The sequence below is a fragment of the Populus alba genome, chromosome 14, assembly GCF_005239225.2.
Source record: "Populus alba chromosome 14, ASM523922v2, whole genome shotgun sequence".
NCBI classification, from domain to species: Eukaryota; Viridiplantae; Streptophyta; class Magnoliopsida; order Malpighiales; family Salicaceae; genus Populus; species Populus alba.
In genome coordinates, this window is record NC_133297.1 from 8,060,243 (window position 1) to 8,198,384 (window position 138,142).

Consider the following 138,142-nt stretch of genomic DNA (forward strand, 5'->3'; position numbering starts at 1 on the left):
ACAAAACATCAAGTTTATGAGGAAAAAAACCTCTGGTTTTAAATCACGGTGTACGACGCCTTGAAGGTGACAAAATGCAACCACACACAAGATTTGCACAATTATAGCTTTTGCATCTTCCTCTGTGTATCTTCCTCCTCTGCAGCAGAGAAAAATGTTATGCTTATATCAGTAGATAACACTTCAACCATGCAAGAACCATTCAACAGAACATACAATTTAGATTGGTTCTGCTCAGGGTAGGTGGATGATAATTTCACACAAAACATCCATCATGGTTATAATCCAAGCCAAGGCAAGTAGTCAAAAAATATATATATATAGTTAATCACCAGTGCAAAGACTATTGCATTACCTTGCCAAAATTCTGTCTAGAAGCTCCCCTCCCTCACACAATCTGATAAGCAAACAGTAATCCACCAAACATCAGAGTTAAAAGTTTAAAATTGCACAACACAAACAAAAGTCAAGACTTCTAGCCAAGCAAAACATTCCAAAAGGTGCCATTTACAAATACTGCAGGAGAGAAGCTAAAGAAAAAGACGCAATGTTGACAAAGCTCAATTATATTTCATGCATAACTTAGAACAGAAAGTAAGAAAAGACATACTCCATCACTATGTACACGTTATTGGCATCCTCACATGCATCATAAAATTTGACAAGATGCCTATGTCCCGATAGACCTTTCAGTATTTTTACCTCCCTACGAACATCTTCAATTGATATAGCGGTTGTCATCTGCCAAACAAGTCTTGTGAAAATTTAGATATTGCACAATCCATAAGGCAATTAATCCTAATTAAGAAAAGAATTCAGAATTTCATAAATCTGATCACTGCACATAAAAGAAAAGGAGTAATAACTGAAGCAATCAAGGAAAACAACCAAGGATTGGGATTAGAAAATACAGGTTTAAGAGGAAAACTTTGATCATCAGCATATACATACACATTTGATGAAGAAAAAGGCCACAGAATGTCTGTCATACACTGGCATGAGCAATTGGCATTGCCCAGGGGGGTAGATTGCCTTGAGTGTACACATGCACCCATGAGCACACATTCAAGAACATGTGTGTTACTATGCATTTGTACAGTGTCAAGTGAATGACAAGTTGGCAATTGAAACTCTTTTAAGATTCCAGTACGGAAAGGGCTCAGGGGGGTTATAAAACAGTGTTTAAAAGAAGAATGTAAATGTAAGAAAAGCAGGACCAATAAATTGAATTTCCAAAGTAAATGAAATGCAGCAAGAAATTCATTTCAAGGCACAGTGTGCAATTAAAGAGGGTTGAAAGATCACTTTGCACAAAAAGAAAGTAATTACAGGTTTAACTACCAACCACATAAACAAATTCAAGATGTAACAGAAGATTAGATAGGACCTTGAAATAGAACATTTATAATTCTGAGTGTGTTTGTGCATACTCGCATCTGTAAATGTCTTCAATACAAAATGATAGGTTAAGAAAACTATTACAAATACATATTTGATAGTCCAAAAGTAGGATGCCTAAGACCTATGATGCACGATACATTATACATTTCCATGAAGGTATTAAAGATATCTGAATTCTTTCCATGAATATCCGTATTGGATAGTTTTCACAAAAACAACACATTTCCAATGAGATTCAGTTTTAGCTAGTGAACCATTGATCTGGTTAATAGAACTTGTGTCATGAAACTAATTCCACTCACATATTGTCTGCATTTTCACAGAAGAATCAAAGAATTTGAGAGTTAGTTATTCTCTAATGCATGGCAATATAAACAAGATCACGCCATATCAAGTCCTATTTATCTTTCCAGGTCATCCTCACTGAAGTTTCATCTTTGATGACACAATTAAAGCTGAGAATGCTGTTTGTAAGTGAACTACCCTTTGTTTTATGCTTTCAGTATTTGAATGCTTATATGCTGCAATAATACAAGTGAACTCAATAAGTATCATCAAATTTGCAAACTCTGGCAGGGAAATATTCTCATTACTGTTTCTCTCTTTAGAGACAAAAGGCTAGGCAAGGACATGAATCACCATAAGGACTAAGAGCGTGTTTGGCAGTGTGGTAGCGGTTGTTTTTCAAATAACTTTTCGTGCCGAAATGCATGTCAATGATGTTTTTTTATTTTTTAAAAATCATTTTTGACATCAGCATATCAAAACGATCCAAAAAGTACAAACCGCACTCAATTTTAGCAAAAAAAAATAAAAAACTCAAATTTAGTGGGAACGCGGTTACGCTGACCAAGTAAGTTTGTGTTGCAATACTGTCACAGCTCATAAGCTCATACAATGCTTTCATATCAGCATCAGATGCTGATAACCATATCCATGTGTGTCATCCTCATCAATATACAATTAACATCGTTAAAAGTAAATAAATTTAGAGACAGATAACATCAAATTAAAACTCAGACTGATCTTTATCCCTTTTCTTAAGGTCTAAATGATACACAATTACCTTAGGTGCTTAGTTATTTTGCAGAATTTTTTTACCACTACGGATATTCCCTAAACAAGGAAAGCTTAAGCATCAAACATTTTTTCAATGCCAACTTCCAGGTCTGCAAATGGAAAAAAATCAGCATGACCACCATCAGATTTCATTTATTGAACTGCATATCCTTACTCAAATATCTTGTCCATTCACCAACACTCTTCATTAAAACCCGTGTAATATATCCTCTTTGATCTTCCAAATAATGCTTATGAAGTAGTTTCTTCACCTAGTGCCTTCAGTTAAAATTCAGTTTCTGACACAAACTTTTCCAACCAGATACCTCGAATCATTATCAGATAGTGACTAACACGACTATGTCCCTTCCATTCTTCCCAAAATATTCACATCCATATTTTCAGTCACGAAACAAGCTAAGTTTGACTTAAGTAATCCAGACCGCCTTTCAAAATTCTTGCAACACATGGCAGGAATACATTGCTGATAACTATACCTCAAAATTCTCATTGTATTTTCCACTTCCACGTTGACAAGTATTCAAACCCCTAAAAAAACGAACATGCTTCCATTCAAGTAAGCAGCACAGCCAAACCAAGCCCGAGAGTTGCGGCATATTGCCAGTATCTTGAATAACTGACAAAAATTAGCCCTAACGCATCAACAAGTTAAGCACGACATCTATTAATCTAATTACAAAAACAAACCCCTCATTAATCAAATTGAAAAAATAGAAATATATATTAGTCTAATTACAAAAACAAACCCCTCGTTAATCAAATTGAAAAAATAGAAATATATATTAGTCTAATTACAAAAACAAACCCCTCGTTAATCAAATTGAAAAAATAGAAATGAGAGCATTGAATTATTACCTTAGCTTTAGATATAATCTTGACAGCAACAGTCTGATCTTTAAGTGCACCTTTCTTAACCGTAGCAGAGCAAGTGTGACCAAAATGCCCTCTACCTATTTCCTTCCCTAACTCGTACTTAGCTCCAAAATTCTTGCTATATCCAAAATTCTTATCAAGCGACTGCTGTTGCTGTTGCTGCTGCTCCGCCTCCACTCCGCCGTGCTCCGGAATCGGTCCCTCCTTCGGTTTCCCTCCACCACCAAGCCTCTTAACCAACGACGCCGCTATATGTTTTGCCGGAGACGGCGGAGGAAACGGCCTCCTAAAAAATCTCCTCGGCGTCGACGCCCTCGCCGGGGACGGCGACACTCCACCGGGAAGCGGACTTGCGGCCACACCATGCGGATATGTACTCGGCCAGGGGCTCGGATGCGTAGAGGAGGACCTCGCTGGAGTGTTTTTCACCGAGAGCACGCCGTTACGCGAGGTGGAGGAAGTTAACGACGTTGGTTGGTTGTGATCGGTGGAGGAAGCAATGATTGTGACGGTTGTTGCGTCATTTTCGTTAGCTGGACTGGTTTTACCGTAACACTGCCCCATCAAAAGAAATCTTACAGTCTCAGTTAAAGTCCACGCATCGGACGGTTAGTGAAATATTTCTCCTCCGGATCTGATCTGATCATCACCGGAGAGAAAATAAAGAGAGGGAGAGAGGGAGGAGAGGGGCAGAGAGAGATCTGAGTTAAGAAAACGATAAAAGAAGAGAATGAAAAGAGAGTTTTATAAGTCAGAGAGAGAGAGAGAGAGAGAGGAAGAAAGACAAAGGGGTTAGTTAGTTTTTGCAAGAAACAAAAGAAAATGACACATATATATACATGTTATTTTATAAAGTGTTTTTTATTTAAAAATATATTAAAATTTTTATTTTAAATATTAATACATTAAAATAAAACGAGTAAATTAATTTAAAAATTTTATAAAAACATAAATGTTTAAGAAAATCCACCGTAGTTAGCACGCAAGTGAAGCAACAGTAGAAGTAGAAGAAGCAAAGAAAGGAAACTATCTGAAGGAATTAAATAAATTCTCGCTTAAAAATGCAAAAAGTTAAGGATTAATAATCTGCCGTTGGATTTGTAGAATCAACTCTATTATACTCATAGAGAGAAACGAGTAGAGTTTTTCTCTCTGTTTTTTTTCTTTTTTTTTTTTGAGCTTGGTTGATAATGTTATGAATATTATTTTTTAAAATGTTTAATTTGAAAAATATATTAAAATAATATTTTTTATTTTATAAAAAATTATTTTTTTATTAGCATATTAAAATATCTAAAAATAAAAAATATATATATAATTTAAAATAAAAAAATTCCAAAAATACAGTTTAATCACTCTTAGAATCACACCCTTGCTTTCAAATAGAGAGAATATTAGAAGTTGGATAAAGTAATGTACTTCGTACCAGTACTAATCACTTTTTTATATCTTTGTAAACTAGTTGTCTGTCTCTCCCTCTGACTGTCAATTTCTTCCTCTCTTTTTAAACGGATTATAGTCCAAATCTACTCGCCTTGATTTTGAGCTTATTCTTCAGATATGCAGAAAACGGATTTTCTGTCTAATTAGCCATTTAACCCGCTTTGCCGTGTGCCATGATTTTTTTTTCCAAAAAGTAACTGTTATTTAGGTTGTTTTAATGTATTTTATAATATAAAAAAATTCAAATTATAAATTAAAAAATTTATACAAGTATCTCATTAAATAAATTAATAATTATTTATAAAAAAACAAAAAAACAAAATGTTAACAATAACTAAAAAAGAAAATGATAGAATTAAAAAATGAATATAAATCAAGATATTCAACCAAATAAAATAAGATATTCACTTGATTGTCTTTACTGAATTTGTTTATTAAAATCAATAAAAGATAAATCCATAATAAAAAAAAAATTATGACTTAAAAGATATCCACAAATAAAACTGATTAAATAAACAATATAAACTTTGATTGACTAATAAAACTCTAACAAAAGATCTAAGAGTAAAAATGATAAATCAAAAGAATAAAAAACAATTAGAGAAAACAATACATGACAAATTATAATTTAATGACTGAATTAAAAATTAAAAAAAAAAATTCTAAAGGGGCTAGGTATGAAAATAAACAATATAAAACACAGGGACTGAAATTAGAAAAAAAAATGACAAATATATACTTTAACCGGAAAGAGAGAGAGAAATAGAAAGAAGAAACGATCATCGGTGATAAATTGTTGGTCCACTACCGGCACACACCACACCAAAAGAAATAGCATATGATGACACTTCTAGTAATATAACAGAAAGTCATTTTCTGACAAATAATAGCATTGCAAGCACCATTAAAAAAGCACGGAAGCCACCATGCATGACTGCATGGATAACATTAGACTGGTTTTTTCAAATTTGATATTAAAAATAAATATTAAATTATTAAACCCCGTAACCATGGAAATAACAAATAAATCAAAGTGAAAGTATTGAAATACCCCTGAATACATATAAGTTATTTTGTCTTATTTAAGAGCTAGGAAATATTTTACTTAATTTAAAGTTGGTATAAAATAAAATAAAAATTATTGGTCAGCAAGTTTAAATTTAATTGATATTGAAGGTAAAATAATATTTTTTCCATACAAAATAATTTGCAAAGACAATAATACATCTGTTGAATATTTTAATAACCAATTGATTAACAGAAAAAAAATAATCAAAATACCCGTATCTCTGCCTTCAAACTTTTCCACCAGAGGCATAAAGATAAATTTACTATATTAATTCATAATAAACTACAACTGTTACTGTAGTAAATTCAACAAGCGTTTTAGAGTTATGTTAAAATTACACACACGGAAAGATACTGAAGACTAACATGAGATTTTGTAAATTTGTTATTTCACAAGTTTTTCAACTCAACGAGCTCCGGTGGCTTCTTTTCCTCTCATACAATCTTATCCAAGATTGCTTCTCGTTTTTGTCTCCTGCAACTTCCTTTTTTTTTTTTGACGTTATTTCTATTTTTTCGATTAAAAAGGAATTTTATGGATAAATGAGATTTTTTTTATTATTCAGTGATTTCAGAACTACGTATGAAACCGTGCTATCATTAATTACAAACTTTTTCTTTTTTCAGGCTTAGAAAATATCTCCTCGTGACTTACAAATATGTCCATTCAATGAAACGTGGCTCTGTTTGGAAGGTTACCGAGGGCGCGTTTGAATTGTGGTTATGATTATTATTTAAAATATTTTTTATTTAAAAATATATTAAAATAATAGATTTTTTATTTTTTAAAATTATTTTTAATATTAATTTAATGATATAAAAATATTAATTAAAAAAATTTAAAATATTTTTAAGAGATGATGATGTGGATGGTACCAAATCAATGTCAGTGTTAGAGGATTTTAGAAAATCAGAGCCGAGGAATGTTGACAGCTAAACCTGGTCCGAAGGTTCCAAATAAACGAGAATTCGCCACTTCGGTGATGCTCACAGGCGGGGTTGATATGAGGTGGCATGATATTAGCAGTTGAAAACTGAAATAAAATTTCCTAAAGTCTCTGAGAAGTTAGGTAATTTTAATTCAAAGAGAAGGCGTGTTTTGATATGATGATGGTATCGTTTGAGTTTGTGTTTTTGTTGATTATTGGAATTCAAATTTCCAGAGTTATTATTTAAATAAATAAAAATAAAAAATATCAACTTAACATGAGACGCTGTGGCCTAAGATACAAAGCATGGTGACTGAAACATTATATTTATATTTCTTGTTCTCCTATACAATACACAATGGCCTAGCTGATGGGCAAGATTATCTTTTCAAAAAGATTTATAATATACACTTATATTTAGCACAATAAACTCTCACCTATTAAAATCAAATAACATATATAGCTTTTTTTCAAAGGTTTTTTTTTATGTTTTCAATTTTTTTGAACCGTAAAATAACATTACTAGCCTTGGAAGCCAAAAAAATATTATTCTTATAAATAGAGGCTTTTTTATCTTTTTATATTTTTAGCATATTACAAAGACATATTTGCCTTTATATATATATATATATATATATATATATATATATATATATATATATATTATAAAGTAATGTTGTGTGAAAGGACGTTGTCATGATGTCATCTTTTCATTATGTTTTTTTATATGATATAAAATTGCACATGGTGGGTAATTTAACAAATATTAAAACTAATAAAAAAAAATAGTAGTTGCAAGGAAGCCCTTGAGTCCTTTTTAGCGACGCATAAGGGCCACTCGGTAACCATATGCTGGCTTTTATGATGATGTTTTAATTGTCTCAACAGCTCCTCCGTATTGCAGCAACTCGTGTGGCCATCAAGTCTCGGGTTTTGCTCCAGTGTTTTTTTTTTTGTCATCTTGAATTTGACAACCAACCTTCAAAATTTCATGGCAGCTTTTTAATTATTTTCTCTTTTAAATTTAGTTTTTATTTTAAAAAAATATTTTTTATTAAAATATTTATAAAAATATATATTTTTTAATTTTATTATCATTTTATTTTTTTCATGTGTTAAATATACTCTTTATTATTTTAATTACTACTTATTTTGTTTGGGATAGTTTTTTAAATAAATTTGTTTTGTTATTTCATAATTCTATAGTTTTTTTTTCTATCATATTTATTCTACATTTTTTTTTTTTTTAAAAAAAAAACTTTGATAATTTTCCTCGGTTCTATCCTTAAGTATAAAATTAGTTGGGAATTAAACTTCTTTATTAAGTTTAGATTTAAAATTCAACGGATTGCAAGTTTGAAGAATCAACTTATGTTTAGGAGATTCACTTTAGTTTGCTTGGGTTTTTTTTTTAAGCTCGTATTTTTTTGATTTTATTCTTTAATATTTATTTGATTTTAGATTGGGTAGTATTTTTTTATTTTTTACTAATTTTAAAAATGATTCTAATCATCTTGCTTTTCAACATCGAGTTGTTTGGTGATTAAGTTTTATAGTTTAATTCAATTTGTTTTTGCTTAAATTACCCTAATTGTGCAAAAAAATCTATCATTATTAATTTTTTTATTTGTATTATATTTTTTATTTATGTAATTAAATTAACTTATTAAATCTAGTGAAAACAATGATCCTAGTCTTGATTTTTTTTTAAAAAAAATACTTGTATCATATTAGTATTTTTATATTTAAAAAGCTAATCATGTAAAAAATTATCTTTGTGTTTAAAAATTTAATTACATGTTTGAGAGCATGATTATCAACACTTATAGGCTGAAATGTACAACATCATCATGAATTCTTGGTCAAGTCATCATTAATTTCTGAACAAAAAGTTCCATGCCATCGGTGCTCGAATAATTATTTCATTCAATTTAATTCATCCACGTGATCCGTTATTTACTAACAGTTTCCGTTACTGGCGTAGGCGAGCACGTGAGTTCACGTGTTCCACTCTTCAACTCCTCTCTCAACAACAGTAAATATAAAATAAAAACAATACTCTAAATTGGAACCCCGCAAAATATGAGTTGCGAAGAAAAAAACAAGAACCCGACTCCAATCAATGAAATAGACTGCTGGTCTAGAAATTCTCAAAATTTGTTCTCAATATCCAGTTATTAAATCTCTGGTTGATATCCAATATTTCAATTGTTAATAGGCATGATTTTTTACTATTATTATTAATGTATATGTCTAAATTAGCTTGTACGTATCTCGACTAATCCTATAGGTTCTGAAGTTAATAACCATGTAAGCCTCCAGTAGTCCTGAAGATTGCAAGACTCGAACTTCTGACTTCTAGAGAGTAAACTTAAAATTTGACCAGTTAAGTTACACCCCTCAGAATTGTTAGTAGGCATAATTTAAAAGTGCAGTTGAGCTCTATTTTTTTAAAAAAAAATTTTAAAGTTGTATATTAATATTTTTAATAATATTTTATTTTTAAATAAAAAATAATTTTTTAAAAATATTTATTATATTCTCAAACATATTAATAATCTCTTACCAATGATTCATTAGATATTTTTTTTTTTATGAAATCGTGATTAATATTTTGAAATATAATTTTTATTGAAAACAGATGGAAACGAGTCTCATAGAAGTCACGTGACTTGACCATATGGCTGCTTCTGTTAACAATGAATGGAAAAATAAGAAAATAATTACTCATGGATTTTCAATATTTATGTTTCAAATTTCACCGTTAGTTCCGAGTTAATTCGTGGCTATTTTTATCATGCACTAAAACCGTAGCCATTAATTTTGAATTATTAATCTAGACTCAACAGATAATATGAATCATGAATAAAATACCAACTTTTGTTTTAAACCTTTTCTTAATATTAACAACCTTAACTAATCAAATTGTTCAACCAAATTGAGTCGGTAACAAGTGTAATTAATTAATTTTGTATGGGCAGGGTTTGGACTTGGTAATTTTTTGTTGTTGCATTAATATTTCTCAATTTATTTAATTATATATATGTATAAACTTTTTGAATTTTTTTAGGATTTTTGTATTTACAAAAAACACATTGTAAAAGTTTTTATATATATAGTTTTTAAGAGAAAAAAATATTCAACCCGCGTTGACATGCAAGTTAAATAACCAGTAACAACTAAAAAGGATAGCGGTCTTGGCAATCAAAGTAGTCAAATTTGATGTAAAAGAGTTTCATTCAACAAGAAGAGTTTGATGATTATGGTTTTTTCCATTCATTTTGCTTGAGAAAATAAAATCATGCTCGAGATATGCTTTTTTGTTTGATTGTGTTTTGGACCATTTTAAAAGTGTTCTGAGTTGAGAAATCTAAGATGCTTAGGAATAAGGCTGATGTGTTGAATATTTAGTTGATCTCTTAGTTCAAACAATTTAATTCATTTTCCATAGTCAATGTATCTAGTGATTTAATATGCAAAGCTTGGAGGGTTGGTAACTGGTAGCAGATGAAATCTGGTAAATCAGGTGATCAATAGCTGGTATCCGTAAAAGGTTTTTTTTATGGACATGGGAACTCTTTGATGGTAGAGTCGATAATTTTATAAAGAGAGTAAGTTTAATAATATCCTACAAAAAGATACTCTTAAAATATATATGTGGTAGAGAATGAAGAGATTGTGAATCTTTTTTTTTTTTTTTCATGAAGGTATATTTATAACTCATGTGTCTTGTTATTTTATGAAGAGAAAAGACTAAAGTATAATTTCATCTTTTATGATATTTTGAGTTGTATTATACTCAAAATAATATGTATTATATTAATATAAAATATTGAAAAACTTGCATAAGATTCGGGAAAAACTCCATGACGAGTGTTGGCCCGAGCCCATTAAAGATAAAAGTGGGTTCGAGTGCACAATGAATCTAAACATATTGGGCTTGGACATGATAATCCGAGCCCACGAGAGGTGAAAGTGGAACGTTGGGGTTGAACTCCCATGTCCCTTGAGTGTTTTTTAGGCCCTTTTTTTATGTTGAGAAATTTTTGAGTTTATTTTATTTAGATGCTTCGAGAGCTAAGTAAAAGACGAAATGGTAAACTAACATAAATAAATCATTATTTCAGAAATGATCAGAGCAAACTTGCCCCAACTGTAAATGTTTCCAATTGTCTTTTTGGTCATGTAGAGCGTGCCTCCTCGACTTCAATCGATCATAAAATACATTAGACGTGCATAGACTTTAAATCTCAGTAAAGATGAGTGGACCGCTATAAATATACAGAGATTGATACATAATTAGGTAGGAAGAGTTCCCAATCCAGTTTGGAGCCCATGAACTATCGTTCCTGTCTCTCTTTTCTTCTCTAGTAACTTAGCCACCTCCCCACCCTGAATACAAGAGCTCACCCGCAAGAATCATGCAACACGAAAGGTATCCAATTAATGCTCATTAGAGACCCCTTAATTTGGCATACCATATGAAATTAATGGAGCTAACTGTAACTCGAGAGTTGAAACTTCCATGCAATTAGTTGTATCAGTAATTTATACAACTACTTGAAAGCGAACAGACACGTCATCATTTAACCTGCAAAAGTGAAAGATGACGTGTGCTGATGCTTATAATGATGCAACATGCATGGATTATCCCAGCGGAGCGTTACAAGCTGGGTGATGAGTGCATGCAGTGAACTTGAGATTTCCAGAAGCCGAGCAGCTTCCGACTGTCCAAAGTCTTCGCAACTGGCTCGCGGACTAATGAATATCCTATTTTGCCGTGGTTCATGGTATAAATATATATATCATTATCTTAATTCCGGCACTCGATGTTAAGATTATTAAATAAGAAGGAAAACGTCATTAGAGAACCTAGTTAAGACCCTGTAACACCAAACAATTTTTTATTTTTTATTTTTTTATTTTTTCAGTTTTCAGTTTTTCTTCTCTAATAGAAAATTAAAAAGCATGTTCATTTCTTAAATTCTCAGAATATTTTTCTAACCTAGAAAACTGGGAAACGCACGTGCTTCGGTTATTGTTTTCTATTTGGAGAAATATAACAAAATAAAAATCATGTCAAATTAAACTTATTTTCTATAATATTCTTAAAATTTTAAGATACACTGATATTTTTTTTTATCATTAATACGAGAGAAATCTTCCATCTAATTAAATTAAATGAGATACAATAATAAACATTAAAAAAATATTTTCCGCTTTTAGAGTATATTAATAATAAAGTCTTATATCTATGAATAATATTAATTAAGATACAGTAAATTTTTAATGACTATTATAATCATTCCACAATTGACATGCCATGACTCCTATAATCAAATTCATTTTATTGTTGCCGAAACATATAAGAAAATCTTGAAGGATATCATTATCAAATGATTTATATGTAAAAAATTATATGTCCCTCATGTATAAGTTGGTCTAAATATCCATGTGAATAAAACAAAATGATAATTTTTATATTTTAAAATGAAAAAGTGAAACGATCCAAAGAACAAAATCTTTCTTATCTACATGCCATAATCATAATCCACCTGAAATGTTAGACACCGAGAAAAAAAATTTAAACATATAATCCGAGCAAGGTACTTAATTTGAAAGGTTATTATCACGAAAACAATCTCTCTCTCTCTCTCTGAGAAAGAAGGTGAACAATCATTAAGATTCCGCTCTACGAAAATTCCACCAGCTAGCACTATCTCTTTCTTCCATATTTTGTCTCGCTAGATTTAATCTGTTTTTTTTTTTTTTTTGTCACCTTCATGTTGGGTAAAAAAATCTTCTTGGTGATGTTTATTTCATTCGAAAACAAAATATTTCTGGTGATATTTATTTCATCTCAAAATTAAATAAGAGTAACGTTGGAAAGTACTATTAATTGTATTTCGAGCATGCCTAAGAGAAAGGGAATACATAATTCCAAAATCTAGAATGCCTCCTCGAAAAGTATCAATCAGCCCACAAAACAAAAGATGAACTGCTGTTGTTTTGGACCTTTGCTAGTCATGGGCTTGATGGGATTTTGGGTTAGACTGTTTCTACTAGCATGATGGACTGCAGCAGAGGTTACACTGGATCTGGGCTAGTTTGCCCAGCTTGGTCCAAGGATTTACTTTTTTTTTTTTTTTCTTTTCTTTTTTTGTGGAGGCATTAATGCATCATGAAGACTGTCAAATCCGGGAAGATCGGTAGGGCAGAATTCTTTGGAATTCTAAGCCAAAAATGATCTACCCAGAAAATCATGATTATGCAAAGAATTAAAATATCATTACTCGCAAGGCAAATCACCTTTGCGTTCTTATCCAAATCTTCCATTTGTCTATCATTTTTTTTTGGGTTTAAGTATATCATTCACCCGTGTTTTGCAAAATATACACCACGGAATCTATATTTGTTTTACATGGAAGAGATAAAGTATAAAACTGACATAATACTTTACTCTATTAAATATATTGGAATATCTCGATGAATTATAAATTAAAAATGATAAAAACAATTACCATATAGTTTTATATAATCTTAGGTAAGGGATTAAGTATATAATAAAAAATATGTGAATACTATATTCATTTTACCTAAGATATGCATTGTTTTTTTGTTTTGAAATGAAACGTATTAGTTATGTAGTTATGTTCGGAGATTGTCTAAATTTAATGTTTTTAATTTTAAATTTAAATTAAAAAGTAATTTTAGATTTAAATATGAAGATGATCTAATCCCTACTTTGACCAAAAAACAAGTGTTGAACTTGATATAAATGTGTAATTTATAATTCAAATTCATGATAATCAACGTAAAGGATAGAACTTAGAAGACAAGAACCTATCATCTTATTCTGGATTGGGTTCTCAAAATAAATAACAACAAATAACACCATAAATAAAAGAGCAAAAACAACATAATAAGGGACATGAATGTATATTTATCAATTCTATCACTTGTTAGTCAACATTCAAATATAGAAGCTATTCAACATGTTATCCAATCTTGAACTGAGTTCTCAAATTAAAAAAAAGTAAATATACTATACAACATGAAAACAAAGAAAAAATTTAACACAAAATGAATTAGGAATTTTTATCTCAACTCAAGCATCATAATGAAGAAACACACCTTCACATTTAAGATTTCCTAATGAGTAAATGAAATATATCAAGAAATTTAATAATTCTAGACAACCAAGAAATTATTTCAATTATGTAATTAAAGGAGATGATCGATTATATATTTTATAGTTTATTTTATTTTATTTGGTTGCATATCTTTTTATATGACTATATAAATTATACATGAGTAGAATGTAACACATATGTTATTATCAAATAATAACATTCTCTTGTATTCTAAATTCCTTCTTAGTTGAAGACCAAAATACCTTATAATAAATTAAAAAAATTAAGAAAAAACTTTGTAATTTTAGTTTCATAGGTGGGTTCATGGAGTAGTTTCTCCATGAGAAAAGCTTGCATTTCTCAGTCTACAAGGCTGATCTCTCTAACCTGATTCGTCAATTAACTGAGCGTCATGGGCCTGTATTTTGAACATGTATTTAAGCCCACTCGGAAATAAATGACAGTGGGAGCCAGATTAGTCATCAATTATCTTTTAATTTTCTAGTTTTTGCACCTTTTCAGCTGTAGTTTTAGTTACTTATAAAAGAAATCTAGCTATAGTTTTTCAATTGGAGTCCGGTTGCGATCCTGGAATAATTTTAAAAATGTTTTAGTCGCGCAATTATCTTAGCACGATTTCGGAAAAAAATAAATAATAATTTGACCTGTAGCATGCACGTAAGACACCCAAATGTGCCAACGCCACCGTCTACTTGTAGTAATTGAAAATCCAACAAATCCACTTCGCTAATCGTTGAAACTTGAAATCAATTACTTTTCAACAATTATAGCTTAAGGTTTAATCAGCGGGAGGAATCGACCCCTGATCATAGACATAGAAATACCACCATCTCCGGAGAGAGTCAAAGTCTTCTTTAAATTTCAGTGGAAACTTGGGAAATCAACTCCCATTAGCTGCCTTAATTCTTGATTTCTAATGTCTTGAGACTCAAACATGGATCCGTTAAGATGCTTATTCTGGGTTGGTGGTTTAGTTAAGCTGTTACATAAGAGATTAAGTTACATGAATGTGGGGTTTTGAGGGTTTTTAGAGTAGCTTAAAAGGAATTCAGAGATGGCAAAGATCATATTTATGCGCACCAGACCCCTTCGCCTTCGGCGTTTCCTTTTCGGTAAGAAGAGTTGGTGGGGTGTTGGGCCGGATCGATCAGCCATAACCACCCATCATCATAATTACTCAATCATATTTTGAAGATGCTGAAATACGCAGCTACCATGCTATATATGTCTCGAAAGGGCAAATACTAAAGGCCTCGTATATATAGATATATATCTCCCATGTTTTGTTTAGTTCACGCTGACACTGAATTTATTAATTGCTCTGGTAATGGAAGTTAGATCGATGATCTGTTTCATGTCTTATTCAATAGTAGCATTTGTTGGGAAATTATATTTATTTAAGAAATGGTTAGTGTGCATTTTAATAAAATTTCAAATTAAAAGTAGGATTTACTCATTCTTAGGGTTAGAAATAAGTCATTACAGAGAGGTTCCTTGGTTCATTAAATTAGTAACAATAAAACAACTTCAATGACAAATAATTAATAATTAACAACACCACAAAATTCTCGGCTTCTTTATATTTTAAGAACTTCAAAAAATAAATGCACTAAACTAGTTTTGTTTAAATATATTTTTTATGCATGATTAATAAGCATACTTGGCTTGTAATGTTTCAACTTTTTATACAAGTTTATAGATATTTGTTTAATATATATATATATACTATCTTTGTTCGATTACAAGAATATTATCATGTTCTTTTATATATATATATATATATATATATATATATATGGTCACTTGGTTAATTATAAATACGGACAACAACATTTGATTTCTTGCAGTTCACGTTAATTTGCACGTAAATTAATAAAATATAATTACCGGAAACTGACACTTTCAGCCAGAAATAGGAGAAATCCTTCGAGATTGACGTGATGGTATTCTTTTTCTTTGTTATGCAAAAATGCCCAAGCCCAGAAAAAAGAGAAGGTCAGTATACTAGGAAGAGATTTAAGTCTATAAACATCTCACCACTTTTATTAAATTAAATTAAATCCATCTCCGCTGTCAGATCAAATGAAAATCATTGACGTGTAAACATAAGCTAGCTAGAAAAATAAATCCCACTACCCATCCATTTGGAGACCCTCCTAGGGAAATTCGGACCCAGCAGGCAAGCAAAAAAAAAAAAAAAGGAAAAATATTCTTAAATATAAAATCAAATACATGCACATAGAGATAAGGACGTGGTTTATCTATATGCATTATAGGTGGGTTATTACAAACAGACAAAGTGCAAAAAAAGAACAATTTATATAAATACAATTCTCTCAGTGCTGTTGAGGCTTGCGTTATTGAATCCAAGCATGGTCTCCAACATTACTTCGTCAACAGCGCAATAAACAAGTGGTACAATTGTCTTATGCATGCCGGATGCCCGCATCTTCTTACATGGAACATTATGTTTTGGATTAGGAAGACATTTGGAAACATTTTTAAAGACCAAAATTAGAGCAGTGGCTTAAACTAATAGCAGCGACTCCACCAAAAAAAAACCCCAAGGAAGACAGGCCAAGCATGCAATAGGGGGATTGCCTGGTAGACGCCTTCGTCGTTGCCGAGTTCTCTCTACCTGACAGCTACTGGAACTATGTATTAGCATCGTAATATAATTTGGCCGGAATTGCAGTTATTCATGATTCGAATTACATGTGATGTTTTGTTTCTTTCTTTATATTTACAGGCAGAGTTGAGCTATGTATTATTGGACGTCAATCGATGTTTTGTCGTGACTTGTACTGCCATGACCGAACTGTAGCTGTAGCGGGCAACACCAATACGACGACACAGCAAGAAGGAGTCGTATTTTGGGACCATGTAGAACCGGCGGTAGATCAACATCGAGCACTTGTGATTTTAGTAATGCAAGACAGCTGCATTTGCATGACAATACATTCACAAGTCACACCTTCTCTTGGACCGTATGTTTCTTAACAAGTATTATCAAGTAGGAGTACCAATATACGTATATATCAAGGTATTAATAAGATTCCTCGAGTATAATTACACTTTTATAATTAACAGAAATAACACACCTTTTTTTCACTACCACAATCTTTAGATTTACCGACAGAATTTTCTATCGGTATTTGCACTATTATTTCGTCGGTAATTAATTTACCAACGAAATCACCAACGGAAATGCTCCGTCAGTGAATCTATCAACGGTAATTTTTTTTCATCAGTAAGTCCAATCAACTCAAAAAAATTTGCAACAAATAAATTCAACTAAAAAAATTATTATGAAAAAAATTTAAAAATCCTATAAATAAATCAACTAAAAATTGATCTCATATGAAAAAAAAAAAAAATCCTACAACAACATTCATACAATTATTAAAAACAAAACAATTAAAAATAAAATAAAAAACAAATATAGTGAAAAAAAAGAAAAAAAAAATCTTACCTTAATGTAGTTGCAAGTGAAGCTACATAAAAAGAGAAAAAAAAAAACAAATTTGTAAAGTATATTTATTAAAAAATAAAACTAAGAAGAGAGGAGAAGAAGACATGCCTAAGCATGGAGGAGAAGAGAAGGAGTTGAGGAGAGGAGAAGAAACAGAAATGGATATTGATGTTTTTTTTTCCTTTGGATAATTAAATATTTATATTTTTAATCATTCCATCAGTGATTTTGTCTGTAATATTTAATTTAAAATTTTAATTTAATCTAAATTTTCAGAAAACCACCAAATAACACCAATAATTTTTCAGTCCGTCGGTAATTTTATCTGTAAAGAGCAGTAATTAACAGTATAATTGGAAAAGTGAACAATTCCAGAGCTTTCTGAAAAATACCAATGGACTTTTCCGTCAGTGGTTCTCTTTGCAATTGACATAATGAATAGTTTTCACAGTTTATCAACCATTTTGCTGATGAATTTTGCCTATGGAATAAATTTTGTTGGTAACTCCGTTGGCAAAATTATCACGTCATCATTTTTTTTGCTTTGTTTTATTCATTTTGTTTCCCACTATAATTCTCTCGATATATACCGAGGAAATATTTTCGTTGGTAAATTTTTGATGAAAATATTCCCTTTGTATTTTCGTTTGTATTTATCAATTTTCTGATAGTGTTTTTTCATATTCAAAGTGAGGTCAAACTCAATTCTTAGTCACTAGGAGTAGGTTTTTGTTTTCCAGGTGGGATGAGCAAGATAACGAGGAATATATGTTATAAGAAAATAATTCATAGAAATTGAATAATTGGTGTATAGGATACATTTTTTCATGCCTACTATCATTTATTATCTTTAGAACTTATAACTTCTAATTAATGTTTAGCCAAATTAATTTTTAGAAATTTGATATGATTTGAGGTTGTAAAGTGATGAAAAACTTCACATGATAATTGGGTTTTTTCGATGGCTGTGTCATGAGGTGGTGACTAATAGGTTTTTGTCCTTTGTCCGAGTGGTTCAAAATAAATCCTTTGTAGGTAAAGGAGACACTCCAGTACTTAATTAAATACACACAGGAGGAGAAAATAATATGCAATAAGAGAAAGTATAATGAAAATTATATGAATTGTGTAATTGTATGTTATGTATTTTTGTCTATAAACTTGTATGAAATGATTTCCCTGGCTGATATGGTGACCAAAATATTTATATATATTGGCCACGTCTGCTTATCTTGTATGTTGTAGTTGCAGCCTTGCAGGTATTTCGGATGTTTGTGGAGGATGAAGTTATGTAATTGGTGAAGGCTGTAATGCTTATGCTTGGTAAAGAAGATGATTGCCAGAGATAGGAAACAATCTTTGACTGAGAAATGTGGTGCTCGCTCTGCTTAAAAACAATGAATTTGCATACTGCATAGTCTTGGAAACTAAAAAAAAGCTTAGAGATGTGTGCCGAGACATGGATAACCTTCACTGGAAATTAAGCAAGAAAATGAAGAAAAAGAGAGAGAGAGAGAGAAATTCCAGCGTTCCCCCCAAAAGGCTAGAGTTGAAGCTTAAATGACTGGAGTTTCCGGCCACCCCAGACGGCGTAGCAAAGTTTTGTTTTTTTTGTTTTTTTTGAATTTTTATGCACCACCATAAAGCAAAAATGATATCCCGATATTCCGTGTCGCCCATGCTTTGCATAAGGATTGATGGTGAGCTACAGCCCAGTTATAACCATAATTTAAATATTTACTTTTTGCTCCCAGGAATCATTTAGAAAGAGGAGAGGAAAAAACAGGGTGCTGATTATAACTCGAGGAATGCACTTCATGTATCTAGTAAGATGACAAAAGTGAAAGGGTTGTGGATAATGATATTGAATAGGCCTTGTAAGGACCAGTGTCCACACATAGCAGAAACTTAAATGTGACATTTGAGACTATCCCTGCACAGAAGAGAGCCCACAAGGAACACGAAAGGAACACCTCCATGTGACCATGTGACCGGAGTTTGGGGATTGGCAAGCAAAATACAAAACAGCGAAGCACAAGCAAGTTTCAGACATGAACTAGATCCAAATCCTCATTCCCAAAGCAAGCTGCCCTGCCCCTCCTAATGTGTTTCTAAAAGATGAAGGTTTGATTTTATGGCTAATCGTTTCCAATTATAACCTGACGGGTTTGATAAAAAGTTCTGCAATTTGCAAAGTTCTGCAGCCAGAAGAAATTTTCTCGTTCCCTGATTCACGCCCGAAACAACGTCAGATAATTGAACTAATCAAACACCATTTGCAATATTATATATGCAAGGAAAAGGCAAAGAAGATTAGAAATGTTTTAGGAATCCTTAAAATTATAACCCAATATTTTTAGATTCAGATCAAGGCTTCCCACCACATCATTAAAATAAACAATCAACTAAGATTAGTTAAACTACTGCATCAATATATATATATATATATATATATATATATATACACACACGGATACGAAAGAGATAATGATAGTCACATGTGTGTTGTACAGTAGTTGAGGTATATGCTATCATCAGAGCTTCACTATTAACCAGCCATTAATCCATATTCCATGCTCCCCTCTTAAGTGCTTCTTCCATGCTCACCTGCAAGATGGCGCACTCTTCCAGTTTTGCTTTGATTAGGCGTGTCAGCATCGGAAAAACTAAACCTAGCTGGCCCGTTATCCAGATCTTTACCATCTTAACTAATTGACCGCCTGCTTTTCTTGTAACTTCTTAGTTTGTGTTTTGCTCAGTAAATGAAAGAGTAATCATGATGAACAGATTTTATCAGTTAAAACGAAGAAAAACTGTCGCATTGTACGGTCAAATTCTATCAAACCTCTCGATAAAAGAAATGTTTTTCCTCCAAAAATTGATGTGTATTTCTTATCTTGATACTATCAGGTTCGCACAAGAGCGAAAATATCATCCCCCAACAAAAAAAAAAAAAGAAAGAAAAGAAAGCAGAGATTTGTAAGGCAAATAAATAAATAACTAGAGGGAGTACCATGGTACAGAATCTTGCCATTCATTTGCTGTCTTCCTCCTTCCTGTCTGTAGCTACTTGCTAGACAGTCTCCTTATTCTGTAATTAATTACATGTCGAAAACCTAGCCATACTTTATTAACGAATCACCAATAAAATCCAAAAAACCAAAAACACACTCACACGCATACATTGTCCTGTCTACTGTTACTGCTACTAGTCGTCTCTTTTTCAACTATCTTCCTTCATTTGCTTGCTTCCTCCCTTCCGTAACTCCGTGTCAAGATGCAGCCTTAACTGTCACCTCCACTTTTCGCTCGCTCGCTCGATCATTCACCAAAATCAAAAGGGTCTTTATCACCTCACCCCACCTCAAAAACCATATCATCATCTCCTCCTCCACCAAACTTCTCTACCACCCCCTCCCTTCTTCTCACCAAATCCCTTCTTTCGTATTACTCCATTAATATTAATAATTATTAAGTCTTGACCTTCCCCATTGTTTTCATGAATAAAAAAATATATTCCATCCCAAACTCCTCGCAATTATATCACACTCACTAGCTCGCCATTTTTCTAAATAAATAAATAAAACACATTCAACCAAAATGACCCGGCTTTTCCGATCCAAATCTTGCGGACTCGTCGGACTCACCGAGTCCAACTCTGCCTCCCCTCCAACTCCCTTCTTTCACCGAAACGGCACTGAAGACGGAGAAGAGGACGAGGACGAAGATGATGAAGAAGAATTATATAGTGATGCTTCTGGAAACCCGATATCAACGCCGTTTATTGGGTCGAGAGAAGGAACGGGAGGGAGTGAGAGAGGTCGAAACGGAAATAGCAATAAAGAGTTTGCAATTCTGGATGTTTTGGTAACGGCGTTAAGGAAGTCGTTGGTGACATGCAGCGTGGAAAGAGAGGATGTTTCTTCCATGGATATAAGCTGGCCTACTGAAGTTAGGCACTTGTCTCACGTGACTTTTGATAGGTTTAATGGTTTCCTTGGTTTGCCTACTGAGTTTGAGCCTGAGGTTCCTTGCAAGGTCCCTAGCGCCAGGTTTAAATTTATTTATTTTTTTTACTTCTTTTTCTTATCAAAAATTATTTGGAATAACTACGAGGTGAATTATGAAAGAAAATAATTAGTAGATGATGTGATTAATTAAGAAAGCATACAAATTATTTGGATATTTTCTGCAAAGAAAATATATCATTTGGTTTCTTTTTTTTTCAAGAAAACTTTTTTTCCCGTGCCTGGTGAGTATTTCAGGAGATGAAACAGTGTAATAGCCTATAGGATATAGGCTATAAAGGATCCAAATATAGGCTACACAATCTTATATAGCTTGTATAAGATTTTTTTTTTTGCCTGAGCATGGTTAATGAAATAAGCAACTGTACAAAGCTTCGGCAGTAGCAAGATCGCATGAAATCCTAAAAAATAAAGACCTGTTCTTGGACTGTTACTGTTATAAGGGAGAGAGCCTTTTTTCCCCTGTTGTAATTGAGTTATTTATATTGGATGTCTTGGTTGAGATGTAGACCTGTTTTATAAGAAGAGAATACCGCTGATTTAAGGCTAGCTTGTGAACATGTAAATTAATCTTGATCATCATGTTTTTCAAATAAGGATCTTTTTCAACAACTAGTTCAGCTCTGAAAGTAACTGAATTCATCAATATTTTCACTCAGGTAGAGGACAGTAAATGGCAAATAAAAGACTTCTTTTTCCTCCTCCCTTTGACCGAATACAGTGAATGTCAACATATACCCACTGATGGTCTAGTTTGTATGCACACGCAAAGACAATTTTTAGTTCGCATTGTTTTGTGGGGGTGGAGGATGAATATATGCACTGTTGGTTTCTTGATCCTTCTGGATTAGTTGTGATTTCGTTTTTGGTCATATGAAACAATGGTTTAACCGAGCTGATTTTGATGATGGAATGGAGGGATTAGTTAAGATTTTGATTAAACATGTGATATCTGCTAGTACTGGTTCTGATTCTTTGAATTTTAAATTCCCTTGCATCATTTTTTAGTCCTGCTTCTTGGATTAGTCAACAGTGGATATCTTCTTGGCTTACACGATACATCGATCCTCTGTTTTCCAGTGCAAATGTATTTGGTGTTTCTGCCAAGTCGATGCAATGTTCTCATGATGACAAAGGGAACAGTGTTCCGACTATTCTTCTGATGATGCAAAAGCGTTTATATGCAGAAGGAGGACTTAAGGTATGTTTATGTTCCTACTTTGCTTCCAAGGAAATTTATCTTCAGTCTGCTGCTTGCCATTTCTACAAAAAAAAAACTAGTATCGGTACTGCTAGTCGTCACTCCTGTTCAAAATTGAGGCTTTTCTTTGCTGTGTTTGCTTCCAAGGCAGAAGGGATTTTCCGAATAAATGCTGAGAATGGTCGGGAGGAGTATGTCAGAAACCAGCTAAACAAAGGTGTAGTGCCTCGTGGAATTGAAGTCCATTGCTTGGCAGGTTTAATAAAGGTATGCCATATGACACGTTGACATTGTTTGATAAAATGGTCAGTAAATCAGCTGTGGGGATATGATTCTGTGTCATCAAATTCTCCCTGTTTCTTTTATCACTTGACATATATTCTTCGCTGGTAGCCAATATATTAGACGTTTCACTTTATTTCATAATTAATCATATAATACTGTCACTTTGCCCCTTTTCCCCGCTTTCTGAACTGCACGCTGCCTCTCTTTTTTTTTGTTATATCCAGGCATGGTTTAGAGAACTACCCTCTGGGGTTCTCGATTCTATCACACCAGAACAGGTAATGCACTGCAACACCGAAGATGACTGCACTCAACTTGTGGAGCAACTTCCTCTGACAGAAGCTGCACTACTTGATTGGGCAATCAATTTGATGGCAGATGTCGTGGAGCACGAGCAGTATAACAAGATGAATGCACGCAACATTGCTATGGTTTTTGCACCCAACATGACGCAGGTTTGTTGAATTTGTATTAGTTGGTTCTAGTTGGTTGTTGTTGGAAAGTTACCCTCATGTTAAGCAGTATAGTATTGTTCCATTAAATAATTTCTATGATTTTGAATGAAAAAATGGATGGGCCAACTGCTTCTTTTGAATGATCACAAAAGATGACCATATGTTCCATTAGCTCCTAAAATATGGACAACGGACTATTGACGAGAGCTGACAATCATCATTTCTAATTGATTTTACACACATTTAAATAGAACTCACAGATGTATGGGGTTTCACAAGCTGACGCTGTGGTTGTAACGAAGGGAATTCCCTTTTGTTTGCAAATACATAACATTTTTTAGTTATTATCTAAGATGTAATCTTCTTATGATGCAGATGGCTGATCCTTTGACCGCATTGATTCATGCCGTGCAAGTAATGAACTTGCTCAAGACATTGATCTTAAAAACACTCCAGGAAAGAGAGGAATCCAATGCAAAGCTTAGGTTGCTCTCGACATGCTCAGATTCCCCAGGCGACAAGAGTGAACCCTGTCATTCAAACTTAAACAGCAAAGAATTCTGTAAAATATCACTCAACGCTGGTGCACCTGAGATACCTTCCACTGGTAAGTTCTTGAGGTCTGCCACTATGAATAGATTAGAATCCAACACTGAGGAAAAATATTGGAGATTTCAGAAGAAAGGTGATGGAGAAGAGGAATTTAAGCCTGTTTCAAGTAGCAGCCCCCCCTTATCTGAAAGGGGCACCCTAGACAGTGGATGCAAAGGCGAATATGATAGTGGAGACTGGCTAAGTTTTAGAAAAGGGGTGAGGAGGCTATGCATACACCCTGTATTTCAGTTGAGTAAACCAGTTAAGAAGACTCGTGGTATTGGAATTGTAAATACTAGGGGAAGAGGCGGAGAAGCTTGGGCGTGATTTATCAGTTGCGTCCCGGCTTGTACCATATATATGTTGAGTTCATGGTTGCTTGTCTAAAGATTGTTGTGGAATAGATGCCAGTGTTTGCTTAATTCTGTAGTCAGATAAAAAAAAATCTCTAATTTGTATGAAGGCCCTAACTGCAGCTTTAGCTATATAAACAATAACTCTTGAGGGATGACCCTCACCTTTTATGATTCCTTATTTGTTTTCCCTCTTTCATAACCGTGTTGCAGGTTTTGACAGAAGTCTAAGGAAAATTATGCAGGTTTGACATCAACAGCTGTCTGAATCTAATCTGATGGGATTTCAAGGCCTAGAAGAGATGACAATGCCGCCGAATATTAGAGAGAAATCACTAACTAGATGATTTGCCGAGGCAGAATGTCTAGTGTATTGGAAACGGACTGTTCTCCTCTATTAAGCTTCGTTTTAGGCCAGGGAAGGTGGAAGACTGCTCAAAAGAATTTGGAAGGATAAGCTAATTCAATTTCCTTGTGGTTTGGATTGAATAATAAGGACGTCGTCACCCCAAATGTGATCTAGTTGTCTGTATGTGTATACCTTAAGCTGTAATGACACAAGTTATTGCAATAGTCAAAGTTTTAGGAGCAACACAAGGAGAAACTTGTTTTGCATTCATAGTAGTTTAGTGGCAAGTAAGAAGGGGGATTTGAAGCGACCAGGAAGCCAGTATACATGTAACACAAGCAAGTCTGGTCCTGAAACAGTAGTGGTTGGCAGAAAAGCAGGTCGGAAAATTCACATCCTGAAAACCTCCCAGTTTCCTGGCATTGGATTTGCAGCGTCATTTTCCATGGAAGTTGATCGATATCGTGTAATCAAAACCAACTCATCTGGGGAGAAACCTGGCTGTCTGAAGATATGATTAGGAAAGAAGCTCGGTCTTCCATGCGCTTGAGCCCGGTCTTGTAGTCGCAGCAGGCATTCTCTACAACGCTATAGCTATATAAAAAAGGAGGACATTTTCGTTAAATGCGTTTCACATATCACACAGAAATTTCCAAATGGCACAGAATTCTGAAACGATCTTGACTGATTTCGAAATGGGAATTACATTCTCCTATGTTTAGTTAACCAGACCCGATCAACTAATTCTAGACCATGACAAGATCTTATGATCAGCTAGTTCTAGACGATTCCATAGAAATCCAGAAAGACATGATTTATTTTTTAAAATCACAGCTTTGGACAAGGCAATGCAGGTCATTATGGATGTTATGTAATGGTCACGGCTTCGTTGCGTGCAGAATATGTAGGACTCCAACACCTAGAGATCTTATAAATTAGATGCTATAATTGATATATTAAGATTGGTATTTGCATTAAGTAAATAATTTAAAACCATTGATTGCAAATACATAACATAAATTCGGGTAAAAATGACAAATTTTGACACAAAAATAGAAAAATCCAATTTTTAAAATGTGTAATGGAAAAATGGTAACAGTAACCTCGCATTAAAAGCCCGAGGAGGTTGGATTCATCCAATCCAAGACCACTACACGGGTTTTCTTTAAGCTCTAAATAATTGGGCCTTTATTCTCATAAATGGATTACGCTGTAAATTCCGTTTCAGCCCGATTGTTCATTGGTTTTTGGCCCAATCCTAAATACCCGGGTCTTCCACGGTGTTTTTTTAGCCACAATTTATTTTTTAAAGTCTTTTTTTATTAAGAGCAAATGTAATTATTCATACGATAAACTTTATCATAATCCGACAAACGAATCGGTCAGCTGTGGTTTGATTTTTATCACCTTGATGAGGTAAGATTGAAGCAGGACAAACTATTCCATGCATAGAAAGTTACGGTAATTATTGAACTTGTTACTTTCCTAGAAAAGAGAGCCAACATCGCCCACGCTTCTGTATGAGTACGGCTACAATATAATTTTTTTATTTCATTTCTTTTCTTCGTGGGCGTCATTTTATGCGTGCTTAACTTATACCAATGATTGCTACATTTCCTTTAAAAAAAACATTGACAAAGTATAGAAAGTTAGAGGGTTTTTGTTTGTGTTTAAAAAATATTTTTGAAATTTTTTTAATATTTTTTATTTTATAATTTTATATTATTTTGATATATTGATATTAACAAATAAAAAAAATTAATATATTATTAAACAAAAAATATTTTAAAAAATAATTATTAATTAATTTCAAATCGATCAGGCTGCAACTCAATGCCAAAACCCATACGCCACCCTTTATTTATATAAAAGAAAAGCGACATAAGCTTACAATATAAATAAAAGAAGAGCTAGATACATGCAATTGGATTTTTTTTTAATTTTTTTTTCATCTTCAAATAGTTTTCAATCCCGACAGACTCCAGATTCTGCTAAATGGTTTCTAACTAACACAAACGGCATTCCAGCTTGTCGTCTAACTAAAGAATAGCTTGTGTTTTTGTCGCTCAAGGTGAGATATTACCTCATTTGATCACTCAAGAATTCAAATCCCTAAAGTATTCTTGCACAAAAGAGGGAGAATTATCATCAAGATGCCCGATATCGTGAATATATATATCTGACATGAAGAAGAATATATTTCATTTAGCTAGATTCGGGAGGCATGGCCAAATTCATCAAGAGATTATGTGTGCCATCTCTCCTATTTTTCTATTCCTGGTAGTTAAATTGACGTAATCGAGAGAGAAAATAAGATAATCAAAATGGGTATCTTTCCTAGCAATTTTAGCCTTTCTTGTACTAATTAACAGGGATTAAGAAATCGAAAAATCATGTGATGTAGCTCGATCCGGATGATTTTAAAAAGGGATTGGAAAGATGACAATTATTAGTGTTTATAACCTCGAATTTAATGAAATTGGAAAGGGTTTGTAATGAAATTGGAAAATATAAAGTTTTTCCAGAGTGTTTATAACCTCGAATTTAAGTAATGTAATAAATAAATGAGTACAATGGTGGGTGGGTACTCTCTTGTAGGACCTCTTAGTAAGTCCTTTATATGATATCAAAACAATGACTCTTGGCACTTGATTCTTTTAAAGAATTTATTTTAAAAAAAACTGTAATTAGTTAATTTATTTTTATACAAAACAAATAAACATTTACAAAATCATTTTTACCACATTTGTAAGCCAAATTAGTTTTTTATTTTAGTTCTTTATCTCCCTCCCAAATTACTTCAACAACAACAATTGTGTGGACTGGCTTACCAATTGGGCTTATGGTTTAGAGTTAGGGCTTCTCTTCACTCCTTTAGCAACATTCAAAGGGTCTTTCATCATTGCTTTTAAACCATAGAACACTACTAGTTGATAATTAACATTCGTTGCGTTGTAGTTGTAATTTGGATCAAAGTTTTTTAAACATTTTGGATTTTGGAATGTAAACTAATTAATTGCAAGTTCCATGGATTGTTTTCTTATGAAAATGACAAAATTAATCTATTTCATTCATAAATCACAAGTGTTGTTAAGAGATCTTGTAAAAATACAAGAAAAATTAAAATTTTGTATGTTCATATATTTTTTACTCATTTTTGAACCAATCAAAAGTGATTTAACTCGCTAGAGGTTGAAGCCAAAAATAGAATTATGATTCAGTCTTTATAACATTGAAAGATATCAATTTAGTCCCATCCTATTGTTAGATAATAATTATTAGTTTGTTAAAAATAAATATCAAATGTAATTTAGAAAAACAAAAGAGTGAAATATCACATGCTATGCATTAATGCATGCTTGGAATAGTTGGATTTTATTTTAAATTTTGAAGTGACAAATGTCATCTTTTAATTATTAGTTTTTTTTTTTTTTGAATTGGTAATAAAAAAAGAAAAAACAACGTATGAGTATAAATTTCATAAGAAAAATATATATATAGGAACAAAAAAAATACAGGGACAAAAAAGGACACTATCCTCTCCTTGTGCTCTCCGAGTCAATTGCAAAGGAAGCCATCATCAAACAAGAAGAAAAAAAATGGAAACTTGGAGAATTTACCAAACCTAGGGCAATTCAATCACTTTATTGAAGTTTCAAGCTGCTAAATAATCGCACGGAAAGCCATGAAAGAAGGTGAGACCACGCAAATGTTAGCAGGTGACCATGTATTTTCCAAAAGTAATACCGGAAAAACAGTACCAGTACCAGTCTGAAAACCGCAGTCCCGGAGGGCACCAAACTTTTCTTCGCCCATATATATGGTTTGGACTTGCAGCCATTAATCCCTTCCGGTGAACTGTAATGCCAGAAGAAGTTCACTGCGACGAGCCCGCACCACTGAGTAGTCACTGGCCCTCTCGCTTTCCATTCACGTGCCAGTTTCATGTCCGACGCTGACATGTCTAATTAAGCTCATCTGAGACACTTTGCCCTACCATCACCAACCTTGCTTTCATATCGTAATTATACTTCCCTTCTTGCAATTGCATTCCCATGGATATGCCCTCTGCCCCTCTAATTCCCTTTATATTATCCCATTCTCTACTCTCTACGAGTAGTGGTAACTCATCACTTACCTCCCTCCCCCCACCGTAGACCAGGAAGAACACTGTCAAACCTCTGGGTCTCTCCTTTGTCTCGTTTTTTTTCCCTGTATCTTTACCGCATTGGATACTTTCTAATCTATTTCTGTACCAAAAAAGAAAGTCTCATTTTCTTTCTTTAAAGAACTTTGATTGATGGAACCTCAGCCGTGAGGACGAGTGGTTATAAACGATTAGGTATGCATCAGCAATAATTAGATGAAATTAAATTTATTCTAGATAAATTATATGGATAATTTAGTTGATTTAGTTATGAATTAATGAGATAGAATTAAGTCCAAAAAATTATAATTTTTTATCTAATTATTAGATCAGATTCAAATTTTTACATGAATTTTTAAAAGTTGTTTTTTTTTATATATATAATTGTTGTACAGACTATCAGATTTTTAAATATTAAAAATCTTGTTAAGGCTCCTAGTTTTCACAATTTTATTATTTCTGGATTTCATGACTTTTTTGAATTTCATGTTTTTTTATTTATTATTTTTAGATTTTATTTAAAGTTTTGTAAATTTTTTACAAAGACAAACTTTATTATCATTATTTTGATAGATGATAAACCTGTGAATTGAGGGCTCATATGCGTTCAGTTTTCTTTACTTATAAAATTTATAGGTTATTTATTTGTTGTTGTCATGCATTACTTTTATTTTATAAATATGGATTATTTAAGAAAAACTCGCTCAGTAATTTAAAATTTTTAGTAAAATAATATATTTTTATCTTATTGCATTTTAAAAACATGATTTTTACTAAAAATTAATATTTTGAAGAGCGATAATATAATTATTAAATTTTGCTTATACTCTTTACACCAATTTTATTAATATCAGAGATAAAATTAATAAATATGCGGCTTTATTTTAATTTAATTTTTGCATCTTCTTGATCAGCAATAAGTACCCAGTAACTACTGGGCCATTGGCAGGTCCTCTCCTTCCCTGCTGAACACAAAAGTCTCACCTTTTTCTCTCACTAGCTCTTTCTATCTCCGATTCCTTTTTCTTTGTTCTCTCAATCTTAATTTCTTACATAAACGCTCCCCTTAAGTTAATTTCCTCCCACCGTCTTTCTCAACACAACTAGATTCCATACATGGAGGGGCTCATTATCTCTCCATCTTCATCTTCTTCGCTAGTCTCTTTATCCCACGAAACCCCACCAACTCTCCAACAAAGGCTTCAATTTATAGTCCAAACCCAACCAGATTGGTGGTCTTATGCCATATTTTGGCAAGCATCAAAGGATGATAGTGGCCAAATCTTCCTAGCCTGGGGTGATGGCCATTTTCAAGGCTCCAAAGACACTTCCCCAAAACTAAGCACCACTAACAACAGCCGCATGTCGACATCAAACTCCGAGAGGAAAAGGGTCATGAAGGGAATCCATTCCCTGATCGATGAATGTCATGATCTGGATATGTCTTTGATGGATGGCACTGATTCCACCGACACTGAGTGGTTCTATGTCATGTCTCTTACTCGATCTTTCTCACCTGGAGACGGAATCCTCGGCAAGGCTTATACCACTGGCTCTTTGATTTGGTTAACTGGTGGCCATGAACTTCAGTTCTACAACTGTGAAAGAGTCAAAGAAGCTCAAATGCATGGCATTGAGACCCTGATTTGCATACCTACATCCTGTGGGGTTCTTGAATTGGGATCCTCTTGTGTGATCAGAGAAAACTGGGGTATTGTTCAACAAGCCAAGTCTCTTTTTGGGTCAGATCTTAACTCGTGTTTGGTGCCTAAAGGTCCTAATAACCCCTGTCAAGAACCAATCCAGTTTCTTGACCGGAACATTTCTATAGCGGATGGAGGCATAATAGCTGGTCTTCAAGAAGAAGATCATACGATTGAACATGGAGAGAAAAAAGCACAAGAAAGAGCAGAAACAAAGAAAGATAACGTTAATAAACCAGGCCAATCGTACGTGGACTCGGAACATTCAGACTCGGACTTTCATTTTTTTGCTGTGAATATAGAGAAAAGAATTCCAAAGAAAAGAGGGAGAAAGCCTGGGCTGGGCAGAGGCGCCCCATTGAACCATGTAGAGGCTGAGAGGCAGCGGAGAGAGAAGCTGAACCACCGGTTCTACGCGCTGCGAGCTGTGGTCCCAAACGTGTCAAGAATGGACAAAGCATCATTGTTATCTGATGCTGTATCTTACATAAATGAGATGAAGGCCAAGGTTGATAAATTGGAGTCACAACTACAAAGGGAGTCCAAGAAAGTGAAATTGGAAGTGGCTGACACTATGGACAATCAAAGCACCACCACTTCTGTGGACCAAGCTGCCTGCAGGCCTAATAGTAATTCTGGTGGTGCTGGGCTTGCACTTGAAGTTGAGGTCAAGTTTGTGGGTAATGATGCAATGATCAGGGTCCAATCCGATAATGTGAATTATCCAGGTTCTAGGTTAATGAGTGCACTGCGTGACCTGGAATTTCAGGTGCATCATGCAAGTATGTCCAGTGTTAACGAGCTTATGCTCCAAGATGTGGTCGTTAGGGTTCCTGATGGACTGAGAACGGAAGAGGCGCTCAAATCTGCTCTTCTTGGAAGACTAGAACAGTAAGATCATGATCGTTGTTGTTATGATTCCTGTTGCAAACATCTTGTTCATAAGCGGTTTGTTTTTTCTTCTTCTTCTTTCCAGTTTTCAGAGATTTCTACCTTCGAATTATGTAATCATGGAAATTAATGAAGCAACAGCTCCTTTTTTTCCCAAAAGTATTGAGATCTTGAGCCTGTAAGAGATTGAACCGAAACTTCACGTTTTATTGCTGTTCCCCGTGCTCATAGCACCTCATGCACATGACCGGAAAGGAAACCGTACTTCCTTCGGAGTATGGATGAAGCTTTGAATAAGGCCATGATTCAGATCCTTCCAACTTTCCCCCCCTTTCTCCTCTAGGGCTAAAGGCGAGTTTTAAATTACTTGGTCTGAAATATCTATTTCTGCTGCTCCTTTTGTGTACCGCGTTAAAAATAATAGAGATTATTGGGTGTGTTTGGTTCCTGGGAATCTAGACCCCACCACACCCATTTATGTAACACGTGCTGTTTTTCAATTAATCTAAGGCTATATATATATATATATATATCTATATATAGGATGGCAACGTACGAATGACGACGAAGTGAAAACCAATAGAAACAAAAGGGCTGGTTGTCTGTTGCGACCGAAGTAAAGCAATGGTCCCTGTTAAAGCGGTGGGGAAAAATAAAGTAAAGTTGTACGGAACAAAGTTTTTTTCAACCTTTTTTTTTTATACAGCTGATGCACGGTCAGTAAATTTATGAGAATATGTTAAATTTGTTTTGAAATATTTTTATTTGAAAATATACTAAAATAATATTTTTTATTTTTTAAAATTTATTTTTATTATAAGTATATGTAACGTTTTAATGACGTTAAAATAATTATCTTGAATGAAGAAATAAATTAATTTTTTCAAAAAACTATAGTCGTGCCGCAAAAATCAACAGTACAAAACAAAGTATTAACAAATTAAGACCTGTGAGCTCAGACTCGTGCAAGTGTAGTAACTTATGAGTGTCGTAAGAGAAACTTTAGAGGGATAAGTGTGAGAAATAAAGGCATAAATAATGCAATTTTATTTATAATAATATCATCACGAAGTTGCTCGTTACAAGAAAATAATATCAAATTTAAAGATGTTGTTTTTAATTTGTTTTTAAAATGAACCTATACTGTAGTTTGAAAATATAATTATGGTTATTTTTTAAAAATAAATCAAGATGATATATTTTTTAATTTTTAAAAAATTATTTTTTATATTATCATATAAAATTATTTTTTAAAGAAAATTAGCCCTTAGAGCACCTTAAAAATTGGTGTCCTGAAGGAGTGAGTGCAGGCTTGAACGTGTTTGTTATGTTGAAGAAAGAAGACAAAGGAAGCAAAGCAATCATGAACATGGGATTAATTAGTGGAGGCCCACTCTGGTGATGTTCACGTTTTGTGGTGGAAGTGATGCCTCCACTTGACAAAAAAATAAGAAGAAAAACCACTATCACAACCGTAAATAAATGCAAAATGTAAATGATTTTCCCACGTGCGTCGTCAGTACCATTTATGTCATAACCAACGTTGGTTGCCTTTCTCTTAGGATTTACCAAACGCTGAATAACTACTTGAACCTTGACACTGAAGGCCTCGCTGGTACGCTAAATGATCTCTTCTTGCTAATTCTCCTTTCTGAGTTGACAGAGATTCGTTTAGATGGCTTGGAATCACGTCAATTGCCTTCAAAAATATAAAATTAATATTTTTAAAAGTATTTTTAATATGATTTTAATATACTACTATAAAAATATATATTTTTATTATAAAAAAAAAACATACCACACATTGTATTTATAAAAACACACCTCCTCTCCATGACTTTCTATGCAATTAAACGTTATACCAGTTAAAATTAACCTAATTAGCAGTGAATCTCAAATAGATTCGGTTAAATAATATTTATGTAATTTTATTTATTAAAAATATGATAATATTTTTAGTTTAATCTATATATATTTTATTTATATTGAAATTAAGTCAATAAACTTATAATATATAAATTATTCAGATTTTTTTTTTTTTTTATGTTTGATCTTAATTATTTCAACAGCTTACAGATACAATTATATCAATTACCTACTAGTTAATTATACTTCATTACTTTCTATTTTCTTAGGCAGTTAAGGGGTTGCTTGTTTCAAATTAATTAAAATCTAAGCAAAATCCAAGAGGTATATGATACAGTTTATTTTTGTGTTTTAAAAATGTTTTTTAAAAAAATAAAATTTTTTTATTTTAAATTATTATGTTTTTTGTGTTTTTAGATTATTTTAATGCATTGATATTAAAAATAATTTTTAAAAAATAAAAAAATATATTATTTTAATATATTTATTATAACTATATTTTTATATTTTTAAACTAGATATTTTTTTATTATTATTTTGTAATTGATTGGCATGGGAGGATATCTTTTTCTTTGAAAGTTGCGTCGCCCTTTGAGAAAATGAAATGACAAATCCAAAGTGGGAAACAGTAACAGGGGCAGAAAAAACAAGGCAAATAAATATCTTGAAAAAAAATGAAGGTTATGGACCTGGACGTCTAATCTGCAAATAGCTTCTGTTAACCCAACGTTGTAGGGCCAACACGACACTAGCTAGCTGGCAGTAAAAAATGAAATGGAATCACAAAATTCCCAATGATCAAGTTTTGGATGTGGACCCGCCACATACTATAGAAGTTTCCAAGTGCATGTTTATTATGTGTGAAATTTTATTTTATTATTTTTTTAATTTGGGAGATGAGATTGCAATTGATGTACTGATATTTATTGGTATTTTTAAATATTTATTTTAAAAATATTTGTTTTTTTTATGCAAATCCACAATGAACTTTGAAAACGTTTTTAGACCCTCGTTATAGTTGTAGGCCTAGTTAATGGGCCCATATAGAGTGCTTTTTTTTTAGGCTTGAGTGTGATACCCATCACATTGTGGCCCTTGCGTTGAGTTTGATCCCAATAACATGATCAAACTTAATATATTTATCATGAGGAATTCTAAAAAGTATCTTTAAAATTCATATAATTCTTTTATAAGCCCTCCTAAAATAAATAAAAAATATATTTTTTGTAACTTGTTTTTATATAAAAAAATAATGTATTTGTTTTTAACTCTAAGAAGCGAGAGGTCCAAAGAGAGCTTTATTCTCTTTTACAATGCACAAGAACGCATGTTTTAATTAAGAAACAATAAAAGAACAAGTCTTTTTATCTAAAACATTTTAATTTAATAGTTTTTTTAATTTTTATATAATTTTATTATTTTTAAATTTTAATTATACTTGAAGTAAATAGAAATAAAAGAATAAAGCATAACTAGAAATTTTATGAAAGTTTTGTTTTATATATTATTAGCGATTATAGAAAGTAAAAATTATAATAAATTATAATCTAAATTATTATTTTTTATTTTAATTACTTGTGTTCGGTAATACAATTAAAAGATATAAAAAAGCTTTAAAATTGATAAAAATAAATATTAGTTTTTTTTAATATTAGTAGTGATTCTAAAATGAATTAACAAGAATTTTATTAATAATTTTTGTGTAAAATAATTAAAGATAATGTAATATAATAACCAAGGATTTCATATATAAAAAAAATAACAAGGATCTTTTATAATAGTTGATAATTTTTTTTAATGTAATTTCATTGTTTTTTAGTTTTTAATCATTGGCCTTAACTAACTTGATTCTAAGAATTTTTACAATCTTGATAGTTAAAATAAAGTTACAATTAAAATCACAAAAAAAAAAAACTAATAGGCTGTTTACTGTAGCCCTGAACTTATTGTATAAGTTCAAATATTAAAATGATCGATTTATCATTCTCAAACAAAATTATTTGACTATCTCTTATGGGTTATATAGTTTTTCACAAAATCTATTAATTATTATCTGATTGATCATAATTATGGATAACTAAGAACGTGTTTGACAGTATGGTAGTGGTTGCTTTTCAAATAATTTTTCGTGTTGAAATGCATGTCAATGATATTTTTTTTATTTTTTAAAAATTATTTTTGACATCAGCACATCAAAACGATCTAAAAGATATAAACCGTATTAAATTTTAATTAAAAAAAACTTTTAAATTTTTTAAAATCTCCTTCCCAAACACTATCTAAATCTTTTTATATTTTTAAAGTACAGTAAAATAAATATATTGCTCATAAGAGACGGTAAAACAAAAGTCTACAAAATTAAGAACGGTAACTTTTAACGGACACAAGCACAAGCAAACCCGAATTCAGGCGGAGTCAATCACCCAGTGCTGGCCATCAGTTTGGATCTTAAGCCCGTTCATTTGAGCAAACAAATTTACTGCTCTCCTCCCGCCTCTATTGTCCGCTGCAGTAAAATAATCGTGTCCAAAAACTACCCCACCGGGTCTTAAGATGCGGCAGGCCCGATTAATATCCTCCCAGGCAGAGTTAAAATCATGACCCGCATCAATTTCAATCAAATCACCAAACACGCCCCACTCACATAATATCTCCAATGTTGACCCGCTCGAAAAGGGTATGGGGAAAACCGACCCAGTGGCATTGTTTTGAACAACATTCTGCATGAACTGATATAGCAACAGAACGTCACCGTTTACTATATTAACAAAACCAACCAGGTCACGGAACCCAAGCCACCCGCGAAAATCGTCAATGCAAAGAATGAGTGAGTCGATCCCGAGTTTTCGAGTCAACTCGGCCATGTGGAGAGCTGAAGCGCCCAAGAAAGTACCCATTTCATTAATCACTTTAGACTTCACTCTTTGGATAAGGTGTTCAAAAACTTCACCGTATGAGCCCCATCCTTCGAGTCTTTTATCTCGGAGGAGGCCTCTAACGTGCGCAGGAGGGAAATTGTCATATGGCGACGTGGCGTTGTAAACTCGGTCTAGAATTGTTTCGTGTACAAGTTGGGGTGGAAGGGGTTTGGCACAGTGAGTCTTGACCCGGAAGTTGTCGAGTTGGTTTTTGAGGTTATAACGGTCGACCTTCAAGATTTCTGGAGATGCAAAAGGCCTCAGTGAATAGCTGTGAGCTGGGAGCTGATAAGTAACCTAGTGCGTAGGATAGCAGTACAAGGGTAACGTAGAACGTTGGGGATTTCAAGAATCTGAATACGAATCTTGTTTTCTTCTTATTGTTGGTGTGGTGATGGCGGGGAGATGGTAATCGGTCTTCATTCATGTTTTTCAAAGGGAATGAAGTCTCTGCCCGGAGATATTGGTGTTGTGGTTTGGGTCGGCTGCGTCTTGAGTGCACAGATGGAAATGGTGAGTATTGGAAAGGACCGGGAAAATGTGATGGGCTTCAACAGAAGTAGTAAAGTTTTGGGGTTTTGGAAGGGTCAAGGTCATCGTCCATCTTGATATCTGTTGAGACCATGGCCTTTTATATAGAAGGCAGTAGTTCAATTCCAGTCATAGAAGGAATAACTCTCTCGTTGAGATTTAGCTATCCAGAATTCAACGAGCTGCGGATGTCCTTTTCTTTTCAAGGAGTAATACTCAAATAAAAAAAAGAACAAGAAAACCATCTTTTATTAATCCCCTTGATAAGCATGTCCTTGAAGCTAGCCCTTCAAACTTTATTTTAAGTTCTGAGGTGATTCGCCAATCAAGTTTGAAAGGATCGATCGCAGCTGTTGGCACATCATGGAATGATGAAATATGTATTTCTTGGTAAAAAGATATTTGGTTTCTTGGTCAGCAGTTTATCAAGCTTATGCAAAGCCGATCCGATATAGATCCTCACATATTCTTGTTTATTCAACCCAAAAATGTAATGTTTTGAGTACAAATATGAAGAGGAAGATGGCTTCAAGGTCACGATGAAGGTCCTTTTTCACGAGGCTTTGCCTTCTCCTAGTGAAGCTTCCTTGTTTCCCGCTTTCAGGTTCGTTGAAGGCCATTATCTCTGTTTCCTTTTCTTTCCTCTCTTTCCCTAGATTCATTCTTCCATTCCCTTCCTTCTTATCCTGTTCCATTTGTCTTTTTTATATCATTTAGACAATCTTATAGCTATAACTTCAGATTGGCTTCAATCATGACGACCGATGCTCTAAAGCAAGGAAAGCTGAATCAAATAATTCGTTTGCCTATTTTACCAGCACGATCATCTTACTCGCAGGTCGAGGTTGGAACCCGTAGTTGCTTTACTCATAAAGACATCATAGCTTGGTAAAGGCTTGCGGACTGTGATGTGTGATCTAAAGATACCTCTATTAACTCAAAAGGGGAGGGTTAATGATTCTGGAGGAAAATTGTGCCGACCAAAACTAACACAAAAAGGACGACTTCTTGAGACCAAAATTCTACAATACCAAGCATCATCTTCAAGTTGTTACAAAAACAGACATAAAGGTAGAGAACACAAGCTAAAACGTCCTCTGTCTCACACCTGGTTTGATTTTGATTCGTTGGCATACTAAGACCTTATGACTTGCCTACCTAACTTTTCAACACTAAAGCGAAACATATAAAGTCAACTCTTTGCTCAACCTAACATAGATCAACAGAACAACACCAGTTCTGCAATAAGGGATGCCTACTATCAACAACGAATGGGATTAAACACAGAGTCCCTCAAGAAGCCACATCATTTTGCATCCTCGGAACCGTCAGCACCATTATGCCCAGCAGCAGAGCCCCCTAGGCCATCAGCACCGGTTGTGCCAGCCTCAGAGGCATCCTGTTTGCTTCCCCCGCGTACATCATTTGTGCCCGCACTTGCAGAAGGGCCACTGCTTCCAAGAGCAATCTCTGCGTGCATGGGATGCATGCCATTGTTAGCCCCTATAGGTCTAATTCCTATTTGCCCTTGCATGGCTTGTTGGTGTAACTGCTGAGGATCCTGCATTTGATGTCCAGCATTGAATTGTAATAGCATCTTTTGGGGGAAAACACCTGGCTGCTGAGCCATTGCTGCTGCCTGAGGATGTTGCATGTAATATGCCCCTTGTTGCATTGCAGGATGCGGGGCCATCTGAAAGCAATGGTATTAATGAGCATATGCAGAGTAAGAGAATTGAAAAAGACCAGTCACAGTTATGACTACTATCCACCTGGGGAGGCATTGCTGGTGCCTGTGGTTGGGCATCAGCAATTGCAGCCAAATACATCAAATTCTTCTGCAGCTGGGCTTGATACCTAGTTCATTGAAATTTTATATGTACACCTTAGGAAAGTTGGCAATGAAATTACATAAATAAATAGGATCCAACATGCATTTTTTCCATGCATTTTTTTTTTCTTTTGAAAAAATAAGCATTCTAAAAAAGGGAAATAAAATTGAAGTTCTCAGTGATTTTAATACGAGCACAGCCTATCTTTGGCTGATATATTCAGATCCACAGTTCAATCTAATGGCTCTCCTCCATTTCATCTGGTCTGCCAACTGACTTTAAGCGCATATTTTATAACAGCAGATCCTACCTTCTTCAAGTGACGTTATTATTCTTACCAAGAACAATGAACCAGTAGCAGTACACCAACAACCAAGATCTCCGATAATATGATACAAAAAATCTGTAGTAACAAGGTGATTGAGCTAAGAGCAAAGATAACTTCATGCACTCTGGGGCAATGGCAACAGTAGTATGTGTCATGCACTATAATCATCCCCACTGTTATTAACAAATAAAAGATTATTTAAGGCATGACCTTGTACTGGGCCAGAGTCCACAAGTTCAGTCTAATTTCCAACAGGACAAGATATAACTGACCCAAAGTTAAATTTGGCAATCAAGAATACATTCTGAGATATGCCGAACACCAACTACAAAATGAATGTATTGGATTTGATTGTTAGGCAAATTTCAAAATGCTAGTGGGTGATTTGGAACCCAGGAGACTGATCCAGTCCTGTTTTGAACTGGTCCCAGAATAAGAAATTCTATGTTTTTGCCCTAATTCTGATGGAGATTTTTAAATATTTGATGTGGTTTTTTTTTTTAGAGAAAAGTTACCAAACTCAAATTTAAAACAACCTCACCATCCATGAAAACCTAGATTTTTTTTCTTTTTTGCTTCCTAAACAGCCACAAACACTGCTAATGGATCAGACCTCACATCATGCTTAAAATGCATGCTAATAACTCAGTAACTAAGAAAGCATAGAAAAGCATGGGTGTAAACTTGCATGCATGAGAACAAGTTACTTACTGGGCACATTCAGCAAGTTTTCCAAGGTTTTGGTTGTCCAATATAGCCAAAATCAACTTTTTGTTTTCGTCAAGGTACTGCAGCAAGAATTAACAAGGACAAATTAACCATCAGGTGAGGAATATCAGCATATAATCCATTCTAGAGTTCTGACAGCATGAAGAAGCAGCTAAAAATGGAAACAACATCAGATATTGCTCAACATGGCAGTAAGAGGAAGGCAAAACTTGGATAGGTGCGAGAGCCTACAAATAAAAGCAGCTATTAGCACACCCTATAGCCATGAATTTGAATTCATGCATGGAATGGTAAATTCTCTACTATTCTCATGTATTGCTATATAATAGCACATTTGGTCATGTTTCATAACTAGGAGAACACATTTACTGGCAGCAAGAATGAATCTGCATATATGAATATTGAGGATTACTTGAAGATAAAAACGATAAATGCAGAAATTTGCAGCGATTGAAGGTTCTAAAAGATTGCTTTGACACGTACAAATTTCAGTAAATTAATTCCAAAACGAGCTTGAATAGCTGAAACTTCTAAGATCTAATCTACAGCTTAATAGTTTACAAACAATCCCCTTCTTTCCTCCTATTCTCAACTATCATGTGTGGTTGACATGGACAAACAAAAACTCACAAATAAACACCCTGAAACGAAATTAACTAGACTCCCTTCTTAATTGGCATTAAGCTGCCATCTATACAAAATCGGTCATGATAACCACAAATCTGCATAACCATTAACCAACTAGTTTAAGCGTCATGGATTTTTGGAAAGCCATTAGTGCCACAAGATAAAGATAAAGACAATGGGGCCTTGATTATAGTGATGACAAGTTATATGAATAGAATGAATAAAAAAAAGCCCATCTCCTGAATTGAAGAATATTTAAGAGGTAATCAATTGGCTATTTATTGACTCACCTAACGATTACTCATTACTGGTGCCACTTATCAGCTTCGAATATTGGTTTAATAAAGAAATAAAACCCCCAAAAGTCCAAATCGAATACAACACCGTGATCAAAGACCCCCAAATCTATCAGTCAAAAAAACAAAACCACCCAAATACCATAACACAGTATATGCATGGAATAAAGGAAGAAATACAAAAGGATACTACCTTTTGGATCTGCTCAGTGGTGATGTTTGTTGGTGGAAATGGAGAAATGACAGGAATCATTTGCGGTGGCTGCTGCATCTTGTTTAATTTACTTTGCTTGCTCAAGCCCTAACCCTAATTCCCAGAAAAATCCCCAAATTGATAAATCCTGATTAAGGAGAGGCAGAGGGGCAACAAAAAATAGAGCTTTTTTTATATATTTAAAAATATATGGGAGAGAGGTGGGGTAGGGGAGCACCTGTGAGATGGCGAGGAGTATATTTTGGAGAGAGGGGGTGGATCCACAAGGTTTCTGGAATTGAAGACAGAGCAGGCAGAAATAATAGTCTGCGTTTTTTTTTACCAAACACGATATGCTAGATTTGATACGTTTTTAAAATAGTGTTCGAAAAACAAAATCTTTCTATTTTTAGCCCTGATTTTTTTTCAAAAAAAAAAATAATATATATATATATATATATTAAAAATAAATTTTTAATTCCAACACATTAAAACTATTATAAAACACTAAAATAAATAATTTAATATTTTTTAAAAATAAAAATATTTAAAATCAGAAACATATACACTTCAAATACACCTGAATTCGTACCTCTTGATTAGTACAGGACTTAGACATGTTTTGTCTGGTATTGCATTTTAAACAGATTAAGTAAAATTTAATTTTTGTTTATTTAAAATTAATTTTTTTTATATTTTTTAATTTTTTAATGTACTGATATAAAAAATATTTTTAAAAAATAAAAATATTATTTTAATATATATTTAATTAAAAAACACTTTAAAAAACAAATATTTCTATACTTTAAAGGAATAGATCCCATCATTATAAAAAAAATTTCTAAAAACATAATGATTTTATTTTCTAAATGATATTGATAAGACAATGTAAAATACAATGAAAATATTTATTTTTTTTGTTACCAAACTTTTTTTTTTAACTTGTATCTTAAATCTTTTTAAAAAAAAATCTTAAAACTCTTTAATAAAACACAATATCCTTTTTCTAAGTCAAGAATGATGTCAAATAGTATATTTTTTTGGATATTAATCCAACTCAAGTAATTGAGTGATTTAAGAGGTTTTCAACTACTTGCCTAAATCCTTGTTAATGAACCAAGATAATATTTTTTACTAATAATTTCTAAGTTTATAAAAATTGAAGTTAGAAATCAAGAAATTAAATCTTAATCATTTTTGAAAGCTTGTTAACTAGTAGAAGCATCAATAAAAGAAAAATACTATCTATATTAATCACTCACGTAAAACTTTTTGTTTGTGATTCCATTTTTCTATGCATCAATACTCGACAACATAATTTAAACGGGCTTAAATGTGATCTTAAAATTATAAAACAAAAATTCTTCAACCATCGAACTAGTCCATTGAATTAATTTCTCAAATGTATCTTTTTAACTATGAAAGTGAGAATATGAAAAATCGATGAATTGGTGGTTCTGCTTCGAGGTGCAGGTCTGGTTGGAATTGTAGTAATGGTGATGGTTTAAAGTTATTTTCACTTAGAAAGGTATTAAAATGAAGTTTTTTTATTTTTAAAAAATTATTTTTGACATCAGCACATCAAAATGATTTGAAAATATATATAAAAAATTTATTTTAAGCAAAAAGAAATTAAAAAATTTTAGGAACCCTTAAATTTTGAATTTTTTTTTGTTTAAAATGAATTTTTTTTATGATTTTGAATCATTTTAATGTGCTGATCTCAAAAATAATTTTTTAAAAATAAAAAAACTTTATTTTGATTTATTTATAAGCAAAAAATACTTTAAACCATCACTGCTATCACAATCTCAAACACACCTAACAAAAGGTATAGCGGTTTTGTAATAATGAGCTATTAAAAATTATTAAAACATAGTAACTAGTGCGTGAAATATATAAATTTGTTAAATCCCATATTGTTCCTCCTTAGAAATTAAAAAAAAAATCATTTAAATAATCAAAGACATATCAAAGAAAGAACTTTTTCTATGATAGTAGTGAATCTTCCTGATTGGATTTCATTGCCTCCAGTATGGGAAATGAAAAGAATATGGTTAAAATATCAATAGGAGTGTCTACTGGTTGATCCATAAATAAAAATGTAGCATGTTTTTATGTAAACCCTTGATCTAAAATTTATAAACCAATATAAAAATAAAGTGTAAATTCTTGACAAAAAAATTTAAATAAAATAATAAACTTAGGAGGAAATTATAATAAGTAGGAGTGGAAGTCTCTTGTGAGTTAGTTAATTATCTTGACAAGATAAAGCAATATATCATTATGTAAAAAGCATTGAAGACCTATAACAAAAATCTCTTCCTATACAAATAGTGGCAGATGGCTATTGGAGAGAAAGAAAGCTTAATTCCTTTATTTTCCCCTTCAAAATTGGCCTTTGTTCTCTCTAAATGGTGGGTTTGGAGAGTGCGGGAAGTGATTATCAATAGAGAAAACTAATCAAATAGGAAATTTTGGAGAGAAAATAAGTTAGGGATTTGAAAGTTATGGAGAAAGAAAGTTTAAATTGGTGGAGGAGAAGGAAAACTTGAAAAGATTGGCAAAGAAACTCGTCAATTTGGGTTGTTTTAGCTAAGGTAAAGGACTCATTTCTCTTTAAAGTTTATTTTATCTTGTTTTGGGAGAAAATGAGAAAATCCCAAATTCTAGCATTTGAAAAATGGTTATCTAGAAGTAGTGTGAGTAGATAGGCATGAAAAAGGTTTTTTTTTTTTTTAATATATATATATATATATATATATATATATACAAGGAATTCAAAGAAGGATTTAAATAAAAACAATGATCAAAATGTTAATATATAGCCGGCAATGAGTAGTAGCTGGGAGAGATAAGAATTTTACTTAAATGTTGTGATGATGTTTGTTTATTAAATGTACCGGTATGAGAAATTATGTTTGGGATAACTTTTTTGGTTGAATATGTAAATTAATTGTTGTGTGTGCATTTTGAAAAAGTTATGAAATTTTGTGATATTGAAAGTTTATGAATGAATGTGAAAGCTTTTAAAATTTAATTGAAATATAATTGTTGGTTGAATGTATAATTGGCATGTATAGAAGTTAAAAATTGTTTAAAATGTACAAGTGAATATTATTGATATTTATGAAAGTTTAGAGTTTGTTTAAAAGGTATTAAATTGGATTGTGATCGGTGTCATGGAAGCATTAAATAATAAAATGAATGTGCTCTCGATAATAAAATTAAGAAAGATATGATAAATTATAGGTTGTCAAAACTATTCAAATTGTTAGTTAGAGAATTTTAGGGCGAAATCCGAGAAATCAACCTTGAAATTAAGCATGCAAGTTAGAAAAAATGTATGTCAAGTTTGATTGATTTTGTAGAATTTGAAATTGGTATGTGTGGAAGTATGAAGTGTTTGAGCATGAAAAGTGTTTTCAGCATGGTTAAGTTATTGGTATATAGGTAAGGATATCTCTTGCTTATGTTAGGAGAGGCATTTATAGCTGAAACTTTCATGGAAGGAGCTCGCGTGATAGGATTATTGGGTAGGTTAAGTTTTTTCTAGAGTTAAAAGGGATGTTTAGGCGACAATAGTGTTTTTAAAAGAAAAAAAAACACGAGATACGAGTCAAAGATTTAACTGAATTTAATAAGTTTGGTTAATTTAATAATATCAGTTTAAAAATTTCATCAAACAAACTCAGATGAATCTCCTAAACCTTGGTTAATTTTCCAAACTCATAACCCGTGAAATCTTTAGACCTTAACTTAATTAAGAAGCTCAATTTCCAACTAATTGTAATGTTTAAGGGTAAGAGTTTTTTAAAAATCAATTTAAAAAATTTGCCAAAGTAAAAAAAAAAAAACAATAAAAAGAATGAAAAAACTAAAGGAGTATGAATTTGTAATAGAAACTTAACTTTAAAAACTATCTCAAATAAAACAAATAGTAATTGAGATTGAATTTGACAAATAAAAAAAATTAAAAAGAATGAAATTGAAAAAAAAATCTAGTTTTATAAATTATTTCAAATAAAACAATTAGTAATCAAAAGAAAATGGACTAAGTTTGAAGAAAAAATAAATTGAAGAGCTTCTTTGCAAACTTGAAGAATTAAACAGGAAAATTGAGGTAGAGAGAGAAAAAAAAGGTCATTAACATCAAACCGAAGGTTTATTGGCCATATGTGCCATCTAGAGATAGAGAGACAACTAAGATGATTCAAACACCACCATGAAAGATATTTTTTAGTCATTGCAAAACCCTTTACGTGCTGAATAAAGGGCGTAGGGTATCCCACATGCCCTGTGCTAACTACTTTTAGTTTTAAAATAATATTTTATATTTAATAAAATAATAAAGTGTTTTTTTTTTAATTTAATTATAACTAAAAAAACAGAATGAAATTATAAAAAGCTTTTAAACGCCCGTTCAAAAAAAAATTGCTTTTAAAAATAATTGAGTCATTTTATTTTTCTTTAAAGAGTGGAAATTTTAAAAAAAAAATCCGTAGATGCTAGTTTAATTTTTATTAAAGGTAAACCGTGCTTAAAAAAATATATGAAAAGACTTTCTTATGCTCAACCAATCCTAAAATGATTAATGAGTCTTAAAAAAGACCTATATTAACCTGATAAAGACTTAATGGTTTTTTCTAAGGATAAAATGATGATTTTACTCTTTTGAATCTTTCAGTGAAGTGTGTTTTAGTATATAGTAAAAAATTAATCTTTTAGTTTTTTATTTTAATTTGCATTGGGGTGACGTTTTTGGAGCAAACTAATAAAATAAAAAGGTTTGGAACTCAATTAACAATATGGTGATCTATCAAGGACTAATTTGTGGTTTCCTTAAAAGTTTAATGACGAGTTAATAGAAAGTGGGCCACCGTTCACTTGAGTGATAATGAAGGCAAACACCGCCAGTACACCCGCCTCCGACACCAACCGTCCCAAACACGTTTTCGTCTCCCTGCCCGGAATTAAACCTTCTGATCCACTCCTTCCATAAACCCGAAAATCAATTAAGTTGAATCCCATCCTCAAAACTGGCTCGGAATATCTTGAAACGCCTATTCCCTCCTCGAACCCGAAGACCCGTCCCAGTCATCCCTCTCGAAATCAGACCGCTCACTGCAAGCAGCAGCAGCAGCAGCAGCAGCAGCAATTGCCTGTTTAATATGGAAATAAACGTATTCAAATTATGTTCTGGCCTCAAAGTCCTCGGCTACTTAATGATCCTTCTAGTTGCCGCCATCATCGCCGTCTCATACCACGCCGTTGTAATTGTTACCTGTGGCCCACAGTTACTTCGCGGTGGAGCCCATTCTGTTTTGGCTTTTGCTATTATCATAATCTTTCATTTTCTGGTAATCTCGAGTTTTTTTGTTTAACTGTTGGGTTTTTGGGCTTAAAGTGAAAAAATAGAGGGTGAATCTGCCTTATTTTTTATCTGCAGCTTATAATGCTACTCTGGAGCTATTTTAGGGTGGTTTTCAAGGACCCTGGTTCTGTGCCTGAAAATTGGAGAGCTGTACTTCCAGAGGAGGCTTTGGAGACTGGTTCTTCATTGAATGATAGTTCAGATTGTGTAGTTGCTGCTGATGGATTGGATCGCAGAGCGTTTTGCAATCACTGCCAGAATGGAAAGCCGCCGCGTTGTCATCATTGCTCTGTTTGTAGGCCATCATTTTTAACTTTTAAGTGCTTGGTATTTTCAATGTTCTCGGTTAGTTTCTGTTATGCTAATATTTTGCATGTGTTAGATGTGTCATTGAATGTTTTTCTTTGCATCACTGCAATTTTGTGGACCGCTGTTATGTCATAAAGAATCAATTTTTTAAAAACTTTTTGTTGTTGTATTCTCTATTCTGTAGGCCAAAGATGTGTTCTCAAGATGGATCACCATTGTGTTTGGGTGGTGAATTGTGTTGGAGCACGTAACTACAAGTTTTTTCTTCTTTTCTTGGTAATTTCAATTCCACCTTTCAAGTCAACTTATAAATTACTTGTGACTACAGAAACTATTTTTTTTTCAAAACGGGTTATTTATATGACTGATTGCATCTTCGAAGTTGATTTATAAACCTGTAGGGATAATTGGAATTTATTATGAGTGAGATGGTAAGATGTGTTTGGGAGCTGAACAAATGAATGCACCCCAGTTCTGCACTTGAAGTCTTGTTGATGCTATGCAATCAGACATCATTATTTTAACTCTGTTGAAAGCCCATCACAGGATTAGCAGAAGAAATTGATAGATTTATTTCTTTCTTTGATTTGCCTTCAATGATACTTTTGATATTTGGTAAGTTGATGGATTCAGTAGATACTGAATACTTACTGAAGATTGAGAATGTTGGTCGAACTACCTGACTTTAGGTGGTTCTTGAATGTCAGAGGCCATTTGATTGTGTTATATTTGGCATATGTGTTTGGAGTACATGGAATTATTTCTTTCTTTGATTTGCCTTCAATGATGCTTTTGATATTTGGTAAGCTGATGAATTCAGTAGATAATGAAGATTAGGAATGCTGGTCGAACTACCTGATTTTAGGTGGTTCTTGAAGTCCAGAGGCCATTTGATTGTGTTATATTTGGCATATGTGTTTGAAGTACATAGAAAGCTCACTTGATTTTCATTGAATATCTAGAAGTTTTGGATGTTGGTTAGGCCATTAGGGGTTCTCTCTTCTTTCTGTTCTTCTTTGACTTAACTTTTCGTAGCTTTCAACCTCTTTCTTTTCCCTGAAGCTATACACATTTATGGTGACAACAATGGATACTCTAGTATTGTTGCCTGGTTTCATCAACTTTTTCGGCAAAGCCAAGAATCATTCCAGCTCTCCCAGTGATCTAGCAGTCATCTTTTTGGCTTTTGGTAAACTATCCCTTCATGTTAATGATTTTCATTTTCATGTTTTAGCCTGGCATTCTCATTGTTCCCCTCATGCCTCACAGATTGTGTACCTTGATGCAGTTCTTAATTTGGCTTTTGCTCTCAGTCTTCTTTGTTTCGTGGTTATGCACGCATCTCTTCTATCAAGCAACACCACTTCAATAGAGGTAAGAAAGAAAAAAAACTGTTATTTTCTGTGGAATTGCATCCTTATTGATGTATGTCCCTCAAGCTGCAAGAGGTCATGATACATGAAATTTGTGTTATTTTGATGAGAGTCAGCTGAATCATGACAAAGCAAGAGCATGGTTTTTTTTTTTTTAAGAGGGAAGGCATTTCTATGAAATGCATAATTAATGGACTCTTATGCTGTGAAAATGCTGTGATGGCCTCTATCAACTATTTAATTCATTTTTTGACATGCCGCACATTTAGCATAAGAGTAAAGAAATAGGTCCAGCATGTGTTCCCCTTTGAGTACTGTGTGTAATCTTTTGAAGATCATGTTCAGGTTTATGAGAAGAAAGGAGCAGCCAGGTGGAAGTACGACTTGGGCAGGAAGAAGAATTTTGAACAGGTGATACCTGCTGTGCTTCTTTATCTTTATCTTTCTTGTTTCTGCATAGTACCTGGTGAAAGAATGTCTCTTGTTTGGCAGATAATAAACAACTTTAACTACCAGTTTATATGTGCTAATCTACAATTTTGCACTCGTTGATCACACCTCTAAACAATTGATCTGTGTTTGGAAGATTTGGAACTCAAAAAAAAGAAGGATTATTCTGCTTCTAGGGAACTTCATATCTTAGCTTTCTGGGTGAATATGTAGTTCTGAAGGCTGCCATTTCTAGAGATAGACTTTTGGCCCTTGTTTTCAGCTCCTCTGCTAAGAATAAATTTGTCATTGCTCCTATTTTTTTCTTAAAAGGTTTTTGGCACAAAGAAGGCACTGTGGTTCTTTCCATTATTCTCCAAGGAGGATGTGGATAAAATACCTGCACTTCATGGCCTAGATTTTCCAATACGAGCAGATCTTGAATCCTGAGGCTTGGTGAGGTCATGATCCTTCCTCTTTCCACTGCTGGAGTTTCTGGAAACGTACCTCTGTGAACACCAGATGAAAAAGGTTCAGTCCATTTTACTTCATTTATTCATAACCTTGGTTATGAGAAGATGCATATGAAATTTAGGGGCAGCCACGAATATATTTGCTTTGCCATGGGATGTTGATTTTTGGAGTGGGTATCATATCAGAAGGATAACTTATGTGCTATTTAGCAAAGTGAAGTTTGTAATATCTGATGATATAACTATTACATTGGAATGGCATTGCAAAATCTACAATTTTGGCCATTGCACAAGCGTGTGCAGTAATGTAGATTTGATGGCATTTTTTCTGCCATCCTCTTTATTATGTGGTCTCCTTCTGTGTTCATCAATCATGTTGCAAATCCAAAATTTATTTACTTTGACTTCTCGATTCTTCTCCTCCATTTAAATTCCGCAAAATATATTTGGTATATTGACTTGTTGATTTCTCTTTCATATTATGATTCATCAAACTGTATTAGATATGGAGGTATTATTTTGTTCGATGAACCAGTTTTCAAACCCCTGTAAGGTAACATGAAATTCTACCAGCGTCTTTTGCTCTCTATCAAAATTCTTTTGATTTCCTTGCTCCATCTTGATCAGACATTCATAATCTTGCTTTGCCGTTGGTCCTTCACCCCCAGTTGCACGTTTTTTTCTTGTTACGAACGAGAGTTTCAAACCCAGATTATACTTATTGGAAATTCGGAAGAGGGGTGTATGATGAGTGCCGTTGGAGCTACCAGCTATTGACATTAGAGTTCCATGTGTTTCTTCGAAATTGAGCGTGCACATGCATGTAAAATCTTCGTGAATCCTTTCAATCAGGACATGCTCGTATTTGAATAAACTATAACCAAAGAACAGATGGGAAGATTAGACTGGGGGAGGTAAGGTCCTTGCCTCAGCTAACCATTCCTGATATAATGACCTTTGACTTTCAACAGATTATAATATAATTGCTTCTATATCAGTTGCTGTTATTGTTGTATTAACGTTAATGCCCACCATCACATTCCACGCCTATGATCTGAAACAGCTGTCTTTTATTTGTTCTTAACTTCATTAGAACGCAAAAGACTTTATTTTTATTTTTATTATTATTAATTTTGATATTTGGATAAGTACCTTAATTAATTTCATGAACTGTAAAATTAATAACCAAGTAAGTTAACACATGCATCCACCATCTAATCAACATCTCAAGATACCACGGTTTGTTTGTTACGTGGCATTGCCCTACTGAACTTAATTTAATTTGCAGTGTAAGTTACTGGGGAGCATTTTAGCCCCCCCATGGCCATGGTGGTCTCCAATTCAAGTCTTACTCTATATATATAAAGTCCTAAGAACTGAAAAATGGCATGAAGCATAAAATCTTGCTTTAAACCAGTGTCATGTATGCAAGCAAATCCTGCACGAGTAAAAACCTACAAGTAAAGTGTCTAACAAGTAACCAAATGAAACACACATGTATCGAATCACTTGCGATTTCTTATAGTTTCTTTCAGCATCAACTGAGTCACCTAACCTAAACAACAAGTCCACTCGTTTTCTGAGAGTTATCATCATCTACCTTATAATTACAGGCCCCGGAGACGACAACGGCGAAACAAGCAATTACCGGAGTAACAAACAGAATGAGACCGAAGGGCACCATCCACAGCTGTCTGTTTGTAGGGTGATATTCAAAATCCCACCAAAGCAGTAGTAATCCTCCTGCCATGCTCACCAAAAATGACCACACACAAATTATGTATGCCTTCACTTTCTTCTGGGAACACTCTTGGATTGCCTCATACTTCTCTTTCTTGAATGCTCCCATCAACCAAAACCAACTGATCGGGCCTGGATCCCCTGGAATTCAAGAACGAAGAAAAAGATTGAACTACCATTCATCATCTATATATTAAGCACAGCAAACTGCAGAACTTACCTTGGTTTGAAGGAGAATTGGAGGTGTATTGATTTTGTTAAATTGATATGGTGTTAGAGAGACAGATTAAAGAGCCGCTTGCAAAATGAGACGAGCAGTGATATATGTATATATATACAGGACCTGCTAAGAAGGCAAGAACAAAGGTGTTGGTCTATGTGAATTGGGTATAACAGAAGACTGATATTTGAGCTATAACCAGACGTGCCTTTTTTTATCGAAGTTGTCATCTGTAAAATGAATACTTATTTAAAGAAGAAAAGGATTACGTCGGAGGCTACTACTGATTGATGAAGCTATGTGGGGTAGATTCGATTTGTCTTTTTAATATTTGATGACTTTGTGGATTTTTTGACCCGTGGCTTGTTTGTTTCCAGGAAACAGTTGGGTTCAGGTTAAAAAAAATTCAAAAGAAAAAGGTATAATCTCTATTTCCTTTAAAAAAAAAAAAAAAAAAACTACTTGTAACGAATATACTAATATTTTATTTATATATAATATTTATAAAAAAAAATATGTTCATATATTATGTAAATTTAATAAGAAGTCAAGAATCATTTAATGTATTTGTTTAAATTTTAACAAAAATAAATAAATTAAAACTCACCTCCAAATATCACGATTCGTGAAGGGCTTTAGCCGCACCTTTTGCACTGGACGTATTAGAATAACTTATACCGAGCTCTTCTCCGATCGAAATGTATTTTGCCTGCACTGCCGTAACAGGCTTCATCTTGGTCAGTTATATTTAGGGATGCTTTGCTTTATTTAGGGAGGGTGAATTGACAATTTGCCTTGGTTTCTATTCATCGCCAGATCTAGAGCATTGCTTTTTTTTTTTTTTTACTTAATGTATTTTAAGCCCTTTAAAGTCTTATTTTATTAAAAAAAAAAATCATCGCTTGTTATTTAAACATCTTTTTTTATTTGACCTAAAAAAACTTTTTATTATTTGACTTAAAAAACATGTTATTTTGTTTTTCAATCCTATACTCCTATTACGTTTATTCTTGTTTTTGTTTTTTAATTTGATAGAAAAAAAGTCATACATTCTTGTGTAATTAAATAAGAAATAATTAAAAAAATAAAAAATTATTAAATCTAAATAGGATGGACGACATGAGTTATTTGATTAACAAATTAATTTATATTCACTTGAGTTTTTTTTAATATTTTTTAATTGAGTATTTTTATTTTTAATTTTATATTTCAACACTGAGTTACATTGAGATTGGATATCATTATTTATTTTAATTCATTTTTTATAAAATTATTATGATTTTATAACCTGAATTGTAAATTTAAATAGTTAATTCGAGTTGACTTGGAACATTTCAATATGTAATTATATTAATATATATATTTTTAATATATTACTATTTTAATATTAAAAAATATATCATGTTAAATCTTGTATTAATGATTAAAGGTGTCATTCAATATGTGTAAAATCTTGCATTAATGATTATTATTTTTTTCTTTTAAAAAATCCAATATCAATGCTTAGATATAACTTTTTTATACTTGAAAAAAAAGAAGCCAGCGGTGTAGCTCAAGATAATGAATTAGTTTAATCTACGGCTAGAACTTATGCTAGAACATAACTTGGAAAAAAAAGAGAAGAAAACTAATTCCACCCGATCCTTAACAAGTACAACAAGCTCCATTATTTTTTGAAGTTGATTATAAACAGCTGATTGGCTCTAGTTTCGAATCTTTCGGATAATAGACGGAGAAGAGGAGGACAAATTACCAAAGGCTACGAACTCTTAAAACAAGGAACTTGGGCCTTGGCCTGCTGGTGTAATATCCCTTTGCAGAATGGAAGCCCATTTGTAATATGCCTTTCCGGTTCAAAGCAACCCCTAATGTACACGTAAGCCAAGCCTGGGCCAAGCAAGCTCAGCAAGATTGTCTTATATAATTGGCAACCAGTTAGAAAACTAGCAGATCTAGTCCGGTCCCTTTGGGTCTACGCTTAGTCATCCCTCAAGGAGCTATTCCAGGCCTAGTAACTGAAGAGGGTCTACACAAACAAGTCATATAAAACTTCATACTTGACAACAAATATGGTAAGTAATAAGAAATGAACTTAGGTATAGAACCAGGTTAGGTCTAGAATGATACAAAAAAAACTTACTTGTCACACCAGTTGGCGTAAAAAGAATTGTACAATTTATTGTTACATAGCATTTGCTCAACTAAATTAGGCCAAATTCACAACAATTCAACCTAGTACGTTACATCGTCATGCATCTTCTTGTCGAGTCCGATAATTACAGTCACATAAACACCTCAGATTCGTTTTGGTCGACCACCACCACGTAGGCCTACTCTCACTCTCTTTTCTTCTGGGTCACATTTTATCATCGCAGTGGTGGTCACGAGAAATCCGTCTCCACTCAAGAACGAGTGGCCAAAGTTCGTCGAGGAGAGTACCCTGATGAAACCGCACATGGAATGTAAATCAATATTAAAAAATCAAAGGTTTCTTTTCACGTTTTACATTATTATTTTTTTAAAATTGATTTTGTTTATTTTAAATTGATTTTCTTATATTTTCAATCATGTTAAGAATAAATTTGAAAAAAATAAGAAAAAATATTATTTTAATTAAGAAAAAAAACGCAATAAAAAGAAAGTAAAGGACAGGGGATGCTCGCGGTCAACAAATTCCCCATCGGAGAGTGACTAAAAACCTCTGGAATTTCTCCATTATTGAAACAAGACAAAATTGCATTGTGAGTTATCATTCCAAGTATCTGCCTTTCAGTTATCTTCGTCTTTGTGATGGTCCCCCCTATTACGCGTGATGTCCATTCAGCACATGTACCAGCCTACTTTGTCCCCCCCCATTATTGTTTAGTGAAAATGTGACAGGCACACGTGTGGATTTTCCTTGATACGGTAATCTTTTTTAACTGATAGAAAAAGGTGAGAGTAAATTGGTTTTGAGAATTATATTAATGATTCTTTATTTAATTACGATGAATAATGTTTATTAGATTGATTTTAAAAATAAAAAATAAAAAATTATATATTTAAATTGAAAGTTACGTGATTTAAATTAAATGGTATGAATTTTATAAACACTATCTATGAGGTCCTTGCCTTGAGTTGAGAGCATAAAAAAGAGTAAACGGCAGGTTAATTTTTGATAACTAGGATGACACGACACGTTTAACGTATGGGACATAAATTTGAAAAAATAAAAAATATATTTTTTTAAAAAAATATTTATCATATAACCATACAACTCATTAAAAAAAAAAGAAGCAAAAATTATATAAAAAATTTTCAGACACAGAAACATTGATATTTGGATTGAATGGTGGTAGATTACTTTACGTATAAGAATATTCTTTCCTCTCTGCTCAGGGACCCGCGTTATCTCTTCTGCAGTATCGCACCATCCTCGAAATTTCCCTCCTCTCTTCCTTCTTCTTCTGATCCAAACAAAAGCCACTCCGTTTATATACAACAACCACAACAAAAACGAAGTCAGTAGTTGATCGGACGATTTCAATCTCTATTAACAAAAAATAAATAATCATGAGTGCTAAGGTACAGGGGACGAGAACACGAGTAGGTAAGTACGAGCTAGGGAAGACGATAGGTGAAGGCAGCTTTGCCAAGGTCAAGGTCGCTAAAAATGTTGAAACCGGTGATGTTGTTGCCATTAAAATTCTCGACCGTGAGCAAGTCCTCCGTCACAAGATGGTTGAACAGGTTCTAATAATATTCATTTTGATTTATTTTTTATATCGAGTTCTGTTTTGTTAGTTTCTGTACTGTGTGAACCAGGAGTATATTATGTTCTAATTATGATTATTCATTAATGTTAGACCAATGATTAAGAAAAATGGTTGTGTTGTTTTAATTTTTGTTGGCAGTTAAAAAGAGAAATATCAACAATGAAGCTGATTAAACATCCCAATGTCATCAAGATTTTTGAGGTACGTAAATTTTGTTTTTTTGAAAAAAGGAAAAGTTTATTGAAATTTTTATGAATGCGACTGACTTACTTTGCTACTTGTGGATTTGCTTGCAGGTCATGGCAAGCAAAACTAAGATTTACATTGTTATCGAGTTTGTTGACGGAGGAGAGCTCTTTGACAAGATTGTAAGAAATTAATTTTTTGCTTGAGCTAGTTTCTCTGATTTATTAAAAAAATTAGGAGTGTTTGATTGTCCCCTTGCTCCTAGGCTAAGCATGGGAGACTTAGAGAGGATGAAGCCAGGAGATATTTCCAGCAGCTTATTAATGCCGTGGATTACTGCCACAGTAGAGGCGTTTTCCATAGAGATCTGAAGGTTTGCCAAACTTCCTTAATTTTCTAAATTCATTTTTCTGATAATGGGTGCATGTGTCGAGAAATATATTTGATTCCTGCCTCGTTCAACTAGGAGTTTGGTTGTTTATCACTAATGGCTACTCTGCATTTTGCAGCCTGAGAACCTTCTTCTTGATTCACACGGTGTTCTTAAAGTCTCGGATTTTGGATTGAGTGCACTGTCACAACAATTGCAGGTAAGCATGATTTGATTGTTGCTTACATCCTATCCTGTAGGTTTATGTTGTAAGGATCAGCTTTCTCTAAGTGGATCAATTCAAGAAATGTGCTATTTGATACTTGGATTTATTGCATATTTCCTACCATTTACATTATGAAAATACACTTTCTGTAAATGTAGACTCTGGCCTCGTTCTCTTGAATTATAGAAACTGATAACTATTCAAAGCTTATGACTGGAAATAGATTTTTTCTGCAACATACAATAATGAAGGCAGGCATTTGTCTTACTATTTTTCTAATTTTAGGGTGATGGGCTGCTTCACACTGCCTGTGGAACACCAAATTATGTCGCACCAGAGGTATTTCACCTTTAATTTGGCGGAAATAGAATTCCCGGAATGATGCATTACTGCACTATATTGATAGCATATGTTATTTTTCTTTCCAGGTTCTCAAAGACAAAGGTTATGATGGCACAGCATCTGATGTATGGTCTTGTGGTGTCATTCTCTATGTACTTATGGCTGGATACTTGCCTTTTGATGAGACAAGTCTTATGGCCTTATACTTAAAAGTAAGTAAAATTGAGCTTTGGTTTCACGATTACAAGTCAAGAGAATTTTCTTATACATACTAATACATGTCCGAAAGTAATTTCAGATCTGCAGTGCTGATTTCAGATTTCCATCTTGGTTTTCATCTGGTGCAAAGAAACTGATAAAGCGTATTCTTGACCCAGAGCCTCTTACAGTGAGATCTCTATCCCTCTCTTTGTTGGATGAACATTAAATACTACTTGCACATTTTGAGTTTTCTGCTGGACTTGTGTTAGTAGCGTCATTAGAGATTAGCCTATAAAATACTTAATGCAATACCTCATGACTTTGTTCTTGTCTTAATTGGATGCTTATAGTCACTAATATCATGATTACATCTGCCACAGAGGATAACAGTTGCTGAGATCATAGAAGATGAATGGTTCAAGAAAGGATACAAGCCACCACAATTCGAGCAGGAAGAGCATGTAAATGTAGATGATGTTGATGCTGTTTTTAATGATTCGCAGGTTAGAATTTTAATCACAAAAGCTAACTAATTTACCTTAGACAAGGCATAAATACAATGTGTGCTAGGACCAAACCTTCTGCAGATCCGTGTAGAAATATCATTCAAAATGTTTAATCCCTGTGTTCAAATCTTGGCACTGGATTTTTTTGGTCTTTGGTTTGTGTTCACGGCATTAATAGTAAACCAACAATGCATTCAACCCGGAATGGCAATACATTAGCAGAACAATTCTAATTCTAGTTATTTACTTTGCAGGAACATCTTGTTACAGAAAAGAAGAAGAAACCTGCGTCGATGAATGCATTCGAGCTTATTTCTAAGACACAGGGATTTAGCCTTGAGAATTTGTTCGGGAAGCAGGCAGTATGTATAACTAGAATTCTTTCATTGCTTTTAAAATATTAAATTCCTGGTACCACAAATGTGACAGTGACATATCATGGTGGCAAAGTTTTGAAAATTGGAAAGGCATGGTTTTGCCAAGGCGATGTTTATGCACTTGCCGTTTATATTTTGGTTTAAGAGTATGAAGCCTTTTGGCCCTTGGTTTGAATTGGTCCTGACTCAACCATCTCCATATCTGTATAGATAATTAGTGATTACTTTATGCCGTCTATCCTCTGATCTTTCTTTTCTAATGAGTTAAAGCTCGTTATTGCTACCTGAGTTGCCTCTCTTTGTTTGTTCTAGGGTGTTGTGAAACGAGAAACCCGTATTGCTTCTCATAGCCCCGCAAATGAAATTATGTCTAGAATTGAGGAAGCTGCAAAGCCTCTGGGGTTTAATGTTGACAAACGAAACTACAAGGTAAAGTTTTCTCCCTCCAGTTATGTTTATGCATTTTAATTTCCTTTCTTTCAATTTCCATGTCCCTCCTTTTTTAACCAACATTTACCTAAACAGCTAGCTTTTACATTATAATTCTGTTATCTAAATTGAATGCCTTCATTTCCAAACTATTCCAGATGAAGCTGAAAGGAGACAAAGGTGGGAGGAAGGGCCAACTCTCTGTAGCAACTGAGGTAACATTGAGTTAATTCATGATACTTTTGAATCTCTTCAGGATGAAGTAAACAGTAACTTATAACATATGAAGAATAATGTTTTTCCTTGCTCTTAAACCTCATTGTTGATATTATATTCTCCAAACCCCCGACATATGTAATTTCACAATCATGTTTGAGTACTCACGACTGTCTTATCCTTCTCTTTAAAGAAAAGAAAAGGTGTCTGTCCACGTTATAATGCAAGGCAATTACATGCTAACTTTCTCAGTTATGAAAATGCATGTCCCGCATCTTACACGGCAATTAGTAGGAATCTGTTTTTTTTTTTTTTCCTGATTTTTTTTGTAGCATGGATTTTATTTGTTTTTGTGCATCTTCTGGGCAGTCCTTTTTTTCTCTCATCAATGTTGGCCACATGTTAATGCGTGTTCAAAGCCATTCTTTAGTGTGAATCACAGGGTTTTGGTTAAAAAAAATGATAAATCCATTGTGTTTTATGCAAGCACTCAGTCGTGTGCTGCATTTCGGATGTTCAGCCACTTCTGGCTATGGACCGATAAAGGTACTCCTGTCTGCACTGTTGGTTTAACAGGAGTTCCGAGAGCTTATTCTCATTGAAATTTTTAGCCATTAGACCTTGTTCTAACTAACAATCCAGGTTCAGCTTAACTGAAAGCCTCAAGTATCATTTCAATTATTGAATGGTTCTCTGGCACCCAATCAGAACTATGTAGGCTAATGATTGTGCATTTCAACTTTCAAGTATTTGATGCCACACATGGTAGTTGACAACTTGTTGCTTGTGGACTTCCAGGTGTTTGAGGTAGCTCCCTCTTTGCACATGGTGGAGCTCCGGAAAATTGGCGGTGATACGCTGGAGTTTCACAACGTATGTCAACATTCTATTTTTTTTATATCGGAAACCAAAAAAAAAAAAAAATGAAAAATGAAAAATGAAAAATGAAGTAAAGAATTCGTTGTGGATAGGATGGAAGAATTTTAGCAGGCCAAGTCTGTGGTTGACTAATATAGCATACATTTCTCTTATCATGTGGCAGTTCTACAAGAGTTTCTCGTCAGGTTTAAAGGATGTAGTCTGGAAATCTGATCAAACTATAGAAGGATTAAGGTAAACTCTCTGTGCTTCTACACAAGTGCGTAAGCCTGTATGGAGTGCACATTTAATTGACACGCGATTCTCTTGTTCAGGTCATAGCAGAACCTTTCCTGCTGGGTCCAGCCCTTTACTCATTCTTGGTATTTGTTTTAGCTCATTGCGCATTATATTTGAGAGTGTACGCAATGTAAAAGTTTTGATCGGTTGGCGTGGTGGTAGGGAGAATTGGAATTGGAGCTCCCAAAAATGGACCCTTGTTCCTGCAACGCCCCCCCGCCCCCACCGGCGATTCATCCTTTTCCTCTTCTTTTTTGCTCACTCTGCATTCATTTCCTGACCTGAATAAATCGAGGTTTTTCAACTTGATGATGGTCCATTCAATGGGAGAAACCCTCCATTTGGAACGGAAGAATTTAAAAGATGGCTCTTGTGAGTTCCAAGAGGTTCTATTTAATGGAATTTATTGAAATCTCTCATCGGACCTGTTACCATTGAACCAGTGGTTTTCCTTACCTCTTCCTCCTGTGTTTTTTCTCCGTGGTGGTTCATAAATCCAATATTAGAGAATTGAAAGTAAAATCCCACAAGGATTTCAATGCCCAGTTGAAGAAATCCGAAAATAGACGATGGAAAGAAGAAAACATATTTTATATGATTTGGCCAAGGAAATTTGTAAAATATATGTTGCTAGGGCTTATGAGTGCCATAAGAATTACTTGTAAAATATATGATGCTTGGGCTTATGAGTGCATATTGTTTCCCGGGAATCGGAAACATCTGTTGAAGCTTGGTACCTAAGCTAGCAGAAGACTTAGCAGTAATTCACTGCTGTATTATTTCTTTGTTTTAGCTGAGACTATTATCTAGTGTAGGATATGCTTTTGATTTCTTTGTTAAGATTATCTAGGATTGAATTAACTTGTAATCATCTCCTTAAATAAAGGAGAAGAAGGCAGACACGTTTCTTGTTATTGTTTTCCATTCAAATTCTGTTTCTCTTTTTCTTTATAAATAAAGACTTGGGATGGCAGTAACTAACAACACAATTCTGCTCTTTGTTCTTTAACCTTAATCAATAAAAGTTCTGAGTTCTTTCTTTCTTTAGTTCTTTCCATCGTGATTATTGTTCTTTGTTCTTTTCTTCTCTCCATCAGCAAAACATAAGGTTGTTCTTTAGATTACTACAATTGGTATCAGAGTATCCTTAGGATCTTTGAAGGGTTTGTGAGTGAAAACACGAGAGAATAGTAAGGTTAAATCAAAGCTTTCTGCTTTGAAGGGTTTGTGAGTGAAACACGAGAGATTAAGTGAGTTTTTTTTTAAGCAATGGATTCTGCAAATTTTCCAGCAAAAACACCACTGTTTACGGGGCAGAACTTTGGTGTGTGGGCTGTAAAAATGAAAACCTATCTCAAAGCTCTTGATTTATGGGAGATAGTGGAAAGTGATAGGCAACCTACTCCTCTAGGGAACAATCCCACAATTGCACAGATGAAGTTCTTTAATGAAGAAAAGGCAAAGAGATTCAAAGCTCTTTCTTGTCTTCATAATGCTGTAAGTGAAGACATCTTCACGAGGATCATGGCATGCAAATCTGCCAAGGAAACATGGGATAAATTAAAAGCAGAGTTCCATGGTGATGAGAAATCAAGAATGATGCAGATTCTGAATCTGAGAAGACAATTCGAAGGTCTGAAGATGAAAGAAAATGAGAGCATCAAAGATTTCTCTTCTCAAATTTCAAAACTTGTGAATCAAGTAAGACTCTTGGGAGAAGAGTTTCCAGACTCTAGAATTGTAGAGAAAGTCCTGGTGAGTTTGCCAGAAAAGTTTGAACATAAAATCTGTTCTTTAGAAGATTCTAAAGATTTTTCTGAGATAAGCCTGCAAGAATTGGTGAATGCATTGCAAGCTGTTGAGCAAAGGCAAGCATATAGACAAGAAGGATCAAGTGAAGGAGCTCTTGTTGCAGTTTACAAGGATAAGGGTCGGGCTAAGAACATCTTCAGAAATAATCAAGAAGGAAAAAGAGAAAAAGGGAGAGACTGGAAATCTACTAACTGGCAACAGAACAACAATAACAGTTTCATGAGGGGGAAAGAGAAGAAAGAACATTTTCCTGCTTACAAATACTGTCAGAAAACCAATCATTTTGAAGCCTGGTGTTGGCTCAAGAATGCTCAATGCCGAAAATGCAAGCAATTTGGTCACATTCAAAGATTCTGCAAAAATAAAATAGAAACTGAACAACAAGCACAAGTAGCCGATTGTTCAGAAGTCAAAGAAGAACTTCTATTCATGGTCACAGTTCAGGACATATGTAATTCAGCAGAGACAAAGGACTCATCATGGCTCATTGATAGCGGCTGCACTAATCATATGACAACAGACTTAAGCTTATTCAGAGACTTGGATAGAAGCTACTTGTCTAAAGTCAGAATTGGCAATGGAGACTGTGTGAAAGTTGAAGGAAAAGGAGCAATTGCAGTAGAAACACTGTCAGGTACAAAAATTCTTAAAAATGTTCTTTATGTGCCTAAGATCAACCAAAATCTAGTTAGTGTGGGTCAATTGATTGAATCTGGATATTCAATAGTTTTTAATGATGGAGTGTGTGACATTAAAGATAGAAATGGAATGCTTTTACTGTCTGAAAAAATGATGAACAGAAGCTTTAATGTTAATTGGAATGAAGTGTGTTTAAGTGCTAATACTTATGAGTGCAAGGAATCTGTTCTTTGGCACAAACGGCTGGGACACTTCAATTATGCTACTTTAAAAAGAATGGCTGACCAGCAGATGGCTCACGGGTTGCCAAATATTCAGGAGCAGCAAACTATATGTGAGGCTTGTCAGCTGGGAAAACAAACCAGAACTGTTTTTCCAGAAAATGCATACAGGGCAGTATCTAAACTTCAGCTTGTACACACAGATGTGTGTGGACCTATGCATAATGAATCATTAAATGGTTCAAAGTACTTTCTTCTGTTTATTGATGATTTTAGCAGGTATTGCTGGGTTTATTTTCTAAAATCCAAAGCTGATGTGTTTGCTGAGTTTGTTAAGTTCAAGACAGCAGTTGAACTAGAAACAGGAAACAAATTGAAGACCTTGAGATCTGACAATGGAGGAGAGTATACCTCTAGACAATTTGAAGCATACCTTGCAAAAGAAGGGATTAAACACCAGCTGACTGTTCCCTACACACCACAACAGAATGGTGTAAGTGAAAGAAGAAACCGAACATTGATGGAGATGGCTAGATGCTTGCTCTATGAGAAGATGTTGCCATTGAACTTCTGGGCAGAAGCAGTAAACACAGCAGCATACCTTATAAACTGAATGGCTTCAAGAGTTTTGGCAGATAAAACTCCTTATGAACTCTGGTATGGTTTTAAACCCAGTATTGATCATTTAAAGGTGTTTGGAAGTATTTGTTATGTTCTGAAACCTGAAGTCAGAAGAAGGAAACTTGATCAAAAGGCTGATATAGGGATTCTTATAGGCTATAGTACAAATTCTAAGGCTTATAAAATCTATGATTTGAATGTTAACAAAGTGGTGGTTGCTAGAGATGTCAAAGTTGTAGAAAATGCAGCTTGGAACTGGAAAAATTCATCAAATGAAGAATCAAAACCGATGCAACAAGATGAGTTGGATGCTGCAAACATGATTGATCAACAAACAGATGTTGCTGGGAATATTGAGCAACAAACTGACTTGGATGCTGCAGAAAACAGTGATGATCAACCAGTAAGAGGGACAAGATCTTTATCAGATATCTATAGCAGGTGCAATGTAGCCGAGATAGAACCAGTAAATGTTGAAGAAGCCATGAACTCTCAAGTTTGGATAGCAGCAATGAAGGAGGAGCTTGCAATGATAGACAAGAATCAAACATGGATGCTAGTTGACAGACCAGCTCATAAGAAGGTGATTGGAGTGAAATGGATTTTCAAAACAAAAGTAAATGCAGATGGAAAGATCAACAAGCATAAGGCCAGACTTGTAGTGAAAGGATATTCACAAGAGGCAGGGATTGACTTCATAAAAACCTTTGCTCCAGTTTCCAGACATGAAACAATGAAACTCCTGCTTGCTCTAGCAGCACAAAACGGTTGGTATATATTTCAATTGGATGTTAAATCTGCATTTTTGAATGGTGTGCTAGATGAAGAGATTTATGTTGAGCAGCCTGTTGGTTTTGAAAAATCTAATTCAACAAACAAGGTTTATTTACTGAAGAAAGCATTGTATGGATTGAAACAAGCTCCTAGAGCTTGGTATAGCAGGTTGGATAATCATCTCTTAAGCTTGGGATTTAACAGGAGCATGAATGAGGTAACTTTATATGTGAAGCATGATGCGGGACATAAACTAATTGTATCAATTTATGTTGATGATTTACTAATCACAAGGGATAAGGAGCAGCTTGTAGAGGAATTCAAAACCAATATGAAAGACATGTTTGAGATGAATGAACTTGGTTTGTTGACTTATTTTTTAGGAATGGAAGTAACCCAAACTGATCAAGGTTACTTTCTTTGTCAAAAACGTTTTTCTTTGAAAATACTGGACAGTTTTGCAATGAACAATTGCAAGCCAGTAAGCACTCCTATGATACAGGGGCAGAAGCTAATGAAAGAGGATGGCTCACCAAAAGCTGATGGGAAAATCTACAGGAGTCTAATTGGGAGTTTGTTGTATTTAGCAGCCACACGTCCTGACATTCAATTTGCTGTGAATTATCTTTCCAGGTTCATGCAAGAGCCAAGTCAAAATCACTTTGTGGCAGCTAAGAGAGTATTAAGATATCTAAGAGGGACTGCAGGTTTTGGCATACACTTTGTGAAGTCCAGCTCAATCAATCTTGTTGGTTTTTCAGACAGTGATTGGGGAGGAAGTGATGAAGGAATGATGAGCACGTCAGGCTACTGTTTTGCTGTGGGAAAGAGTATGTTTTGCTGGAATTCAAAGAAACAATTGGTGGTGGCACATTCTACTGCAGAAGCCGAATATATAGCTGCTTATGTAGCAGCAAAACAACTAATATGGCTGAGGAAGATGCTAAGTGACTTAGACTGCAATCAACACAATCCCACAACATTGTTTTGTGACAATACATCAGCTATAGCCATTTCTAAAAATTCTATCTTCCATGATAAAACCAAGCACATGAAGATCAAGTTTCATGCAATTAGGCAGTTTCAACAAGAAGGAGAACTGGAACTATGCTACTGCACTTCTGAAGATCAACTAGCAGATCTTTTCACCAAACCGTTAGGTAAAACCAGGTTTGAAGATCTAAGGGCAAGAATTGGAATGACTAGCTTTGGAACCAAGGAGGAGTGTTGAAGCTTGGTACCTAAGCTAGCAGAAGACTTAGCAGTAATTCACTGCTGTATTATTTCTTTGTTTTAGCTGAGACTATTATCTAGTGTAGGATATGCTTTTGATTTCTTTGTTAAGATTATCTAGGATTGAATTAACTTGTAATCATCTCCTTAAATAAAGGAGAAGAAGGCAGACACGTTTCTTGTTATTGTTTTCCATTCAAATTTTGTTTCTCTTTTTCTTTATAAATAAAGACTTGGGATGGCAGTAACTAACAACACAATTCTGCTCTTTGTTCTTTAACCTTAATCAGTAAAAGTTCTGAGTTCTTTCTTTCTTTAGTTCTTTCCATCGTGATTATTGTTCTTTGTTCTTTTCTTCTCTCCATCAGCAAAACATAAGGTTGTTCTTTAGATTACTACAACATCAACGGAATTGTGAAGCCTGGTATGCTGAGTTGCATGTGCAAGGTATCTGAAAGTGTTTCGTCTATGAATTATACATCAATTTTATGAAGAAAAAAAAAAGGTTTAATTTATTGTTGGAAAACTTCAAACAATAAGGACCAGGATTAAGAAAAAAGCATGCATCTTATTTTTACTATTTAAGAAGCGTGAAAAAAAAACCACGACTTGATACCTAGAGTTTCAAATTCTTACACATTTGATCTCTATTATTGGAGGATTTTATGTTGAAACCCTAAACTTTATCTTGTTTGTGTTTGGATCCCTGTGTGATGAGAGAGCAGAGGGGAAAGTCATCGGGAAAAAAAGAGACATTAAATAAAAAAATATTAATTTAAAATTAAAAAAAAAAATCATTTTTTTTTAAATACGGAACGACCGAAAGCTGGTTCTGCATGTGCTTTGTCGAATCCAGCCACCTCTGTCAATCTCAACCACCTCATCTTCATGTGTAAGAAGTTATCTCATCATAATAAGTTCTCAACCTCATCAAGTTCAACATGACTGTTATTTTAATATTTTTTAATGCTCTATAGCGTGAGGTTGGAAAATTCAATGCGTCTTCATAAGAATTTAATTTCGCATAATTAAAGTGAGTTTAGTTAGTGTGAAATAATGCGATCAAACTTATTTTTTAAAAATTAAAATGAAAGTTTTTTAAGTTTTTTAATTCTTAACATTAATACATCAAAACAACCATTTTAAAAAATTAATTCAATTTTTTTAAGTAAAAAATAATTAAAAAACAGTGACTACTACAATATCTAATATATGATTTTTACTGTAGAGTTTTGCTCAACAACTTACGTTTAATATAGAATAATTATTTGGGTAATTTAATTTTATTATTATTATTATTATTCAAATTCATTTTTCTATTTAATAAATATATTTTTATAAGTGCACGTGACTCTCATATGTCAATTTTAATTTCTCATGAGTGGAACCTCGGAAAAATAAAATATTTGAATTTGTTTTGGGATTGTTGGCATATAATTTTTTTTCCTCAGTAATTTATGATATTTTGAGTTTTTACGGAAGTTCTATATGGTTTATCTTTTTTATTTGTATGGAAACTAATCTACTTCTCCTAACATTGAAAATCAAAATAAAAATAATTATAAGCTAAGAAAAAGAAAAAGAAAAATTGTGATGATTCAACTAAATTCTCAACACCCTTTGAAATTATAAACTCACATTCAATTACCCGCGGCCAACTTATATAATCCACATCCATGGAATTTATTCAATTACCCGCGGCCAACTCAGTTGTTTGACCCTCTTATTTATTGTTCTCCGAACAGGCCAGACACCCTCCTCCCCATTATTCATGGCCTTTTCTTTTCCCTACTCCTGGATCTGATAGCCTTCACCTTTATTGCCTTGTTTTCTGCTGTATTCACTATTTTTTACACGTTGACTCGTTGCTGTGAACTATTTTCAGACATGTTTGTTTAGCAGGTTGATTCCGATCGATCCTCGTGAACTTCTGCATATCTCGCATCCTGTCATGTTTATTTTGCTCACAAAAATTAGTGTAGTGATTTCCAATGAATTTGCTCGCAAAACCCTAAAAAGTAAATAAAAAACACAAAAGAAAAGGAATAAATGAGGGACTCAGACTCCTCTCTAGCTAGGTTATTACTTGGAAGAAACCTCCCGTCGTTCTCTCATGGACATGGGACAATAATTGCCCCCACTTCCAATAACAAAACAGTGACCAACATTTCCTAATCCAGGTATGGAAATTTCGGACTCACAATTGAATGTACTGTTTTCATTGCTTTTATCGATTCCCATGCGTGGTTGTTGAGCTCTCCATCCTTTAAAAAAAAAAAAAAAAAAAACTACTCACCATAAATTCAAGAATATCATCCCACCTTTCCTGTAGTCAATACGCTATAGCCTTGCTCATAGTTGGTTTGATATAAGGTTTGAGTTATGAATTGGACATTTTAATGCATTGATGAGTTAATCTAAGTTTTATTTTTTTAAAAAAAATAATGCTACAACATTATTGTTTTAATAAAATAAATAATTTACCATGGAACCTAACTCAAGTTATGTTAAGATAAGCGAGTTACAAGTTGAGCCCGGGGCAGCCGCATTCTATACATAGGGTTTTACTGGCCTTGTCTCGCTTCCTCCCTCTAGCTAGCTAGTGCCACCTAGCTGTTCCTGGACGCGTAGGGCTTTCTTTTAGTTTAGCATTTTGTTATTCTTTGGAGGGTGATTTATGTGGATAAACTGTGTAATTAGCATGTAAAATGCAAATAAATGGTGAAATGATATGAAAGTAAAAGGTTTTGGTGAGATAGTATGAATTTTGTGGATGAAACTGTGATAAAATTTTATCTTAATAATACTTTTTTAAGATTTTAATTGGAATTTGTTTTTGAATTTTATCTTAATTATAATTGATTAATTTTTTAAAATGATATTGTTTTATTAAAAATTTTAATTTCATGTGATAATTTTTTTTTTAAAATCCGATTTATGCCAGCTTCTTATAGACTTTTGTTTATAAATAAGCAATGCCTCTCATCCATTTTATGTCAAAAAAGCAAAACAAAAACAGAGAGAAACACTCACGCCCGTACACACAAAATGGATTGTGTAGAGATGGATAAGGAGAGACTCACAGCGGAAATGGCCCTTAAGAACTCCTCCGCCGTTATCAAAATCCGTCAGCGTTTGCCGGACTTTCTACAGTCCGTGAGGCTCAAATACGTCATGTTAGGTTATGGCTACTCTTGTAACCCTGCTACCATTCTCATGTTTCTCATAGTTGTACCTTTATTTATAGCCACACTTGTTCAATTCACTGGTCTACAACTAGACCGGTTTTATGAATTATGGAGGACCCAATCCCTTCATGACTTCGATGTGACCACAAGACTTGCCGGTTCAGCCATCTTGCTCTTTCTTCTTGCAGTCTTTTGGACTAAACGGTCCAAGCCAGTGTATCTAGTCGACTTTGCATGCTACAAACGGCCGGAAGACGAGCGTAAAACGTCGATCGAGACAATTTTAAAAATGGCAAAAGAACTCGGGACAATTGACGATGAGACTCTTCGATTTCAGAGAAGGATATCAACCCGGTCCGGTCTTGGCGAAGAAACATATATCTCAAGAGGATTATCGTCTCAGCCACTTAATTTGTCCATGGAAGAAGCCCGGTACGAGGCCGAATCGGTCATGTTTGGTGCACTAGATGCTCTTTTTAGCAAAACCGGAGTTGAGCCAAGAGATATTGGTATCCTTATCGTGAATTGCAGCTTGTTTAATCCCACACCGTCTCTGTCTTCAATGATAGTGAATCACTACAAGCTTAGAACGAATATCAAGAGTTACAATCTTGGTGGCATGGGTTGCAGTGCAGGGCTTATCTCTACTGACCTCGCTAAAGATCTACTCAAAGCAAACCCCGATACGTATGCTGTCGTGGTAAGCACTGAAAATATAACTCTTAACTGGTATTTTGGTAACGATAGGTCAATGTTATTATGCAACTGCATATTTCGCATGGGGGCTGCTGCTGTTCTACTCTCGAACAAGGCACGGGAGCGTGCCCGGTCCAAGTACCAGCTGGTCCACACGGTTCGAATCCACAAAGGAGCAGATGACAAGAACTACCGGTGTGTCTATCAAAGAGAGGACGGTAAAGGAAATGTCGGGGTGTCATTAGCTCGTGAATTAATGGCGGTAGCTGGCGATGCATTGAAAACGAATATCACTACACTAGGTCCTTTAGTACTGCCTTTAAGCGAACAATTCAAGTTTTTTGTCACACTCGTTAGAAGAAAGCTGTTGAAAGCTAAGGTTAAGCCTTACATACCTGATTTCAAGCTCGCCTTTGAACATTTCTGCATCCATGCTGGGGGTAGAGCTGTTTTGGACGAGATGCAAAAGAATTTGCAACTCAGTGATTGGCACATGGAACCATCGAGAATGACTTTGCACAGGTTTGGCAATACATCGAGTAGTTCCTTGTGGTATGAATTGGCTTACGCGGAGGCAAAGGGTCGGGTCTCGGAGGGAGACCGGGTATGGCAGATTGCATTCGGGTCGGGTTTCAAGTGCAACAGTGCGGTTTGGAAAGCACTGAGGAAGATTCCAGCTGGTGAGTCAAAGGGTAACCCGTGGATTGACTCAATTGACAGGTACCCGGTCAAGGTCCCTGTCGCCTAATTGTGTATGTGGTGGCACTGTATCATTGGATGTGGCAGTACATCTGGATGTTGACGTGGCTCTGTGGATCTTAGATTTTACTGTTTTTATTTTTCACCTTCCTTCCTCCTTCGTATCAAAATATAATGACATCGTTGTCTTTTGTCCATCTTTGTCAGGTATTAATATGCTGAGAAAACTCATGTAATCAACGATAAGATAATACTATATATTATAATATATTACATTCCAGAGTAGTGGGAAAACATAAGTAGCCACAATTTGTGACTAATCATTCCATAATGATTATCGAGCTTTTTAGTCTCATGGATTTACTTAATTGGTTTCAAAATGTCACAGGTGACCATATATTATTTTCCTTTTCACTTTGTGTTTGTCCATGGAAGGCCGATGTTACTAGATGGATCTTTTGGGTATGCCATTAATAAGGAATTGTTTCCTTAAAATTCAGGTGTTTTAGATTCAAATTCTAAGATATTGCAAGGTATTTTCTTTTTATTTCACAGCCCTAAACCCTATGAACTTTCTTTTTTTTTTCTTGAGAAAACTACATGCTGTGAGTTTAATCCAACGAATATAAATTAGATTGAACTTCTTTAAAGGACTTTCATTTATCTTTTTGTCCTTGAATTACATGAAAAGTCGGGTTTTATCAGTTTATATTCTCTTATTTAACTAGATTTACTTACTTTTTCAAGAAAAATCAACCAAATCTATCCCCTTTTATGTACAGTACTGCTAAAATATTTAAAACATATTTTATAAACATAGGATTCGGCCTCTCTCATCTTAAAAAAATTAATCTCTCTCTCAACTATATATTCTTATGTGAATTTTCAACTTCTTTTGATACAGTCATTAAGATTAGGATCAAGTTATACAAAAAAGATCAGATAATAACTAAGTTTAATTAACTATAAGCAGTGACACGATTATTTAGAATTTCATGAGACCAATACAAGAAAATATGTTTTTAGAAAACAATGAAGAACCTTGTTGAGCTATTCCAAGATGTCCTCTGTTGAAAAGTCTTTTCAGGTTAAAAATGGATCTTTGAAAGTTTATGGGATGCGTATAAAAATTGATAAAAAAGAGGAGGGTTTGCGAGGTCAAAATTGATTATCCTCGATTTTGATGATATTAGTAGCTTTTAAGAATGTGGTTGCCATTACAAAACTAGTTAGGCTAGAATTCTTAGAATATTAGAACTAATTTAAAAAATAGTCTAAATTTATTAAAATATTAGAACTAATTTTATAAGATTACCCGAGTCCGCGTGGCTAGTTAGGCTAGAATTATTTACCACTTTTAACTTTCCAATAACGTCAATACATTTTTTGGTACTGTTTGGTACAAGAGGTGTACTACCTAGCAGCAGCAATTTAAGTTTACCACTTTAATTTGAGGACTTCTTATTCATTACAAACTGGCAGGTGTTAGGTCCCTGTTTTACTTTTTGAGCAACGATTTAAGTCTCTGCCAACCTACATTTATGGTTTCAGGAGAGCCTGGTTTAATGAATGAAAGAAGTAGGAACAAGAACCTCCTTCGACAAATGGAAATGGAGATCGTTTCGTCTTTGAATTAATTTTCAGCCAAATTTATATAATCTACATCTTTTTTTTGTGTCTTGGAGGTAGGTAAGAGGTTTTTTCATACAATTATTTCTTGAAAAACAGATTAGAAATTTGATATTGAGTGTTGGTGGGTGATTTGATCGAATTCCAACTAGTGTCCTTGAGAACTGGTGAGACTAATCGAAGAACACAGCTATGAACAACTCGTCATTCATGTCCATTTTGCTTCTAATTAAGGTTCCTTCCTACTCAGGCACACCTAGACTTGGTTATAGTCCCAGGTACGATATTCTTCTTCTTCTTCTTTTGGCAAACCATTCTGTTTTTTTCTATATAGTTTTTTAAAATATCTGTTAGATATATAATTGTACTGCGAAATTTTTTTATATTCTACGAAATGAATATTGAAGAAGATTAATTACCAAGGTAGATTATATATTATTATATATTCTTTTTCTATAATTATAACAATAAAAAATAACTAACCGATGTAAATTAATTATAATTTATTTAATAAATAATTTTTTAAAATAACTAACCAATGTAAAAAACATTTAACAAATGTAAACGAGAGTCTTATACATTTTGTATTGTTTTGTTCATTGTGAACCAAGCAATACACAAATATATTTACTATATCTTGTAAATCGTGTATTTACGCAGTTAAGTTTCCTTACGGTATATAAAACGGTGGTCCAGACATGACAAGCTCCTTCGTACCTCCATCTAAGAGCATAGCGCCTCCCTTCAAACTAGACCATCCGCCCAAGGAGGTGACAAAACTTTATGCATTAAATTTTAGCAGAGTCAAAAGAGCACATCAGACACCAGCGCAGGTAAAACCATGCTAAAGAACTGTCTAATATAATAATATTTGAGTTTTCTTGCGTAACTGGACACGGTGTTGGGATCTTCAAGAGAACTATTATCCAACTCCTTTTTCTTTTTTATGAGCTTGTACCGTCAGCCCGCCAGACCTGGACTGTGCGTTGCATCATCTACCTGCAGTTCCGCAGTTGAAGAGACTCGTGTCCAGGTAGAGCACGACAAGAATATGCTTGCCGCAGAGGTGATTCATTTTATAATTGCAGCAGTTCATTTTATAACTTTGAAATGAGCAGAAGTCGATTTCTCATTTCCCAATTTCTGCTCAATGCCACGAACTACTTTCTTCCTCTAAAATGGATTCAACTCCATTTGCAGATTATGGAATGAGGCTGCGCATGGGAGAGGGCTGTTCCTGTTGTGCAGCCCTAAACTTGTTAGGCCTCCAGTTGAACGTCAGAAATAGATTTTTCTCATGTAGATATTTTTTAAAGTTTTTAAAAATATATCAAAATAATAATTTTTTATTTTTAAAAGCAGTATATCATAATAATATAAAACACTAAATAAATATTAATTTAAAATAAAAAATAAAAAAAATAAATATTTTTAAAAATGCTTTTAATACACAAAAATAGGACACCTTAACATTCGACTAATCAAACCCGAGGCAATTTGCCAAAATGAACGCCTGTTACCCCAAGCTTCAATGGTGTTCATTAAAACCACCCCCAACAAAATTCTATATTATAGCCATTTTAAAAGAGGGCATCCATGCGCAGCCCTTTGTTGTCACAAGACTCATAACAATGTGCCTGCACTTGATGAGCACGGGGCAAAAACTAAGGCCAACATCATCCTTGTGGCGTTTCATTAACATTTTTTGATGATTTATCCAAAGGGCAGAAAATGAAATGATCCAGACTTGACCTAACGCCAATCAGGAATTTCAAGAAACGGAACACTACAGGAACCTGGCACCTAGGATCTGAAAAGGTGGCTTGCTGGGTACCATAAAACAATGCCAACAAATAAAACAACAATTAACTGTCAACTGTCTCCTACCACATCAAAGTCCCAATACTTCAGGCCTATTCTAACATCCTTCTACTTCCAATTTTTTGTTTCTTTTTTCTTTTTTAAAATTCTGGGGAGTTGTGGGGTGGAACAAGAGGGAATAGGTGATAGCTCTATTATTTGTTCTGCAGAACAAGTCATCCAACTACAATGATTCTCAATCCCCTGAAAAAACTACAACACATCAATACACCTCCAACTAATAAGGCCGGTACCTTCTTCCCCGATTGCCATCATCGCTGCTATTACCAGCTCGCCCAGGCCCACTTGGACCATTGTTCCGATCAACTCTTCGAGGCCGAGGCTGTGGCATCTGTACTCCGGGCTGCTGACTGCAGAATACCACAACAGCAAACCAATGGTTGGAAATCCATCTTAAATCTATCTTGCTTGCAAAATAAAGTAACAGCAAGGAAAAAGTAACTCACAGGACATAGCCAATTCGACCATCTGGTAAAACCATTGGCACCATATGCATCCCTGCTGGCATGGGACCTCTACCATATATTACTGGCTGTTTGCAATGCAAATGCAAGTACATAGATTAAGTTTGATTCTACAGAAACTGAATCGAAAGTCAGAATGACCAAGATACCTGTTGAAAACTGGAAGCAACACCAAATCCAGTTCCCAAAGAGCCATATGGATTACCAGCAAATCCACTATATGCAGGAAGGGGAACAGGGTTTGGATGAACCCCAGCATTGTAAGGATAGGCAGCATCAGGTTTTTTATCAGCCTGAGGCTTAGCAAGGACAACTTCCAACACCTGACCTGCAGTTAAATTCATTGAACATGTTATTTGTGGAAGCACATCCTATTTAACCAAAGTACTCATTTGCATCACTAAATTTTAAGCACCTAAAAACACTATCATGCTGTAAGATTGATACATACATTAACCTCTTCATATTGATTACATAGACTTGCCACGAAGGCATCCTGCTTTATTTATCACGAGATTTAAATAGGGATAAATAGTACCAGGATCTAGACAAGCAAGCCTGAAGAAGAACAACCTTCCTTTTAGAGAGAGGGGGAGAAGGCACAATTCTATTCCTCTATCCATTTAGCGTCTCGGACAGACTCAGACTTCCATCAAGAGGAACTGTAAAATATTTTAAATGCCAATCTAAAATGACACATCTGGAATGAGAACAGAACTCAGTGATGTCCAACTCCAAGTGAATCCCCAAACAACACTTCTAATCCTGTTAATTTACAACATAGGCACATTTTTAAAATCTGCAATAAAGATAAGATGCCAGAACCTCACCTATCATCATCCAGGGAAAGAATTGTATCATCTGTAAAATCCTATGACTCCAAACATAACATTCTCAATAAACCTCTTTGTAATTAATCTCCCTACTGTGGACAACCACTACTATTATAATTAAGACAAGGGACAAAAGGGTATAATGAACACCACTTGAACCTGAAAAACAAGAATTGTGATCCCACAATTACTGGGGGGGGGGGGGATCCTCTCATGCACTTTCTCCATTTGACTCCAAAACCCTTCAAAAAAATTCTAATTCATAACCCCAAAAATGTGCAGATTTTGCACCCTTGACACTATGAGGTGCCTCTTAACAATCTTCTTACACATTCTTATACATGCTCATCACCAACTGAGAAGAAGTAAATGATGCTCATGTTTTACTCAACTACCATATGGTTTGAAACTAACACTTAGCAACCCCTCCTCCAAAGTTAATTTATGGAATTACTTCTACTTCGAGCTCAACAGCCAGAGAGAATTTTTATTATGCTTTTTTTTAGAAAAACCATCCATATATAATGTGACTAAAAAAGATAAGAAAGCAAACCAATGAAACAAGTGTCATGATGCAAGATGCAAGGTGGAGTAATTGAAATGGCCTAACCCAAGGGTAAGTTATAATTTCTCTTGAAAAGAAATGATCTTATCAACCATGACATAAGCCATAAGATAGCTATGATATCTACTAATTCTTTTTTTTTTTATTTTTCGAAAAAAATAAAAATAAACAACAGTAGCGCTTTATTGCAAACTGAGATGAATACTGGAACATACAGGCTTAAGGGCATGACCCAATGCAAATATATTTGACATTTAACTTTTAAGTTATACAACCTGCTATTCAATGTATGTCCCTGATATATAACACTCAATGGCTGTGTTAGCATAGTCTAAATTAATTCACTCAGAGCTGACACACCATCCATAGGCATTCACATAGATTGGAGTGAAAATTACCATCAATTTCATACTTCTCTGCATCTCTGACCGCCTTCAATGCGCTTGACCTTTCAGCATAGTGAATGAACCCAAAATCTCGTTTTCCAGCTTTGCCAGGTGGCATGACAACTTTTGTCACATCCCCATGGCGCTGGAATAGTCCCTTCAGCTGCTCAGTAGATGTGTTCTCAGGTATGTTTTTCACATACAGAGCCTTAACCTGGGAATTCAAAACATATACATATTGTAAGTGTAACAGATTAAGTTATTGCATGCACAGGAAAGGCAGCAAAAGAGAAAAATTCTCTTCCAGAGATAAAGATCAAGACTTATTTACTCTAGCTAAATAGCAACAATCAAATTGTCTCTCAGTTCTTGCCAATTTAAAGTGGTACCAGATACGCCTACAGGGTCTAATTTGGCAGTGAAACTTAAGAAGATAATTGAATACTAAGAACAGTCAAATAAAAGATATTGGTATGCCATTAAACACAATTTATTAGAAGCTTCCACCAAGTACTCTATGAGAGAAGATACTTGGGCATTATGCAAACATAAAGAGAGTGACAGAGTCACTGTTAAAATTGCTGAACAAGGAGTTTAACAGGCGAATAAGAGTGTCACCATTGAACAGTCCACTTATTCTCAGAACACTAGCATTACAACACATGTTGAGAATGCAATATCACTGTAGCCAGGATGAATTTGAAAAGGCAAAGCATTAAGTTAATAGCCTATGCAAATCAACACCTAAAGAATTGACCAAATCCAAATTTGCATTCATAAGTTACTTGCTGACCTATCCAAAATAGAAGTTCTCTTATTAGTTGCAATATTTTAGGCTATATGCTCAAGAAGAACAGACTGAGCACCAGGAGAGTCAATTGATTCACAGCTCAATATTGTATTTCTTGCAGATTTAAATATAAAATTTTGATAGAGTAAGCTCAACTGTTACTATTGACATGAAATGCTAACATATTTAACTTCTCTTTAACTTTTTTCCATCAACTATTGATTGATCTTATAGACTCAACATCAATAATTTTCATTAGCAAAGAGATCCCTTACCTTCCTTCAGCAAGTTAGGTATAAAAAGATCTATTTTATGGAGAAAAAAAAAAAACAAGAAACAGCTAATACAGGACAGGAGGATAAAGCATCTTCCAAATGTTAAAAAGCAAGGTAAGCATGAGTGGACTCTTGCATACAAGTTTCAGGAGATCCTATTACCCTTATTTGTCTTTCCCTTTTGAGAGATTGATGCATTGCATACAAGTTTCAGGAGTTCCTATTATTCTCACTTGTCTTACACTTTTGAGAGATTGATGTATAGTGCACTTAAAACATGAAAAAGATAGTACTTACAGCTGATGGTAAGGACATGACAAGGACTCTGATGAATTACTTAACTATAGGCATTTTAATACACAAAAGATAAAAATCTTGACAATTTTTAAACATCTAAAGTCTCAGCTTCTTCCAACTACTTCTGGCATTTACCTGGGAAGAAGCAGCAGAATGATCAGGAGGTGTGCCCTTTGGATCAGCCCAGCTGACAGTTGGGGTATGGCCATCAAGCTTAAAATTGGCATTTAACATTTTCTGCCTTGAATAATCAGCACAGGCATTATTGTAGTACAATATAAAAGCAAAACCACGATTACGAGTAGGAGTTTGAGGATCCTGAAATTAAGAGGAAAATAGCATTAGCAAAGTAAGCAGTCACTATCTAATTGAGAGGTGAGAGAACTTTTCAATTCCAAATTCTACCTTTATAAGCTCGATAACTTCCACCCCAGGACCGACCTCCTCGATTATCTTTCTAAATTCATCCTCCGTCAAGTTCTTCGGAACATTACCAATAAACAGTCTATTTTTAGTTTCGGATATTGAACACCTTAAGGTTTTTCCCTGCAGGTTATGCTACAAAGTTAGTTAAAATTATAAAAAAAATTCACAAAAAACTCGCGAGTGATTAAATTGCTGCACCAAATCATAAGTACCTTGTAGTCTTTACTATGAAGCTCTTCAATGGCCTTTCGAGCAACCTCTTTTGATTTGAAAGCTACAAAAGCAAAACCCTTGCTTTCACCAGAGTCTTTATCTTTCATTAGCCTTATCTGAAACATGCCAAAACAAAAACCAAATGAACAATGCCAAAAAGAAAAGAAACGCCAATATATCTCATGTACAAATCAACAAAATCATGACCTCAAAAATTTCGCCTATTGGTTCACAAAGATCCCTCAATTCATCTTCAATCACATCCCTGGGAAGACCACCGATGAAAACTTCAGAACCATGGGGAGGAAGAGCAAGAAGTTGAGCATGCTTCTCTTTTTCCTCTTCGTTAACAGAAGCAGTGGGCTTTTGTTCGTCTTCTGCAGGTTCAGTGGTGGCAACGATTCTATCTGCCTCTGGAGATTGATCTTTCTGACTGCCCTCAGTTTTTGAGTCCTCATACTCCTCTTCAACATTTTCTTCAGCATGTGGATCACCAGCATCATCTTCTCCATCCTCATCTAGTTGATCTTCAACATCATCATCTATCTCTTCCATATAATTGTCTTCTTCAAGATCCACTCGTTCCTCAATTTCTGTGCCCTCTGCCATGACTTTTCACACACCAGGTCTTATGATCCAACAACTGCAGTTAAATTGCCCCTAAATTAACTGCAAGTTTAAGTAATGATCATGGAAAATGTGTGGAACCTGCAAGAATGTGCATAATGCACAACTATTGATATGGGCGGGTTCCAGAGGAGAAGTAAGGTGAGATTGACAAGCAGAGTTGAAAAACCCTCCATGTCCAGATTAGAGCTGGGAAGCTACAGAAATGTAGGGCCAAAACGACTTGCAATAAAAAAAATGTTATAGTATTTGTGGTCTGTGGAGCATGTTTTAACATTTGTGGAGTAGTTATAGCATTTTCTGGAGTATGTTACAGCATTTGTGGAGTATGTTATAGTATTTGTGGAGTATGTTATAGTATTTTGTGGAGTTTCTATCATGGACAGAACAACTATAGTTCTCCAAAGATGAAAGGAAAATGAAATAAAAAACCTAATTGTCCTTTGCATTCGATCCTGACAAAGACAAAAACAGGAACAGAAAAACCACTCAGATTCCATAGGTAGTATAGCGTTACTTGGCTGAATTAAGTTAAAATCTGCATTTCTCTTGCTCATTATTATTCTCTTTTATTTATTAAAAGAAAAGAAGAGCTTGATAGCTGCAAAAATGCATAAAGTTGAACTACAAGTATAATATCTTTCTACGGAATAAGCTTTCATCAGAAACTGTTTACTCCCAATCAAAGTACTGGTCCAAGATTTTGAATCTAAACGCAATATGTATATAAAAAAAAAACGTTATCAAACACAACAAATAATCAAACTTTTAAATCAATAAGCAGATATACGAGGTCTTATTCTATCTCTAATTGGTCGACATTTCTAGGGCGATTCAAGAAAATTCACACAGAAAAATATAAACAGACTTCAAAAATCCTACTCTAATTACAACAAAAAAAAACCCCAGAACAGCCAGAAACTAAACATAAAAGGCAAGATTTAGAATGACAACGAGGAATAGCAATCAAACCCTAAACCCTACTTACTTGGTACAAATCTACAAATAGACTGGCCTAAATCAGCATAACAAAACCCTAAATTGAAAAAACATGGGTAGCAGATTCCAAATCAACAAGCTAAAAAATCATTTCAAGATAAAAAAACCGTCAAATTTGAGCAAAGCGTTATATACAGGAAACAAACTTTGAGGCAGAGAGAGCAATAAAGGAGAGAAAGAAGACTAGACAGAAGGAAAAAGGAAGAATTAGCAGCTTACCAGTGACCTCTTTTTTTCTTTTCTTTTTTTAAGCTTTTGTGGTTTTTCTGTTCTGTGCGACTTTTCTTTCTGCTTAATTTCTTCTTCGCAGCTGTTATCCGAAAAACTAAAATGAGATTGGGTCTCTCTCTCTCTCTCTCTCTCTCTCTATCTCTTCCAGAAGACCCTAATTCGGAAACTGCCTTTTGATCTGGTGTGGCGGAGGAAATTATAATAATAGTGCACTGCTTCGCATTTCACGACACGACATCTTGGTTCGATGTCAGCAGGATCTCCCTTCTCTAAATGACAATAACACCCTCCGCATATTGTGCTGCGCGTGACTGGGAGTGCTGGTAGTTCAAAGCTTTTTTTAGAGAGAAAACGATAGCTTACAAAACGAATTTAAACACGCACCTCTGGTTCCCGTTTCATGCGTACTTTTATATTAGTTAATTTTTTCTTTTTTGTGTTTATTTTTCATGAATCATATGAAAGAGTATTCCCTTAGCTATTGTGTACTCGAATTTACCACAGCAAGAATAACATTCTGTGCAATTGCGAGATATTTGAACATTTATAATAAATTATCTCCTCGAGTTTTGTTAAGAACATGCTATTAGTTATTTCTATCCAAAATTATAAAAATGAGGGTCTTTATATGAATTTTTCTTATTTAAATTTTTTTTAATTGTTTGATGTGTTAATATATATGATTTTAAATGTGCTTTTGAATGTAAAGAAATTTTGAATTGTAAATCGAAATGATTATATATGTATCTAATTATATAAATAGATATTTAATTTGATAACATGTATCATTTACTAGTTTTGTTTAACAATTTTATTTCTTAAAATATTTTTTTTATTTAATCAAATGATTATTTGTGTCAATAAAAAAAATATTAATAAAATCAAATTAAATAAATTATAAAGTCCAACTATAAAATAATTTAATATTGAATAACAAAACTAGAAAAAAAATATTTTTTTAAAAAATCATCTAATATTTTTGGATAAACCCATGTTAACTCACCAATTATGTACCATTCCTTCTTTCTTAGATCAAGTTAATACATAAATAAACAAGTCATGGTCCATTTAAAACCAAGGTAAATTTTTTTATTTTTCTTTACGTACACATTTCAAAATATTTATATGAACACTACTGAAATCTCAACACAATTTTTTATGATAAACACTTATATATTTTTAAAATAATTTTTCAAATCATGAATCCAATTATCTTGGATCACACCACATCATTATTTCAAAATTAATTTCATATATTCTGTCAAGTATGACACCTTCTTTTAGCACTAAAAATAATTACAAATGGAATAAATATAACAATATCCAAATCTTAATAAAATCATAAATATTAACAAATTGAATAACTTTTACAGGTGCAGCAAATTAAAAACATTTAGATCATGTGTTATAAATTCATAATCTATTTATTTGCAAATTCAAAAGATATAAGATGCTCCAATATTCATAATCACTATTTATAGCTATAAAGAAAAAAAAAACAGTATCAAGTTATTACTTCTAACATGTCAAAACTAAACTTGAAACAAACAAACAGCATTATAATATAATCAATTATTATCACAGTCATTAAAAGATATTCAACATAAAATCAATAATTCTTAGATTTTTTATTTTTTAATCAATCATTTTTATATTTAAATTAATTAATTAATTAATTCAATCATTATTCTTATGATCAATCCAGTTCCAATATTTTTTTATAAATATCTAAACTCCAGTTATCCCTTTCAAACCTGAATCCATCTTTCTATTTCATTATTTACTTCACCTTTATTAATCTAAGTGGCATGATTTTCATGCTATGATTTCTATTAGTTTATATCAATCTAAGTGTGCAGTTGTACAATTTTTAGATAATTTAAATCAGTTGTTTAGAACTATCTTGACAAATCTTTAATTTATTATAATAATCCTAATATATAACTCAGATGCAAATCATATAAGCCTTAGTTTTATTATTTATTATTGTTTTAAAATAATTGTTAATTTCATATCTTATGTTTCATAAACAATCCCTGAGACATGTCATATTAATAAAAAAGAGGAAATTTAATAAGAAAAGAAGAAAATATGATATAAAATTATTTAATTTCAATTGAATTTAAATTATTACTTATTATTATTATGTAATAAAATAAAATTAAGAGCTTATTTCTGTATATATCTTTACTTTTTTATTTAATTTTTTGTTGATGTATATAATTTTTACTTTATTTTATTAAATAGATTTATAATTAATTTTTTTATACTAAAAATTACACTGATAATGCACGCACATATATATATATATATTTTTTTTTCCCTATGTTAAAAAAACTTCTGATTCAAAGTGGTGGGAGTCCATTGACAACAAAAAAAAAGGTAAAGAATTTTCTTGAAACAAGTTCCAACTAGGAGGCCTTAACAAATTCGCCTCAGCAATACATTACAACTTCAAACAAATAAAACTATCAAAAACTGAAATGCTATCAAAAAGAAAGAAAAATCCAAATTCCAACCTCCAGATATCACAAACTCTGCAGTATATCCCAACTACTTCTGAGTCACAAAAACCTGAACATTTTCACTCTAAGCTAGCCCACCAACTGCATTATTAAATTATCTCAACCACCTTCTCTGGTCGCTCGTTGAAGAAGGGGAAACCTCACCACCAAAGGTATCAGTGCAGCAAGAAGAATAGTTTGATTGTTGTTCTAATCCACCAAAATGTGAACCACCTACACTTTTAAAGCTGGGACTCCTGAAACCATGCCCGTAACCAACACCACCACAACCCATCCCGACACCGTAAGGGTCGGGAACTGGATACAAGAGCCGTTTTCTTGCAGACCCAGCCCTGTCTCGCTCTGGTGTTGATGGTCTTTGCCTTGGCGCACTCTGTGATCTCAATCTAGCCTTGGCAGACTCAGTTGTAGCCATGTAATTTGGCAATGTAGCATTAGCATTTCCACTAACACTAGCAGCACCACCCCTGATTCCATGTTGATTCAGATTGCCATTATAGAGGTAATTGGACCTTAAACTCGGTGTTCGAGAGGAATTACAGCTTCTATCTTCTCTAGCACATCGGGGACTCGCTGAACGAACCTGAAGAGGCCTAGTTCTTGACGGGGAGGGTGTGATAGGAGAGTGGTGGAGAGAAGCATTTTGATGGGCTCTATGGAGTGGAGGAGGAGCCGAGCGTGTAACACCGTTGTTTATTGAATTGGATCTCTGGTGTTGGTGATATTGGTTTTGGTTCGTTCTTCCAAAATTAGGAGCTAAATACGAGCAAGGTTGGGAGGTTTCAATTTCTACAGTTTTGATGGGGTCTCTTTGATCAGTTGAGGCTCGTGCTCTGCTGCTATTGTCCCACGGCTTTGCAGGCATCCAATGATCAAGCCATTGTGATCTTTCTTGGAGCTCACCTTCATTGCCCATTGATGGGCTCCTACGGTTTCTCCATATCTTTGATACGGGTTTGATAAAATTGAATCAATTAGCTTATAAGATGAACTCCTAACACCACAAAAAAAAAAAAAAACAGGGCAGCAGAGAAATGTGCAAGAAATGAACCTGTTGAGAGAAAGCTTGAGATAAGGCCTTCTCACGCTTGAATGCAACGTCTTTCCTGCGTTGCAACATGGCCTTGACTTCCTCAATTGTGCGTGGCCGATCATCCCAATCATCTGCAATGCTACTGCCGTCTCTTGACTGTTAAAATTGATTCGATGCTGAACTACATTAGACTCTCAAAACTTTGAAGTATAAAATCAAGAGAGTCATTAATTAGTAGAAAATTTCTTTCATTGTTGCTACTGTTATTGCTTTGAATTAAGAATCAGCAAAGCATGACCAAATGAAATGCTAAGAAATGCTTTGAAAGAGTCTAACAAAGTACCATCGATTTTCTTTCTGAAATTTCTTGAAGATATCGCGATTCAAACACGCTATTGGTGTCACTGAATGCAGATTCCCTGCTGCCTTCATGTGAAAGCCTCATGCGTTGGTCAAGTACTCGAGCCTGCACTCGAACCAGAGCTTGCATGCATCTCAGGGTCATCTTGGCCTGCTTTCTCACATTGTGTCCCCTCACTAAAGCTTGCAACTTCACTAGCCCTTTAAGCGCGCGAAGAGCCCGTCTTGCCTGCACACAAACCACAAATTAACACCTACAATCTCTCCTAATCATGATAAGAATTGATAATTCATGAATGATTCCTCAAGTATTTGCTATTCAAGAAAGAACAATTTTTTTTTAGCATCTACACTTATATACACAGTAGTTGGTTATCATTACCAGGTATCCTCTAAAAGCGGTTTGAATGACAATGGCAGCGGAACGTTCTCTAGGGTGATAAGAAGGCCTAGTGAGCCTAGCCACCTCCACGGCCGCCTGGGCAGTGGCTACAGCAGCTTCAGCTGCAGCTGCAGTGGCAACAACTACAGCAATTGCATGCCTTTCCTCAGCTGCTGCAGCTGCCGACACCTGGTCTGTCGGAGCACCTCCACCACCACCTGTGGAGGCCTTGACATTTCCTGCCTTTGATAGGATCTGTTGTGTCACTGTTTCTTGATTCGTAGGTTTCCTAAACAGCCATCTCCTCTTCTCTCTCTTCTGCTAGAAGAAAAGCCCTCAAAAGAGTCAGCCATTGTAACTCAAAAACAGGCGAGGAAACGAAAAAATATTGAGTTTTCAACAGATAACATAAAATGAGATGCGAAAAGACCTTTTCTTCATCTTCTTCCTGGTCATGGCCTGTAGTCCCAGCAGTTCTCTTGTCATTTTCTTTATTTGGAGATCTAAAAGCCCTTTTCACAACGGTCAACCATGAGCTACCTCCCTTCTTCCCCATCGAATTAAAAGATAAAGAAGGTTAAGTTAAACCAAGCTGCTGCATTTACAGCAAACCCTTCTAGAAAGACATCATATCTGGAAGAGCCAGAAACTGAAGTAAAGTAAAGATGATGGGGTCTTCCCTGCCTGATGCTAGCGTGTGTGGCCACTTCATAGTTTTATTTTTAACCGTGAGTCGTCTTTGACAGGGCAGTACTGGTGGGCTGTGAGCTGTAACCTGTGAGCTGTGAGAGTAACAAATTAATGGCATTACAAGTATAGAAAATAAACGAATATAGATGAGCTTTTATCTATATTTTTAAATGTATGGTTAAAATTAAGCTGGTGTATTTTTGTGGCATGAAAATGAAAAGGGAGGACACGGTAATGGCAGTGTCAGTGAGTACGTCAATGGTTATACTATTCGATTTATGAAAGGATTCATTTCAGACACAAACATAATTTAGTATTGAAGAGAACGTGATGGTGAGAAACAGAGTGTTATCGAGAAGAGCGTTGAAAACATATAGAGAAGGCAGGGGAAGCAAGTTGAGTGAATTGCACAGGCACCAAAACAGCTTTTAATTGGGGGAGCAAAGGCTCGCTCTTTTTCATTTTCAGCTTTTTTGAGTTTCACACTTCATATATAAAAAAAGAGAGGATAAAGTGATCTCCAATGGCGTCACGTGAAAGCAGCAGGTCGAGGTAGATCATCAGCTACTTAGCTCACTTTTTGTACACCTTTTCATCATGATCAATGCTGATGGTAATTGTTATAAGACTCGGTCTGGTTTAAAATTTAAGTTTCAGATTTTAACTGGATCGTTGAATTGGTTGGATTAATTTTTTTTTTTTTTAAATAAAATAATATCGTTTTAGTAAAAAAATAAAAGTCAACGAATTTGAAGCCGGGTCTTGATCGGGTTATGCCTGGTCAGCTGGATCAAACTAGGTTTTTTTTCTTTTTTTTTCCTTCAACCCGACCTAATTTTAGCTTTAGATTGGTCGGGTCCTGAGTTGATCTGTCAGGTTGGACCGGATTTCAAAACTATGATGATAACGCTCTCCCTCCACTGTGCATGATTATATGGAGGTTATTCTGCCTTATTTTCATTATTTATGACACCTCTTCTTGTTCTTGTTTATTAGCAAGCATCCTCTGAGTTGATCTGTCAGGTTGGACCGGATTTCAAAACTATGATGATAACGCTCTCCCTCCACTGTGCATGATTATATGGAGGTTATTCTGCCTTATTTTCATTATTTATGACACCTCTTCTTGTTCTTGTTTATTAGCAAGCACCCCCCCCCCCCCCCACCCATAAATCTATGAACTGATGGCTTTCTATGTATAAGTACGTTTTATTTTTACCTCAGCTTTCTTTTTCAAAATAATAAAAAAATAAGGTGATAATTCAACGCAATCCACCTTAGCCAAGTATTAAGTCCAGACTTTTTTTGACCGGAGGATCTTAGGTTTCATATATAAACAACGAGCCACAAATATTTTATCCACCTTAAGGATATTTTTCTTAGGCTATAAAAAGAGACTATGAAATCTTTCAAAGGGGTTCTAAATTTTCTTTATTCTATAATATATATCTATTCTCAAATTTTCTTTTAAATATAATTTTTTTTCTAAAACTATACTTAATTAAATATTAAAGAGTTTTTAAATTTATTAAATAATTTTTTTTACAGATATAGATATAACCATCTTAATTAAAAGGAATAAATTAAATCTTCAAAACCTGAAAATGAACTAATTATTTGATAGATAATATGTTAGGGAAAATGGTTACTATTTTTTATTTTTAAAAAAAATATTTTTGATATCAATATATTAAAATGATCTAAAAATACATAAAAATATTAATTTAAAATAAAAAAATAAAAATTAAATTAATTTTTTAAAAATACTTTTAAAACATAAAAAAAATAAAATATTAAATATATTAAACCTTCAAAATCTGAAGATAAACTAACTATCCGTTAGATAAAATATGTCATTGAGCTGATTGGATTTTTTTTTGGTACAGTGCAAGTGTGCACCTTTCAATCATTTTAGGACCGGTCAAAACTAGATTAGATTCCTCGGCTTCCATATTAATTAATCGGAGTGAATTTATTGTTAGAGTTCATAATTTTTATGCCCTTGATACTGGATAAATAAGGTACTTGGACTTTAACGATGATTATAGTTGGATCATCGATAAACAACTACATATTACATATGTTCACTTACACACAAAATATAAAATGAAAAGAAAGAAAGAAAGTTTAATTAAAACTGTTGTGAAATAGATTTTTGTATATAAAAATATATCAAAAACAAATTATTTTAACTACTGAAAAATAAATGCTTGAAACACAATTATGTGTTGCATTCTATACAAAAAGTGAAAGCTATTTATTTAACGAAATTTTTTTTATATATATAGTTGAGAAAAAAAAAAAGCAATTGCAATTATACCAAAAGATTTCTAAATATGGATGTTACTGATAATGAGTTTTCACAAATAGAGCTTTTATTATATTTATCCTCAAAACATTATACATGATTTGAATATTTATATAATATTCTTCTAACCTTGGATATTTATTTTTAAAATACTATTTATTACTCAACATAAAATAAAAAATATATATATTTGAAATATGTTATATATATAATGATACAAATATACATTTTTTATATATGGTTTGGATTAAATCTTGAATCGGATTAGATAGTATTCATGCTTTATTTATAAGCTACTAAATTATCCAATTATATATATATATATATATATATATATATATATATATAACTGAGAAAGTTAATGCAGCTTCATTTTTTTCTCAATCAAACCCCCTTTTTCATTTTTTTTCCTTTCACATATAAAATTTTATGCCCTTAACAACAACAATAATATAAAAAAAGACCCGGATTAATGGACTCAACATCCAATTTGATACGTGATGGACAAGAACACTTACTACTTCAGAAATTTTTTAAAAATATAATTATCAGTGAAACAAAACCTAAATTGAAAAATTAAATTGAGTAGATTGTGAAATTCAATAAGCTAGAAAAGGACAGAACAAACCATGTAATTTTGGCTTGATCTACACATCTATAATCTAAATAGGTAGCCAGTGCTATACGTGGGCTAATTCTGTTCTCTCTTTTTTTCAATGTAAAAAACAAAGATGGTGCAGGGCAAGCGTTTCACAAAAAAAAATAAAAAAAAAGAAGTAAAAAACAATCTCAAACTCACGCCATTAATTTAATTAATTTTAATAAGTTTGGTTAACTATTTAATTGATTTTAATAATTTTGGTTAATTTAATAAAATAAATAAATAATATAACAATAAATCAACTTTAAAAAAAAATAAGAAAAACCAACCTGAGTCCTTCCGAGTTAGCATGCTAAATATATGATTTAATCGTGACACTAAGTAGCCTCATCAACGCAAAATGAATAAAATTATAAAGCGTAATTTTATATATATATATATATATATATATATATATATATAAAATGTTGAAAGATAAAAATTGAATAAAAAACTTAAAAGCAATGAAAAAAAAGCGAACAAACCAAGATAACTTAATTACTAACCCTGCAATAATGGGTCTAAGATTGAGATAACCCATAAAAAATAAAAAATAAAAACACAAAGATCAATTCTCAATTAAATAAAGGTTAAAGGATGAAATTGAAATAAAAAGTTAATTTATAAAAAAATCAAATGTTGAAGGTTCTTATATGATAATGAAGAAGAAATTAAATAAGAAGCAATAAACTCATATAAACCAAAATGAAAGAAAATTAAAAGTTCAATTTCTAGCGAACAAAACATTGAAGAAAAAAAATAAATGAGTCTAATTTTTAATTAAATAAATATTGAATGATGAAACTGAAAAAAAAACATAAGTTTTAAAAGATAAGAAAAAAAACAAGCAACCTTAGGTTTGCTTTTTATAAGATTGATCCTGAGCTCATGACTAAGATCACATATTTTAAAAGTTAAAACCGGTTTACTTTGATTTTTCTTAAATTATTTTTAAAATTGATTGTTTTTTAATTTGTATTCCTTCAATAATTGATTTATTAAGAACTAATCTTTATTTATTTATTTTTGCTTTTTATTTCTCTGGGGTCATCTTAATCTTGTGTCTAGGATCGTAGGGTTATTGTATTAACCCAAGTTGACTCAGATATTGTTTTTATTGTTTTTTTAATTATTATTTTTTTGGGTTTTATTTCAATATTGAGTTGTTTGATATTTAAATCTCATAATTTTATTTAATTTGTTGTTGACAAGATTTATAAATATATGTTTCTACCTTCCATATTCATGCTCTCCTTCTCCTCATCACCAAAAGATGAGCGAGAACACAATCTAAACGTGAAGCTCTAATATAAATTGGAGAAATTGTGCAGAGAAAACTCAAAACTTTGATAGCGAGAATCCAGCGTAGCAAAAATCATGTCCAGCCAAGTCGAAATTGTTTCCACTACCATGTTTGGCAACGACGAAGTAGTGAAAATAGCTGTATCTGATTACCAGTCTTTGCTCAACTACAAGCCTGGAACTGATGAGATCACCATTGTAGTGACATCTGAATCATATCCCGAGGACGACTTGAAAGCTATCGAGAGTCTCTGCCAACTTCTTCATTACTCTTATGAAGGTCGCCAAAAAGTTGACGGTGTCAGTACCGGTGGGGAGTCCTCAACTGGTACCGGCAATGATGGTGCTGGTGGTTCAACTACCGGCAATGAGAAGAAGTAGCGAAACCAATGTTGATACGAGGGAGAAAAACCACTCTTAAGAGTTGTGAAGCTTCTGCAAGTGGCTGTCTTTGTTTATAGCAACCATTGCTTGCAATCGTTTGATTTTCTTTTTCTTTTTCTGGTCGAATGTTTAGCTGTTATGTAGTGATTGTCTTCAATAAAACTGGTTTTTTCACTCAATTTCACATTGCCTTTCTTATCAGAGGTTATAAATTTACATATACTGTATACTAAATGAAGATGAGGCAGTAGCCAGGTAAAAATGATACAGCTATTTGCCAATTATGTCCCAACTTCCAAGGAGCTCTGTCCAATCCCACTACATACGAGATAAAATATTGATATTGTACCACATCATCTTAGGACGGACGATAATCAGTTCATATCACAAAATCCATATCGATGCTTCAACAAGAGTGGTCACTTTGTAATTTGGCATGGATGCACTTCGATACAACAGAATCAGGTATTTTTTCTTAATAAGATGAGGAATTATATTTTGATAAAATAGTCAAGATACAAGCAAGTCCTGTATAAGAGTTAAGCAAAATAACCCTGTCTAGCCAGGCTATTACATCCTGTGTGCAGTATCACTTTTGAAGAAGAGACAGAGAGATAACAGGGTTGGCAAAACCAACTCCAGCGGTATGTTAATTAAATCCCAAACCCAGCAGCAAGCGAACCAGCAGGCTGTTCCAGAAGAACATAAGAGCAAGATCAAGAGAATCTCAAGAGCAGATGATCAGTGCAATGAAATCGAATGTTAGCTCAAATAAACTGGTCAAAGAGGATGAACAATAGCTTAAACTTATGCAGAGACAGTCATGAGTCAGGTAAAACACAGAAGCCTGAAACCAAAATCAAGTGTCATGTCAACTCCAATACCCCCAATTCTAGATTGTCAAATGCCAATTAACCCTCGAGGTTCAAGCAACAGAGAGATACTAAAGTACTAAGCAGGCAGGGCTTGTAGATCGCACGAGAACAATTCCTGTAACACATCAGCATCGGGAAACTGGTCAAACCAAACAAACAATAACATTGCAGCCAGGAAAATATGTCTTGTAGGAGCTGAAGTACACGTGTCTCCTCCAAGCACAGAGATTAACATCAGGTTGATCATAGATCCAGGGATTATATCTGCCTGACCTTCAAATGTATCCAATGGTTTGGCTGGCATCTCATCAGACTTGCTTTTTGGCGCCTTTCCTCTTTTATACTCGGACGTAAAACCTTGCTTTTGTGGTTCTAGCCATTTCCTGCCATCGGAAAGAGCACACCCATGCCACTGTTGTCAATTAACATCCTTTTTTAAAAAAAAAACAAAGAAAAGGAAAAGGAAGAGGAAAAGAAGGAAAAAAAAGTGGTTTTCCTTCAAAAGTTTCCTAGTCCATTTATTCATTTTATAATTGGTTTCTATAGACCACAGTGTGTGTTTCCCTTCTTTCTTTTACCTAACAAAAGGAATATGCTCAAGTTTATTTATTCTTTAATTTTTTTTTATATAAATACATCTTTATTACCTATTAATTTAATTTGAAATTATTATTATATTTTTTTTTGGAAAAAAATTGACCTCGCTTGAAACTTTTACGGCTACACCTCTAAATAACCACTAGACCTCCAAAATGTAAGCAACCCTGTGCCACCATGACTCCTGAGATTTGAGTTGTATTGGTATGCGTATTTTTGTTTAGTACCAACTAATAAATGATCAGCTCATAATAAACTTTTCAAGGCATGGCTGAATTTGGACTTGAGATTATTTTCTAGGGCATACCGTACATTTTTAGAGTAAAATAGAGAAAATTATGAAGAAAAGCATCATCCATGCATCTACATGTCTAGTGAAAAATAATAACAACAATAATGATAAATAAGATCATGCATTGATTGAATTTGGAGTCTGCAAGATCATCTCGTGCCTTTCCTGCGATGCACGCAAATTCCATTTCCTACACATTGATCGCATGATCAGTCATGCATGTTACTTTGTCCAGGAAGACATATTTCTACCGTCTAAATTCCTACATTCTTCTCAGTTATCACCAAAAACAAAGGAGATAGCCATATAAATAGGTCCACAGTGGAAAGATATGCGCATATGTACCGGTAAGAGTTGAAATCTGTGCCAAAGAAAGGATGGATATGTAGCATAAGTGATGTCTTACGAAGTAGAAGCTATTTCCACCACCACCAATGGCAACAATGAAATAGTGAAAACTGCTGTATCTGAATATGAGTCATTGCTCAACTACGAGCCTGAAACAAACGAGGTCACCATGGTAGTGACATCTGAATCATGTTCTGAAGAAGATCTGATAGTGCTATTGAGCTTCATTGACAACTTTTTTATTACACTTATGGGGAGTTGATGGTGGGAGTTCCTCAGCTGGAACCAGCAAAGATGGTCCGGGTAGCTCCACTAATGAGGATGGGGAGAAGTGGAGAAACCTATACACTAACATGTAACAGGGACTCAAAACAACTCTTTAGTTTTTTGAAGTTTCTGTATGTTCTTATTTGTAGCAGTTCTCTGTTTTTTTTCTTTCTTTTAGGTTTAATGTGTTGTAAAGCGATCGTCTTCAATAAACTTGTACTGTTAATCGATATTATCTTTGTTTTGAAAAGAGGGGACTGCCAGGGCAACAACTTGCAACCTTACTAAGAACTTGTTTCAGGGAGGCTCTGTCCAGTCCCAAACCAAAATATCAGAAACTGTGTTAATGTTTCAAGCACATCTTTTACATGTAAATTTAATATGCAAGAAAAGCCTCAGAATTTAGAATTTAAACCAACGAGAAGAAAAAACATCATTGCTATAGTGAACCAAGGGAAGCTTTGGAGTTCCAGAAAAAGGGTTCAATCTTAGTCTAATTTTGGAACTCCTTGCTTATGATTTTACCTCTGTGAAAGAGATATTGAAAAGATTTTTCCCCAATAAGTCACATTTCAGAGGCTTTCTTGTCTTTACTTTTGATTAGAACTCAACCTCTACGTATGATATACTCATCATCATACTCATCGGTTATCCACATTCATGATTCATATTTCATAGCTTTAAAGCAACTTGAAAGAAAATCATAAAGGAACCTTTCTATTTCTAACCATTCTGGTATAAAAAAAGGAATGAGAACAACCACCAAATCCTTCTTGCTTTGATTCCAAACTCTTTAACCATGGTTAACATATTAATTGAAAGACTAACTCATCATCTCCTAAACTAAAATGTAAACTGATTGTCAAAAAGACTGTAGAAGATCTTTTCCTACACTAAAATGATGTTTCATCCTGCAAGTTGAAGAGATCTGACCAATAATCTCAGGAGACTTCTGTCATGAAGCAAATCCCTGGACATCACATTATTTCGTTGATCCCACCCTGGCCACTGGTCTGAGCTTGGCAAAAACACTCTTCACATCCTCAAATACCTCATCAATTGATCTTTGAGCATCAATCTAAGATGGTGAATACAAACATCAAGAACCATCATAATAACGATAGAAAAGAAATCAAATCAGATGTAGATTATGATTATCCTTAACATATAAAATAACAAAAGTATTGGAAGGAAAGAAATTTCAGGACCATCCTGTTATGCTTTCAAACCATATATCGAAAGCAGAAGCAATTTTGAATAACATAACTGATCAAAACGATACATTGAAAAAATGTAATGTGTATACAGTCAGTGAGCCTCTGACAAAAAACAATTACCTTCTGAACCTTCCTCTTTGAGTTGTAGTAGTTTATTACAGGTAAGGTTGATTCGAAATAGACTTTAAGTCGCTTTCCTATGGTTTCAATGTTATCATCCACCCTTCCCTTCAAAAAGACAAAGAGAAAGTCGTGAAGAGATGCATTGAAAGTGATTCAGCCACAAGAATGTGCACCAAGCTAACCTGGTTCCTGTTCAGAATACGTTTTGTCAACTCCTCTTCAGGACAATCAAAAAATAATACAAATTCTGGCTTGATTCTCACCTGCATGATGATTACAGAAATGAAAAATTGCTAGATTTCATACCACAAAACGGTATGGGAATCAAGAAGGAACCACAAAATCATTACAATTGTAGGAATGGAAGGATTTAAAATTTAGGAAGCAATAGAAGTAGCAGATTATAAGACTTTGAATTGACATAGTAAAAATTCCAAGCCTACAATGTTCTCGAATGCAGCACGATTTTCCTCATTGCGCGGGAAACCATCAACGATAAATCTCTTGTTATCACTTTGCTGCATCGCCTGTTGTAGAAGCTTCACAGTTATCTCAGAAGGGACAATCTTTCCTTCTTTCTTGAAGTTTTGAATCAGTGTTCTATGGAAAAAATGAGGACAGCAATCAACACTTTGTGGTACACATGAAGAGGAATTCGTGAAGAATGCAGCCAACAATTTGTGACCAGCAAAACAATATAATAACAAGAAGAAAGGTAGTAGTGATGACAGCGTGAAAATCATGATGCAGTAAGGTATTGCCCTGTACTTGAAAAAAAATACATATGGTAAAAATTAAAGATTGATAATGCCAACCCATTTTCAGATTCAGACTCGATTTCTGCTTGAAGAAGATCACCGGCGCAAAGATGTCTAAACCCAAAGTGTTCAACAATTTTGGGACATTGAGTGCCCTTTCCACTACCAGGACCACCTGCAAAGAGTAATCAAGGTCATGGAATTTCAATCAAATAGGGTGGCAGAATGACAAGCTAACAGATCATGCAGATAGAATATCAATCCTCCAAGACATCTCTTTTTTGCGTTCCTTCATTTCCTCTACAGCTCTTGGATTTAACCATTTCCCCTAACTGGAAGTTTAAGTGTACGAGAAGACTTAAAATTGTTTGAAAACAAATGAGAATTATTCTCTTTCATAGCAAAACAACAACAATCATTTCAACCATGAGAACGACGGTGAAAAGAACAAATCATAGCCACCACCCCTCCCAGGAATATTACATCTATCATTCATTAAACAAGAAGAGTTCAACTCTTAGAACTCTCTAAACCATGAGCCCAAGTTAAAGAGTCTTCCCTCCTCTTTGCCCACTGATGACAACATGGGATCAGAAATAGATAAAGATGGTGTTTAGTTCCTTAACCAGTACTTGAAAAAAAAATAAAAAAAATCACTCAGCACAAATCAAGTGGTGAAGGAAGTGATATGGAATGCTCACCTAAAACAAATACCACCACAGTGGTTTCCTGTAAAACAGCTTTGCTTCCATCCTGCCACCAAAAAGACTAAACTTAGACGCACATAGTGATGATAATATCAAAGGATACTAAAAATTCAGGAATTCTAATAACTGAAAATAAGTGAAAGAATCTTACATTACACACACCCACGCACAATATATATATGGAATAATGATATTACCTTTTGAGCTGGGAATTCAGAAGTCGCCATTGAATTATAAAGAAAAACCTATGATATATAAAGAAAAGGAAAAAGGAAAAAATGCAAGCAGATTAGGTTAAGCATTAAAATTAGATGACAACGAAGATCTTTTTTTAACAATAAAAAAAATGGTAGTCATGAAGAAAACATGAAACTTCTAATTCGTTACATCCAGTAAATAAGAGAATCGAAACAAAAAATAACCTTTGCGCTTTTTTTTTTTCAGGGAAAGAAAAGCGTGGAGAAAGTTTGCGAAGATGTCTTCATCTTACCTGGCTCTATGTTTGTCTTTAAATACCAATAATTACTTCAACGCCATAAAATTTTCAGAGGAGTCTTATTTATCAAAATTTCTCAGCTTTGAAATTCCCCCCAGTTAATTATATAACTTAGTCCTTGTATTTCTTGAAATTATATATCTAATCCTATGTTTCAAGATTTACTTACATCTTAGTCTTCTCATTAGTTACTTGTTGTTTTTCAATTCTCTTTCTTGAAAAATAAAAGAAAGAAAGAAGAAACAAGTATGAGAGATTTTGAGGAGGAAAGAAGGTAATTTTAATTAAATAAATAAAAGGACTGGTTAATTAATCTTGATAGAATGCAGTGATTGAGTTATAGTTTACTCGGTCTTCGCCATCCCCATAATGGATTTTGTCACGCTATTTAAATGTTTTGGGTTTGTGTATGTCAATAATAGAGGAAGCCAGCCCATTAAGCTCATTCATGGGCCTTTGGACCTGATGCAATCGGACTGGTATCTCGTTCTGATTTGAGCCTGCTTACAAAAAAAAATATATGGTAAAGATTAATTATGCCATCCCATTTTCAGATCCAGACTCAATTTCTGCTTGAAGAAGATCACCGGAGCAACGATGTCCGAACTACTGTTGTCAAAGCTGGCAGGCGCTAAAAGGCACCATGTTTGTAAAATGCTCGAAGTGTTAGCTGCATGTCTAGGTAGAGTTGTTTTAAAAAATCAATCAATCGAGAAAATTAAATAAATGAAATTAAGAAAAGAAATAAAAACAAAAAAAAATCATTTGTTCCAATTTAATTTCAATTTCAATAAAGCTAAAATCAAGTGAAACGATTCAATTGAAATTGAACCATAAGAAGAAGGTATAAATAGAAAGTTTTCACCTTGTCCTAATAACAACTGCCAGCCGCCCCCCACCTCCGCTTCCCCTGCTCTCCTTTTCTCATTCTCCCCCATCTCTGGTCTCTCTCTCGTTTTCTTTTCTTTATTTTTATTTTTTGTTGATAATCTTATCTTTAACTTACATTACAAAACCCAAAATATGTGAGAAAATCACTGTATATATACCTTAATTTGTTGTGGATTGTAGTAATAAAATTACAATTTTTTCCCTAATAAAAAAATTAGATGACTGGCATTAAGATGTTAAAAGATATTTTTACAAGGTTAATTTGTCATTTTTATTTTTTAAAGGGGCAACATTGTCATTTTTAATTTTTATAAAGTTAAACTGCTATATTACCCTTAAAAGGTTAAAAAAATAACCTTACATCCAGGAGCTTTATAGGAATTTATTTTACTATAAATAATATAATGTTTCCATTACTTTCACTTTCAATTTTTTTAGGCTTGATTTCAAGGGCTCTATAATAATTTCATAACATATTTTTTAATTATTATCATTTAGCTTGAGGGGCATTTAGTAGTTGTCAAAATAAAATAAAAATATAAAAAAAGTTATTGATTGTGGTGATGGTGGTCGTGCTTCCACTATTTTATTTGATTCCTCTCAAGGTTTTTGTTTTTTTAGGGGAGGTGCATGCATGATGAATTGGTATAGTTTGGTGTAATTTTTTTTTTTTCATTATTTTCTTTTTTCTCCTTCTTGGTTTTGCACATTACCCCTTGAAAAAGTCACATTAGCCCTTTAATTTCATTCTCCTTTAAATTTAGCCTTGGTTCTCTTAATTGCATTTTTATTTATTTAGGGTGATTTATAAAATTGATTTTTTTTTTTTATGATTTCATCATTTTTTTTTTCCTATCAAGTTTAATCCTTATTGTTTTAATTGCTAATTTTGTGTTAGATGTGTTTTTTAGTTTATTTTTTTTTTAATTTTATTCTTCAATATTAAATTGGTTGGATATTGATCACTTTGATTAAGCTAAAGTTTTAGATTTAACGAATTATGATTTTGAAATATTAACTCAAATTTACAAGATTCATTTAAATATACTTTATTTTTCATGTTATTAAATTAAAGTTATTTATATATATATATATATATATATTATTAAATTAACCAAATTTATTTATTTTTCCTTCATGTTATTTTGTAATATTATCCTAGCGCCATCCATAAAAATTTACCTTAACCTATGCCGTTATACTCGTTGCCGATATATGTTTATTCAAGTTAATTTCTTTTCATCTTATTTTAATTCTATAATTTTTTTTCTCTTTCGGCCTTAAATACTTGGTTCATTATAATGGAATTTTCTAATTTATTTTAGTATAAGTTTCTTGGTTTTATCAATATCTTATATTTTAAATCACAAGTTTTATAAGTTAATCACGGTTGGTTTGAGTTAATCCAATATATCAATATCTCAATAATTTTTTTACAAAAATATATCATCCAACATGATATTTTTCTTTCTACTATTTTTATAATTTTCTAAGGTAAAAAAAAAATATATTTAACCCATTGTGTATCATGGCGCGTGTAAAAAAAGAAGAAGAAAAAGTCAGCAACTACACAAATGGCTACTTCAAGTTAGCCAGTCAATCATATCCACACCGTCTATCTTGTCCTTACACGTACTGCAAGATTCATTTTCCATCCCATCGGAACACATGCCTTCTTTGTCGTTCATATGAACAGATACATCTGTCTACCATTTTACATCATACTTGGCCGTGCATAAGAGCGTGTTTCACAATATGATAGCGGTTGCTTTTTAAATAATTTTTCTTGCTAAAATACATGTCAATGATATTTTTTTATTTTTTAAAAATTAATTTTGATATCAGCACATCAAAATGATCTAAAAAGTACAAATCGTATTAAATTTTAGTAAAACTTTTGAATTTTTTGGAAATACGATTTTCAACCGCACTGCGTTCCCGAACGCTACCATCCTGTAGGCAGATTATACATCAAAGTCACGACAACTTCCCTCGCAAATTGTTGATGCACTTTTAGTGACCAGACAAGAATCACTATGCCAAGCCAACAAACCTTCCAATGCCATCTTCACTTTCTACATTTCTATTGTCCACTATAGCTTTGTGTAGCTTTAACAATACATCAAGAAACAATAAGTTTTGGCTTCAGGCAACAGGCAAGGATCTAGCCAAGTCCTTTATATATATATATATATATTTCTTCAATTCTTTTCCTGTATTCAAAATATCTTATAAGAATATAATATTTTTAATCAAACCCGATCAATTACATACTAGATCAACATGGTATGATGAATTTTTAATTTGATTAATATTTTTTGTCGCAGCTTTGTTTTTTTAGCGTTGTTCGTTGAAAAATTAAACTTTTTAAGCAAGTGTTTCAGAGTTTGAAGGCTATAGTGATATTGGGTTTTATAATATTCAAATAAAAAACCTACTCGTACCAAATTAAATTAGTTCGATTTGAGTTGGTTTTTAGTTTGATTAATATTAATTTTTTTGGAAATTAAAAATCTTGGCTCTTAATATTGTGAGGTTTGGAATAAACTAAGCTGTTTGAAAAAAGAATAAATTGAATTTTCAAAAACAATAAACATGACGGAAAAGAAAAGCAGTTGTAAGGTTTAAAATTAAAATTTTAGAAATAACAAACACAACAAGAAAAAAAAAATTCAATCAATTGGTGTGGAGAACGACAAGCTAACAGATCAACTCCCTGAAAAGCACATGTAAGCAACCAGAACCCATAAAAAAAGAAAACAACGGAAAACACCCTTAAATCAGGCAGATAGATAGAATATCAATGCTCCAAAATCTCTCTTTTTGGCGTTCCTTCTCCTTTTTATCCACGGCTCTTGGATTTAACCATTTCCCCTAACTGGAAGCTTAAGTGTACGAGAAGAATTAAAAATTCTCCCCTTCTCTTCTATACCCCAAATTGAAGTCATCATGAAAGAATGGCTTCCGATATTTCGACACTCGTAGTGATGATAATATCAGAGGCATACCACAAATCAAGGAATTCCAGTAGCTGAAAATACATGAAAGTATCTTTAATTACACACAAACACAGGTCTCATGGTATTTATTACCTTTTGAGTTGGGAATTCAGAAATATTACAATAAATAAATAAATAAATAAATAAATAAAAACCCTGCTACATGGAAAGAAAATGTAAAAAGAAAAAAAAAGCAATTGAATCTGGTCAAGGTGATTTTGGAGTAAAAAATGACTAAATTCGAGAATCACTAGGATGGCCAAATCTGGTAAAGGGACTAATTAATCAATTGAATAAATAAACAGTTAATTTATTTTATAGAATACACTGATTGAGTTATAGTTCACTCGATCTTCCCCATCCCGGTAATGGATTTTGTCACGCCATTTAAAGGTTTTTGGTTGGTGTATGTGACGAATAGAGGACGCCTTGCTCCTGACAGCCCATTAAGCCCATACATGGGCGGAGTTTATTGTGGGCTTTTGGCCCTAATGCAATCGGACTGGCATCTCGTTCTAATTTGAGCATAAAAATGTATCCACTTCGAAAATCACTAGTTTATTGGCACTGTTATGTTGCGCGTGAGGGTGCACATCAGATCAATTTTATTTTTTAAATCTAACAAAATAAAATAAAATTGAGGTGATAGATAACTATTTAATATTATTATTAAATTCAGTTTAGTAAGTTCATCTTGATATTTTTAGATTCGACATCTTGCTTCTTTTTTGTTTAAAATTAAATTATATTAGAGTTGTTACAACGTGACCTAGTCAAATTAATCGGTCTAAAAATAATTCATTTGACCGGTTAAAAAATTATTGAAATGAAATTGATAGGAAAAAAATATCCCAATCCAACCTCTTATGAAACTTGAGTTTTAAATCAAACTATATGAAAGTTGGTATGATATAACTCAGTTAACCTGACCAATTCAAAGATAATCTGGTCAACCAATAAAAAAAAATCTTAGGATAAAATTAAAAAAAAATTGATAAAAAAAAAACCTCTTTTAACCAAACTCACTGCCTAGCATTGAATTAAAATTAAATTATATGAAAGTTACCTTAACACAAACCAATTAACTTGATTGATATACAATACTAATTACTCTTACAAATGTAGTAGAATTAAATGGACAAAAAACAAGGATAAAATTAAAAAGAAAAATAAAGGGAAAAAGAAGAAGAAGAGGGGGCCGAATTAAAAAACAAAAAGAGAGAATCTTCATTGTTCATATTAACAAGAAATCTCTACAATGTGCAACTCCTCATGTAATTTTTTTTTTATTTTACAAAGCAGAGAATGCGAAGGATTTAGTTTTATTACTTCGGTCACTTTTTTTCTCTCAAAGTAACATGATATCTCGAATGTATTTTTTGTTTTTGGTTTTCTCTTTCGATCTGTAAAAATATAAATACATCTATGTATTTGTTATACTGAATATAATTTCAAGATATTTTTGTTAAATACGCCATGGCTAACTTGATGGGTCTGGGATTTGATGGCTAAATTGGGCTAAGATATTTTATAATTTGATAGATTATTTATAGATTAAAAAATTGTATGACTTGAAATTAAAAAATGCTATAAAGGGTTAACCTAATGGAATCAATAAAAAAAAGAGACCAACTTTCCTAGCCGAATTTAGTTAGAGTTCACGTGTGGGCCTTCATTTCTTTTTCATTGCACCTGGGGTGGACAATCCAATTTTTTTTTGGAAAATAATCAGATGATGTGTTGTCTGTAATTGCTTAGACAACGACCAAAAAATCAAGGCTTAAGGTTGTTTGACCCAAAAACCTGTTTTTCAACCCTTCTTTTTTTTACCTAAAACACCTAAAAAGCACTTTAACAATTGTGATAAACCTATCTATGGCCTCATAAAACCCAAAGAATCGTTCACAAAACCGAAATCAACTTGAAATAAAAAATCAAACGGTGCTTAGATTTGCTTTTTCATGAAATTTAAAGGTAAAAAAACATCTAATATGAACTCCTCTTATTAAATGGAGTCATTTCACACAAATAATGACCATTTTGGTAGCCTAAATTAATGTTAATGATATTTTTCTCTCTCTAACACTGAAATCCGGTGACCTCTCTCTCTTCTCCTTTAATCAAAAACTAAAAAATAACAAAAATAAACTTTTGTATCAAAATTAAATTGAAAAATATTGAGGTATTGCATAATTATTAAAGTTCGAATACCAAAGTGTATATTTTCCAAAACTTTTAGCATTCCTTTCATGTTTAGTGTCCTTTTTTTTATGGTTCCTCTTCTTTCAATTTCACTCTTGACTAAGAAATCAACAACAATTGACCTTAAATTATGATGAAATCACACAAAATATAATTTCGAGGACCAAAATAAATTTTTTAAAAATACACAATGACATCTACAGTAAATTGTAAGAAGATACAAAGTACCGGCTCCACAGTGAAATAATCACGCGTTTTAGATTACAAGTCATTGGAAATCAGGATATGAGTTGGTATCCCCGATTCCCCGTACTCGCTGATTTTGTACCCATTCACCAGACTTTTGAGTGAGAACAACAGAGAAAACAAAATCCAGCAATTTATTTTAAACGTTTATAAATCAGAATGACTAGTCTCTTGCTTGCACGTATTAGCAATTTATATATGTGTGTGTGTGTGAGAGTGTGTCCAAAGGAGAAATACAACAACTTCCAAATTAGAGAAGTGGCACTATTATATCAATTAAGGACAGAATGGGTACAGGTTACAATATTGAATCGTGGTCCAGTACATGCTGGCTTTTCTTTCAACTTGTTGATCGGTGAGCTTGAGGCCCTCTACGGTGAGAAAAGTTAGTTTTTTTTTTTTTTTAAATATTCTTAACTTAGTTTGTATATCAAGTGAGATTAAGTTATTTCCTGAACAAAGATAATATTAAAATTTGAATAAAAAAAATAAAAAAAAATCTTTCATCATTAACCCACCAGGAAAACTACCTAAACTAACAATAAAAATAGAAATTATATATTGATCCGCAACGTCTCAGTATTTTTCATTTTTTTTGTTTTGTTTAAATACTAGCATGTTGCTTGTGTTACGCCGCTGCAGGATAAAACAAATTCAACATAAGAAAATAATAATGAATATATTGATTCCAACTAAAAATTAAATTAAAAAGTTAATATAAAAAAACATAGATCTAATTTAAAATTTTTTATTGTATTGATAATGATAATTAATAATATTGTAATTACATCACGTCATCAATTACAATATATGTCAAGAATATCTTGAAGTTTGGTGAGATCGCAGCGTAACGTTTTCAAGGTTGTTTTTGTAAAAGCATTAATTAAAGATTGAAATTAGAGAGGATTTCCATCTGCCAAACAGTAAAATTTCTAGATTTTTCAATGGGATTTGTATGATTATCCTGGAGGAAAAATAAAAACATTATCATTCGCTTACCTGACTTCTATAAGAATTAGAAACTTGAAGTCGGCAGTAAACGCATAAATTTAATTAATTAAGTGATTCAGAAATATACAGGCACAGTATTGCGGTCAACACCAACTTTTTTTAACATAAAAAAAATATTTAGACAACATTATTGTTTTATAAAGAATAAAAAAAATATAAAATTTAGTTCATTAACTTGACTAGATTTAATAAATTCAGTTGATTTAATAATATAATTAAAAAATAACAATAATAAATAAAGCAAACTAAACAAAAAAAATCAAATAAAAAAATAAATACTTATCAATATCATGAAAAAAAGATCCTCTTGGTATTCTTAAGAGGTGTCCCTATTCCTTTTTTATAACAAAACATAAATTAAATGATAACATGATAACGATATGGATAGAAAAATGAAAAAAAAAAATCCAAATTTATACTTCCAGCAAGACAAATATTAAAGAACAAGGTTGAAATAAATAAAATTTAGATAAGGACAAAAACACTTGACCCGAGACCACACGACTTAGCTTGTCAAATCTCCGTGACCTAGTCATGAGACCAAGATAACTTTATAGAAAGCAAATGGAATAAAACTACAGAACTTGATTTTCAAACCAACACAATATTGAAGGAATGAAAGGCGAAATTGAAAAAATTTCAATTAAAAAAAAAGATCTGGGTTAACTTGAGTTAACCTGCCAAACCTACAAACTGAGACATGAGATCAGGATAACCCCATAAAAAAAAGTGAAAAAAACCATGAAACTTAATTCCCAACCAATTAAATGTTGAAGAATAAAATTAAAAAAAATTAATTTAAAAAAAAGACCAAAGTCAACCCAAACTAATCTTCAAAACCAGTATAACTCAGGTTATTAGGCTAAGAATAACCCTATAAAAGGCAAACTTGAAAAAATCACGAGGCTAAATTTCTAATCAATAAAAAGTTGAGGAATAAAATAAAAAAATAAAAAAGGATTTAAAACAAAACAAATAGCAATCAAAAGAATGATGATCAAATTTGATGTAAAAAAATAAAATAAAATTCTAAAAGATGAAATTAAAAAAAAAAACTCAATTAAGAAAATGATAAAAATAAACAAATAGCAACAAAAAGAATGAGGACCAAACTTGATATAAAAATTAAATGAAACCAAATGTTGAGAGACAATTGAAAAAAAATATTAATAAAAAAAGAATTCAAAATAAAATAAATAACAATAAAAAAAAAATGAGATTCAAACTTGACACATTAACAAAATATCATGACAACTTTTAATTTTGACAAGCTAACATGAATCTCAAGATAGGAAGAAAAAAAGGAGGAAGGATAAGATAAAAAAGACCGCTAGAGTCCACCACCACATCTCCACCAACACGTCAAATCAATAGGAAGCTCGTGACCTGCTGCTTCCAACACTATTACAGATATCAGTGTTTGGCCACCAGAAAAAATCACACACGCTATTAGAATGTGACGGGCTCTCCCCACCTATTTCTAGCCAAATTACCATATGTATTTACCTTGATCCCCATAACTGTTTTAACTTTGATTTTGATTGTATAACACCTAATTGTTTTAAATCAACCAATTTTTATTTTATTTTGCAAAATCGAGCTTCAACCAAGCATTGAAAATTCCCTTAATATTGCAAGATCTTCATATCAAGACAACCAAAATAAATTACCAAGTTAAATCACAAATAAAACAAATGTGAAGGAATTAACTTGGAAAAAAAGTTGAGGGACCAAAATTAAAAAGGAGACATGAACTTTCCCATAACCATGCAAATCAGTTCATGATGTTGGTAAAAAAAGGGATCAAACATTTCATTAAGCTTCACATTTGGACCTTGAAGCTCTAATTATTTTAAATAAATGAAGTTGATTTTTATTTCACCAAACCGAGCATTAACTTAGTGATGAAACATTTCTTTGACAACTCAAGATTCATATAAACATGCATGAAAATAAATCACTGAGACCAATTGCAAATCAAAATAATATCAAAGAACCAAATAAAAAGAAAGAAAAAAATAAGGGACCAAGATGTTAAAAATCTTAGGAAGAAGAAGAAAAAGAAGAAAAAGAGGGAGGGAACCCCTTCTTTTGTGCTTTTTAGGTTCGTGTTAATATAAAAAACCACTTCAACCTTGGAGCTTGAATTAAAAAGAGCACTTCTAAAGTTTATGAGTCATTCAGTACAGTTTGTTACTGGATGCGTCCTCATTAATTTGAATTTAATTTTAACTTATGTATTTTTTAAATAAATATGATCATGGATTAATTTTAAATATATATACTTGTAATTTTAACATTGTTTTCTCAATAAATTAGGAGCAGATTTAGGAGTAATACATATTATTTTTTTGATAAGAAACGAGAGAATATATATATTATATGAAAAATGAGTGATATATCAATCATAAGCTAATAAATTTCAGAAGAATCTCTCAAGCAAATAATTAAAATCACCGGAAAATAATAAATATAGAAAAGATATAAACGAGTTTAGTTAAGAATATAAGAATATAAATATAAAATAAATTCATTTTTCTGAATAGTCTTGAAATGAATATCAGGAGACATGTTTTTGTTGTTGTTTCGAGTGTGTTATTTATTATTTCAAAGCTGCAATGAAACACTACATAATAGATTTTTGAAAAGGCTTTTATTCTCTTGTTGGGTGGAGGCTAGCGAAAAGAGCATAGATGTCCTATCATAGACCCTAAAATATTTTATTAAAGAAAGGGATTGGTCTTCCCTACCATTGAATCGCATCAAATACCCTTCCAGATTTGATTCTCTGGCCTTGGTTTTCAAGAAAGAGATGTGATGAGCTTCACTTTCAATTCATCTACAAATTAGAATTATTGTATATACCCCAATTTCGATCAAGATGTAACCCCTTGCCCACACGGTCCGACCCCACCCACCTAACTTGATTAATCAGTCGCTAATGTTGAGCTCTCCCTGTAAACGTTACAGTCTCTTTGGCCCGATATATGCAGCAGTATATATATTCTGTAACTTGGGGAAAGTGACGACGAATCATAGAAATGGAAGCTCCACTAAGTCGTCGCTAACGACCAATATTTTGCCTCGAGACCACAGTCACCTGATGCAATTCTGACTTGCATTTGTCGGCATATCCTAATCGGAATTTGGTTTCACATTAATTCTTTATATGATAGGTCATGTTTCCCATGGCGTGGAAATAGATTGATGCATGATCGAATGTAAAAAGGTTATTGCTTAGGTTCCTCTTTTTTTTTCTTTTTTTTTTCTTTTTTTCCCCTCTCGAGTAGACAGATCCGAAAACAAGCTTATCAATTATAATCCGGGGTTGACTTCTGTAAAGAATAAAAAGACGAAAGAAAATCGTGCGCAAGTGTATGATTATGATTAACCTTCAGCAATGAGATTATGTCTTACGCAACTAGATGTGTTGGCTTCTTGTTTTTGGTGAGAGCTCTTATCGCTAAAGTTAGCAGGGAAGATAGATACCCATCTGATCATCTCTCCGGACGAACATCAAGCAGCTGCTACTCTGAGTATATGTTGATTTATTGCGCTTCTCTATCCCTCTTCTCGTCGTCGACGGAGCATCGGCAGGCGTCTCCTCATGGCAGAAACGAGGTGTTACAGCACGTATTTGTTATAGAAAGTCCCCCCCCCCCCTCTTAAAGCTAGGAGGGGGCATGGTGGCCGTCGACTAATTAATTATTATTATTATTATTTTGGTGAAAGGGTTGAGATTTCATTAATGTAAAGAGAATTTCACGAATTTGTATGTCAAAATGGTCCCACATTTAACTTATCATTCTATACTCTTGTCACGAAAAAGATACTCAATTATTCCGTTGATCAAGAGCCGGCTAATTATCGTGTTACGTATGACATGGAGTTTTTCTCCAGTCTGTCTTCTCTTGGCACCAAACTTGTTTTATTTTAATATGACATCACGGAACCATTATCGTCAACTCTCAGTATCCAATTTCACACCTGGTTAATTGTCAGCAACAGCTGCAATATTGCTGCTGACATGGGATATATATCAAGTAGTATATATAGTTGTAAAAAACTAAAATTAAAGAGGTTTTTTACTGTTTATGCACAGAAAGTGCATGGAAATGACATCGTTTATTAAACCTTTAATTTAAGAATGTTAATTTCAATCCTTCTATATAAAAAGCCAAATGTTCAAATAAGCCATCTTTGCTCACATGGAGAGAGGGAGCTGGTTGGAGAACTAGAGAAGGAAAGCGAAAATCATAGGAACACTGTTTTTTGTTTTTTGTTTGGAGAATGGATCGATTTTAACCTTCATCGTATAAATATAAATATAAGACTTCTTAAGTCTATTTTAGTTGATTAAGGTGAGTATTTGACTGAGGATTACACGGAGGATGATGAGGCTCTAGAATAAAGGAATACAATCTAAACAATATTTTATAAAAGATTAAATTTTTTTTTTTTAAATTTTTTTTTTTTTAAATCATTTTGATTTGTTGATTTAAATTTTTTTTTTTTTAAATATTATTTGATCCATGTAATATCATGAAAAAAAGGAGATGCACCACAAACAAACCGACAAACCATGTGACTCAACTCAAAAATAATTACCCACATGACCATCTTGATCATTTGTTTTTTCTTTTTGGGATAAAATCTTGATCATGTTAGAGGAGAATAAAAGGCTAGAATTATTAATGCAGTTAGAAAGATATTATCATACCACAGTCACAGTTGGCTAGCTAGGTTTCTAGAAAAACAAATTAAAAAATGGTGGACATCTTGATTAAGTAAAGATAATGGTTGACAGTGTCATCGCATCTAAGAACCCTTCACTCTTATTTATTTATTAATATTACTACATGCTGTCCATTACTTGCATTATTACCACACATATAAAACTGCTGCCATCATAAAACTATTCTGACTTTAAGAACTATAGAATGATTATTTGTAGGGTAATTCTGTTATGCACCCGTGTCTGACAAGTGGCATAGTGTGTCGGGGGAAGACCTAGTGGTAAAATTCCAGAGGTCTATCTCGTTGTTATAATCTTGAGTCCCATGATAAGATCTGTTTGATGGTAACGGAAATGATGATCGTAAGGCTGGCAATCGGAGATCATGGTGGAGATCAGTAGGGGTGCAATAAGTCATGGTTGGGTCAATGCAGGGTGATTGCCTAGAGGTTTCAGTCTGGCCATTAAGCTGATAAGCAAGTAGACGATCAAGGGTTGCCCAGTTGTCAAGGCCAGGGTCCAAGGGGCAACTTATCTGGTTAGTTATTGAACCTTCACTGTCTGTGATCATGGGTTGGTAGCAGTTTTGGCTACTGATAGAGTTTGGACTCTCTAGGCTTGGAAGCTTCATGAATCCATCATGGTGGACATAGTTGATTGCTGTGTCAACAGGCCTGAGATATCTAGCACCATTGTCTGCCACCTTTTCTTCTTTGCAAGTCCTTCCCATATAATGAAATGTTTGGTCGATAGTGTCTTCATCGCAAGAAATTAACATCTGGTTCCTGGTATCTGCACTGAAGGATGGTGAACTAAAAGGTTTGTCCGGGGTTTTGTTGAGGTTTTTCTTCTTGAAGATACGGCAAACCACCCATCCCTCTTCCTGCGCCGCCTCCTCTTCCATAACATTGGAGACCTAGACATTAAAAAAAATAATGATCACAAATAGAATGCAAACATGATCAATGACTCGCTAATAACAACTTGACTACAAAACCAGTATATATTAGTAGATATCAAGGTTAAACCTGCTTACATTGGTATGATCACCGGCGCTATCGTCCAGCCTATATTCATGCATAATCCAATCGGATTTTTGTCCATGTGGGGCTCGGCCTTTGTAGAAGACAAGAGTCTTTCTCATTCCAATCCGCTTGCCGGTGCTGTGTATCACCTTGTCACGGCCAGTAGCCTTCCAGAACCCAGCTGCAGTTGCCCGATTGGTGCGCGTACCAGTTGGATATTTCTTGTCCTTGTGGCTAAAGAAGTACCAATCATTTTGTGGGGTGGTTCCTATTTTGCATCTCTCTGCAAGAAACCGATCGATCGAATCCACATTAACATAACTTCGGAACACATCAAATATCATTAATTTGAAGAGGATGTAAGAATATATAGATGGAACTTGAAGAGGATAAAGTTATAATCAAGTTTCTCTCACGATCTAGAAAGAAATCATAAGGAATACTATAGAAGCACACACACTAGATATAATTAAGCACCTTGTATATCCCACGGTTCAAGCTTATTAAGATCAACATCTCGGATCACGTCTAGGTCAATCTTCTCAAACGAGACCTTCTTCCTCAAGTAGAAATGCAAAAGCTCTTCTTCTGTGGGGTGAAATCGAAATCCAGGAGGGACCTGGGATTGACCATTAACAGATATACTCATGTTTTCTGTCATTCGCGAGGGAGGGAGGATTAGGGAAAACTATATTTAGGAAAAGAGATAGCGGTGGAGTAACTGAAAGAATGGTGGTGTACCAAAATGGGTACCTATGGAGGACCTTATATATGTGCGGCAGGACATAAAACGGCCAAAGATACACGAGATAATCAATGTCTGTTTTCATGGTGACTATGGCTATGGTCTTCAAGTAGGGTTCAGTCTACTGTGCGCGAGAAGAGCGACCCACCTACCTCGATCAGGAAAGGGGCCGGGATTTTTTTTTGGAAATTCAAAGTGGGTCCATGAGTAGGGTATCAGATTTAGGTCCCACACGGACGTACAACTAGACTGCAGGGGGCACGCCCCCATCGCAACTATGACACTCGACCTTAAAATCTCCATAGAAAAGCACCTCTCTTGAACAATCTCTCTCTTCTCCCTGTCTCTCTTTCTACTCGTGCAACCACCACAACGAAAAAAAGATGATGGGTGGGTCTCCCTCTCCCCTTTCGTTTCGCTTGTGCAACCACCGCAACAAGAAAGAAATGATGGGGTCGGCAACGTGTTATGGTGCCGCGTTCAAGACAAAGAAGGAGATGCCATAGCATGACAGGAGTGGACACAAGCGCTGTATATTGATGGAAAAACACACGATAATATTGTCATGACCAAACGGCAACTTTACTTGGGTTTCAATATAAATGAGGTTTAAATTCTACATTTTTTAAAGCAGCAGAGATATTAATGGTAGCTGAGTTACAATTCATTGAGCACATGAGTTACTTTTTAATCAAATCATTTAAAATATTAAAATTAAATCAACCTTCCATGTGATCATTGAATACATGACCAAGGATTTAATTATGAAATAATAAATAAAATCTTAGTTAATGAAAAAAACATGTTCTCATTATCAAGTCGGGAAGCAAGCTCATTTAATTACCAGCTGGAACAACCTCTCAACTTAATAATAGAGGAGGAGAATTCACGTTTTTCTTGCAACAAAATACTATACAAATAATAACGTTTGTTTTTTTAAGTTTAGATTTTTTAAAAAATTTTATTTTTTAATATTGAATTTTTTTATTATCAGGGTTATGAGTTTAGCTTATTAAATTCAGTTTTTTTTTTTTTAATTTACTTTTCGATTTGTTTTATTGAATTCTCCTCCAATCTTATTTTTTAATATTTGGTTGATTTAAAATTAAGTTTTATAATTTTTTTTCGGTTTGTTTTCTATGAAATTATCCTGAACTTATTGCTCAAGTCACGAGTTAGGAGTTAGGCGGGTTAACCCTGGTTGACTCATGTTTTTTTTTTTTTATCTTTATGTTTAATTGATTTTTTTTCTTAATTCATTTTTTAATATTAGGTTAATTGACAGTAGTGCTTCATAATTTGTTAGGAGTTTCTTTTTAGATTTGGTCTCAATTAGATTAAGGTGAAATAATATCTCTAGATTTAAGAAAATAATTTTATGTGAAATTAAATAATTTTAATAGTGGGGGTGTCTAGTTCGCTAAAAAATTAAGGCTTCTAAATTTAAAAGCTGGTCAATAAATAAACTTTAAATTAATTCTACAAAATTCTAAAAAGAAAATTAAAAAGTTGTTGGTAAAATAAAGAAAAATAACTAATTAAGGTTTCACCAGAGAACTAATTTACTATCATATATTGGTATAAATTATTTCGAGTAAGAAGGACATTCAAAGACTTCTCCGAGACGAACCCAATTTCTTTAGGTCTTACTTAGGAAGCAAAATTCCATTCTTCATTTGTTGCTCTTTTTTTTTCATAATATAAGTTTTTAAAAAAATATTATTTAATAATTTGATTTTTTGAATTAAAATATTTTTTTATATAGTATTTGGATTGTGTTAATGAATTTAAATCTTATTATTCTCATTGTAAAATATACTCACCACAAAGTAATAGTTGATCCCGACAACTTTTAAATTTAAAAAATTTTCATTTAAAAATGTGTGCTGGAGTTAATATAAAATTATTTTTGCTACCTCATCAAATAACTTAAATTGTTTTTTTGAAAATATTAGTTAGCATCCTTGAGTCAAGTTTTGTGAAGTCAAACTAAATTGATCACCGTGCAGTTTAATATTTATATTAGAGTAATAACCAGGTATTTGAATCATATATGTTAACTAAAAAGAAAGACGTTGTCGTCAAAGAAAGTTTTTGAATAGAAATAGTTATTTGAGATAAATTTGGATAAAATGGGATTTTAATCCTACCACCTTTATTCTTCTAGTTAAAATTAAAATTAAAAAATTAAAAATAATCAATAATCAATAAGATTGAAGATTTTTGGCATTGAGGATATTTAAGTGATAATCATTAATTTTATATGCACAATATGGAGAGAACTTTGAAAAAAGTAACAAAAGAAATTGATTTTAAATATATCAAGCATACGGAGGTATATATAAACTTAAATGGATTGTGCAAGGAGTAACTCTCAAGTTTAATCTAGGATGATAATTAAACAAAGTAATTTTTCATTAAATTTTCATTAATGACTCAAAGTTAAGAACTCTTATAACTTATTAAGTTCACATTTGAAAAGTATTGTCTCGCTTCTTGCTCTCTCTTTTTTTAAAAAAATATAGTTTTATCTTTTATTTAATCCTTATATTTCTTAATATTTTTATTGACGCCTTGCATCTTTTGTAATGATTGAGTACTTACTTTTCTTCATCTTGTCCGGTTACCGTCTCTTTGTTAAAACGTTGTAGTTTTATAAGTTGATGTGGCATGTTACCCTCCTAAAAGCACAACACTAGTTATATATGAGATCCCAATAGAAAAATTCAATCAATAGAAAAACGAACGAGGTTTCAATCAAAACAATTTAAAAACAACAAGGACCAAACTATTATTTATTTTCTTTTCACTTTCCAAGTTAGAATTTTTTTTTAAAAAAACCAGTTCCTAAATTTGTGAAATATATGTGGGACCCGATTGAAATTGTGTAGAGTTTTTTTAATCGTTTGAATAGTTTAAGAATTGTTTTTTTTTTTTAAAAATAAAAATAAAACTCTTCAAAGTTCTAAAGTGATGGTGTTTGATATATTTCGCACATTCAAGAACAGTGAGTAAAACTAAAAAAAAAAATATTTTTGTTTTCTTTAAATTGTTTTTATTGAAGTCTCATACTTTTTTTTTTATTGAGTCCAATTGAAATTCCGTAAATGACCATAATTATAATACTTGCTTGAGATCTAAATTCGAGGCCCAAGCTATGGGTTACGCAGTTCAATTTATAGGTTGACAAGCCATGTGGTGCGTTAGGTTAATCTTGTATTTTTAATAAAAATATTATTATTTTAATTTATTAATGAAATAATGTTATTTTAATAAAATAAAAATCCAATTCAAATGAAACTCAATTTAAATTATATTTTAAACCACCAAGTTATCAAGTTAACTTGTCATGTCCAAGGCACTAACTATGATGTTTTTTTAAACCCACTGCATTATAGGTATGCAAACATTGCAAAATGCTTTTAAAATCGTTCATAAACACTTGAAAAAAATAATCACAAATTAGTAGGAAGAAGTCAACACTGGGATGAACCCAGTTCTGGAATATGATGATGATATTGGATTAAATGACAATATTTGTAATGATTTGTCTCTTAATCATAGATATTCATTTGGTAGTGTTGAATTACACGTTGGACAGACTTTCAGCATTAATAATGATTTAATAAATGTAATAAAGTAGTGACATATTATATATTATACATTCACTTGATTATCGAGTTCAATATTCAACAATAATTTTTGTGCAATTACAATATATTCCGGCACCAGAATATCAGGTTACTTACATGGAGGTACCATAGAAGGTTAGATTCTTTTGGGATAGTAACGTTAAAAACTGATTACACATGTACCACCATATTTGTGCAAAAACACACCATTAACTTGATTCAAAATTTGTTGCATTAGTGGTTTTGACTCTTATTAGTGCTAACATTTTGATTCTAACTCTTATTAGTGCTAACATTTCTTATACCGTGAAGAGCATATAAAAAGAAATAAAATTGCAATATAAGTTTAAAATTCCATACAAAAAGATATGAGCTGCAAAACATAAGATGCTCGGGCAACTTTTTGACACATTAGAAATCATTTGAAATATAAAGTAGTATATTATTGGTAATTCAAGAATCAAATCCTGGTATAATTGTTGAATAAGATCACAACGAACAGTTTAATAGTGAAATTATTGTTTTTATAATAGTATTATAGGCATTTGATCCAGTAATTGAACGGTACAAGTTTTGTAAGTCAATTATAATGTGGATACACCGATCTTTATAAAATGTTTTTAATTGTGAGTTTTTATTTTCTATTTTTTGGTATTTTATTATATTTTTATAATTGTTTTAGACTTGTAAGGCTGAGATTTTAATATTGTCTTCTATATTACAAATATTCAAATTTATTTTGGATAAACAGGTAGAATTTAAAATCATAAATTTACAAGTCAACATTCGATCATCAATAATAAGTTGTTTATAATTGTAAAGTAGGCATTTACAGGTTAGAAAATGCAATGACATTTACAAGTGAACAAAGGTAGCACATTGTTATTTTGCTTTGTTGTCATGTTCAATTAATGTTATAATAAATAGGAAAAAAATAAAATATTACAACAATGTAAAGAAATTTTAATTTTATTTTGTGTTTTTTTTAAACCTAACAATATCCCGTCCATTTTTGTTCTCTATATTTTAGGGAATATTTATGTTTTGGGGGTTTGAATCTAGAGTTAGTATTTAGGGATAAAAAATTTATATTTAAGATTTGGAGTTCGGATTTTAGAATTAAAATTTTTATGATTAGTGATGATGAGTTTAAGGTTTGGACCAGGATTATAGGTTTGAGGTTTGAGATTATAGGTTTAGAGTTGTCACACCCGAATATACATAAGTAATACCTACAAATCCTATAATCAACATAAAACATGTTCTAACTATGATTTAAGTGAAATTGAATAAAATCATGGATAGCAAACAAGAATTTAACAATGACCAAAGATTTCAAAGTATTGACACATACAATTGCAAATTAAATTGAGATAAATAATATCAAATATCCAGTTTCATGCAAGACTTTGCATCTTCTAGTTTTTCAATTTTGACTTTATCCATTATATTGAATTCTAACAATTCATACGATAGAAAAACATTGATTACTATGTTCCCAATAAAGTAATATTATCATAACATAATCATTATAGAATTAAAACATACTTGGAACTTGGGTTGTGATAGTCTCCTGATATTTTTCACAGCTAGCAATTTTCAAGAAAAATATTTTTCTTCTTACTTCTCCACGGTCCTACTAAAATTTCTTCCAACTTTCTTGATCGAATGTTTTTTTTTCTCACCTATCTCTCCATTTTTCCCTTGGAATTTTCTCCCTGTCTCCGCATGTCTCACCCTGTATCTTTTCCTTTCCGTGTTGGCATGGATGGAAGGGTATTTATAGGTAAATCATCCATGGATTGTTGGGGGTGGTGATCTAGAATGAAAAGTGCTAAAATTATAGGACTTAAAAGAGCTAATTTCCAGGATTTGAGGGTTGTGTTTTGGCATGAATTTGGACTAGATTTGCTATTGATTTAGGGAATTCAAACATGGTTTCTCACCTTATAGTCACAGCTGGTATATTAATTGGCCAGTTACATGCATTTTTATGATGTCAGGGGATCCATCATGCTTTGTAATTGAAGATGAAGATCAAGGTGCAGGCTAAGATCATGGGATTTAAAATCTACTAAGAATAGTGTATCCAAGACATTTCATCCCATTCAAACTAGAATGAATATTTTTGTCTTGTCTGTTTATCGGTAATAATTAATTTATAACTTAACACTCCATCCTCCTCTTCCTTTTTTTCAGTTCTTTTTTTTCTTTGTGCATTTTTTCTATGTTCAAACGTCTTTACAGGATGATTGTCGTGGCAATGTAAAGACTCTACAAAGCACAATAAAACTAACGTGGTGTTGTAAGATGCGAGGTCACTTTTCACTTTATGAAAAAGTCACAAGTGTACCAGAAATGGTTTTTCACATTCAATCAAGAACATGACAACAGCTCCTTTCGTTAGGGTAGTTTTAGAGAGAGAGAGAGAGAGAGAGCAACGCTCGTCCTCATGGTTAACTTCAATTTTACTTGAAATATCCTTGGCTCAAAAAAAAAAAAAACCTTCAAGTTTATTAGAAGAAATAGAATGGCAATCAAGTTCTGAGCCCAGAAATGCTGATATCATGCTAAAAAAATCATTCAGTCTACTCAATCTAAAAAGTTTAGTTATCAAACGATTAAAGTGTCATCATATAATTTTATGTTATTGTCTATCAAATTGAACAAAGGATGGCGGGGACGATGCATATATATTTGTTTTTACGTCAAAAGATGCCAAAAAGCATCTAGAAAGCCGGCGAGGTCTGCAATGGGAAACAATCTTACTAAATTTCCATAACACTGTTATCATGATTATAGAAAATATATATTCCAAAATTAATTGTCCATTTTGTCAAACGGTTTTGGAGTTTGCAATCATGTAGACTTAGCAGACTCCCTCTATGCATGTGATTTGATTTTTCCCTCTCCCAGATTTTGATCTCTTGTAGGAAATACGGAGACGTGATTTTCTGGAAGAACTCAAGGGAAAAGGAATAATTTACTCTTGAAAAACACTAATTAACATGAGCCTCGGTGCAGAAATAAGTAATAATTACAGGATCAACACTCCTTTGTTTTTACTTTTTACATTCTTTCACTTCCTAATAATCTCCACCCATCTATGAAGCTTTACAAGGACTATCAGTTTAAACACTAAGTTTCCCCTGTCAACAATTCAATCTTCTCTTAGCTTATTGGTTTCTGGAGGTGCTTTCACATGCATGGCGCATGGTAATATCCTTGAAACCCACCTTCATGACAAATCCTCTGTTTTCAGATTTAGATTTTGTTGGAGATCTAATGTAAACGATATCTTCGAACTTCATCCAATAGCTAAATCATCTTTTTATGGTAATATATAGACACTTGCAGGGGAATCTGTTAGCTAGATTTGGAAAAACAGAATGGTAGGAGAGGCACGGACAATTTCTTCATCAATCTTTTATTTTTGTTATTATTATTGGAATAAGATGGAAGTTTAATTACATAGAAAAATAGAGAATGGCGCAGCAATCATCAAGGCCTACTTCTTTAATCGATTACACCCATGAACAAGAACAATCAACACCCATTTTCTTGGAAAATCAGTCACTATCTTGTACTATAACACTAGCAGTAGAAACCAACTCATGCACGATCTGCAGGCCCGTCTTCTTAGATTCCAATACTAGGAAAACGTTGTTTAAACATTTAATCGGTCAGTGTATCTCTCAGCATAGTTAATTAATCGAGGCTAGCTGCACAATAAATCTCTCGTGTTGAAAGGACAAGTTAACTGAGACTTAAATATGAGCAAGCACTTTTTCACCGCGATAAATTTAGAATATTTGGTGGCATATCTTATTTTGATAATTAATCAATCGCCAATGAATTCGCTGGTCTGTATTCATGTCTGATTTTGTCATCGGTAGCTGGCTAGGAGTTACTTAACGGCATTAATATTGAAAGGGTGCCAAATTATAATACGGATATATTAAAATATGAATAAATAGAGATGTAAGTTCAAATTAATTATATTAGGTGCCCATAATGCCTGAGAGGAGCTAAATCAATAGGGTGGCACGGCACATATATGGATCATTTTCAACACTACTGTATGCTACGTTGTCGAAAATGCCTTAATTAAAAATTGAAAAGAAAAGGAAATCGTGGTATTAAAATAAATAATAGAACCAAGAATGACGATAAATATTTGACCGTATATACACTTATTAATCCTTCATATGCTGTATCCGCGGTGTCATTATTTTAAATACACACACACAATATAAAACGAAGTTGCTTGAAGTCCTTGGCTATATATATATATATATATGAAGTCCTTGGAGAAAAATTCAAAGGAGTGATTGCAGAACAGAGAAATAAAAATAAAAAAATAGAAAATTGTCTTAAGTCAATCAATTTGGCCCTGAGGTTTTCATTAAACCACTTGGTCTTTGTTACCGTATAATTAAGTTTAAATAATCCATACTCGATTCTATGTATTATTACGCTCTTATTTATTTAGTCATTCGACGTGAGATTTAGTGTCATGGGAAGTGCGTGCTTAAATCACACACTACAAAATCGTCAATATTTCAGGTAAACGTCCTTATCCTTGTCCTCCTCGTAAGGAAAAAAAGAAGAAGAAGAAGAACTAATGCAAGAAACCCTCGAGTTTGAACATTAACTTGCTCTTGATCTCAACCTCATGATCGAGTTTGGTGGACCCTCGTTGTAGGGGAATATGGCGCCCAATATCATGCACAAGGCAGTACAGTTTGCCAACGACAGGGCCATTATAGGCATGGAAAGCAGAGAAGAATATATGTGGAAGAGGAGCCTTGGCCGTAATCTTGCATTCGTTTCCACACGCCTGTTATATGTAGAAAGATGACCTACTATATTCCCTCACTAGGTCATTATTCGCATGTTTAATTTTGTTTTTTTTTTTCCTCATGGAATTCTAAATAATTTCCTTGATGCTATTGCCCTGGTCAAACGAGTGTGACAATTACATGCATGCATTGCGGAGTTCAATGTCACAAGGCATATCAAATACTGACCCTATTTTCAAATCAAAAAACAGAAACAAACAATGGCTCTCACATCCGACAAGGAATCGTAGTTATTGGTAGATTTGATGGAAACAACCTAGCAACTTCGGTATACAAGTACATTATGCGAAAATTTTATGCATAATTTTATGCGAAATCACTGAAAGGAATTTTAAAAGTAGGTTTTCTCTGCTCCTTATTTCGTTCAGCCAGTGAGATAACTCTTTCCGGCTTAGCCGAACGGGAAAGCTAATTTAACTGAAGCCCTTGCCCTGACAGCCCTTCCTCCAAAACGTCGAAGAAAGACGTCGAATCCGGAATAGCCATTTCCCTTTCATCAAGATATATCCTTCTCCACCGACAGCTTCAGTTATTCCTTAAACTTCGCTTAGCCGGTCCAAAGATTCCATTCGAGCTGGATCTGATGGCTTTCAATGACAGTTCGATTCTCGTTAGTTTCAAAGGCTGGATTTCCCTTATAGTTAAAAGGCTTAGAGTTCCGGAAGCCCTTAATCACCGCTTAAACCCTCGGTGAAACTGGGTAAAGCCCCGCATGCATTCATTTGAACTGCAACTTCTCATTCTAGTTGATGAGTTAAGAAGTCGAATCCAAGTCACGTCGCATACCACTAGTTTGATTGAGTTGTCTCAGGGCAAATATAAACCATCTATATATATAGTAATTAGAGTAATGCTACATTTTAAAAAAATGCTATCATAACACTAACAAAGTCGTTTATCCTTGCCCAGCTTTCCTTCAGGACCCAACTAAATATTCTGAAAATTCTTTTAGCTTAGCTTTGTTTGGACTCTAGCTAGATCTAATCTATTTCCATCTTCTTTATAATGCAGCCACGTTCTGGAAGCGGCTTCAGCATGCAAATGCTAACCGATACAATCATACACCATTTAGTTAGGAGAGGAGGAGGAGGAGGAGGAGCAACAAACGACATAATAATGCTCCGTGTATGACTAATAGATATTATAATTTTTGCTAGTGGGGCTTACATGCAATGTATTTCAAACTAGGTCATGATCATATCATTTGGCCAAAAACAAATTAGTTTTTTTTGGATTTCTTTTGAAGTTGGCTATCACTGGGGATGAATCCAAGTGGTCCAGGGCTCAGGAGTAGCGACATCCCCGATCCCTCTAAAATTTTGCCGGTTCCCTCACTCACACTAATAATATAGCATATTCGGTACCTTTGTTTTGGAAAGTTTTTAATCCCTGAAAATGAAAACTTAATCTATTTTCCATTAAAATATATTTTTTCTTAATAATTTTGGTCCTCCAAAGATTTAAACAATCTGATACTCTTTCCTAAAGTTTGATTCTTAAAATCATAATTTATTTACTTTTGTCCTTCAAATAAAAATGGCCTCCCGTGTCAGTGATCCTAGGTCTGTCCCTGGCTATCATTAATTATATAGTTTCGGTGCTATGCATCACAATTTTAAAGGCCAAATTTGCTGCCTAACTTTGGAAAATTCAGCTTTTCAATTTATGGGGCAGTAGCCAGGCCGCCTGTAAGAAGGAATCTGAAAGCAACTTTTTTTCTCTTGCGCGCCATTCATAAAAAGGCAAGAAAGCAACCTTTCAACCACGTTTCATTTACAAGATAAAAGAAAGAACAGTAAATAACAATTTACATGTTAATTCAGACATAAAATTAGTAAGAAAAAAAAAAGGAAAGACACGTTAAAACTTTCAGTTAACAAGGGCTATATATGTAAAATCTTATATATATTAATCCTTAAAATGACCAATAAAACCATAGGAAAACTCACCAAGATTATTACACATACACTATTCATAGTAAAAGAATAATGTATAATTGATCATTATGCATCATATCCCATGAATATATAATTGACCCTTCCATGTAATTGGCCAATTTATACAGTGGAGTTAATTCAGCACATGATGCGCTAGAAAAGAATAATGTTTTATATATCTCTGCTCATCCTTTTATTGCGGAAAATAAATCAATCTACGATTGGCTTGTTAGACCACCACATGAAAAATATGAACCTCACCAAAAGAATTGATGTGGTGCATGTATAATAATTAATGCCCGCCAACATGATGGAATTAATCACATAAAATCAACTCCAATATTACTTTTCCCCACCTTCTCCTTTATCGCTTTATATAAATCAAACTTGTATGCCAAATTAAACTCTGGTTTGAGTTCACAACCCCTTTTAAAGGAATCTTATCAGAAGATTTACAGATGAGTTTTGTGTGTGTGTGTGTGTAGAGAGAGAGAGAGAGAGAGAGACACACACACACACACATCATGAACGATTCAGTGATCACCACTAATTAATCTGGTATGTAAAATTGTTGTTTTCTGACATCATTGTTAAGAAAGTGTTACGAGAGACAGAAAAGGAATGATGATTCATCTTTGTTTTTTTACTTAGCTTCATAATGAAGGAGATTGAGAATATATGCCTCCACAGCTGGTTTATAACATCAACATGTCTTTCCAAGAGCTGAGCACTGGGTGTGAGAGCTCTCTCTCTCTCTCTCATGCATGGAAAATTAACAGCTCGTTCAATGTGGCTGAGTATGATTAAGTTTTAAGCTATTTTTTAATTTGAGACCTTAGTGGCCGATTTCAAGATTATGACCTGACCTCGCAGAATCTCTGTCGACATTTCTAATGCTTTTCTACGTCTGCACCGTCACAAGCCTGTATCCCGTTGGGGGACTAAATTTAAAACCCGCTGGTTTTATTTTATTTCTTAGCACGTGATTTTTATTTTGTTCTGTTTCCGTGAGTTATTTAATTTTAGGGCAGCACTACTTGCACTTCTCTTGTTTATAATCGTACCCGCACCATAGCTTTCTTGTTTTTTAAATTGTCGAAAAGCTAGCTCTTGTACTTAACTTCAAGATTTCTCTAATCATTTCACCTCCCACCAAAACCATAAAACCTTATGCTTGGACTCCTCCATGGATTAATGTCGTTTGTTTAGATTGAACCTTTAACATATACTTTATGTTGAATATTAGCTTCACGCGTGAACCAAAGACAACAAATGCAATATATTCTACATGTCGTTAGTTTTTAAAAATGCTCGAGTTTAATATTCTTTAACATATCATATAGGGAAATCAATCATAAGTGATATTGGGACTTTCTTTAACATATCATTCTTTAATAATTCTGTGGCCGGCCTCAAACACAATTTGAAAATTTTCAACTTTTCAAGTTCATGTTCAAGCCTGACAGTCTCCTCGTGATCATAATTTAATTCTCTATGAATATGAAATATTGCTATAGATTCTTGAAAAAAAATCCCTCTTTTTGGTACGCAGAACAACTTTAAACCCTTGAATGTGTTAAAAATCAATTATACATGCCCGTTTAATTTATGTTAATCACACCTAATATGGTTAAATACCATAAACTGAATTAGAAGTTCAGAGCCCTCTTATGGGCCATGATGCCTCTTAAGCAACAATGACTAGACTGTTTTGGGCTTCGGCCCCTGCCACTGCCCCAAAAAAAATAAAACAATGACTTCCCCTTATTGACCATTACAAAAAAACCTAAAACTAAAAGATTTGGGGTTTTTACTGTGCACACACTGCAGCATGTTTTTATTTTAGTTCTTGTAGTTTTTAAATTCTATGTTTTATTCGTAAAACTTTATTTTTACTATATTTTAATCCATCATGATTAAGAGGAAAAAAAAAGAGAGAGAGAGAGATGTCAGAGAGGGAGAAGAAAGAGAAAACTTTCAACCAATCATATTTCAGTCAATTTTTTATTCGTTGAGTTCATCTTGAAGCGGAAAATTCAATAAAAATGGTATGAACCTTAAATCATGCCAAAACATTTAAGTCAATGTACAAATTAAGTAAGTTGAGAGTATTTGATCCAGGATACTTATCGTTCGATTGAAATTAATACGGGTTTGACAAAATTCCTTCATGTAAGACACGGATTCCTGTTTTTGGTTTTTTTTTTTTTTTTCATATGAAATAATTCCTAGGATGTTTATATAGACCACAAACAGGACCATTTCTTGGGGATCGTATGGTTTAAACTTCCTTTTTATAACACAAATATTTAAGTCACCATAAATCATATTATAAGAACATAAGTTCTAGATCCTTTATAATTTCTATACACAAAGGGCCTCTGTGATTTAATCGTACTTTCTAACATTGAAAAAAAAAATAGTTTTCTTTGTAGTGAAATAAACAAAATATATATTTATGATATGATAAGAAAAAAATACACTGTGTTTTTACGTTTAGGATCTAATCCTAGTGATTTTCACATCAAGACTTCTAGACTTATATTTTTCTTTTCCAGTAAAAAACAATGCAGAAGCTGCATTATCATCATCATCATCATTATTTACTTCTTGAGATTATGATTATATGGCACCAGAAGTTGCTGGGTAACTAAAATCACAAGGTAATTATTCTTCTCAATCCTTTCATTTTTATTCTCGACCTTACCAGCTTAACAAAAATATTCACTCCATAACTCCAATTAAAATATATTTAAACTAATAGTAATAAGTGAAAAATAATTAAAGAGAAACATCGTGGAAGCCTACATATATTCCTACCCAATGAATAGTGCAATCTAAAAGAAGTAAAATGTAAAAATTACATTAAAAAAAAAAAAAAAAGAGTAAAGCAATCTCTCCATATATTTATATGCACGAATTAAATATCCCTACAAAATTTCTGATCCGACGATCCTTTCCGGCTACTAGATAAACTTGATTGATCCGAGTTAGCCAGTGAAGAAGAGACCCCATTTCCACACTTAGCAACAGTCCTCACACTCTCTATCAACTCCTCAGTTCGTGTCTCTTGTGCCAGTATCTCTGCCAACTGCTCGGGGCATATCACTAGCTTAACCTTCCAAACCCCTGTGCTATTATACCTGGGAAACACCTCAGCTTCCGTAGATGATCGCTTCAACATCCTCTGATTATCAAACGAAATCCGATAAGGCGTAAGTTTGGATGATGAAGTAGAAGAAGACAAAGAATTTATGCTGCTGTTGTTGTTTGTATTGTTCAATGAGGTAGTGCTGGTGTTTATAGGGAGAAGGTAGTAGAGTTGGCCGCCGTGGAGTTCTTCATTGTGGAAGAGAGGTTGAGAGAAGAGGTCACGGCTACGGTAGATGGCGTGGCCAGGAAACTCGTTGGTTATGCACTCTGCTGTGATGGGTGAGTACAACTCCATGATACCACCATTTGTTGTCACAACTTTTATCATTTCTTCTACTTCTAAGCTAAATCCTTTGAAAACACAATTCCCCATGTATCTTGTGAGAGATTATTTATCAATCTTGCTGTTGTTGATAATGGTGACGATGCAGGAGTAGGAGGAGGAGGAGGAGGAGGAAAGACAATGATAGGGGCATTTATTGGGTTAATTATGAATTGGTAATTAAGGAGTTTCTTGAGGATTTCTTCTCCTGGGCCATGTTTTGCCGACACAAGTATCCTTTGCTTGGTCTGAGCAAATCACCATTCTTATTTGTGATCTCTACGTCATGATGGCCCCACGTTTCCTGATCACGAAGGTTTTGTTCTGGTGCTTTGAGGATCAAGCATCATCCTTGGTTGTTAAATAATGTAGGAAGAAGAACGTACAGGATCCGAAGGTCAAAATACTTGAGAGTTTGACTATCATAGTGGAGGGTCGATCTTGATCATCATATACACACGGTTCAAGGTCAATGACCGCATCAATGCGTCCATGCTTTTTATTAGACTTGCACATAGCTTTTACCTTGTGGAGCCCAGATTTAAGCCATGAAAAGAAGAGAGGACTTGTAAATTTAGGAATGGGGTCGGAGGTTTGTCCTGCTCGTAAAGTTTTTGTGGATATGTTTGGTATAATTAGCCATCCACCGTGGAACAACCAGCCGTTTCCCTCTTCACGGCGAGAAGTACTTGCGAAAACAGGTCAAATATAAGACGGAGTTTGCTAGGAGAATCTGATTAATAAATCTTTGGGGAAAAAAAGGTTGCCAATTAAAGCTTGGAAAGTTTTTTTTTTTTTTCCTGGATCTAGGATTCTTATGTCACTTTTATGCGATCGTGGTAATTTAATTTCAATACAAGAATATAAAAAAATTAACGACAGATACTTTGGACAAATTTTAGGAGCTAGGCACAGTCTTTAATTAAAATTGCGTGTGATTCTCATCGAATAGCGTTAAATTTCCCGTGCATACGCAGACACTAATGGATACAGGAAAAATTACAACATCGTGTTATTGCATATTTGGTATTATAGTTTAGGATAATTTTTAATAGTATTTTTAATTTAAAAATATATTAAAATATATTTTTTTAGATTTTTATGTTTAAAATCATTAATTTGATATTTTTAAAATGTTCAAAAACATCGGTCACATAATTAAGCCTAGAAAAGCCCTAGTGGATCATGCACTTAATTATATGAATGATTTGGCAGGTTTAGCGTGCTACAATCTTTCGGTGGCACTCATTGTGCATTGAAGTTTTCTTTTGCAGTTATGATGAAATTACATGTCCTGTAACCGTCCAAATATAAAGGATATTTGGGCCTTAGCAAAAATTCCACGAGCCGAACTAGCATTTTGTAGATGCATGGTCCTCCAGCCTAGCCACGGCCAGCAATTTTATTTTATTTTATTTTCTCTTTTTCCTTGCCTTGAAAACTGATATTTTAGAAAACTCAAATTCTTACTTCACATTTAAGCATCTATCATCTCGTACCGATCATAATTCCTCATATTGTTGAATTAGTGGAAGTTTAATGAGTTAACATTGAAGCTCAGTCGTGACTCGTTAATAATGAGTATATGATCGATGACAATTCTGTAGTTTCCAGATTTATTTTTGTAATGCTGAAAGTCGAAGCAGAGTTATAAGAGGTGACCTGACCGTTTGTTTTCTGCTAACTTCACAATCCAGAGCTAGCTGGAAATTCTTTTAACTTTAGTTTACATCGGGCTAGAGATGAACAGAATTATCCTGCAATTATGAACTCAAAAGGTTAGGCTTCTGTATAACCTAGCAACTTCCTCGCCATGATAAAAAAGAAAAAAAAACACTTTATTATGATAAATTTGCTCGATATTTCAGTTTTAGTGGGTATGGAATGATGTGATAATCATCCATTCACTTGATAACGGTAGGTAGGATATGTTGGAAAGATTAAGGTTAGGTGCGAAGATTACTCAAATTTTGAAGTTAGATGTTAACATATATATATATGGGCCTGCTTCAATCATCACCTTTCTCAATTGCCAAACAGTTGCAGTTGCAGTTCACCGGTGCCAATCATCGGCACCTTAAAACAGCGAATTTGAACACATTTTAATGTTTTTCAACTTTGATTTGGCTTATGTGATGATCCTCAGCATTAGAGTATGTGACAACTGTTACTTTGGCCGATGACTCCTGTCTACCACCGAATGGTTGCCATAGGATTGCTTTTTATGTCAAATACTTGAGAGGTTCTAGAAGAGTCTTGTTGGTGGTTTTGGCAATTCTTTGCTTGAAGGTCATAGGGATGGGATAAACGGTAGGATGAATGATTTATTATCTTTACAAGAAAAGAAAGGGATGAGAGTAATTATTTCATTTAAATCTTAATTAAAAATATTGAAAATCACAAAGAAATGAAAGAATACGAGTCAATCTATTTAAATTGGAATAATTGAAAATTATAAATGAGAAGGGCTTGGAGGAATTCCTCTAACCCCTACTTGAATCCTTGTTCCTTTTATGAAACGGAAGATATACTTGATTCCTTCCCTCTTATTCATCCTTCCTTTTACCCTTTTAGTTGCTTCACTATCAAGAAAATGGAAGGATAAGAGTTGATCTATCTAAATTAATCGAAAGCCTTGAAAATTACAAAAAGATAAAAGGTATGAATCACTCCATCAAAATTGGAATAATTGAAGACTCTAGCTAAATGACAAGGGAGGAGGGATTCTTCTAATTAAACCCTTCTTGAATCCTTATTCTTCGTACTAAATAAAGAATATACTTAATCCCTTTCTTTTTATCTTTCTTTCTCTTCATTCATCCTAACAAATAAAAAGCAAATATCAATATCTGTTAATCAATTATAACTCAATTACTATTTGTATGGAACTCCTCTAGGAAATTTTGAATTCAAATAATTAAAACAGAAATTGGATTTCATTTTAGAAAATTTTTTTCTTTTTTCTTTTTTCTTTTTTCTTTCTTTTTGAGACTTTTGTACCAGCAAATTATATATATATTGGATTGTCCGCATGAGGAACATCCTATAAACCTTTCTTTACGAAATTTTAACTCCAACATATTTTCAGCTCCATTGAAAGCATGAAATTAATTAACACTTTAACTATCACGATAGCAAATACAATCACGTTTTAATTGTTCTCAAAACGTGAAAAATGAAGCATGTCGCAACATGTTGACACTTCTCATAAAAAGGAAAACTTGTTAGCAAATTAATAGAAGACGTCTCCCAAAAGTGTAGTGTGGTGATAAAGAACTTGAAATCTGTACAGTAAATCTCGAGTTCGAGTCAGAGCATGTATTTTTTATAAGAATCTGGAACAGCCGGGATTTTACTCACTTACCTGAGCTTATAAAATGCACTTTCCAGGAGGTAGAGTTTTCTTGAATCCAAAAAAATAAAAATAATAATAGAAGACGTAGGAATGAGAATTCGTGAATATTATAGCAGCCACCATGGTCCCGGTTTTTGTACTGGAGTTTGGACAGCATTAATTCTGACCACGAAGTCATCGAATTGATGCAGCAAGTTTTGAGGGTGTTAGAAATCTACGGGAAAATAGATTGTAAGAAAATTGAAACAATTGCTAGTATAAGGGGAAAAAATGGTTGGTGAGCGGATAGAACGATGAACCATTACTCAATTAACTTTCATCGTTAAAATCTTCGACAAATACAATTTCATATAGCTAGTGAAAACTTTAAACAAAAAAATCACTAAACATGTTCTTTATGTGACCATGTAACAAGTTCGTCGCTAATAATATATATAGATTAATGGTATATTGATGCTTCTTTGATTAATAAATCAAAATTCATTCATTTGATTTTATGATTAAGTTCCTTCATTTGTTTTTAATTAATGGTTTATAGCTAAGATTTGTATAATAAATATTGGATTACAAGTGATACTATTTTTCACTAAAAAAACCATCTTTCGTAAGTATTGCTTGATTTATTATATTTATAATTGTTATATTTTATATAGGTATTTGTGCATAAAAAGATTGATTTTGATTAAAATTTGGATATACCAATTCCTTGTGTAGGGTGTCCTGGTATTCTAAGCCAGATAAAATTATAAATAAAGTAAAAGTATTAGATTGCATGTAGACTTTAAATCAATTAAAAAGTTCATTAGAAAATAATTAAAGTAAAGATCTGATTTCATTTTTATCCTGCTCATATTTGTGGGGAATGCTTTAAAATTAAAAAATAATAAAATTGATTTCCCTATCTCCTATACCTTCAATTAATTCAATGAATTAATTGTTACTTTGACCTCCAGATTTCTCCCCTTTTTCCGATTGTATTCAATGCATAATTAAAGGGTGAGTTGTCTTTTTCGTTTTCTTCCTTTTCCACAAACCTCCATAGGCTACAGACCCTTTCTTTTCTTCTTCTTCTTCTTCTTCTTCTTCTTCTTTTTGTTTTTTTTTTTTTTTTTGACCCATTCCTCAAATTTAATAAGGTATTGATTTTTTTTTCCCTCTCCTGTACGTTCTATCTAATCTACATCAATCATGTAATCAATAGATGATGAATTTTCTTGTGACAACTAGATCTAAACTTCTTTTCCAGTAAATAAGTATTGAAGAGTTTTTCAGATCGAGTTCTTGGCCTTGATATAAAAAATTCAATAAAAACAATAATTTTTAGGTGCCACCGGCATTAATTACTAGTTACCTAATACATCTAAAGGATTTGGAAAGCTTATGGAACAGTGAAGCTCCTAATTTTATTTTATTTTCAAACTTTTTTCTTTCAATTATATCATTTAATGGTTTAATTAGATGGAATTATTATAAAATTACCTAATTAAAAAAAAAATTGTAAAACACAAAGAAAATATATAACTAACCAGAAATCCATGATAATTTTATTTTGATTCAAATGTTCATTTTGTTTCTTTTTTCCCATACCCTGAGTTAGAGGGAAAAGAGAAAAATAGCTGAAAAATAGAAATAAATAAATAAATAAATAACTTGTTGTCACAATTATGAAAACCAAAAAGGATAAACTTAATGGGTTTCATTAAACAAGAAGAGTTCAATGATAATAAGTTTTTTTCTCAAAACATATCTAAAAAAAGAACAAATTTCAATTTTAATTTTCATTGATTTTAGTTTCCTTGAGTGATTTTAAAGTGTTTTGAGATTAATATGTGGTTTAGAAGATTTTATGGTATTAATTATAAGTATTTTCAGTGAAAATAAATTGAGAAATTGATTTTTAACTTAAAAAACCAACCTTGTGATTTGTCCGCCATCACAATAGTGGACGGGTTTTAGGCTAGGCAAATGCAAGAAATGTATCGCCTATTTCTTTGTTTAAAAAAAATAAAAGAACACACCCCTTGTAAAAAAACATAAATGAATATGGCCCACATGCATGGGCTATATTTATTTTTTTAAGCTTTGTTGTGTTGGCCACTCAAGTACTTGTCCTTTATTTTTAATTTTTAATATTGAGTTTTTAATAAATTTTTAGTGGGGTTTTTTTTAATTTTATCATTTAGTAATAGATTAATTTTAAATTGATTTTTATTTTTTTATCATATAATTAAATTGAAAAAAAATATTATTGAATTTATTTGAGTTTTATAATTCAAGTTACGAGTTTGACAAATCAACCTATGATAATATAAGTTATTTCAATATATTTTTATCTTAATATTTATTAAAAAAAATGTCATGTTAAATATTTTTTAAAAGTCAAGTCTTTTTTATTGATTATACACGTTGTTTCTGTACTCATGTGCTTGATTTTTTGTTTTTATTGTTCATTACTGTTTTTTTCATTTGATTTTTTTTTGGTTGAACCTGTCACGTCAGAATTTAGATTAAGTCAATTCACATAATTAATTCAAACCTTAGACGAAGTAAAGAGTCGAGTGAGTAATTTTAAAGTTTGACTCGGTGAACTATATTTAATGAGAATGAAAGTAACTCCTCGTCAGATGGATATTTTTTTTACTTCCAAAGAAATTTTGCTTCAACAAGCAGCGCAGCGCAACCAGGCATCTAGTATTATTTTTTTTTAAAAAAAAAAAAAAAAAAAACATGAGATCGTTATCTCTGGCAGTGACGTATTAGAAACGCCGGCGGCCGTTTTAGCAGGGGAAATATGAACAGATGGAAATTTGAAAACCACGTACGTACTAGAAAAACATTCAAAGTTGGTATCTCCCTTTGCTGAATGAATTATGCATTTTGACTGGACCGAAGTTATTTCAATTTTACATACCTCTGCCATTACCCTGTTTATACTCAACTTTAACCAAACAGTTGAGTATTGCTGTCGTGTGGCTAATTATCGACTAATAAGAACCACAGACGTGACATTTTCAATTTCTGTCGTTTCTGCCTGAATACGGCTGCCAACGTTAGGGTCATGGACCATAACTATTTAATGCGACCTTAGGCTTAATTTTCCTCAACCAGAAACCTCCCTCCAGCAATAAGTATACCCAAGCTGGTCTCAAGGATTCCAGATCTAAGAGAGAGACAAAGAAGCTCGAGCTTAGAAGGAGAGATCAAAGCAACAATGGGGAATTGGTTTGCAAGGATTTACCAGGCGGTGCTCTCAGTTGACCAAGACAGCGAGGATGTTAAAAGCAACCTCATTACCCTATCATCAAGCAGCTTAAGAATCAAGGTCCGTATGACAACAACGCAACTAAAGGAGTTGATGACGCGAGCGGGTTCGAGCCCAGGCAACTCGGAGCTCGGTAGCATGATCCTCCAAGAATGCTTAGATGGCAGGTTTCGTGCTCGTGTTGTCGTTGGAGATGAAGGTTCGGTATCTTCCGAATATGCGAAGAATTTATATACTATCAAGGAAGAGTAAAATGGGTTTGGAAGTTGCCAAAATAAGGAGATTGATATTACTTTGAATATGTTGTGGAGATTCTGTACTGCTTCTGTATTTAGTGCATCAAGAGCGCCCAGGTATGCTGTAGAAAGTACGTACTACTTCCATGTATATAGTGTATAAAGAGGGCCGATGCGTACAAGTTCCATTTTCTTACACCATTTTTTTTATACGCCCATGCCCTCCATTTGAAGCAAAGTCTATGGCTTTTTTCCAGTTCTCTTTTCTGTGTTTAACTGAGTTTTAGCTGCCGGCTATAATCCAGAACATTAGTACTTTTTTTATACATAGTTACAAGAACAAACTCGTGGTTGACTTGGCTCAAGATTTGAGGGTTTATGGAGTGCGGTAGTGTTTTATTTTATAGAGTTTTTTATTTAAAATATATTAAAATAATATATTTTTGATATTAGTATATTAAAATGATTTAAAAATATATAAAAAATTATTTTTTAAAAAAAATAAAATTTTCATGAAATGTTGTTTAGAACACAATTTTAAAGAGTACTTTATATCTCAGATTTAGATGGGTTGACTCGCAGATTGACTGGTCTATCCAACTTATGTGTTTTTTTTATTTACATGATATTGTATTAATAAAAAAAAAATTGAAGTAAAACCTAACTTAATTAGGCTTTAGATTAGCAAATCATCATGGTAACATGATAGATCAAATTAAATTTTATAAATATATTATGTTTTTAACAGTTTGATTTGCTGGAAAAAATGGGACTGGTTTATTTATCCATTAAAAAGACAATTATATCATTAAATCAAATGATTTTTTTAAATAGTGTATGGTTATTGTTTCAAAACAGATAGAAAGAGTTAGAACAGGAAAGACAAAACAAAAAAATAGGGGAGAGATATAATTATATCCAATAGTAGTGTCTATAGCAAGAATAATTGGTTTTATATCTTATTTGGTTAATAGTAGACAAAATAGAATAAAATATATATAAAAAAAATTATCTTCAATATATGTTATTGTTAAACTTAAATATTATTTTTTTTAAAAGAAAAAAAAACTACATTCAACCACTTATTGTTGATTATAATTTTAATTTGCCTTTGTATTTTTAAAAAATTACATTTTCTATTTAATATAAATTTAAAAATTAAAATAAAATAAAATAACAAATTTACCAAGTACAATACAAATACACATATTTAAGAATCATTAACTTAAATGAATAACCACCAAAACCCAGAGTGATTGTTTTTCGATCTGTTAAAGTTGAGAGCTTGAGAGAGAGACATGGATAAATTCAAGAGCATGCTAAAACTGAAACCAAACGCAAAACAGCAATTAAGGGATTATTGGCAGGGAAAGCTACGCCAAGAGTGTCGTGACAGTGAGCGAAAAATCAAAGGCAAGTGTCAAACTTTTCACTTTTTTTTTTTTTTTCCTATTATGGATTTTTTACAATTTTGATCTTGTATTGATGGGTTTGATTTGTTTAGTGTGTTTATCCTGTATGTGGGCTGAAAGAAAATCATGGGTTTATTGTGTTTTTAGATTTTAAAGGAGAAAGGAAGCGTAGGGCAAGTTTATAAAGGTGTTCTACCTGGTGAACAAGTAGTCGCCCTCAAGCACATGCATAAAAAGCAAGTCTTGTGATTCTTTCCAGCAGGCAGGAAGTTGAAGGTAACAGACGTTGGGAGCAAAACATGGTGAAACAGACAACTGGGTTCAACTGGAGTGTTGCAGGGTTGTCTTGTCTACTTCAGTGTGGCGTCGTGTGCCATTGCATTTGCTGCTCAAGAAGTGTGGGATCTACACGGCCGTAAAAATGGAGCTCTCAATGTTTATTAATTTTGAAGGTGCTAAGGATATGCCAGGTGGCGGTGGGTCAAAGTACAGGACTAGCATCAAGAAAGAGTTTGCTTTGGATCCATTTTGGTTGATGGGAATTCTGGGTTTTGGGTTTTCTAAATCTTGAAGCTTGGATTGCTGGGCTTGTTTCATTTTGTGCAGTGATGGGTCAGATTTTATGTTGGAGATTGAAAATTGAAAAAGAAAAGGGAGAAGAATAAGGTAGCCATGGTGTCTAGGGCATTTTAGTTTAATGGCAAACTTGTGATATTAATATTTTAGTTTAATTTACGATTGCTTTTACCTCCATAATAAGAAGCATCTCCTTGTCCTTCGCTACCGATGAACATCTCATCTACACTTTTGACATATTGCAACTCCTTCTCCAAATCACCACTCCCCTCAGCAGCAGTTGCATCAACATTAGTTTTTCCATCACCACAACCATCAATATTAATTTGTATTCCCACATAATCTTTATCCTCATCCATCAAACCAATCTTAATTTATTTTAATAAAGGTATTTAAGACAATTAATAAAGATAAGTAACACTTGTATTAAAAGTTGAAGTTCCAAAGCTTTTTGTAGTGTGATAACGATTGATTTTTACTCGGAAATATATTAAAATATTTTTTTTTTATTTTAAAAAAATATTTTTGATACTAGCATATCAAAATGATTTAAAAATATTAATTTAAAATAGAAAATAAAATAATTTTAATTTTTTTAAAAGTGTTTTTACACTTTTACAAGTAACACCATTCATAGAAAAAAAAAAAAAAAAAAACTGGTCCATGTAAATGGGCTGGGCTGGGCTGGCAGGGGTTCTAGGAGCTAGGAACCTGGTCTCTGTATTGGGGGCTTATTTCGTTCTTAATAAACATCTTCTGATTGGGGCAGTAGAATTTTTTTTTTTTTTTTTTTTTGAAAAAGAAAAGAAGAAAGAATTAACATGTTACTCGTGGAGGATGCTTTCAGAGCATGTTTATCGGCTTAAAAAAAGTGGATGTCACTGATCGCGTAATTATAGGATTTGAATCCTCTCATTTTTCAAAAAATATAAAGGCTATATTTATTAAAAAGGCTATGGCTTAATTATTGGGTTAATGTTTTTCTACATCTCTCTACTCTTTTTCTGTTTTAAAAAGTTTATCTACTTTTTTTATTATTATTATTATTATTATCATCATCCTTCTTCATCACCATATCCTTCCATCGATTTGTATCAGTAATGCTATTAAAAAATTAATACATTTTGATCCCTAGTTTTTTATACTTTTTTTCTTAAAAAAAATTTAATATAAAGTTTCTTTTTCATTGTATTTATAATAAATACAATTCAGTTTCTTATAAATTTTTTAGTTAATTTTTTACGTGTAAAATTGTAAACTTCGTCAAATTCTCTCTCTCACTCTCTCTAAATGAAATTCAATTTTTTTATCACTAAATGAAATGAATTTGGATTGACTTTTTAACAAACAAAAACCAACCTTATTTTGATTACATTATTTAGATGATGTGGATAAGTTTTTTTATTTTTTCTTCAGTATTTAATAATTAATTTCATGAACTGAACCCGTTGAAGGATATATAATTAAGAATATATTAACACGTCGAGGATCTAACTGAGACTGTCCTGGTAAGTTGGAACTTTTACGAGGTTTTCCTAATTAAATGGGGGCCATCGCACAACCTGGGCTGACCCAGGCGTGTCCAAATCGGAGCTTCGACTACCCTGGTCCAGCATCAGGGGCTTATTTCATTCTTCCCTGGCTTGTGATTAACTCGAATGACCTTTTTTTTGGCATCACATACGCTTCTTGTTTTAGAATACAGCAAGGCGGATCAAACCCTAGCTATGAGGGAATTTTTTTGAAAACAGCCACAGATGCCGGTTGCTAATTGCCGTGTTCCCACTCCGGCATATTCATAGCCACCAACCTCCGGTGTAGGGCCAGAAGGGGCTTCGTTTTCCAACAATAAGAAATTCTAACTTGCCATCATATGTGAGAGTTTAAGACGGTGGTTTGAAGAAAAATGTGCAGGTAATTATTGATGCGCCTTCCTCTTATTATTACAAGTGTAACCTTGAAGTGATATTGAAATGTTCTATAATTTTCAAGATATTGCAATGTTTAAGAAGATTTTAAGGAAAAAAATTGAAAATAAAACCAAAGTTGTGGACACTGATAGAAACAGATTAAACTTTTGAAATGAAATCTTTACGAATCTCAGGTGAGTAGATTGAAAATTACCCTTATAGTTGTGGTTGTTGCGTGGATATGTATTAGTGTGAGAAACATTAATGATGTAATTAACTTAATTAGTCGATGCAATTAATTATAAAAAATATAAAAAAATAATTTGAAAAAAAAATAATAAAATTAACAAGAAAAAATATTTCAATCTAATTTCTTGTATATCCCAAGTTTAAAATGAAACCATATAATAATTATATCGATGTAATTTATTTGATTTAGTTAGTTTAAAGACAATTAAATGATTATTGAAATAATATGATAATAAAATTAAAAAAAAAAATGAAAAAACTTGTATTCATCTATAAACAATAATGAGGCTCTACTAAGAATCCTAGTTTTCTTTTTCTTTTTAATATAGAAGGTAATACAAACATATGGCAAAACCATTTTCTCTGTAAAAATAATTCTAGAATTATATATTCATCAATTTCCCACAATTAAAGGGTGTAACTTTTCTTTTTCTTTTTCGCTCCTTTTTTTTTTCCTTGCTTCTGGGAATTCGCATACATATGTACCTCATAAATCACTATTGAACTTTCTTTCTCATTCTTTTTTCATCTTCTCGCCATACAAGATTACTTTAGGAAAATTTGGAACCTCGTAAGTTAATGATGTTTAGATGCGATACAGATTTGATCTCAATTAACATAAAAGTTTATTAAAAAACAATTTATTGTGGACATAAAAAAAAAGTTAGTGTTGTGGAATTATAAAATATAAGAGATGAATTACATATTTTTAGCGGGAATTTAAAAATAAATAAACTGGTGTGACATTCATTGAAAAGTATAATTAAATATTCTTGTACTTGTAATTTTGTCGATTTTGCATGCTCTTTTTTAACTAAAAGATAAATAACATGACGTTATTTTAATAAGCCTGCGACTTTTTCTTGTTTTTTCTTTCCCCTCAATCTTTCATGATTATAATTAATAATTCTGAGAACATGTGGCGCATAAAGCGATATCTCGAGGCCCACAGTGTTTTTTTAATATTACTATTCTTTTTTATACACGAACAAATTACCTCGGGCCTGGAAGCTTTCCCTTTACAAGCTTTCACTGTTCGAAAAGGCAAAAAAAAAAAAAAAAAAAGGATTGAAAGGAGAGACTAGCATGGGGAGCAGGAGCAGGGAAGACAATGCTGGACAACCTGGAGGTGGGTCCAGTTTGCCATGAAAATAGAATGGATAATGCAAGTCCAAGGAAACATATCTGGCCACGTTACTGTAAAAGCCTCTCCGTTGACTGATCATGTGCAGTGCCGACCATTCTAATTTTCACGGAGACCGTTTCTAACACCGGAGAACGCGGTCCTTGTCGCAAACCCTGAGAGAGCTGCAGAAGGAGAATCAACGGTCTGGAAATTGACCATTTCCACTAGAAAACAAGGAGGTAAATGGAAAGCACTGGCGAGGGCATGTGCTCGTTCTGATGTGCCTGCCTGTCATGGTTTTGCACTCTTCATGTGGACCGGTACGCGACGCTTTCCTCGCTCTCTTGTGCTTTCTTTTCTTGTCTTTCTCTCAATTTCCTCAGCTTGGCTTGCCTGTCCCCGAGCTACCCTTTATCTTACCTTTTTACCCCCACTATCGATGCATGTTCTTATAGCTATGCACGTAAAATTGGCTGTATTCAACCTCGTTAAGAGCACTATAAAATGCCTCTTGTAATGCTGCCACAGACAGGCTACACCCGAAAAATAAGCACTTGGGCAATGTTGGTTTGTTCAGCTAGTTTTATTTTTTTTGAATTTTTTAGTTTTAAATTATTATATTTTATGTTTTTTAAATTATTTTGATATTGTGATGTTAAAAATAAAAATAAAAACACATTTTCAAATAAAAATACTTTAAAAATCGACTTTATTATCATTTGTCTGACAGCTGCAGCAACATATATCATTATGCTTTTAATAAAAAAATTATATTTATTTATTTTAAGAAGAAAGCCGCAATATACTCTTATTAAACTGACCTGGTTAATTAAATTTGCGTCCAAGAGTCAGCATAAAACAAATCAAATGGAGCAATTGGGATTCCATGGCCCAACCGAGGTGTGGCCATAATAAAGGTGCGATCATCAATAAATTTAAATCCACGTCAGTAAAGCAAATTTCCTCTCTTTCTTTTACTATTGACAATTCAAGCGAGTCTTCGGGCAATTATGTGATGATGAGCACGATGGTTATTTAAAAATGCTGCTGCAAAGATTATGTTATTGATTAATAATAAATATTATTTATATAAACAAAATCCATGCTACATGTAATCATTTAATTAACTATAAAGTATATTCATTAACATTAAATTAATGCTCTGAATTGGGGTGGGTTTGATGATATTGTCAAAAATTCATCGCAATTTATTGTTCTTATATTTTTAAATATATTTGCATCAAAACTAATAGAATATTTTGTTTTGTAATTAAAGTTTGTTTTTTTTATTAATATGAATGTTTTGGATCAACTTGTTTGTACCTCGATTAATTTCATAAATCTTGAAGTTAATAACCATGTAAGCAATAGCATAACTAGGAGGAGGGCAAGCAAGGACCCAAGCCCCTGCAAAACAATTTTTTTTATTTAGTATTTAAATATGAAATAGTATAATATTTTTTATTTTAAATAAATAGGCTTTCTAATAATATATCTTATCATATTAATTTTGGTCTTCCCTATCATATATTACTTGCTTCGTTTCTCATGTAAATCTCCAGTATTCTCGAGATTTATAGTTCTAAATTATTAATTTCTAGAATAAATCTAGTGTTTGATCAATTGAGCTATACACCTCAAGCTTTAATAATCATAAAATTTGCTTTTATAATTATTAAAAGATGTCTAAGAAATATATTTTAGTTAAAAATGTCAACATATAGAATACATTGATTTAATTATTTGAAGTAAAGTGAAAAATAAAAGCAAAATTAAATTTTTTTTATAAATGTTTCATTGGATTTAGCAAACTTTCCTTGAAACGATGACACGCGTATCTGCTGTCATTATCAACTCTTTTATAAGATAGAGAGATTTTTTCAATTTGACATTTTCCCCCTCACCCAAGGCAGCGGACGAACGAAAATGTAGCGCAAATGACAAATTCAACCCTTTCAAAAAAGCCCAGCCTTGGCAGCCGCCAACAGAGCCGGCACAAAAATGGTTAAATTTTAAAAAATAAGGTAAAATATATATAAAAAAAAACAAAAGATAACTTAAAAATTATTAATGAAATTACAGCGAATTTAAGGACAGGTTTGACCGATCTCTTCGACAGTCGAACCGTCTGTGTGCTAGCGACAGTCATGATTCTGTTTCAGAGTATTAATTATGTCTAGTGGAGATCTGATTTACCCCTTTTTTTTTTGTAGTCCCTTGCCTTAACCTGACCATTATAAATGCCGGTTCCTCCGCCTAACCACCGTTTTACATTCTCAAAGTTGTGTTTCGTGCTATGGTTGTAGAGTTTTTTTAATTTTTTTAAGATGATTATATAAAAAAAATATTATTTTGTTATATTTTTTAATTAAAAAACAATTTCTGCCGCCATCGAACACACCCTTTCCTTCCTTCTTATTTAGTTTCCATTTTAAATTTTTAATTCTTTCCTCTGTAGATAGATTGATTGATTTTAAAATGGGTAAATTACTCCTCTAGGTTTAGAGGTGTTCCATTTTTCATCCTATAAGTTTGGTATGGTTTATACAATCAACCCTCTTAAATTTCTTTGTAATTTTTTTTTAATCCAAATGCATCTCCACTAACAGAAAATATATTTCATCTCTGAGATTTATGAAATTCCATCAACATAATAAATTTTCTTATAAAAAAAAACAAAGAAATTAAATTTAACAAAAATTATAACACCTTACAAACCTATTTGAAAGTATAACTGTTATTTAAAGTGTTTTTTGTACCGGAATGTATTAAAATAATATTTTTTATTTTTTAAAAAATTATTTTTAAAATTAACACATCAAAATATAAAAAAATATTTATTTTTTATAAAAAAAATAAATTTTTATATAAGACGGTGTATAACTTTCTCAATGATGATGAGACCCTTGTTAGGAAGACGATGATTTCCCTTGCTTTAAACATCATAGCATATTTGGTCACCTTAACGTAGAAAGAGAAGGTGGAATGGGACAGTAGCAGCCTGGATTGACGGAATCACCATGGATTTGGAATCCAAAACCATAAATAAGAGGGGACCCTTTTTCTCAAAATAAGAAGAAAGGTGCCAAATGAACGTCATTTTTTAGGAATTTAGGTTTGATGATTGCCTAGCAATGTAAACTCAATTACTATCGACTACTGTGTGCTTTTTATATTATAATGAATCCCATTGGCTGCGTCTTTTTCCAGGTTTTCGTTTCTGTTCTTGAGTTTTTGCGTGTCTTAAATTGTCTTCAAGATGGCAGGGACGAAGCTTGTGTGGAGAGGAGGGGTAATTGCCTCCTCATTTGTTTTTGTTTTTTTCTCACGCATACCTTTGGTCTTTCACTGTTTTTTTTTTTTTTTTTTTCTTTGTTGTGTTACGAGGAAATTCTCAAAATCAGTTTTTATTTAATTTCTTGGTGATAAAAAAAATTCAATGATTTGACTTCTCAAGTAAAAAGTTTATTTTCTTCCATCAAAATTCTCTATTTTTATTTATACAAAATAGAGAATTTTGATATAAAAATCACAATAAATATATATTTTTCTCATTAAATATTTATTTATATTTTAAAAAAAACTATTGTGCATGTGTTTTTATATATATATATATATATATATATATATATATATATATAATGTGTAAATAAAACGAAAGGAAATCCAATTCTATTTTTTTAAAAAAAAGACATGATGGAATGACTTTTAAGAGGTTATAATAATTAATTATTTATTTAAAGATGATTTTATTTTAAGATAAAAAAAAATTATATAAACAAAGAAGAGGAAGGATGCTAGATGCGCTCAACTAACAAGTCCGCACACCTAACCTATGGAAGACCCAAGCGCACCTCGTTTCATGTTGTTCACTTGATTGATTTGTTTATTTTAGATTAATATGAATATCTAGATTAGTTTATTTGCACCTTGATTAATTCAATGGGTCATGAAATTAACAACTATGTATGTTTTCAGTGACCCTAAAATTTGTAAGATTTGAACTTGAAACCTCTAAGGAGTAAACTCATGATCTAATCAATTAAATTATACCTCTCAAAATTATTTATTTTTTAAAATGGTTGGCATGTTGTTTGATTGGACAGACAATGCCTTATTTATTGTATCAAATTTTTTTAACGATTAGTTTTAGGTTCTAGATAACTGGACCCAAATCTTATGAAATTCAATTTATTTTCATTTAAAATCATTTAAAACATTATATAAATTTTAATAATCTCATTTCTAATCTTTTAAAAATCATTTAATCAATTTTAAAACTTAAAATCAAAATGTCAAAAAAAATCTTTGCAAGCACGTATTTACTTTTGAGATAATTTTTATCGTTAGAAAGTGACAAATGAAAAACCTTCTATATCCTTTCTATTTCCAGCAACCTTCTATTTTCTCTTTCAATACCTAGCGACATAAATGTATTAAAAATGAAGTTTATGACTATAACATAAATATCTAAAACTACAAGGATCAAATGAATAAAAAATAAAAATCCAAGGTCCAAATTGTATTTTTATGCATCTAAAAAACAATAACTTATACACTGATACCGTGGCAATCTGTATATGACTATAGTACTATAATGAACAATAAAAACAGTATGCTTTTTAATTTAATAACTATGATATGAAAATAACAGGTGCGCATTGAGGTTGCGTTTTTTACTTTTTGGAAATCATTTATGCTACAATTTATACACGAGACCCCGTGATCTTAAAATCAATTAAAAAAATCAAGACATAAACACCAGGGGGTGGCATTATATATTAAGCATAGTTTTTAGAATTCATCCGGTGGCTGATTTTGTCCAAGATGTAGATTTTAGATTTTGTTCGGTCATTAAATTTTAACCAGATCATCTAGATCAATTTGTTATAAAAAAAAATTCAAATAATATTATTTTAGTAAAAAAAATCAACGGATTACAACCATTTTTTATTGGGTCGTCGGCTCATACCAAATTTTTTATTTATATGTTTTTTCTTCAATCTAATATGATTCTAGCTCC

At 33.0% G+C, this 138,142-nt stretch overlaps 13 protein-coding genes and 2 long non-coding RNA genes across 24 annotated transcripts in view; 6 read left to right on the forward strand and 9 right to left on the reverse strand.

The window, feature by feature from the left end:
* The window catches only part of LOC118041203 (CDPK-related kinase 3), a 7,707-nt gene extending 3,560 nt beyond the window's left edge, over positions 1 to 4,147 (reverse strand). Inside the window, exons 1-5 of one of the 2 annotated variants that reach the window (XM_073404467.1) lie at positions 3,337 to 3,477; positions 2,958 to 3,097; positions 611 to 741; positions 356 to 397; positions 31 to 139 (exon numbers count right to left, since the gene is read on the reverse strand). In XM_073404467.1, the coding sequence (XP_073260568.1) occupies positions 31 to 139; positions 356 to 397; positions 611 to 741; positions 2,958 to 3,077 (402 nt within the window). In that variant the 5' untranslated portion in view covers positions 3,078 to 3,097; positions 3,337 to 3,477. Of the gene's footprint in view, positions 1 to 30; positions 140 to 355; positions 398 to 610; positions 742 to 2,957; positions 3,098 to 3,336 lie in introns of both variants that reach the window. The other variant, XM_035048434.2, reaches the window with a different exon arrangement.
* Positions 4,148 to 20,627: 16,480 nt separating this feature from the next.
* Positions 20,628 to 24,960, forward strand: LOC118041202 (rho GTPase-activating protein 3). Of its 2 annotated transcripts, XM_035048430.2 has the most exons (6): positions 20,634 to 21,472; positions 22,529 to 22,649; positions 22,797 to 22,916; positions 23,159 to 23,389; positions 23,765 to 23,996; positions 24,550 to 24,960. In XM_035048430.2, the coding sequence occupies exons 1-6, from the start codon at positions 21,021 to 21,023 to the stop codon at positions 24,585 to 24,587; spliced, it is 1,194 nt and encodes a 397-aa protein (XP_034904321.1). In that variant the 5' UTR covers positions 20,634 to 21,020; the 3' UTR covers positions 24,588 to 24,960. The 2 variants fall into 2 exon arrangements, with proteins under 2 accessions (XP_034904320.1, XP_034904321.1); XM_035048429.2 differs by lacking the exon at positions 24,550 to 24,960 and having other exon boundaries at positions 20,628 to 21,472; positions 23,765 to 24,510.
* A 4,812-nt stretch (positions 24,961 to 29,772) lies between these two features.
* On the forward strand, positions 29,773 to 31,940 carry LOC118041201 (transcription factor bHLH14). Of its 3 annotated transcripts, none has more exons than XR_004686264.2 (2): positions 29,773 to 31,483; positions 31,587 to 31,940. XR_004686264.2 is itself a non-coding variant. In XM_035048427.2 (2 exons), the coding sequence occupies exons 1-2, from the start codon at positions 29,949 to 29,951 to the stop codon at positions 31,606 to 31,608; spliced, it is 1,575 nt and encodes a 524-aa protein (XP_034904318.1). In that variant the 5' UTR covers positions 29,773 to 29,948; the 3' UTR covers positions 31,609 to 31,940. The 3 variants fall into 3 exon arrangements, 2 of the variants coding, with proteins under 2 accessions (XP_034904318.1, XP_034904319.1); XM_035048427.2 differs by having other exon boundaries at positions 29,773 to 31,426; positions 31,512 to 31,940; XM_035048428.2 differs by having other exon boundaries at positions 29,773 to 31,426.
* A 3,688-nt stretch (positions 31,941 to 35,628) lies between these two features.
* LOC118041883 (uncharacterized) lies at positions 35,629 to 37,436 on the reverse strand. The gene is made up of 2 exons (XM_035049393.2): positions 37,248 to 37,436; positions 35,629 to 36,507 (listed from the first exon to the last, which is right to left on the reverse strand). The coding sequence occupies exons 1-2, from the start codon at positions 37,434 to 37,436 to the stop codon at positions 35,698 to 35,700; spliced, it is 999 nt and encodes a 332-aa protein (XP_034905284.1). The 3' UTR covers positions 35,629 to 35,697.
* A 292-nt stretch (positions 37,437 to 37,728) lies between these two features.
* On the reverse strand, positions 37,729 to 41,088 carry LOC118041200 (GRF1-interacting factor 3). Its single transcript, XM_035048426.2, has 4 exons — positions 40,747 to 41,088; positions 39,613 to 39,689; positions 38,514 to 38,598; positions 37,729 to 38,434 (listed from the first exon to the last, which is right to left on the reverse strand). The coding sequence occupies exons 1-4, from the start codon at positions 40,822 to 40,824 to the stop codon at positions 38,048 to 38,050; spliced, it is 627 nt and encodes a 208-aa protein (XP_034904317.1). The 5' UTR covers positions 40,825 to 41,088; the 3' UTR covers positions 37,729 to 38,047.
* A 4,548-nt stretch (positions 41,089 to 45,636) lies between these two features.
* LOC118041199 (probable protein S-acyltransferase 12) lies at positions 45,637 to 49,114 on the forward strand. Of its 2 annotated transcripts, none has more exons than XM_035048423.2 (7): positions 45,637 to 46,106; positions 46,196 to 46,415; positions 46,614 to 46,705; positions 47,465 to 47,618; positions 47,718 to 47,803; positions 48,148 to 48,213; positions 48,565 to 49,114. In XM_035048423.2, the coding sequence occupies exons 1-7, from the start codon at positions 45,918 to 45,920 to the stop codon at positions 48,679 to 48,681; spliced, it is 924 nt and encodes a 307-aa protein (XP_034904314.1). In that variant the 5' UTR covers positions 45,637 to 45,917; the 3' UTR covers positions 48,682 to 49,114. The 2 variants fall into 2 exon arrangements, with proteins under 2 accessions (XP_034904314.1, XP_034904315.1); XM_035048424.2 differs by having other exon boundaries at positions 45,638 to 46,106; positions 47,492 to 47,618.
* Positions 49,115 to 50,200: 1,086 nt separating this feature from the next.
* Positions 50,201 to 50,929, reverse strand: LOC118041198 (uncharacterized). The gene is made up of 2 exons (XR_004686263.2): positions 50,665 to 50,929; positions 50,201 to 50,585 (listed from the first exon to the last, which is right to left on the reverse strand). It is a non-coding gene; the product is annotated as an uncharacterized lncRNA (long non-coding RNA).
* Positions 50,930 to 54,022: 3,093 nt separating this feature from the next.
* On the forward strand, positions 54,023 to 58,885 carry LOC118041197 (CBL-interacting serine/threonine-protein kinase 9). The gene is made up of 15 exons (XM_035048422.2): positions 54,023 to 54,393; positions 54,558 to 54,620; positions 54,716 to 54,787; positions 54,871 to 54,978; positions 55,115 to 55,195; positions 55,487 to 55,540; positions 55,630 to 55,755; positions 55,842 to 55,931; positions 56,125 to 56,247; positions 56,505 to 56,612; positions 56,940 to 57,056; positions 57,215 to 57,271; positions 58,071 to 58,145; positions 58,315 to 58,385; positions 58,466 to 58,885. Exons 1-15 carry the CDS (start codon positions 54,217 to 54,219, stop codon positions 58,470 to 58,472), a joined length of 1,329 nt encoding a protein of 442 aa, XP_034904313.1. The 5' UTR covers positions 54,023 to 54,216; the 3' UTR covers positions 58,473 to 58,885.
* A 6,388-nt stretch (positions 58,886 to 65,273) lies between these two features.
* LOC118041196 (3-ketoacyl-CoA synthase 1) lies at positions 65,274 to 68,735 on the forward strand. Its single transcript, XM_035048421.2, has one exon. The coding sequence runs from the start codon at positions 66,668 to 66,670 to the stop codon at positions 68,360 to 68,362; it is 1,695 nt and encodes a 564-aa protein (XP_034904312.2). The 5' UTR covers positions 65,274 to 66,667; the 3' UTR covers positions 68,363 to 68,735.
* Positions 68,736 to 71,751: 3,016 nt separating this feature from the next.
* On the reverse strand, positions 71,752 to 78,093 carry LOC118041195 (heterogeneous nuclear ribonucleoprotein Q). Of its 4 annotated transcripts, XM_035048420.2 has the most exons (10): positions 77,918 to 78,093; positions 77,132 to 77,154; positions 76,280 to 76,715; positions 76,072 to 76,188; positions 75,839 to 75,979; positions 75,569 to 75,751; positions 74,084 to 74,285; positions 72,437 to 72,615; positions 72,270 to 72,355; positions 71,752 to 72,173 (listed from the first exon to the last, which is right to left on the reverse strand). In XM_035048420.2, exons 3-10 carry the CDS (start codon positions 76,679 to 76,681, stop codon positions 72,041 to 72,043), a joined length of 1,443 nt encoding a protein of 480 aa, XP_034904311.1. In that variant the 5' UTR covers positions 76,682 to 76,715; positions 77,132 to 77,154; positions 77,918 to 78,093; the 3' UTR covers positions 71,752 to 72,040. The 4 variants fall into 4 exon arrangements, with proteins under 4 accessions (XP_034904311.1, XP_034904309.1, XP_034904310.1 ...); XM_035048418.2 differs by lacking the exon at positions 77,132 to 77,154 and having other exon boundaries at positions 76,280 to 76,741; XM_035048419.2 differs by lacking the exon at positions 77,132 to 77,154 and having other exon boundaries at positions 76,280 to 76,780.
* Positions 78,094 to 80,265: 2,172 nt separating this feature from the next.
* Positions 80,266 to 83,386, reverse strand: LOC118041194 (protein IQ-DOMAIN 17). The gene is made up of 5 exons (XM_035048414.2): positions 82,660 to 83,386; positions 82,230 to 82,547; positions 81,831 to 82,076; positions 81,506 to 81,643; positions 80,266 to 81,397 (listed from the first exon to the last, which is right to left on the reverse strand). The coding sequence occupies exons 1-5, from the start codon at positions 82,783 to 82,785 to the stop codon at positions 80,549 to 80,551; spliced, it is 1,677 nt and encodes a 558-aa protein (XP_034904305.1). The 5' UTR covers positions 82,786 to 83,386; the 3' UTR covers positions 80,266 to 80,548.
* Positions 83,387 to 90,622: 7,236 nt separating this feature from the next.
* Positions 90,623 to 93,295, reverse strand: LOC118041192 (UMP-CMP kinase 3). 2 transcript variants are annotated; one of them, XM_035048412.2, is made up of 8 exons: positions 93,228 to 93,295; positions 92,935 to 92,982; positions 92,732 to 92,783; positions 92,088 to 92,205; positions 91,716 to 91,872; positions 91,455 to 91,535; positions 91,270 to 91,377; positions 90,623 to 91,010 (listed from the first exon to the last, which is right to left on the reverse strand). In XM_035048412.2, the coding sequence occupies exons 2-8, from the start codon at positions 92,962 to 92,964 to the stop codon at positions 90,915 to 90,917; spliced, it is 642 nt and encodes a 213-aa protein (XP_034904303.1). In that variant the 5' UTR covers positions 92,965 to 92,982; positions 93,228 to 93,295; the 3' UTR covers positions 90,623 to 90,914. The 2 variants fall into 2 exon arrangements, with proteins under 2 accessions (XP_034904303.1, XP_034904304.1); XM_035048413.2 differs by lacking the exon at positions 93,228 to 93,295 and adding an exon at positions 93,160 to 93,209.
* Positions 93,296 to 105,394: 12,099 nt separating this feature from the next.
* Positions 105,395 to 107,147, reverse strand: LOC118041191 (NAC domain-containing protein 43). Its single transcript, XM_035048411.2, has 3 exons — positions 106,820 to 107,147; positions 106,354 to 106,625; positions 105,395 to 106,233 (listed from the first exon to the last, which is right to left on the reverse strand). The coding sequence occupies exons 1-3, from the start codon at positions 107,001 to 107,003 to the stop codon at positions 105,547 to 105,549; spliced, it is 1,143 nt and encodes a 380-aa protein (XP_034904302.1). The 5' UTR covers positions 107,004 to 107,147; the 3' UTR covers positions 105,395 to 105,546.
* A 13,291-nt stretch (positions 107,148 to 120,438) lies between these two features.
* Positions 120,439 to 121,044, reverse strand: LOC118041882 (uncharacterized). Its single transcript, XM_035049392.1, has one exon. It carries the CDS (start codon positions 121,042 to 121,044, stop codon positions 120,439 to 120,441), a length of 606 nt encoding a protein of 201 aa, XP_034905283.1.
* Positions 121,045 to 127,857: 6,813 nt separating this feature from the next.
* LOC140954586 (uncharacterized) lies at positions 127,858 to 130,043 on the forward strand. The gene is made up of 2 exons (XR_012167961.1): positions 127,858 to 129,259; positions 129,406 to 130,043. It is a non-coding gene; the product is annotated as an uncharacterized lncRNA (long non-coding RNA).
* Positions 130,044 to 138,142: the final 8,099 nt, after the last annotated feature.

What these genes read in the sequence shown, in the direction of transcription:
- LOC118041202 (XM_035048429.2), top strand. Translation starts at nt 21,021, where the DNA reads ATGACCCGGCTTTTCCGATCCAAATCTTGCGGACTCGTCGGACTCACC. An exon ending in TGCAAGGTCCCTAGCGCCAG is followed by an intron (nt 21,473 to 22,528) that starts GTTTAAATTTAT and finishes TCTGTTTTCCAG; the next exon opens with TGCAAATGTATTTGGTGTTT. An exon ending in ATGCAGAAGGAGGACTTAAG is followed by an intron (nt 22,650 to 22,796) that starts GTATGTTTATGT and finishes TTTGCTTCCAAG; the next exon opens with GCAGAAGGGATTTTCCGAAT.
- LOC118041201 (XM_035048427.2), top strand. Translation starts at nt 29,949, where the DNA reads ATGGAGGGGCTCATTATCTCTCCATCTTCATCTTCTTCGCTAGTCTCT. An exon ending in CTTCTTGGAAGACTAGAACA is followed by an intron (nt 31,427 to 31,511) that starts GTAAGATCATGA and finishes TCTTCTTTCCAG; the next exon opens with TTTTCAGAGATTTCTACCTT.
- LOC118041883 (XM_035049393.2), bottom strand. Translation starts at nt 37,436, where the DNA reads ATGGAACAGGATAAGAAGGAAGGGAATGGAAGAATGAATCTAGGGAAA. An exon ending in CCATCTTCCTCTTCATATTT is followed by an intron (nt 36,508 to 37,247) that starts GTACTCAAAACA and finishes CCTACGCACTAG; the next exon opens with GTTACTTATCAGCTCCCAGC.
- LOC118041200 (XM_035048426.2), bottom strand. Translation starts at nt 40,824, where the DNA reads ATGCAGCAGCCACCGCAAATGATTCCTGTCATTTCTCCATTTCCACCA. An exon ending in AAACTTGCTGAATGTGCCCA is followed by an intron (nt 38,599 to 39,612) that starts GTAAGTAACTTG and finishes TCAATGAACTAG; the next exon opens with GTATCAAGCCCAGCTGCAGA. An exon ending in CACCAGCAATGCCTCCCCAG is followed by an intron (nt 38,435 to 38,513) that starts GTGGATAGTAGT and finishes CATTGCTTTCAG; the next exon opens with ATGGCCCCGCATCCTGCAAT.
- LOC118041199 (XM_035048423.2), top strand. Translation starts at nt 45,918, where the DNA reads ATGGAAATAAACGTATTCAAATTATGTTCTGGCCTCAAAGTCCTCGGC. An exon ending in AGTTTTTTCTTCTTTTCTTG is followed by an intron (nt 46,706 to 47,464) that starts GTAATTTCAATT and finishes AACTTTTCGTAG; the next exon opens with CTTTCAACCTCTTTCTTTTC. An exon ending in GGAAGAAGAATTTTGAACAG is followed by an intron (nt 48,214 to 48,564) that starts GTGATACCTGCT and finishes TTTTCTTAAAAG; the next exon opens with GTTTTTGGCACAAAGAAGGC.
- LOC118041197 (XM_035048422.2), top strand. Translation starts at nt 54,217, where the DNA reads ATGAGTGCTAAGGTACAGGGGACGAGAACACGAGTAGGTAAGTACGAG. An exon ending in GAGAGCTCTTTGACAAGATT is followed by an intron (nt 54,788 to 54,870) that starts GTAAGAAATTAA and finishes CCTTGCTCCTAG; the next exon opens with GCTAAGCATGGGAGACTTAG. An exon ending in CACTGTCACAACAATTGCAG is followed by an intron (nt 55,196 to 55,486) that starts GTAAGCATGATT and finishes TTCTAATTTTAG; the next exon opens with GGTGATGGGCTGCTTCACAC.
- LOC118041196 (XM_035048421.2), top strand. Translation starts at nt 66,668, where the DNA reads ATGCCAGCTTCTTATAGACTTTTGTTTATAAATAAGCAATGCCTCTCA.
- LOC118041195 (XM_035048418.2), bottom strand. Translation starts at nt 76,681, where the DNA reads ATGGCAGAGGGCACAGAAATTGAGGAACGAGTGGATCTTGAAGAAGAC. An exon ending in ATTCTGCTGCTTCTTCCCAG is followed by an intron (nt 74,286 to 75,568) that starts GTAAATGCCAGA and finishes TTGAATTCCCAG; the next exon opens with GTTAAGGCTCTGTATGTGAA. An exon ending in GGTCGAATTGGCTATGTCCT is followed by an intron (nt 72,174 to 72,269) that starts GTGAGTTACTTT and finishes GGTATTCTGCAG; the next exon opens with TCAGCAGCCCGGAGTACAGA.
- LOC118041194 (XM_035048414.2), bottom strand. Translation starts at nt 82,785, where the DNA reads ATGGGGAAGAAGGGAGGTAGCTCATGGTTGACCGTTGTGAAAAGGGCT. An exon ending in CCGCTTTTAGAGGATACCTG is followed by an intron (nt 82,077 to 82,229) that starts GTAATGATAACC and finishes GTTTGTGTGCAG; the next exon opens with GCAAGACGGGCTCTTCGCGC. An exon ending in TTTCAGAAAGAAAATCGATG is followed by an intron (nt 81,644 to 81,830) that starts GTACTTTGTTAG and finishes CAATTTTAACAG; the next exon opens with TCAAGAGACGGCAGTAGCAT.
- LOC118041192 (XM_035048412.2), bottom strand. Translation starts at nt 92,964, where the DNA reads ATGGCGACTTCTGAATTCCCAGCTCAAAAG. An exon ending in GTGCTGCATTCGAGAACATT is followed by an intron (nt 91,536 to 91,715) that starts GTAGGCTTGGAA and finishes ATCATCATGCAG; the next exon opens with GTGAGAATCAAGCCAGAATT. An exon ending in CAAAGAGGAAGGTTCAGAAG is followed by an intron (nt 91,011 to 91,269) that starts GTAATTGTTTTT and finishes TCACCATCTTAG; the next exon opens with ATTGATGCTCAAAGATCAAT.
- LOC118041191 (XM_035048411.2), bottom strand. Translation starts at nt 107,003, where the DNA reads ATGACAGAAAACATGAGTATATCTGTTAATGGTCAATCCCAGGTCCCT. An exon ending in TGAACCGTGGGATATACAAG is followed by an intron (nt 106,626 to 106,819) that starts GTGCTTAATTAT and finishes GGTTTCTTGCAG; the next exon opens with AGAGATGCAAAATAGGAACC. An exon ending in GCGCCGGTGATCATACCAAT is followed by an intron (nt 106,234 to 106,353) that starts GTAAGCAGGTTT and finishes TTTAATGTCTAG; the next exon opens with GTCTCCAATGTTATGGAAGA.
- LOC118041882 (XM_035049392.1), bottom strand. Translation starts at nt 121,044, where the DNA reads ATGGGGAATTGTGTTTTCAAAGGATTTAGCTTAGAAGTAGAAGAAATG.